This window comes from Vanacampus margaritifer, chromosome 7, assembly GCF_051991255.1.
Source record: "Vanacampus margaritifer isolate UIUO_Vmar chromosome 7, RoL_Vmar_1.0, whole genome shotgun sequence".
Taxonomy (NCBI): Eukaryota; Metazoa; Chordata; class Actinopteri; order Syngnathiformes; family Syngnathidae; genus Vanacampus; species Vanacampus margaritifer.
This window is the reverse complement of record NC_135438.1, coordinates 23,128,280-23,239,974: the sequence shown is the minus strand read 5'-3', so window position 1 is coordinate 23,239,974 and position 111,695 is coordinate 23,128,280. Positions and strand designations below refer to the sequence as shown.

The 111,695-nt window shown below is 39.9% G+C and overlaps 1 protein-coding gene and 1 long non-coding RNA gene across 33 annotated transcripts; both read right to left on the bottom strand.

Annotated features, from left to right (window-relative positions):
* Nucleotides 1-718: 718 nt before the first annotated feature.
* rims1b (regulating synaptic membrane exocytosis 1b) lies at nt 719-90,349 on the bottom strand. Of its 32 annotated transcripts, none has more exons than XM_077571562.1 (35): nt 89,394-90,312; nt 68,662-68,875; nt 58,395-58,415; nt 44,561-44,865; nt 42,101-42,924; nt 38,805-38,845; nt 38,006-38,116; nt 36,209-36,308; nt 33,283-33,406; nt 33,134-33,190; nt 32,536-32,582; nt 32,235-32,347; nt 32,007-32,137; nt 29,172-29,343; nt 28,936-29,089; nt 28,686-28,742; nt 26,960-27,010; nt 26,252-26,405; nt 23,966-24,082; nt 23,551-23,613; nt 23,082-23,159; nt 20,425-20,544; nt 19,622-19,711; nt 16,799-16,864; nt 16,354-16,467; nt 15,745-15,851; nt 14,403-14,506; nt 13,961-14,121; nt 13,539-13,691; nt 8,619-8,836; nt 7,322-7,466; nt 4,831-4,940; nt 4,511-4,612; nt 3,304-3,443; nt 719-3,190 (listed from the first exon to the last, which is right to left on the bottom strand). In XM_077571562.1, exons 1-35 carry the CDS (start codon nt 89,558-89,560, stop codon nt 2,972-2,974), a joined length of 4,950 nt encoding a protein of 1,649 aa, XP_077427688.1. In that variant the 5' UTR covers nt 89,561-90,312; the 3' UTR covers nt 719-2,971. The 32 variants fall into 32 exon arrangements, with proteins under 32 accessions (XP_077427688.1, XP_077427687.1, XP_077427699.1 ...); XM_077571561.1 differs by having other exon boundaries at nt 32,235-32,350; nt 89,394-90,311; XM_077571573.1 differs by lacking the exon at nt 13,539-13,691 and having other exon boundaries at nt 32,235-32,350.
* Nucleotides 90,350-98,300: 7,951 nt separating this feature from the next.
* LOC144055475 (uncharacterized) lies at nt 98,301-109,260 on the bottom strand. Its single transcript, XR_013294889.1, has 2 exons — nt 104,308-109,260; nt 98,301-104,260 (listed from the first exon to the last, which is right to left on the bottom strand). It is a non-coding gene; the product is annotated as an uncharacterized LOC144055475 (long non-coding RNA).
* Nucleotides 109,261-111,695: the final 2,435 nt, after the last annotated feature.

Genomic DNA, 111,695 nt, shown 5'->3' with positions numbered 1-111,695 from the left:
TCTTTTCTAACCCTCTTATTAAAGCACTTTGTGACAGCTGTGGTTGTTTGAAAGCGCTATATAAATAAAGATGACTTGACTTGACCTAGAGATTTTCTTGGTGTTCTTGGAGACCCCTGAGACTCCCTTTAAAAGAGGTACATCTGCGCTGCTGTGGGCATTAACACAGCCAATTTCAATTATGTCCATGGAGATATCTCGATGCAGAAGAGGACAATGTGTAATCGCAGTGATCCGTGCTGGTATAATAAGGTACCCTTATTAAATAGTGAGCTGGTGATAACTGCTGTGGTGACTTAAATATGTCCACAGACCTCATGTACAGTATCTACCCAACCCCCATTGTTTGAATGAAACTTCTCGCTTACAGGCACATCACAATACAATATGTCCCCTCTAAAGATATTAAGTGGGAGGGTACTGGGAAACTGGTAATGCAGGGAAACAATATATTATTAGCATTTCAGAGCAGCTAAATTCTCAATTGACTGCTTGCTATTTATTGCACACGTTTTAAAATGTAAACATGAATAAAAGTTAATGTTGCAATAGCCCATAACAATCATGGGTATTGTGGTGTGTAAGGAACATATTGAATGCGTATTTCACTCCACGCATTGCTAGCTTACATCATCTGTCACAAAATTGCCCAGTCGACTTTATCCTAGTCACACGAGTGCAGAAAAGAATGCATTAAAATAGAAATGAAAATATGACATTTTCTTCCACACATTCTTTTTATTTGTAAATAATAAAAATTAACTTTTTGAAATATAAAACATACACATCATTTGAGCCACGTCTGTTATACAAACAAGAAATGTTGCAATCAATGCCTGACTTTTTTTCCCAAATTTCCTTTCAGTGGAATATATACGTTGTAAACAATTGATGTTTTCCTCGTAATACTGTTGACGAGAAAGAAAGAAAAACTTTTTAAAATGAGACAGGACTTGAGGGGGATTCATACATTGGGTTTAAACTTCAAATGATCATTGAGACATCTTTTACAGACTTGTTCGTTTCCATGGCTAACCACTTTGCGAACCCAAGTCTATTACCTTGAGTTGTCCCACTGTATGGTCCCCAACATTGGATTGATAAATCCTCATTAATTGACTTGGCCTCAGGGTGAATGGCTGTTGAATATTTACAGTGTATCACTGGCTCTGCATTTGCTTTTATACTTCATAATATCCTATATGACAACATCATGTTATATTTCCATATAAGTGGATCTGATTTTCATTTGCACTGTACATGTTTATTGATACACCAGCTCCTTGGAGGTATACAATGATGTGGAGCAACAGCAAGAGTTGTGAGGTCTGCTCAGGACTACAGTACATCCGTTAGAAGTTATGAGGAACAACGTCAAAGTAATCTTCCGATTCGGTTTGAGAGACGTTCAGCACCTGACCGAGGGACATGGCATAGACTGCACTTTGATTCCAATGCATTGGTGTGATGGCAATGGCTTCCGTTTCTTGGTTTGACCGCTTTAATATTCAATTACGAGCAAATTGTACAACTGCATGCAACATACAAGTGGCCCTACAGTAAGTGGAAAAAAACACACTTATCTAGTTCAGTATCTTTTTCATGTCGCTGATTCCTTTACAAAAAATAAATAAATCTGCATGCAGCTCAGGGCAGGCCATAAGGGCCTCCTCCTTACAAGGTGAGAGTGGTCCGTAGGCCAAATGGAGAATGAGCATTGATGTTGTTGTCCTGACACATCAGTCTGATTGGTTAGTTTCACATGAACAGCGTTGCACATTAAAAAAGTGTGAGCAAGTTCTCTTTTCTGTTTTCTAACAACTACACAAAAATGAACCAGTTTTTTCAAAACTACATTTTCTTTTTTAAAAAGTTAAAGTTTTAGTTATAAAAAAAATCAAGCTCTTGTGCTTGTATTTAATTTCCAAAATAACCAAATAAAAGTTCAATAACATTTAAACATGCTTGGGTGAGAATATTTTGACCGATATCTAACTCCTCCTTTGGTAAAGAAAGATTTCCTTTTTTCAGGTTTTAGAGCATTGATGTATTTCTGTGATGTTTAATGGTAACACAAATGTTTATTTGTTGGTCATCCTCCTGGAAGGCCTAATACACACCTGTACAAGGACAACTTAATTTAATGTCATCTTTAAAAATCTCGAGTCCCCCATACCTGCACAAGACTTGTGGACAATAAATAGTTTCATATCCTTTTTTTTAATCACTTGTGTTTTTTCTCTCCATGCACACACCAGACTGACAACATATCATGAGCATTTAACACACTATAAAATCATTTTGTGCAAGAGTAACAGAGGAAAAATAAGTAGACGACAAAGCAAACACACAAAGACAGTATGGCTTTGGAGGAGCCATGGTAAACATTTCGAAAAGAGGACCTTTTGACAGATAGAAGGACCGGTGATGCGGCTTCAGGATGTAGGCACCAGAAGAAGGCCCTGTGCTTCCAGACTAATTACCCAAGTGGAAGCACCCCGCTCGTGGGCAGAGGTGCTGGCAGGCTGATGGGGTTCTAGAGGAGGCCCCTGCAGTACACTCGCTACCTGCAGGTGTGGCGGGAGGTTACCTCTGTCTCCAATTCATACATTCCAACGCTTACATACAATTCATTGCTTTTCTTGAACAAGCTCAAAGCCAACCTGCTTCATTTGTCACACTTTTACTATTCATCAGCTCAACTTTGAAAGCCACTGCCTGTTGTCTGTAGACAGCCCAATCTTCGGCGTACACAAAGAAAAACTTTCTCAAAATTGTTATGGAACACTGAAAAGGTGCGCTCCCCAGAACAGACGAAATGAACCCCATTAGGAGTGATTGTCAGATCTCAACAAAGCTTTCTTGTTGTCATGTGTTTTCTGATTGTTGTTGCTCTACATTTCGGCTTCACTTTTCTATCCCCTTCTTACATACAGTGCATGTCATGAGTTAGTTACTCGCTGTTGGTCCACTAGGATCGGACCCCGGGCGGTCCAGAGGAGCTGTCGAGCGACGACTGAGAAGCTCGCCGTGTGAGGGAAGCCAGAGTCGGATCCACCAGAGAAGAAGGTGGGAACAACTTGTACCAACCAATTACTGTGCTTGATAAGTCCAGCTCCTCCAGGAGGATTTGTGCAACTCCCATGAAGCTTTTATGGTCCATGCGGCCGTAGTCCCCCCAGACAATCACCTGAAAGGAGGCCATACAATAATTTTCTAGATCTTCCAGCTAAAACATATTTTTAACATGGGAACATAGAAATAAACATGAGGATGAAATACTTTACTGTATTTTCCACCCACCTGTAAGACTTTACCCTGTGGACTTTCCTCGAACAGCAATGCTTGCTGGTACAATGGGTCAAGTGTTTTCCGTGCAATCTTGGTTTTCTTTTTGGCTACGTACGCTCCATTATTCAGCAGGTAGACCTTGACATAAGGTGCTGAAGATGAAACAAGAGAAAAGATGTAATGGAGGTAAAGTGGTTCCTTGCTACTTCATGGTTCACTTATTGCAGATTCACTTTATCGCAGATTTTTACCTGCACGATTTTCAATAGTAAGTACCCCAAAATGTCTCTATTTATGCTGCTATTTCTATCCGTTTTTTTGGTAATATTTGAGTAAATATAAATAGCTCTTTATTTCATTCAACATGTGTATCATGATAAAAAACATTTTTTAAGTTGATATTTTCCTTCTTTTAATTCTTCTTAGCAAGTCAGTGTCCCATCAGTGTTGAGCTATTTTTAGAACAGATCCTATTTACTTGTACACAAAGCATGTCTCCCTCCCGCCACTTGCCGAACTTAATTAAAGGGAATTAACTTCAACAAGGCCGTGTGTTTACGCAGCTCTAGGGGGGAAAAAAACAAACGCTACTTCGCGGAAATCAGGTGAGCGGGTGGGCGTGGAACGTAACAACTGCGAAAAGTGTGGGAGCACTGTAAACGGCTACAGAAAAACGTTGAAGGACATTGAAATGGCATTTCTGGCCTAAAATATAGAAGACAAGGGAAAATAATGAATTTACAAGGGACACAACAACTACTACATATATACTGTATCTATTGTATAAATCTATCCCAGCTGACTTTGGGTGAAGTACAACATGTGGACGGAAGCGGTCATACCCGGAGAAAACCCATGCAGGTTCTCAGGGAAAATTTTACACAAGAGGGACTGAGCTGTACTTCGAACACCAAACCTCACAACTGTCAGGCAAATGTGTTAACCACTAGGACGACGTGCAGCCAACACTAGAAATTATAAACAATGTTACCAGCAATTAAATAAATGTTTTTTATGGAGAAATGCAATAAACGACACCATTTCTCTGTGATTTGAACTTCTAACTCTCTAGTTCAAAGTGAAGACCTTCGAGCTATTGTTGCCACCAATAAAAAGCAATGTCAGACACCAGGCTTTGATTTATGTCGCCAAACTGATCTCATAATTTAAATGATAAAAATATCCAGGGAGGAAGGGAACTGCAGGGTGCAGTCTTTACCCGGCAGGGATTTCGATCCTGGCTTTTGTACAAGACCTCTTGCTCTGATAACTTCCACCTCCAGCTGGCCCTTTTTCTCCATCATACCTATCTGGATGTCACCTGCAAAACAAAGGTAGACGGTTGTACGATAATTAGATACATGCAAGTTTGCTTTACATTACAGTTAATACATGTGTAAAAACGTATTTAAAAAAATAAGTAAAACATCTTGAGGCAACCAAAATGCAAACATACTGTATATCAATGTCATTTACAGTATATGCAGTCAAAACTGGCCTCAATTGAACTAAAAGATGTGACCATGTCCATATTCTCACCTATCGCGGGTGTAGCAAGTGTTTGCCTGCCCACTAACTGGGCTGGACCGAGGCCATCTAGAAAGTCGCTGAACTGGCTGCTTGCTCCCAGATTGACCCCAGAGAAGATACTGAGAGAAGCAAAAAAACAAAAAAAAAAACCCACAGAAAACTCACATTCATTTGGTCAAGTTCGGACAGGTAGTTGCATTTCTCTAACCGCATTTCTTGAAAAGTCAGCCCTATTAAAGCTCATTTTGCTGCCTTCAACAGAATCATTTTGATGTTAGTCATTGATTACAGTTAAAGAAATACTTAAAAAAACATCACAGCTGCAATAATGTGTAAATCAAACCCTCAAATCTTAATTAAATTAGTCTGTGCATTGCCCAACTTACTATGAATGCTTTTCGCTCCCTCATATTACATGTCCAATGACGAAAAGGTTAGTGTTTCTATACTAATTACTGATATTTAAACTCTTTGCAAATCATTCATGAGCAATTGCAACACACTATTCAGTACGTTTACAGTCACATATTACAAACCCAATTCACAAAAAGTTGGGACACTATACAAATTGTGAATAAAAACTGAATACAATTAACGTAGAAGTGCCAAATTTTTATATTTTATTTAGAATAGAACATAAAGAACAGGTCAAAAGTTTCAAGTGAGAAAATGTATCATTTTAAGGGAAAACTATGTTGATTTTAAATTCCATGGTGTCAACAAATCTGAAGAAAGTTGGGACACTATACAAATTGTGAATAAAAACTGAATACAATTAACGTAGAAGTGCCAATTTTTTATATTTTATTTAGAATAGAACATAAAGAACAGGTCAAAAGTTTCAAGTGAGAAAATGTATCATTTTAAGGGAAAACTATGTTGATTTTAAATTCCATGGTGTCAACAAATCTGAAGAAAGTTGGGACAAGGCCATTTTCACCACTGAGAGGCATCCCCTCTTCTTCTTACAACAGACTGCAAACGTCTGGGGATCGAAGAGACAAGTTTCTCAAGTTTAGAAATAGGAACGTTGTCGACACCATTCTTGTCTAACACGCGTCTCTCCAACAGTTCAACTGTCTTGGGCTTTCTTTGTTGCACCTTCCCCTTTATAATGCGCCAAATGTGCTCTAAAAGTGAAAGAAGTGGACTGCAGGCTGACCATTTCAATACCCGGATCCTTTTCCCACGCAGCCATGATGTTGTAATTGGTGCTGAATGTGGTCTGGCATTATCTTGTTGAGAAATGCAAGATCTTCTCTGAATGTGATGATGCCTGGATGGGAGCATATGTTGTTCTCCAATCTGAATATACCTTTCTGCATTGACAATGCCTTTCCAGATGTGGAAGCTGCCCATGCCACACGCACTCATGCAACCCTATACCATCACAGATGCAGGCTTATAAACTGAGTGCTGATAACAACTCGGGTTGTCCTTGTCCTCTTTAGTCAGTATGATATAGCGCCCCAGTTTTACACAAAGAACTTCGAATTGTGATTCGTCTGACCAGAAAACAGGTTTCCACTTTGCCACACTCCATTTTAAATAACCCCTGGCCCAGAGAAACACCTACGCTTCTGGATCTGCTTTAGAAATGCTTCTTCCTTGTACTGTAGAGTTTCACCTGGCAACGGTGGCTGGCACGGTGAATTGTGTTCACCCACAATGTTTTTTGGAAGTATTGCTGAGCCCTTTCTGTGATTTCCCTTACAGTAAGCATTCCTGTTTGCGGTGCAGTGCCGTTTAAGGGACCGAAGATCATGTATAATTTTTCGGCCTTGACCCTTACACACAGTGATTGTTCCAGATTCTCTGAATCTTTGGATGATGTTATGCAGTGTATATGATGACTACTTCAACCTTTTTGCAATTTTTCGCTGGTAAACACCTTTCTGATATTTCTCCACTATCTTTCTGCGCAATATTGGAGGAATTGGTGATTCTCTACCTATCTTCGCTTCTGAGAGACACTGCCACTCTGAGAAGCTCTTTTATCTCCAATGGACCTCATTAGTGGTAACTGGTCTTCCAGCTGTTTTTTTTTTATAAGTGCAATTGACTTTTCCAGCCTCTTATTGCTACCTGTCCCAACTTTTTGGGCACCATGAAATTTTCAATCAACATATTTTTCCCTTAAAATGATACATTTCCTCAGTTTAAACTGACCTGACATCTATTTTCTATTCTGAACAAAATATTGAAATTTGGCACTTCCACATAATTGCATTTGTATAGTGTCCCAACTTTTTTGGAATTGGGTTTGTAGTTACTGTGCCTGTTTTGCTATACAGTTAGATGTAACAAAGGGACAAAGTATAGTGGGCTAACTGTTGAGCAAGCTGCATACGATTTTGCTGATTTGTTTGTGACTGTTTATTAAGTCTGAATGCCGTTTTAACAATGCAAAAAAACCCTATAATGCCTTAATAAAGGTCCCCTTATTGTAACGTGATGTGTTGATACGCCGGAGTGATGAAGAGACAAAACTTTTACTGACTTCCCCTCCGAGTTGTAGCTGTTCATGCTGCCATTGTTGGACTCTCTGCTGGGTTGCCGGCTCATGTTCCTGGTCAGCTCCACTGCCATGCCCGTCTCAGTGCTCCTCTGGATGGGTGCTCCTTTCTCCTTTTTAGCCTTTGCCTCTGAAAAAAAAAATAATATTGTCATTTAGACCATTATTTTCAAACATGAAGATTCCACTTAACATGTAATAATGCACTAGCCCCCCATCTTGTAGTTGCAAAAAACAGACCAGTCACCATCCCCCAATGTAAACTTGTGGAAACGTACCATTACAGCAGACTAAAAAATCAGTTCAGTTATTGGTCATGTGTCCATATGAGTTTTACGCTCTCCCTCCAGTAGTCAGTAGTAAACAGGAAATTGTTTGCATGCAGCATCTCTCCTGACTCATTATGTTGGCACAAGTGGTACAAAGAGAAAATATGTAAAAACAAAACAAAACAAAACAAAAAAATCTAAACTGAAATATATAATTGGAGAAATTCCTTACCTACCTTTGCACTCATCCAGCACATACAGAAATGATTTTTTCCCCCCTGCATTGAGCTACATGTCCTAATATCTCTGCTTCCTATCTCTCCCTTGTGCTTCAGTGACAAGCTAGGGCTAGATACACCCTTCCAGGCCTGTGCTCAAATAGCTTTTAATGTCTGATCCAAAGAAAGGGAATGTGGTGCTTGCTTTCCTGATGAGTCTGTGAATGGGAGTTGCATTCAGAACGGCAAGTCTCATGTGTGACTGGGAGCTTAGCTTTGGGGGGCTCTTAGCTGTCTACAATGTTCCCTTATGTTCCTAAAACACATCATTCTTGTTTTTTGTTTTGTGTGTGGATAATATGCACTGGGACAGCGGGGATGAACCTTTTCCAAAATAAAAGGACATTTGCAATTAGTGGTGCCCCAGTACAGTATACACCTCAGGACAAAGCATTTTTGTTGTGCAACATTGTTTTGATGTGTACCTCATAAAACATGCACTGAGCACAGATGTTGGTGTCTGACTGTGGAGTCCACTCAATAAAATAGTCTGTGATTAAAAAATGGTGGACGAAAAGAACAAAACTGATTTGTTTGGACAGCTGAAACACAAAACCCTAAAAACTAACATGTCAATTCTATTTTTCGTTTTTATCCCACCACAAAGAATTGCATAGGATTTTTTTTGGGTGTCACGTTATCCTCAGCATACATTAGATATCATTTGACAGTCATGAAAGACTTCACAGAAGAATGTAATTTTTTGATGTTGTGAACGTTTGCTTGGAAACTCACCAGGGCCGCTTATCTGGGAAGTGCTCCGGCTGCGGCGGTTTCCGACGATGGCCACCACCCGGGCACTGAGGCTTGAGCGTCTCTTCTTGCTGCCTCCACCCACTGTACCTAGCGCTGTGTCAGATTGGCTGCCGTCTGTGCGCTCCTGGGTGTAGATCTCGCCACTAACACTGGAGCTCTTGAGCATGCTGCGTCCCGTCGACGCTCTCATCTGCCGACTGAAGAAAGAAGACTCTGAGTGAACCATGTCATGCGATTCTTCAATGGTTGGATATCTGTATTTTACTGTACCTTCACTGCACAACTTACTTGACTGACATTCCGTGATGACATTAACATTTTAAATTGACAGGCGTGATGTAATAGAAGTCAGTTGGCATAGGCTTTAGCTCCCTTTTTTACCCTTAACTCAAGTAAGTACAATTGCCAATAACCTAATCATTGAGATATGTTACATAAGCTTTAGACCAGGGGTGGCAAACTCGGTCCTCGAGGGCCGGAATCCTACAGGTTGTAGATGTCTTGTTATCAGGCTTCGCCAAAGCTAGCTGATGAGCAGATCACATGAATCAGCTGTGTTGGAGAGGGGAAACATCCAAAACCTGCAGGACTACGGCCCTTGAAGATGGAGTTTTCCCATCCCTGCTTTAGACGTTCAGCATTTTGGAGTCAGCGAGTTAAAAAACAAAACAACACAAAAAAAACAATAACCAATCACCGATCCAATTAGAAGATTATATCAATTTAAAATATATCTATCTAAAGTATGTTTATTTCCTGTACAGTCAGGGGACCGGCCCAGCCCTCAAAAAGCCCAAAATTATGTAAAACTGACACGCACTGAAATAAATAGGAGAAGAAAAAAAGAAAAGAAAAACTAAACTTTAAAAATTCTTCAAAAAATACTGACAAACATTTAATGCACGGAAAATGGAGTAAAAAAAAAAAATATATAAATTCTGAAATTATTCAAAAAATATTGGAAAACAATTGGGAAAAAATCTAACTGTATATGCTGTGAAACATTGGATTATTAACGACAGCACAGAACCTCCCTGGAGTGAATGATATTTTGTTTGCTGTTTTATTTTGTGGATCTGATCAAGGACATCTTGGATAACAGCCGATCACAGAATTTAGTATTAAAATACAAAATATATTTCATCCAATCCGGGTGATCAGATCCGTGTTAAGTCTAATGCTACTGCACATGACAAATAAAATGTGTCACTTTTTTTTGTGCACTGCAACAGTAATGGAACTGTCAGTTTAGCTATGCAAATAAAACAAAGTAAAAAAAAAAAAAAAAAGTTAAAATAAATTGAGATATTCATACAGAATATTCTAATTCTGCACTTAATTCCCCTTAAAATGATATATAATACATGGACATACCTCAAAAATGAAATGAAATTTTAATGTTGGCAGGTTGAAATCCCTAGTTTTGAGAAAAATGGGTTTAAAGTTTTGGTTTTTGCATCTTTCAAATGATCATAGCAACCAGTACCTATCAGTAAAAAGTCAATTCCAATCGTAGGTAAGGCCATCGTCCGAGATCTGAACCCTTTATAAAAAATTTGGAAAATTGACCTCCCAACAGATGTAATCAGCCTCAACTTTAAAGATTACATTCAGCTTACAATTCAGCTTCTGAGGCATCAGCCAAAGTTCTTGGTCCTTGTGGTATTATCTTGTTTAAATAAGGTCATATTATAACAGTGGGAAATTTGATTTAATAATTTTGTGTGAATTAAAAGATTATTTGCCATTTGGTATGGCCTGTGACAAGTAAGTTTATCGATAGCTTAGCATGGATGTTTTTATCTCAAATACTTTTGATCACATAAAGAAAATGAAAATGTTATGATGGTTCAACATTTGAGACGAGGAAATCATGGTTGTTTTTAATAAATAGGTGCCCAAGACGTGGCGCTAGCTAGAAGCTAGGCTAAAAACACTCCTTAATGAATGCATACTGTCTAATAATTGCTTGTTTTCATACAATTCTACTACAATTTTAACTTTTGTGCTGCTGGGAAATGAAACTAGAGACCTCAAGGAGGCTATTTGTGGAGAAATCTCAAAATAGACATTTATGTCTAAAAGATCTATACAATAATTGTCAGTCCCTCAAAATTAATCCTTCCAACATGCGGACCCTTTTGACGGAGTGGGTCACATATTTATTGTGTGTTTAAGTTCATTTTCAAACAAGCATCTACACATGGGCAGAAGCAACTAAATGCTTGATGCTGCCTCCGACGTGTTTGGATTAGCCACTGCAGGTCAACGCCCTCAGATGGACTCAGTGTGCTAGAGGAGAGCCTGGACATGCTGCACCCATCACCATCAGCATCTACGCTGTGTGAACCTCTGACTGATGTAATAAAATAAGTTACAGGAAGAACTGGAATACTGGCTTGAGGTCTTTCTACTATACTATGCATGGGGGTTAAGGGAAGCTGTGCAGCAGAGGGGGCAGATGGAAGGGGATGATCCTGCTGTGGGGGATGGATGGGGTCCCGGTTGTCACAGCACAGGATGCATGCAAAGAGGGATCTGAGATGTGCACTGAACAAACACACAGATACAAAAACAAGATACGGTAACACAAAACATAAACTGCACTGAACAAAATGCTGATCATGTGGTTGTGTCCAATGAAAAGTGACAGATGCCAAACTGTGGCCATAGAAGGTAAAAAACCTGATGATCGTGTCCAGTTGATTTTAGAAACAAAACTCACATCATACAAATTTCGTGAATTAATTGAAAATAGCGGAAAAATACACAGAAATTATGAAAATGGTATCTAAATGCAAAGATTTGAGAGAGCTTGTCTTTTCTATTTCTGGTCCTCATGGTAATTAGAAGGAACCATGCTGCTGACTATTATTAGTTGTCGATTAATTGTTGTCATTATTTGTAAAATATACAGTGGTATAATGGATTTGGATCCTATAAATGCAGTTATATTTTATTTTCTTGTATTACTACAGTATAGTAAGTCAGCACCACATAAATAAGTTTTATTTCTATTAAAGAAATCAATACACTGAAGTGACATTCTACAATATATTATAATATTATAATATAATGTAACTGTAGCTCTGTCCAAAACTCTAATTGCCATTACTTGAAATATGATTACATGACAATCTCTTATGCCTGATTTGGCAATACTTGTATGAGAGAATAAAATCTGATAATGATCAGATACTGTGAACAAACATACTAGCCAGACATTAATTCCCCTCTTACAAGCCGAGAAAAAGAATGGCAAAGATTTTCCTGTGTTTACAGAAGTGAATTGTAAAATATGCTCAATCATCATAAAATTAAAAAAACTAAGCCTTTTCTGTCCTCCTTTTCTGACCTCAGTGCATTAGCTATCTAATAGTTGCACTATATCACTAGCTGCTAAGGACCGTTATGCCTGTCAAACATACAGCAGATGTTCAGCCAAGGGGAGGGATGGGAGTGGTGTGTGTGTGTGTGGGGGGGGGGGATTAGATAGATAGATAGAGAGAGAGAGAGAGAGAGAGAGAGAGAGAGAGAGAGAGAGAGAGAGAGAGAGAGAGAGAGAGAGACAGACAGAGAGAGAGAGAGAGAGAGAGAGAGAGAGAGACAGACAGAGAGTATGAATGTTTTCTTTATTGCTTCTTTTGTTTTAAAAGTATTGATTTTATTCTCACTCAATTCCAAAGTTGGGACATTGCGTTAAATAAAAACAGAATACAGTTTTGCAAATCAGGTTCAACCTATATTTAATTGAATACACTACAAGCACAAGATATTTAATGTTCAAACTGATTAACTTTATAAGAAAACAGTGAAAGATGAGGACTGCTCATCAAACACCTCCTTGGAACATCCCATAGGTGAACAGGCTACTGTTAATTGGGAACAGGAGGGTGCCATGAGTGGGTATAAAAGGTGCATCCATTCACAAGCATAGATGGGGCGAGAATCACCTCTTTGTGAACAAGTACGTGGGAAAATAGTCGAACAGAGGGGACCTGTCAGCCATTGAAAATGTGTGATGCATTATGAAGCGTAAAATAGAACATCGGAGAACCCTGGACTGAAACAGAGTTCCACCTACAAAGCTTCACCAATTAGTGCCCTCATTTCCCACACATTTAATGAATGTTGTTAAAAGAAAAGGTGATGTAACACAGTGGTAAACATGAACCTGTCCCAGTTTTTTTGGAACGTAGGGCAACAATAAAATTCTAATTCTAATTCTATGCTAAAAACAACAAAGTACATCATTTTGAACATTACATATCTTGTCTTTGCAGTGCATTCAATTAAATATAGGTTGAGGATGATTTGAAAATTATTTTATTCTGTTATTTATGTTTAACACATCCCAATTTCATTTGAATTGGGTTTTCAGAGCAATGCCTAAATATTTCTAAATATTTTTTATGTTGGGCATCTAAATTACTACCTTAAGATCAATTAATTAATCAATTGAAGTTAGTTTAAATATTAATTAATTAATTAATTTTTAGACTAACTTCAAATAATTTAAATCAATTAAATACGTTCCAACAATGCACAATATAATATATACGGGGCATTTAACCAAAACCGTCTTCATGTCAGAAGGGGGCAAATACTTTATTACAGCACTATATATAGACAGACAGACAGATGGATGGATAGGAAAGGATGGATGGCTAGATAGTAAGGGATTGATGGATGGGCAGATAGATAGATAGATAGATAGATAGATAGATAGATAGATAGATAGATAGATGATATATAGATAGATAGATAGATAGATAGATAGATAGATAGATAGATAGATAGATAGATAGATAGATAGATAGATAGATAGATAGATAGATAGATAGATAGATAGATAGATAGATAGGGAACTCTCTTCATTTGAAATGTATTTATTTTTACCTGGACTCTTCGGTTTCACCAGCTACCGTGTGTCTCCTGCGCTTCAACTCCTCTGAGAAACGTCTCTTTCCTGCCGCCCTCTTCCTCTCCTCTTCCCTAGTCACTCCCCATGAGATCCTCCTGTCTTTTTTTTCCTCCTCTAATGACTTAGATCTGAGTCAAGTTTGTTTTCACCCCCCCATTCATTGTGTTTGTATGTGATAGAGAGAAGTGCACACAGTTGGACAAAAACATGCAGCAATTGCCATGCAAAAGAGAAAACATACACAGCCATTAGCATGCATATTACAAACAATATATCCAAACACATAATACTTCAAAAACTATTGTTACTACTACCTTCCAAACATGATAATGTAGTTGAACATAACCAAATGGAATTTTAAAATGTAATCATAGTATGATCAAACAAAGGGACTGACCTAAGACGTCCCCCTGGGCGTTCTGACTGGATAGACATGTAGCTGGTGCTACTGAGGCGAGAGGCACTGCTGGCACGAGAGAGAGCTGACATATCGCTCATATCACTGTCTGACGATCTTGCAGACATGTTGTCGCTGCTACGTCGCTGTTCTGCAAACATCTAAGAACAGGAAGCAGAGATTTATCATTTAAAGGGGAATCTCTTGAGTCAAACACAGGTTGGGTTGACCTCTGGCCCATCATAAAATAGCATTTTCTTAACTGTCATATTTAAAAGTTAATACTTGTTAATGATAAAAAATAAACAATAAGATGCATATTGAGAGGAGTCTCACATGCTGAGGTGAATTACGTCTGAATATGTAGATAAATAAATCATCTGCTTTAGAGATTCAACTTTATTTGGATTTTCTAATGAAGATGAGCAAAAAGCAAGCTTACCTCCCGTTTATTCTTGAGGTCCGACTCGGGGTCGTGGGAAGATGAAGGCCGGTAGGAATGTACTTTCACATGCAGCTGTCGGGCTCGCTCTTCAACTGCTAGGGCTAAGGTAAAACAAATAATCATAATTTTATTCAGCCATGTAAAATAGCAAGGGCTGCTTACGGACTAAGTGATGATAAATACAGTAGTCCATGAAATACTTTGAATGAGAATGAAATGTGAATGAGAATGAAAAACGATGGATAGTATTGTGCTCACACCCACACAATATGCCATAGCTTTGTCCTATACAAATTTTGACACAAACTCTCTGGCTTGTTTCAATGCTTGATTAAATTTCCACTGTGTAAGATGGTTTAATTCCACTGCATAGGTTAATTCAATTTCCATTGCGCTAGCATCTGGAGGAGATAAAAAATATATATATATCACAAGTGGTTCATGAAGCTTCATTTTCCCAGCACTAGTCACAGGCAAGCTGGAGGCTATCCCAGCCGACGCTGGCCAAAAGATGGTGTTTCCAGACAATACATTTTCCTAGAAACGATCATGATAAACGATAGCATTGTTGTTGTTGTTTTTTTAAATGCCACTGCTATAGTGATAATGATAGAGCAAATAATTAAAGTACCTTTTTAAGTGCAATTACCTTTTAGGTGGGCATTCCATCAGTAATGACAGACTGCCTGTCACTCCGTCATTGATGGACGCCCGTTTTTCTGACAAATAAGGAATGACAGACTGGCAACATTTTGTAAATTGCCCACCTCTGTTGACAGATCTACTTATCTTTCTATGACTAGACCGTGAAATGAAGTCCCTGCTCTTTGTACGTATGCCGAATTTGGATATGCAGACAAGACACAGGAATCAAACATACGAGGGGAGTGGAGACGTAGGTGGGCCCAAGCCTCTCCACCCAGAAACATCCCTAACAGGCCAAAAATAAATAAAAGGACAACAAACAGGCTGGGGGGAGTGGAGGTCGAGGACAAAATTACCACCACACGTTAACAGAAGGCTAGAGGCATTGATTGAGTGGAATTTCTTTTGTATACATCTAGCATTTATTTTTGAGGGAAATCCGTTGGACAGTACTTTAACAAGTTTTAAAAGTAATTTAATGCATTTTATGAAAGCTAAGGCCTTAAATGGCATTGAAAAGCACACAAAGTGGCAAAATGGCATTGAAAAGCACACAAAGTCAGCTCACAATGTCCTAGGCAAAAAAAAAAAAAATCCACCTGGAAGGCAGATGGCACCACATCGCCCATTATCATTACCATTAAACTTTGACTCGACTGGCAAACAGAGTAGTGTACTTGCATCCACACGATACCTTGTTCTATGCTGCTGCTCTTTGCCGGGAGCTGTGGAAGCTGCCGGCCCCTGCGACCTGATGAGGGGGTCTCCACTGGGGAAGAAGGGCTACCGTGAGGGTGTGTTCTGGCAGACAGAGACATAAAGACAGAAAGTGATTAAGGAATGGGGAAAAGCATATACGGTAAATGTTTATTTTTTCAGGGGAAGAAACAAGATCAGACAGGCAAAATAAAAAGTGATAATCCAGTAAAATTGGGACAGAGCAGGACATAAATCAGCAAAGAGGCAGGGGAAAGGTTTGAGAGAGACAATGAGAGTGTGCAACTGTGCATGTACAGTATACACAATATGCCCACATTGCTACACACCACTATAAAGAATTTACATTAAGAGGAATTACATGGACAGTTTATACATTATGCAAGAAATATTTATGAAGGTTTTCAAAAGCTGTGGGACATTCTGGAAGGGTCTGAAAACATTGCACCCACCCAGCTCTCTCAAAGGTTTGACGGAATGCTAAAAATTCAGAGGTGTGGCGATTTCATGTGGTTCTTGTACATACAAAGTGAGCAACAATAGGACCACATAGTAGGAGAGGCCTGCTGCTGACAATAGCATGCACCTGTCTGTCTGCGCAGGGTTTGGAGAGGACTCAGCCAAAGCTGTCTGGCCAAAGGGTCTCAGTGGCCACCCTTTGCCCCTACTGCCCCTGAGGATAGAGGTGGGCTGGATGCGACTGCCGTTTGCAAAATAATGAAAATTAGAAAGAGAAATTTGGAAAAACACATCTGAAATAAATGTTGCTGATGTTGTACTTTTAGGTGTAAAGTATGCCAATTTGACTCAAACTACAGTATGTAGGCTACTGTATGTATTCATAACCACGAGATATTGATGGTGGTTTGTTGGAAGCTAGAAGAGCTTTTAGCCTATGCCTTTTGACAAGAGTCAAATGCTACAAATATCACAACAATATAGATTATTGATAAATGAATCAAGTGAATCAAAATAAACGATGAGGCAAGACAAATATGGAAAATGCCGTGAGGGTGAATGAATGCTCTCACCTGTCACCCTCCAGGGTTTTTTTGCTGCCTTTTAGACAATCTGCACTTGATGTATTGCTACCCTCCCTGTTTTGGCAAACAGTAACAACCCAGAAAGAGAAGAGGAGAAACAAACATGATATGGCAATGACAATGATAAAACTAAATAATGAATACTTGCTTGTATGGATATGTCAGACTGAGGATTTTGTTCAGTCGCAAAGAAATATGGGCAATCATTGCAAATTCCACACACATTATATAAGAAGATACTTTAAAGTCAATAGATTCAGATCGAGTACACAGTAGTAAGCATGGGTGAAAAACGAATAGAAGATTACAACAGCCTCAGCCCACAAAGGTTTACAAGAAAGGTTAAAAAAGTGCAGGTCACTATAACAGTGATATCTTATAAAGAAATAACTATAGTCTGCAGGACTAGTGTCAGCAGGTTGGGTCAGAAAGATATAAGCAGGCAAGCAGAGCAGCAGCATATGTTGGGACGGGGACAGCAGGAAGGTCAGGCCTGATACCTGTCTTCTTCAGGGGCCACGTGTTCTACTAAGATCCGGGGATTTGGGGGGATCTTGCGGGGCAATGAATTGGAGCACCTGGAGATATGTGGAGTAGCGGGAGGTGAAGAAAGCAGATGCAATGGAATGGGAAACCGCTTAGCCTGAGGGAACAGTCAAGACTTAGAACCTATTGCATGACACGGGGACAGCTAATGTAGCTCAGTCTAAAGGCAACAAACCTACATAGGTTCATTAAAATGACAATACTGACCCGTAGTTATCTGACCAATAAAGCAAAATTTAAACAATTTGTGACTCAAATGGAAACTCACTCAGAAGGTTATTATCTGGTTTGTATGTTTTGTACATGCCAGAGATTTCCAAAGTGTTGTACATGGGCTCCCTCTAGTGAATAGATGTCAAACTCCGGTCCTCAAGGGCCTGCATATTTTACAGGTTTCTTTTCTCAAATACACCTGATTCATCAGCAAGCTCTGCAGAAAACGGGTTATGGTCCTTATTATTTATTTATTTATACTTATTCGATCATGTTATTGATGTAAAAATGATTTTTTTTTAAAAATCCAATCCAATAAATGTGTTATGTACTGATCAGTTGTCTTTAACTTTCAAGTATAATACATTTCCTTTTCTTTTTAAATGTCTGGGCACAATTTGTCTTTAACTTAATGAGCTTTATTGTCGTACCAGCACAAGTCAAACTACAGTATGCACATTAGTGAAGTTTTTTTTTGTCTGTTGGTATTTTACTATCTTTGCCCAGGTAGAATTGGGTGTAAGGGGGCTGGTGTGTACCGTCTTGGGATGGAATGCTGCCGACTCCCGGCCTATTGAAGCAGCTTCCCTCATTCGCTAAGAAAGACTACAGCTGTGGTTCTCAACCCCGGTCCTTGAGTACCCCTATCCAGCCTGTTTTCCATGTCCCCCTCAGCCAACACAGCTGAGGATCGTTCTCAGGCTTCATGCAGAGCTTGCTGATTATCTGATCGTTTGAAACACCTATGTTGGCTTAGGGAGACATGGAAAACAGTCTGGATAGGGGTACTACAGTATAAAAATGAAGTTGTGAATGTTTAGTTTTTTTCTCTGAGTGCATGGGCACCTGTCTAGGAAAATAGGGCCCAATGCCTTCATTAATCAATATTTAAGTGCATTTACCCTCTATATTTTAGCACAGTGGCAATGTTCAAATGCTGCATACGCTACACTACTGTGTTTTAATGGTGGTCCCTATGATGAGAGCATATTTTTTTAGGTGGTACAGTACTTGTGGTGGTCTAAAACATTTGTGACTGGACTATATACAATAATGCTATGGGCAAATGCAGAGAATATAGGTGAGCGTCCACAATAGAAAGAATTTAAAAATCTAAATGATTTGCATTGTTAAGGTTGGTGGAACTGCAAATCACTTGAGCCCCCCTGTGGTAATTTGTACAGAGGGTAAAGTCAAAACAGAAGCAGTTAATTATATATATAAAAAAAAATTAAGAACAGTACTTTAACTAATTCAGACCCAAAAACGTATAAATACGTGATTTAATCATTTGTCCTTCACTCCCAAAAACGTTTTTTTTTTAATGCTAGAGCAAACAGATGGCTTTGATGCAGCTTCTGACATGAAGAGGTTGCTTAAAGCAATAGTAGTTATTACAAAAAACGGTCAGCAGGTGGCAGCAGAGTATAAGCGATCAGCCAGGGCCATGTTGCATCAAGCTCTTTTCCCTGAGTGTTTTTAACAGATTTGTGAATAATGATGAAACTTAGCTATAGTCTAATGCAAATTGCTGCAAAACGGAAACATATACAAATATACTTTTTTTTTCCTGATGAAAGAAGAGACTCTAATCTTTCTTTTGGGAGGTTCCATGTTTTTATAGCAGTAAAACACAATATTCTGTGGACCTTGCAAAATCAGTCAAAATCCAGTAAAACAGCCGGGAGCAAAGGAGGTTGCTTCAGTGAAAATGGCTGGGAGTGAATGAGTTATTTTATTATATTTTTTATTTAATGGGAAGTGGAGATTTATGACTGTATTTCCTGTACTCCTCTTTTGATACCAGTTCTTCTTCCTGGGGGAGTTTGCTGTAATGGAGGTCTGCGTGGATGTCATTTGACTTCTCTTCACACTAGTTGCTACTGATTCAACAGCTGCATTGTATCTTTGAAATTAAAAAATATTTTACAGATTCCATATTGAAGGGTAACTTATTCTGATTCCAACGACAAATAAACTATGTATGGATTTTGGAATGTGCAAATGATGTTAGGTTGGCGTGAGCACATGAAAACTATTTATTCTTAATACCTGTCTCTGTCAGAAGAGTAAAAGTTGGTGTCTGGTCTCAAACACGTGGTGCTGGCACTCCTCACTCTATCCAACGATGGCTGCAGGTCACTGCACCACCACGGCATGGCGGCAGAGAGAAGTCAGGTAGAAATCAATATGGAGACATGAAGGAGGAAAGGAGACAGGGTGGAAGTGATTGCAAATAACGATGGAAAATCAGAGGGGAAAAATAGAAAATAAATCACACAGAATGGAATAATCAAATCATACAGAAGCAGAGAAACAAGCAGGAGACAAAGACAGAATACAAAAGGCCATCAGACAGTGCAGTAACATGTCATGATTCAAAGGCTGTATCTCAATTTATCATAGCCATTCATTCGTCCATACACTGTGAGACCACTCAGATGAAAGGTTGGTGAACTGCCATGGAAACCAGGTCTAAGTGGAAAAGTGTCTGCTGGTGTGCATGTGAGAGAGGGAAGAGGAGAGAAGCCAGCTTTCATCTTACTATCTGATGCATACAGTCTGCCTGCTGCTGCTTTTTGTTGTCGTGTCACGCTACACTAGGACAACAGTTATTTTCAACAGATGGTTGGCTCAGTACCATCGCATGACTTGAACATAATGGGTTCAGGCCAAGGGCCTCCTCACATGGAGGATGACAAGGGCTTAAGATTTTAGTGCTCGTTTAATGCTTTTCATTTGCAATTTTGAGTACAAGCTTAAGCCTCTGTGTGTTGTCACCCGCAAAAGGAAGGAAGGAAGCACACGTTAGGGGGAGTCAGGAGAGGAACCGTCAAGAAGGGGCATTTTCTTACCTAACTGTGACCTCATCAGTGAACCTGAGCACACGGTGTGCAAAGATACTACGATGCACGTTGTTGCCCCCCTCTTGCCTTTGGGGCAGCTTGCTTTTTAGGCATGCAGGGAGAGTGGAGCTGAACACCATCCACGCCCATGAAAGGCAAGAAAAGGTGCAAAGAAAGGCAAGAAAAAACTAAATGATGTGAACAGAAACAAAATGTGTGAAGGGAACACTAGTGTGGAGCGACAAAGCTTTGAACACTACTCGCATTGAAATGGTCACACCAAAACGTGATTTCCTATTTGCTTTTCTGTTCATTGTTACAGGTCAGTAAAGCAAGAATGATTCCAAAATGAATGGATGGCAAACATAAGCGTGAGAAAATCATGATGTAAGATTAGCCCAGACATTCTCTTTCCTGACTGACTACACGCATATCTCTGGCATTGGGTCGACACTCCTACAGCGCCTTGCAATATTCATACCCCTTGAGACTTTCAACATTTTGGCACGGTATGACCACAAACATAAATATATGTCATTGACATTTTATATGAAAGTTCAACATAAAGTGAAACAAAATATATGGATATCTTATTCTAAACTTGTTTTACAACTAAAAAAAATTAAAAGTATGGTGTACAAAATCTCCCCATCCCATGAATTAATACTTTATCAAACCCCCTTTTGCTGCATTTACAGCTTCAAGTCTTTTATGGTATGTTTTGCACATCGGAAGAATGAAATGTTTGCCCATTCCTCCTTGTAAAACAGCTCCAGCTCAGCCAAGTTAGATGGAGAGCATTTGTGAACCACAATCTTAATCTTTAGTCAGCATTATAAAGACTAAAGAACACACCAGGCTGATCGGGGACAAAGTTGTGGACAGATTTAAAACAGGAGAAGGATACAAAAATATTTCAAAAGCTTTGAACATCTCACAGAGTACCTTTCAATTCAAGCATAAATTAGTAGATGGAGTACCAAACAACCACAAATCTACAAGACAAGGTTATCCCTCCAAACTTTCTGACCGATGAAGGAGGGCACTCATCAGAGAAGTAACCAAGAGGCCTTTGATCACTCTAAATGAATTGCAAAGATCCACAGCCGAGGTAGGGGAATCTGTCCATGGAACAACCATCAGCCGAGTACTGCACAAATCTAGCCAGAAGGGTGGCAAGAAGAAAGCCATTAGTAAAAGTGAGCCACAAGAAGTCACTTCTGCAGTTTGCCAGGAGTCATGTAGGAGACACTGCTGATGAGTGGAAGAAGGTGCTCTGATCAGATGAGACCAAATTGGAACTTTCCGGCCTACATGACAAACGCTATGTTTGGTATAAGAACAACACTGCTCATCAGTCTCAACACATCACTGTCAAACATGGTGGTTGGAGCATCATGCTCTGGGGGTGCTTTTCTTCTGCAGGGACAGGGAAGATAGTGCGAGTAGAAGGGAGGATGGATGGCGCCAAACACAGGTCAATTCTGGAAGGGAACCCGTTTTCACAAATGCTCTCCATCTAATCTAGCTCAGCTGGAGCTGTTTTGTAAGGAGGAATGGGCAAACATTTCAGCCCCTAGAAGTTTTCTTTTTTAGCATTCCTCAAATTTCCCAGTCTTTAGTTGCCCCTGTCCCAGCTCTATTCGAACATCTTGCAGGCATCAAATTAAAAATGAAAGAATATTTTCATAAAAACAATAATGTTCATCAGTTTGAACTTTCAACATTTTCATCATGCACTAAATTCAATTGAATATAATTATTGTATTCTGTTTGTATTTATATTTTACAGATAGTTCCCACTGGAATTGGGGTTTGCATACAAACGTCCTATAGGACGTAATAGTTCCTCATGAAAGCAGACTAATTATCTTTTGTGATCAACCCAAATAAGACTTTTAAAAACATCTTTTACTTAGAAAAGGTTACAAAAAGGTTGGCGAGTACATCAATCCCTCTCGTTGCTTAATTGTTGTTTACACTTTGATTTTTAATAACTAAACAATACCAAATAAACAACAATAATTGGTGAATAAACAGTCATCGGAGAAAAAATAGGGTTTTGTAATAGACTTTAATGCTTAATAAGTTTTATCCGATTAATTGATGGAATAATCAATAGAATAACTGATTCTAAAATTATTTGATAGTCACAGTGCTAGTGTGAATAAGATTGCACATTCCGTAACATATCTACTCTTAAACTGACCTAATATCTACTTGCTAAAATTGTGAACTTTAGCAGGATACTCCGGAAATAAAAATGAAAATTGACTCATGCTGGCTCTTAAGTGAGTTTGAACATGATCCTTAGTTCATAACAGCACCACCTAACACCAATACTTCAGGATCATGGAAATCCTTCACCTGACCTACAAGTCGTCTTTCACACATGGCTAACTAACATGAAATCTACATCTATATTCATTGCTTAACAACACTGGGTCAAATGTTGAACAGATACATATGGAACGTTCACATTACCATTCTTGTCGGCAAAAGCAACAAGATGGCACCAACACAATCTGACAGAGAGACATATGGGCATTTCATGTGTTGAGAAACAAAGCTGCAGCAACAAAATGGCTCACCAACTGCACAAATGAGTGTGAAAAAAACTGTACAAGGAAGAAAAAGGGGGAAAAACAACTAGCCTTCTTGCTTACCTGTACATGTCTTTATGGATACCATTTACTAACAGGGGCATTTTGGGAGGGAGTGTGTTGCTATGTCTACATGCACCCCTGGTTGTATGAGCGGAGGCCATGCACATAAAGACAAAAAAGTTGAACAAGCATATAACTGCTGTCAGTGACAACATCAAATACAAAAATGAATCCAAAATAAATGTGCCTTCTTTGAGGACAACTTGTGCAGCAATCTTTTCACAGAGTGATTTTGTGTTGTGTTTACTTGTTAGCTGTAATAGTTGCGCGTGGATACATGTGTGCATTTAAGCAATATTAGGATTTTGTGTTAATTCACCTGTAGACACAACACTTTTGAGGTAATACACACATACAGTACAGTGGTAGTTGTTAGGATATATTGAGGATGACAATGTTGATTGTTCAGAGAATAGCATATGCTTTAAATAAAACCGGATGATTGTTAGCTCTCTTTTTCTTTTTTTACCTGTTAGTGTGTAGGCACTCTGCACTCCCGCCTCGGATTGACCTGTGCATCTCCAGGGCCTCACTGTCATTGCCATGACGATGGGTGAACAAATGAAAAATCACCCGAAAAAAACACAACAGAAGAGGATGGCCACTCAGACAGGCATGTGATTTTATGAATGAGAAAAACCATGAAATAAATCATTTTCAACTATCAGTGAAATTTCATTAAACAATATACAGTAGACTGCTGCAGCATGTGGCAATCACTATAGTTTCACACCAACAATAATTCATATCTATATTAAGACCTGTTCTTTTTATCTAATAATATCAAACCATGTGCAGCTTTGTCATTTTTTATTTGATCAATATCTTATTAAATAAATGACTAGCACAGTGTCATCCCCAAAATTTGAACCCCTAAAGGTTACCTGTCTTCAGAGTACTCGTAGTCTGAGTCACCGGAGCGTTGGTGCTCTAAATGGGAGTCGTGGTAATGGGAAGGGGACTGGGAATGGTTACGATTCTGGTGGATCTCATCCAGGCTCCTAGTATCAAAAATAATGAATTACTAATACAAAACACAAGCACAAAAGGTTAGAGTAAAATGGAAGTTCATTTATTCATGTGGTCTATCTGTGGTAAATTAAGATGTTTTTTTTTCATTCAAATGTTCAAATTAGGTCTGTATGGAATGTTCCATAAAAGCAATGGAGATATCATGATGTCATGATGAAACATATTAAATAATCCAACAGGAGGCCTGTCTGTCCAGTAATTGAAATGTCCAAATAACATCAGTCACAAATAATTAGTGGTTGTCAGACAATTCAATGGTGTGGTCAATAAAGTGACACAGTTTCAAATTTGACAATAAACTGATTAAAATTCTACCACTGCTTGAGAAATGGTGTACATTATGCTGAGATCAAAATATAAATATAATTTATCTTTGTTACAATATAAGAGTGTCAAGTTCAATAGCTCAGCGGGTCAAAACTCAAAAGCACACGTTTTTTTTTAGGTCACGGGCTGATAAACAGACGAAAACTAAATATTTATTTATACTGTAAATGTGAATTGAACCAGGCAGGATACAATATTATTCCAAATTAAATCCACTTACAGTAAAGTTAAAATAACTTAATATATGTTGATTTGCATAACAAAATACATTCAAATGTTCAAACAAAAAAATATGAGCATGCTACAAAACAAGTCAATCCAAAAATGTTCTTTACAATAATATGTTCAATGCACCCCCACCAACGTTTCCGTTGTATTAATTCAGCAGCGGCGTGCCACCACTCCTAAATCCGACCCGCCACTACTTTGAGCCAGCAAAAAAAAAAGTGTGCCTTTTGGGTGTGCCGAGTTCCGGAGCTGTTATTCTTCCAGCCAAGCATCAGGGCAAATTTTGCTGTGCCAACGCACGTTTCTGATTGGTGGGCGGGTTTCACGCTCGTTCCTGGTTGGCTGCTTCCTCGAGCCACTGTGAATGGCTGCCTATGATGTGTGAATTCGGAGCGCGCATTCATGGAGGAAGAAGGCGGAAGAGAGTTGAGGCTGTATGCAGTCGAATGTGGAGATTAAACGAAAAAGTGAATACAAAGAGAGATACAATAAAACACCAGACTGCAGTGTGATCTCCTGTCTCCTGCAATCTAGTTTGTCTCGTTTGGACCCCACCTTTTTGGCATGTGCGGCGGGCGCTATACGCGGAGACGACCCGTACTTGGCCGAGAGACCGAGCAGGAACAGATAACATAATACTGTCGGTATTTGCACTGTGTAAAACAACATTGGTTTGGCCAAGGAATCCGGAAAATGGCATCAGCAATGACACATGCTTACGAGGCACAATTTAAACTGCAAACTATCAGTTACACGGTTGTACATGGAGGCGCGAGAGAATTCCACATTGGTGGAGGACACAAGAAAACGAACTCGGAGTTTGTCATTCCGGGAGGATTAACGAAGGAACTCCAAGTCTCCAACCGCTGGACATTGGGGTAAACTGGGCGTTTAAATTGAAGTTCCGAGCAGCGTTTGTGCGCTGGATGAAAGACGGCGAACACACTTTCACCAAACTGGGACTGTGAGGCAGCGTCGTGCGTGTACGCCACCGTATGTGAATGGATTGTGGACGCCTGGGCGAACGTGTCTGCTGGCACTGTTGTTTGAGCTTTCGCGAAAGCCGGCATCATTGCTAAACAGCCGCGCGGCAACGAGACTGGCTACGATAATGACGAGGGGGAACCTGGCATGTTTGATGGAGAAATTGCTCAGCTGTTCAATTCAAATACAAAATATGAGGACTTTGATGGATTTGTGGATGAAGACTGATCTAAAAATAACCTGAGTACATTGGTTGAGTAAAGTACAACCGAACTCACTGTTGTGTTGCTCCTGCAACCCGCTTGTTTAGCAAGCATGTGCCCAATAATGCGGTGTGCTTTAAGTATGGGTTACATTAAATAGCCCTCCCGCTTGTCGACCGGTGGTTAAGTGTTTGGTTAAGTGTTCGTCGGTATTCCGGGCTACGTGAACCAACTACTTCATTATTATTCTTTGTTGGCTGTTATTTGTGACTTTCTGACCTTCTCGGGTCTAGTATTAACGTCTGCTGATCTACAAGACATAAAACAATGCTCATATATTGTCAACACAGACAGTGAATGTGACTTGACCGATTTGCAGTGGCAGGTTATACTGACCTTTGCATGGGCACGTGTGCAGGCCGTGACCTCGCCCTGCACGAATCCTCTCGGTGAGGAGATACAGAGCGAGAACGATGCTGAAGGGCACGCTGCTGTTCAGGCACAGTCAACGTACTGCCTCGCTCTCTTTCCCTTGAACTACGCTCTCCTCCTACAAAACACACACACCAATAGCTCAGATGTGTGACCTTCATTATGGACACATTAGTTCTGAGAATTGCACTGCTAACTACCTTAAGGAATGATATGCTTTTGCAGAAGATCAAGATGTTTCACAGGCAAATGACCAATTTATTAGCAAGGCTGAATAGCTCAGTCTGCGATTTTCATTCACACAAGAGGTAAGCTACTTAGCATTTCCTTAAACTTTAAAGTTACAAGTTACATGGAGCAGGGTTTGTCAAAGTGTAGCTATCTTGAGCCCCTCCTAAGAGAACAAAAATGGTTCAAGCTTGCCCTACTTGACCATCACTGCTTTTCCTGCATGATATTTTCTATCCATCCCTCCATTTTGTAGAGGTTTATGTACATCACAGAGACAGACAATCAGATACGGTCTCCTCTATAATTTAAGGACTAAATATTGAACGATTCTTCCTTTCATATAACTGAAATTAGCTGAGCAGATGAAATGTTGTATTATTACTTTTCCCAAGCTGCCGTGCCACCACAAAATGAAGTGCACTTACATTTTGCTTTACTCACCCATAACACACCAATGGGTGGCTGCTGCCATGCAAGGCGCTGCCAGGCCCACTAGGAGTAAATAATGGTTCAGTCTCTTGCTTGTTTGCTTTATTCTCAATACTATTTACAGTGTAGATTCTCACTGAAGGCATCAAAACGTAGAACGAAAACGTGGAGTTATGTACTTAATCAAAAAAAGGGAAATATCTGAAAACATGTTTTAAGATTCTAGTTTCTTCAAAATAGCCACAATTTGCTCTGATTACTGCTGTGCACATTCTTGGCATTCTCACCTCTGGGAAATCCTTCAATACTGTTAGAAAACCATTTCAGGTGACTACTTGTGAAGCTCATCGAGGGAATGCCAAGACTGTGCAAAAAAATCAACAGAGCAAAGAGTGACTATTTTGAAGGAACTAGAATATAAAACATGTGTTCAATTATTGCACCTTTTTTTAAGTACATAAATTCACATGTGTTCATTCATAGTTTTGATGCCTTCAGTGTGAATATACAATGTGAAGAGTCATGGAAATAAAGAAAATGCATTGCATGAAAAGGTGTGTCCAAACTTTTGGCTTTGGTACTTTTATATAAAGTACTTTTGGTACTGCATACACTACTCACAAAAACTTAGGGATATTTGGCTTTCAGGTGAAATTTATGGAAATATAAAAAAAATCACGCTACAGTGATATATCATGAAAGTAGGACATTTATGTAGAAGGATGCACTAGTGATTTCCTCATCTCAAACAATTCATTGAAAAAAAAGTTAACAAAAATGGAGGGTACACGACAACAAAAAATTTCAACGTCTCAATAACTGGTCATGTGCCTTTGAGCAGCTTGACAATGACGTCTGTGTTCACAAGTCAACTGATTGTCTGCTGAGGCATGGCATCCCACTCTTCTTGAAGGGCAGCCCTCAGGTCATTGAGGTTCTGGGGTTGCAGAGTTTTCAGCCTCTACGCGGCGACTCAGCTGATCTCACAGCTTTTCAATAGGATTCAGGTCTGGAGAAAGTGCAGGTCATTCCATTTGAGGTACACACTCCTCCAACAGCCGTTCCTTGATGATGCCACCTCCACGAGCTGGAGCATTGTCGTTTGTGAATTTTGCCGTCCTCGTTAGAGAACTGCAACTTGTGCAAAAAGTACTGAAACATTTAACAGTTGGACATATGCATTCAAAAGCTTAGAGAAGGTCACATGTAAAGGTTTCAATGCATTTTAGGCTTGTCCTAAAATTTCACCTGAAAGCCAAATATCACAAGCCTTTTGTGAATAGTATAAATAATAAATATGTATATATACTGTATATACATAGATATATACATATGTATGAGTGTGTATACTGTAAAACCATATGTAAATATAAGTGTTTTAACTATTCAACTATTTTTGTCAGATATTTGAGGCATGCGGATCAATGAAAGTAGAGTCAGTGGAATGGCAGTGAACTAAAGCTACAGTTCCACATGCACTTAATGTGACAAGTGATTCTACAGTCAGCAGAGGAGGAGAACTTTTTACTGTAGCCCCTGAGATGTAGTACAGTGCAGACCTAAAATACAGCCAAAATAATATACACTACCAGTCCAATAGAAATACATGTAATTGAAGATTTGGGTGCAAGTTGTTAGATTTCAGAGTTTTAGGCGGCAATAATCTGTTCTCTCACCCAGTGCTGGGTGCCCATAGGCTGCTACAAGGCAACATGTAGTAACCGTGCCCCCTACCCACCTTTAGTCATTATCAATAAACCATCATCAAACTCTGTATCAATGATGCGATGAGACCCTGCACTCACGCACACACATACAAAAGACGATCAGATTGTGAGGGTCTGCATCTTGTGCATCAAGGGACAAATCATCAATGTCATAAGAAAAGCTAAGACCCCCCCCCCCACACACACACACACACACACACACACACACATGAAAGCATACTTTCGGTTCTCAAGCTGACAGAATGCTGTTAAAACACATACTTTGTAGTTTCTTGCTAGGGCTGTCTCCATGGACATGTCTGCGTGGAAGGTATGGGGACGGCTGAGGCAAAGGTATCGAGGACACGTCATGTGTCTGCAGTTTATACCAGTGAGGAATGTCGTCTAACAGGGCAGTCTCCAACTCTATTAGGATCTGAGGTGAAGATGGATACAGAGGCTAGTTGTGAGCATGAACCAGTTCAAGGACTTGGATGGTTTGTGGGCCTCAAACCTACCTCGCCCATGAATTCACTTTCCTCTTCCTGGACCCTGGGTTGGTCCCAGACGGTGATCTCCAGCATGCGTTCGCGAAAGTCTCGCCGGTGAACATGGGAATATATGAAGGTCTGATTCCACTTGGGCTCTGCACTCTTTTTCACCGTTTTAGTCCGTCGTTTACTCTTGTCACTGGAACAGAAACATTAATATTATTACCATGGGGCATAAACAGTATAGTGTACACTAGAAGGTTTTGATGCACAGTGGTGTTTTTTGTCAACTTGGTTGTAAAGGATTTTGCTGAAAAATACAGCAGAAAAAAACGTCAAGAATACAGTCAGAAAGTCAGGCAGACAAATGCATCCCATCCATCCATCCATCCTCAATACTTCTCATTATGGTCACCGGTCAGCTAGACACAGCTGTCACTAGGCAAGAGACGTGCATTTAAACCCTGGACTGATTGCAGGGCACACAAACATTCACTAATCAGTCACCATGAGCAATTTAGAGTCTGACTCTTCAGTTAACTAAGCATGAATGTTTCTGGAATGTGAATGGTAAGCAGAGTGCTCTGAAAAAGCCCAGGGAGAACATGCAGACTCCACACATGAGTGCCTGAGCCGAGGGTGAGACAGAAGCTCTCGCCGGTAATGAAGGTTTGTTAATCACTAGCTAATTCAGGCACACACACATATTAAGGAAATTATTTCCATGACATGGTTCAGGATTATGACAAAAGGCTATTTGTAGCCTGTTTATCTTAGGATCCTTTCATAAATAATTCACTTTCTCTGGTCTGTTCATGCCTACTGTTATTTGTTTAGTGTTCCAATAGTAAAAATTCAAACCCTACAAAAATATTTCACTAAAAAGCATGTGATGTTAGTTTTTTTTCTCAAATTGATCACAAGAATGTAGACAAGACAAAGGTTTTCCGCATGAAAAAGTAAGGGATAAGTGATAAAGCAGCAGGAATAAATACAAAAAATAAATAAAATAAATTCATTCATTCATTCAAAAAGTGCATCAAAAGTGGCATTTGTTGATAACTTTAGTCATTATCTGGATCATTTGGCAGGCCATTACACACTAGCAAGAAACCAAATGTAAGTTAAAAGCACACATATTTTTTCTCATTCAATGGAGTGTAAAGAAGATGTTCAAGGCAGCAAATGTTGAATATGTATTATCCACACATGCAACGACAAGTTCATTAAGTCAATGGTCTGTTCCGTTTACAGGCCACCTGTAGTTATTTCACCATAATGATATACAAGCGCATGCTATACCTCAGAATGGAAAGAAGACCCAGCAACACTGCCATTTACATAAAAAAATATATATTTGCTGGCTAGGGCTGGACAAAATTCAAAATTTCAGAATTCAATTCAATGGATGAATTTGAATTTGAATTGACTTCACTCCCCAGGATGTTGAATTGAATTTCAATGACAGGAGGTGCAACTGAATACAACACAAATTGGAGAAATTCATTCTCAACACATATCAGTTGTAATGAGACTTTTAACATACATTTTCCTTCCAATTTGAAGTACTGTACACAGAATAAAAATAAGTACTGTCGAAATTTCCTTAAAGTAGGAACACTTAGTAATATATTTTTATTTCAAACTAATGAAATGAAACAATGTTTAGGGGCAGGATCAGGAAGTTTGGCCATTTTCAGGCTGGTCTCGGATGATTTGTTTTTCAATGTCAGTTTTTCAATGTCAGTTTTTCAATGCGCGGCACGGTGAATGACTGGTTAGCACGTCCGCCTCCCAGTCCAGAGGACGTGAGATCGAGTCCGGGCTTCGGCCTTCCTCGGTGGAGTTTGCATGTTCTCCCCGTGCTTGCGTGGGTTTTGTCCGGGTGCTCCGGTTTCCTCCCACATTCCAAAGACATGCATGGCAGGTTGATTGGACACTCCAAATTTTTCATAGGTGTGATTGTGAGTATGGTTGTTTGTCTCTGTGTGCCATGCGATTGGCTGGCAACCAGTTCAGTGTGTACCCCGCCTACTGCCTGAAGCCAGCTGGGATAGGCTCCAGCAACCCCTGCGACCCTTGTGAGTACAACCGTTTAAGTGGATGGATGGATGGAAGTTTTTCAATTTCAGTGATCTGTCTTATTTGAGTAGACTTTTAATGTTAATGAAAAATAGTTACTATAATTAAGTGTTGTGTTAGTGTACATAAAGTCCTTAAAATAATGTTTGTATGAAAATCATGTTGTAAATAAGCTTATACTGTAAAGCTTCATTGATAAATACGCTTTAATTTTGCATCATGAATTTTTCTGAATGTCATGGAATTCAAATTCTACTTCCTTCAGTTCAAATTTTAATTGCAATGCTGCTTCCTGTTTGCCACCTCAATTCAAATTCAAATGTAAGAATTGAACTGGAATTTTTAAATTGAAGAATTCACTACTGAATTTCATACAGCCCTGACGCTGACCATATTGGTGGAGGTTGGTTGGCTTTGAGCTCTCACGTGAACAGCACTAGCATGCATTTAGACGAGATTAGTTGGTGTGCATCAGAGTTTGCTTGTTGTGTTCATAGTAGACCAACTGAACCACACCAAGCAGGAAACAAACTAGAGTTCGATTAAGACAAAGTGCACCCTCACAATTCCCATTTGGGCAGTTCACATTTTTTTCTGAAAGCCATTCGACCAACGTCCTGTATAGTCAGCATTCATTTTAAAATTAAATGGCTCTATAGGCATCTCATTTTTTGTATTCATGAAAGAACTACATAAGGCATCCAGAGTATAATTCTGTTTGGTCAGCTGGCCAATGCCCCACTTGTCCCTTATATGCAATTGCATCTGAGCAGTCTGTACCTTCTGTCAGGCAGGAAGTACATCTTGACATATGGGTTGCGAGGTCGTCCATCCGGTCGGGATGGCAGGTCTATGGCTTGAAGGACGTTGACGATGAGCTGATGCCCTACTTTGTCATACCACAGTTTCACCTGTAATGTTATTTGGAGGCATTTAACCCCTGTCTGTATCCATACAACTATTTAGATGAAGTATCAATTGGTTCATGTCCCTGATGTATGTACTTACCGACAGTTGTCCAGGCAGCACCAGAGGAAGGTCTCTGAGTGTTCCTGGGCTTGTTGGGGACATCACTGATATAGATGGACGGTCCATTTTCTGTGACTCAAAGGAACTAGAACCTGCTAAAGGACGGTGAGTACAATACCCAATGATGTAAAACAAAAATGGAAACAACAGGCACTCCAAGAAAAGACAGTTGACACAAAAAAAAAGGCTAAATTTTGTTAAGAATCTCCTCAAATCAGACAAATGCGCCACCATTTTATTTCACTATTTAAAAAAAGAATTACCATTATTGGATACTTACTGGATTCAAGAGGAGGATGTGATGACTCTGGGATTCTAGGAATGTCCCTGTGAAAAGACAAAATTCCCCAACATTTGTCATCTTTCAAAGAACAAGTATCAATTTAATATCAAGCAACAGTAACACAAGAAAAAAAAGGTAATATTCAAATAATGTACAATATATAGTGTATGTATGTATGTATGTCAGTGTTTCCCACAGATTTGAAATCTACTTGGGTGGGTGGTCACCTCTAGCCTCACAATCCACAAGTGAGTGACGGCGAACTAACGTTACATGCGGTATATCCAGTCTCGACACGTTTTTTCTTCTTATTTTTAAATACATTTTTAATAGATTTCCTCAAAAACGTCTTGGGTGGTGGCCAGTTCACTTGGGTGGCTCACCCAAGTATCAATATGGTGTGGGAAACACTGTATGTATGTATGTATGTATGTATGTATGTATGTATGTATGTATGTATGTAGGCCTATGTATGTCTATGTTAAACATGATGGGGAAAAAGCAGGATAACAATGACAAGGGAAAATCTATCATTTAAAGGATTTGAGGTGAGTTGTGGGGACAGGGTCTACCAATTAAATTTGACACTACTTACTGATATGCTTTATATACTTTTCTCAAGAGGTTTTTGGACATAATTCGGTGAATAGAACTTTTAGATAAAAGGAGAAATTAAAAATATCTGTCAGAATTTTTTTTCCAGCTAGAATAATGATTTTTCCGCACTAATGAAGCCAATCTTACCCTATGGGTCTTGAAACAACTAGTTCCACTTGAGGCTCAGCTTTTGATTCAAGAATTATGTTGTACACCTCTTTCTTCGTTGCTCCTGGCAAAGACTTCCCATTCCACTGCAACACCTCATCACCTGGAACAAAGATTGCAGGACCAGGAATGTGAATATATTGATTTTGCCTTTACAGCTGCTAGAAGTGTTAATTTCAGGAATGTTGACGAACACTCAATAACAGTACACTACAGCGATACAAAGAATCAAATCCATCCATCCATCCATTTTCTTAACCGCTTTTCCTCACAAGGGTCACGGGGGGCGCTGGAGCCTATCCCAGCTGGACAAGATTCTTCCAATATTATGATATAATAAAAAGTACTTGGACCCTCTGTTTTTTTTTCAATCCTTGCTATAGAACATCAAGAAAGACTCAATGTATTTGGTGTGCCAATAACTGAGAATTCTCATACAACAAATAATGTGTAGCTGGTAAACTGTATGATTGTTGACTACTAGATTCTCTGCACAGTGTTGCCCCATTAATTATTTGACTACTCAATTACTAGTCTTGAATGTTGCCCAGGAAATGGGTGGGAGAGCCTGGATGTGCACATGGCAACAAAAGCAGGGTAAATGTGCCGGTCTGGATGGCTAGCTCAGCTAAAAGCTAGCAAGCTCACTGGACAATAAAATGGACTTACTTTGCCTGTGTTTGGGGGGGCTTCAGAGCAGATTGTTTTCAGTGCACAAACTGGTAAATGAACAGGGAAGAAACTCCTTAGGAAGTTGACCTAGAGGAATATACTTTATCTATCTATCTATCTATCTATCTATCTATCTATCTATCTATCTATCTATCTATCTATCTATCTATCTATCTATCTATCTATCTATCTATCTATCTATCTATCTACATACCTGTCAACCTCTGCCGATAACTGCCCTTATAAATGATTATGATTCCCCTTACAACCCCCAAAAAAACCTTACAAACACCGTACGACGCATGTTTACTCGCGGTAACCAGACAGTGTAATAGAAATAACAAAGGTAATTTGCATACAAAGTCTTTTATTCAATTTAAAAAGTTTACAATGCAATAAACTGTGCCTTCAGTGCTTCCTATTGTAAGCCAATGTGCATGATTTAGCAGACTTTATCTGCTCTAATGAGGGTCTCACGACCTCTGCCGATAACTGCCCTTATAAATGATTATGATTCCCCTTACAACCCCCAAAAAAACCTTACAAACACCGTACGACGCATGTTTACTCGCGGTAACCAGACAGTGTAATAGAAATAACAAAGGTAATTTGCATACAAAGTCTTTTATTCAATTTAAAAAGTTTACAATGCAATAAACTGTGCCTTCAGTGCTTCCTATTGTAAGCCAATGTGCATGATTTAGCAGACTTTATCTGCTCTAATGAGGGTCTCACTTGTGAGCAACAGTTGTCACAGTTCAATTTCATCTGTAATAAAGAAGTAAGAGTGTCTGTTCCCATTGTCTTTCTGTACTCTGTATGAATTTTCCTCACATGGCTGAAAACCCGCTCGCTATCAGTATTACTGTGAGGAAGGCTGAGTAAAATTAGATACATCTTTCTCATCAGTGGAAAGCGATCCAGCCCCAAACCAGTTTTCATTTTGAACACATGAGGCCAAAATGTCTCTGGACGAATTGGTTGTCCATCCTGACTTTTCTGAGGGAGAAGATAATCAGGTATTAGTTGATAGTCTTCCCATTCATCTTTTAATTGTTCCTGATCAAAGTCTGGTGTAAACCTGTTTGCAAGCTTAACAATACTTGTGTAATCCAACATCTCTCTCTTTCTTGGGTCCAACACCACCAAGTCACTCAGTATTGTTAATGGGACATGTGAATTGTTTTTTTTCACATTCTCCACGTGTCCGGCAGTTTTAAAGTGGCTCTTCAGATCGTAAAATCCACTCGCAGCAACTTTCACGTCTTTATTGCAAGGGACAAAGAATGAGAATTGAGTGCCTCTTAACGATGCTTTAATCCAGCCAGCATATTCACCTTGAAGTAACTCCCATTCTTTCTGGTGTCGACCCGATCCTTGAGTTCTTCGTTTCTTACTAGGTGGCTCCTCCATGCTTGCTTCCACGATATTTACTCTATGTATATCTACGCATGCGCATGTCAGCGCATTTTTTTTCCCCCGTACAGAAGTCGGTGTACGGCGTACATGATTTGAAATGGTAAAAAAACGTATAAAATACGTATAAAACGTACAAGTTGACAGGTATGTATCTATCTATCTATCTATCTATCTATCTATCTATCTATCTATCTATCTATCTATAGCGTCAGGTAGAATGCATCTCCAAAACCCTCACTTCATCAGCCATAAACATTGCATTGTCAAAAAGACACTTTAAACACTTTAGATTGGTCAACACTTTGTTAAAATAACACACCCAACATACGGTGTGACCAATAGTATCGAGAGAGAGAAAAACAAGCAAACATTAAATTGACCAAATTTGGACATGGGTAGATCCAGCACATCATTTGGGTAGCATCTTCCAGAGTTAAAGAAAAGCACACTACTGCACATAGTGAAGCACTGTCACATTTTAACCAAGAAAAACACATAATTAAAGTATTACAATATCGTATTGTACTGTATATTGATATTTTTCTGTAATTACATTCATATTAATGGAGAATTAGTAAAACATATAATAAAAGTTTTTTTACACTGTTAAAAAAAATAAATAAATATATATATATATATATATATATATATATATATATATATATATATATATATATATATATATATATATATATATATATATATACATATATATGTGTGTGTGTATATGTGTGTGTGTTTTTTATTTTTACTATTTTTGCACGCAATGAGGTAAATTTATTAATAGGTGGAGAATTAGAGAAAACCTGCTCACCTGCTCTTAGATGTCCCACGACATCTGCCAGGCTTCCTTTTTTTACTTTGGTGATAAAGGCCCCAAGTCTTCCAGTCTCTGTCATCTTCCCACCTACAACCTACACAAAAAAGAGGACTGAGACTAAAGGCATATATACTAATAGAAATACTCCCTCTTAGGCGAGATGTACTGTTTTAATAACTGTACATAACATATTCTCACATTCATACATTTTTTAACCAAAATGGGTAAAAATGCACAGAGATAAATTTCATTTTTTGTTTTTCTTTTTTAAATGAAAACGTTAAGGCTTAACATTTTTTTTTATCAATCACAAAGAACCCACTGACATCCTTACAGATGGGAAAAAACAATGTAGTTATAGGAATTTGTTTCACATGCCCTACATTCAATAAAGGCATGCCCTCCATGCCCACTTAAGTAATTTCTCGAGAATCGCAAAAAAACAAAAACAAATTCGATACTAGGTATTATGCATAGGTCTCGGAGGGAGGAAAACTACATTTTGTCACATTGTATAGACGATTACTGGTACCAAGGGGTTGTGAAAAAGGTGTACTTTCTTTTCAATATGATATTTAATGTCAAATGTTATAAGAATCGATTAGTACATTCCACTTCTTTGCTTATGTCCTTGGAGCTTTGCATAGTTTTGATAAGAATCGGTAAAAACAAATTTTGCTACTCACCACGAATCACCGAGCATCGTAATCCCGCCATTTGATAGCTGTCATCATATCTGTTTTGACCCCATCCTTTTGACGTAATGTGGCACCAGATTTAGCGTCTTCAATTACTAGCATCTTCGATTACGAAATGCTCATCCGTGAATTTGTAACATATCTTGCACATGCATATAATTATAATAGTTATAATTACATGCATTATAATATAACTCCTAAGAATAATTAAGTTATTCTGTCTACGCAAGTATCAGCACATGCACAGCAGAGTTAAGTAGGCGTTTACAATTTCCCGTACTTCAGAGAACTTTAAAATGTCTTTGAAAAAACTAAAAAAATACCAATTTACTATGCGAACAGTATTTAAATTTTGCCTTGTACTGTAACTTGCAATGGTCGTTAAACTAACCTTAAGGCTGAGCCGCAGCTTACAAGCGGGTCGCTGGGCAAGACACTGCGAATTCACAGTCCCTAAAGCTTGACTGCAGCAGTAGAGGGTGCCAATGACTCTGAAACATTCATTGAGTGTTTGAATACAGTTCACAGTTGGATGTAGACTGTAAATATCTGTGTGGAACGTGGCCAAGAATATGGCGGCCGCATTATTTTCATGGCAGCGATTCTGTGTTGACTTGTTTATGTAGCCCTACATAGTATAAAACCAGCAAATTGGGGAGCGTATTATTCATGAGTACAAAGAAATATCAGAGGCTTTTTGAGAGGCTATTTTAGGATGCGCAAGATATTCGAGATATTGCATGTTATTCTCTAAAAATTATACATACTGTATGACTTTACTTATTTTTCAACAAGAGTTAACTGTTAGCTGAGGAGAGATCCCTATATTTGCACGAGTTCACAATAAAGAACGTTCATTGCCTTGTACTGATTCAGAAACAACCGCTAACCACAAGAGGTCGTGAAAACAAAGACAGTGTTCAACAAATAAGGTATATGTTTTGTTAACATTCAACCATGGCATACTGTAGGTCGATTATTATTATTATTGTTGTATAATCACTCAACCAATCAATTAATCAATCAACCAACCAACCAACCAATCAATCAATCAATCATTTGCCACAGTGTTATTTCATGTTACGCTGCTTACTTTTAGGCCCAGGAGTGACCCAGCTTCTCGTGGCATGGCCGTTCTCTTGCTCAGAGTGATGCGTCCAATCATATGATCGCCCTCTTTCGATGGTTGCCAAGTTACTGGATGCTAAAGGGATCAGACACAGTGATACAAGCAAAAAGAGAAATAAAAGTTATTTTCTATTCACCGTAATTTTTCGAGAACTAAACACTGTACAAACCCCCAAATCAACCGTCTAAAGCAGATGTTTCCAATGTATCAATTTCTTCTGTTCAAACATGTTGTGCATGTTTTTAATGCTCGAACACAGTCTCAATATACACAATAGGACATGTTGGCTGAGAGTCAGCCTCTTTTTCACTGCTTTGGGCAATCTCCTCCCGCCACTCAATATTTGGGAGATGTGCTCTTTGAAGTGTACATTGAGTATGACGAACTATATACAGTGGACCCCTGCATACTCGCGTTACAGCACCCGCAGATTCACCTATTCGCGGGTAGATGTGGAACGTATCACCTGCAAAAAGTGAGGGAACACTGTAGTATCATTTGTCTATAAAATTGTTGTTAGTACACCTCTGTTAATATTCCTTGCGCACTCTCTGGCAATAAGAGTGCCACTACCATATACTGTAGTCTATAAGCAATTATATTGTATTTTCTTTTGCAAAAAAAAGTGTGCTATTCTTAAGAAATTTCGGTCATTTGTTTTTCTCCAGACATTATTTTAATTAGTTAATTTGATCGACAAATTAGTAACTTACAAACTATCATGCACAAATTAACCTATAATAAATATTCTACTAAAACTTACATGCCACACTGTAGGATCAAGTGGATGACAGTCCCAGTCACCTGCACAAAGTAAAAAGATAAATAGTTTTACTGATTCTGCCATATCAAGAATAAAAAGCAAAATAAACCACTCGTGTTTAAGAGCTACAGTTTGCAAATGTAGTGGTGCACAGATACCTAAGTAAAACATTGCAACTAACATAATTTTAATGGTACAAATGTTTCCCAATGGGCCATTTCACAAATCTTCTAACCTTTTTATCATTTTTAGGGAAAGTGTCACCATGTCAAGGAGAGACAAAAAGAACAGCGCTGTTTAAAATAAATTCAACTCCAAAACGTCATTCGTGAAGGTAAATGTTGATGACTTAAGGCTTTAGCATGAATTATTTTCTCCTTTTTCTCTCTCAATCAGTATAGTTCCTGACACAGCTATTTATATCTTGTGATTTTTTTTGTATTTATAACTATTTTTTGTCCGTATGGAAAGTAAAATTACTCATACATTTGGGTATATCTCCTATTCTTTTGTAAAGGTTGCTCAGGAGTAAAAAAGAAAAAGAAAAAGAAAAATTGTTGCATTAGTTTTCCTAGGCACGGTAAGGTTTTATTTCTATGGCACATTTCATGCACAATGTGCTGTACATAAGGAAAGACACAACACCTACAGTACATGCATCAACAAACACAACAAATAACGACATTCAGAAGCAAAGCAGAGAAAATAAAAAATGCTTACAAGAATTACTTAAAAGTACATGCATCCTAGAGATTTTGAAAATTCAAACAACCAAGTAGAGTACTCCCGGTCATTTTACTTGGAATGCAAAGGGAAGTTCCTCAGCAAAAATCACATGCCTATTTACTAAAAAGTAAAGTATTTACTTAAGAGTTTGACAAGCACAGTAGCTCCTCTTCATCGAAACAGCTACATTCTAGCACCACGAGTTAGACGACTTGTCACCCAGCAACGGCTCCATGATGGGAGGGTTGTTGTATGTAAACAGCTCTTGATTGACAAACTGAACTTCGGTAGTGAAAACGATTAGAATAGAATAGAGGACATATAAAGTGATTCAGTTTGGTCACTTAAAACAACACCTTTGAGGGGGCCACATACCAGCAAATTAGCAGAACCTTGACGTGAAAGAGACATACAGAGCAATCCATAAATAGAGGAGAGTGAGATGAAATAAGACCCTAAGTTCTTCGGAGGCTAATCTTTATTATGTTTAACTGGGTGAGAACGAGAGCTGCATGTCCAATCTTTTCTGTTACTATTTCCTATTTTTAAGGGTACACCATTTGCAGGCATGAGAGCGGAAAACAGTAGGCGTGAGAAGCTGCGCCAGCAGCATTAAACATACAGGTCTGTTGTACTGGACCACTTTACAATGACAAAGGTAGAAAGTCTTATATAATAAATACGACAGTGTGCAAGCAACTCATGTTGTGTACTCTATAGCATAGTAACGGCAATGTCAGCTCATCTGTGGAGACTTTTAACCCCCACAGTTTATAAGAGCCTTACAGTGATGAGTCAAACAGGGAATATTCAATACAGGCTTCCATGACTGTTCATTATATGACCTCAAGATGAAATGCTCAGTGTTACATTTGGTACCCTCAACTGAAGCTCTGTCATCAAACGTTTGAAATTTGGTATTTTGGAAGCAGACCAGGTGAGCCTCAGATGGCCGCAGTTTCCAGGAGGTAGCATATATGGATAGAGGAGGCTGGTTATGTACTCGTAGGTAAGGTATGGTGGGGTCAAGGCATGCTGAGATTTGAACATACTGCATGTTTCACGACTGTATAGAAACAGATAAGAAAAGATGAAAAAACTAATACATACTGTAGTTACCATATTTAAAAAAAATACATTTTGAAATATCGTTCATCATTGACCATTTAGGGGAAAATTTAACTGGGCTCACATTATATACTTCATATGCAGTATAAAGAGGGATATAGGTATAATGTATGCTCAATCTATCACCACTATTGGCTGTGTGTTGCAAAATTTAAAAGCCGTATTTGTTGCAAAAACAATGTACATCTGTTTTAAAGGGTATGCATATTTTAGGCCAAATAGTAAATAGACAAAAGTTTTACCTTTTGCAACATTTTACAAAATGGTTTGGTGTGTTTTGATTAGATACAGCACATCACAATATACAGTATTCAAAGCAGGAGTAATCATATGTTTTGTTAGCACAATACATTTTACCTCATTTGTGTCAAGTCACAGGAAGAGCTACATACGAGGGTAAATGTTTGAGACACGAGAGTAACTCACAAACTACCCATTACCAGTCTCTGAGTTATAATAATCTGGATTAAAACATCTGGAACCTAACCCTACCGTCATCAGTGAGAGAAGTAAGCATTTCTTTCTCTCTACTGCCTCCATTAAACGGATGCCCTATATATGCCGGTACTTTCTAGCACAGTCAAACATCACTTGCACAGGTGTGAGTTCGAGAATACGATAAAAAGGTAGCCAAAAATTTTACAACATGCGACCGTGCATTGACTTTAGCTTCTGCATCTGGCAGTTCGTCAAGCATTACATAGCAATAGAAACACTGACCTAATTCCATAAATCTGATGGCCTAAATCACAGGGTCTGTCCAAATAAAGGAGCGCTGTCCTTAAAGCAGCAATAGCCACGCCACAGAGGTGTAAATGACACCATACCGCAACGTGCTATGTGCAGGATCTATCCCGTGAGGATGTGGTTATTGTCTTCCATAATGTAATATCCAGTTCTACTTTATAAACTATATGTATACAAACCATGAGAAGATGCGGGATTTGTCATTGTAATTCTACTGCACAAAGTTTTCATAACACTTTTTCTATACCACCCAAAATGGGTATGTTGCATCAGGAAGGACCTCAAGCATAAAATTTGGGCCAAACATGAGTGAAAATCGCAGTAACAACTTTACTGTGTTTAAATAAGTTTAATGACCCTCCAAATTCCTTGTCATGCCATTGGCACACACAATGGGATACAGGCATAACCTCAATGTGCTTATGGAGATTATGAGAATTCAACAAATAAGACTTTTTTTCCTATTTTCTTAGGAGAGATTGCAAGATTATGGATAAGCGTGTGAGCTTGGTAAAAGCTGCTTCAACAAAACAGAGTTTTGGTGACTATAAAATGAGGGTAGAAATTGAGTGTTATTATTATATTGTGAATAACAACATAAGTCTGTAGGGACATGGTTGAAAGCAAATGTGAAAAGAATTCCGATAATATTTGATAAAACTAGCAGAGAGAGAGAGCACATCTGTGTGACTGACCTTTCTCGCTGACACTTTCCATGTCCACGTCCTCACAGCTGGTGTACTCAGGCGTGGAGCCGCCCTCCTCCTCTGAGCTGCTGATGGACATCTGCCGCTTGTTTACGCCGCGCTTGCTCTTGAACGATCGTGAAAGGGGCGGCCGCAAAGACTCAGACTGTTCCGAACTTTGGGAGTCCTTCCTCAACAAGTTGTCCCCACCTTTGTCTCTTGCCGTGTGCGTTAAACCAGGCTCATAGCAGCCCTTCTTATCTGGAGGCACTGGTCCCCCTGGTTCGCCCACGGTCCTTTCAACAGAGTACGCTCGATAGTTTTCTGACTGGGCTTTGCGGGTTCCTCTCCTGGTCATACGGTTTTCAGACATCTGCACTTCACACCCTCCCCCTTCACTAGGCCCTAGTCCGACCTCGTTGATTGCGAGATCACTGTGTCTACGTTCATGGCGGACCTTGGACACCTTGGCGTGCATGCGCATCTCCTGTTCCTCCTTTTGTGGCTTCACAGGGTATCGAGCAAGGTTGGGGTCACTGCGGTAACGGTTCTGGAACTCCTCCTCACGTCGCTGCCGCTCCCTCTGTTCATCATCGTCTGGTCGTCTCCGATTTCTTTCTAGGTGTCCCAAGTTGTCCTCCCCATCATTATAGTCCTGAGAATGGATTTTTTCCAGCCTGTGACCGTCTCTTGGCTGTCTCTCTCGTCTGTCCTCAAGGCCAACCCTCTCATCCAAGGATGACTGAGATGGCAACTTTCCAGCAGACCTCCGGCCACTACCACGTCCCAGGCCTCCCTTACCATTTTGTTCATGGTAGGAAACTGGCCTTTTTCTAGATGAAAAATAAATAATTAGATAATGTCTGTCTAGACATACAAACATCAACACATACAACTTCTGAGAAACACATGAGTTCGTTCAATGTTTCTCAATGTAGCACTACTAAGCAAATTTCCATTTAGCTTGCTATCTTGAGTTGCTAGGCATATACTGTATAAAGAAAGCATTGAAAAATAATGGTGAAGCATCATTAGTGGAGTAGAGTTAATGTTGATGAATTCCTATAAATTATACAGGTATTTCCAGAGGTGGGCACGTCAATGAATTTTGACTGTCCGTCATTCGCCAATTGTCAACAGTCCGTCAATATTTCAAGCCAAACCGCATTGTAATCATCAATCCGTCATTTGACAATTGATCAACAAAATGATTGTAAGTCAATGCTCTCATCATTCGAAGTGGCATCAGTCAACATTGACGGACAAAAACTCCCTTACGGTAATGCTTAGTTTGTCAGTTTTTTTAAGTTTCCCATTAATCAACACAAAATGGGCCTACATCATTGATGGCTTGACGGACCTTCCGTCAATATTGACAAAATGCCCACATCTGATGATGTCCACGTTAAATATTTTAACACTGAAACCTGTAATGTTATCCCGAAATAAATCCACCCATCCATCCATTCTCTGAACTGCTTATCCTCAATAGGGTTGCAGACATGGTGGAGCCTGTCCCACCAGTCTTTGGGCAAGAAACGGGACACATCCTGAACTGTTTGTCAACCAACCGCAGCAAATAAATACCTTCTAAATCAATTATTTCTATACAAAAAAAAAAAAGGTTAGTGAATATGAATCATTGAATCATTGTTCATGAGTCCCCACTATTGTAGATTTGTAGTCGACCATTTTTTCGAAAAACGGGTTTTTACAGTACATTTGTAGAGGGCAGTATGAATTCAGAGTTGAGCTCTCAGCATAGTACCTCGTTGTGCCACAAACATGCCAAGCAGCGTTGAACTTGATGCCTAAAGATACAATACAACAGCAAGAAGAATTGGGATGGAGATTGCGCCTATCAATCTCCATCTTTATTCTTCTCAATTGTGCAGCGTCTGCAGTGATGTGCACTCTGCATCGGTGTGTCGTGGTGAAGGAGCTGAGCCAATAGAGGAAGCTCTTGATTAATTGGTCGATCTAGCTTCCCACCCTCACCTCTGGTCACGAGCTGTGGGTCGTGACTGAAAGAACATGAATACAAGAGGCCGTGTTCACTCAATCAACAGTGCAAAGGCTCCTTTCTACTTGCGTCCGTCCGTCTATGAAGATTCCAAAACAAAGAAAACTTTTCACACAACAGTGCAAACGCCCCTTTCAATTTGTGCCTGTCTAGTCTAGTCCCGTCTAGTTCTAAAATAAGGAAAACTCCATCCAAGTTAGACCGCACTCTGTGCTCGATTTGTGCTAGGCACGAAAATACAGCCCTATGTCTCATGGCTGGCCTGTGAATGCCTTAGAATCCGCCTGGAAAAGATGGACGAAGCACCTAAGCAGAAGGAAATTTGGGCTTACCTGCTGAAGGTGCCACCCCTAAAACTCAACCCCGGATAAGTGGTAGACAATGGATGTATGGATAGGCATATGTAGATGTGCTGCATATATAAAACACATATTATTGCGTCTTACTTTTCTCGAGGTGGTACGCTTTGGGAGCGAGTACCAGGCATGGTGTCTGGAGCTTTTGAGGAAGTACCACCAGCAGGTCCTTGTGTTCTGTGTGGCAGCTCGGTAGTATTGCTGTTAGTTGTCGAGGACGGGACTTGAGACTTGGAGCGGAGTAGCTTCCTATCCCGTTGGGCCTCACCCACCCTGGCTGGGTCATTCAAGGTGCAGCCCAGGCTCCCAGGCCGCACACCTGACTCTGAAAACCATTCTCCTGATTTGGTGAGAATCTCTTGCTGCTTACGGCACAGATTGCATACCCACATTACCTGTAGGGGTTAAAAAGAAAAATGTGTTTGACAGGCTTGTTCTATAAATAACAATAAACATAATTATTTTCAAAAAATGTTCAGTTATAATATGTTTTTTTCTAAAACACTGCAATTTAAGGTTATTGAATGAGGAGGTGAGGACAAGCACGGGAAAGAAGACCTTTGTTTATCTGAGGACATTGAAATAAAGCAATGTCTTTGATGCATGGAATGTAACTAACACACACAAACATTTAATTATGATAATGTCAATATAAGTGATGCACAAATCTGTTGGTTTCATCTCAATGGACAGATAATTAAAATTGTATTATATATGCATTTTTACTGTGATTCAGCCCTGTTGCTGCACCACATACAACAGTGAAAATGATTAAATTTAGTTCCTCATCCTCTAAATCAGACCAAGAGACGACATCAAATACTCACATGGAAGCATTGTTACAGGATATCGCCTCATATCGACAGCACAAAAGCAGGATTTATCTCCCTCCGTATTTATAATCCAAACATTTATTCCTCAGAAAACAAATCCAGAGCACCAGAAAAACAGGGCGATAACGTGTAGTTCAAAACAGAGCACTGCTGTTAACTATAGCTGCAACCCCTTTGATGATGTTTCTCAATGGACAGGAGGTTGGACTTGTAGCAGTCATCTTAGTAGTTAGCATCAAGCTTGCCAGAGCACATTCATCCCAAATCCTAGGTGGCGCAAGTCCAGACTAATCTAAAATAAATCATCTGACAACAAGGCCCACGGTGAACATGCAGCCGCCCAGCCACACACCACAATCCCTCTCATGTCTTTCTCCACCTCTTTACGTCAGAAGAGAGGCTGCAGATTATCAGTGGCCAGTAATCCTTTCAGATCCTCACTATTTTCTAACTCATCATCTGATGACAATAAAAGCTTCCAGTTCTCACTTTCATGTACAGCCCCCATTTTCCCCATGATTCCTTTATGCACAATGACAAAGAATGGGAATTAAACTGATGGATGCCACAATATGTGTATAAGGTAAATATATTTTACTGTAAAGTAAAACAAGAAACATTATAATCTGAAAAAAGCAACAACTAATCTGTCACAAAAGATGTGTTAATTTGAGAGTTTACAGGAAATACCAGGTGGCATGTGTGATCCAGTATCAAAAATGTATTTTCCAGAGGAAACCAGAGGAGACTTTATATTTCTTGAAACTGTAGAATAGTGCTGGTAAAATGATGTCCAAGACTGATTAAAAAAAACTGACATTGCAAAAACAGTTATGCTCATTTTTAATATACAATGTGAATTAATATGATTGATCAACTATATTCAGTCAAGGCAAGTATATTCAATGCATCTTTGACAGTGACAGTCAGACCTGAGCAGTTTTACAACCCAATAACGGTATTTGTTTCCATGTTTGTTTTTAAGTGTGTGAATGAGAACCCTGAGAGAGACACATTAACATGGGGAGAGATTTGTCTCAAAATTATTCATACAAATATATTTGTGATTTTCATGTTGTTGTTTTTTTTACATCCACAAATATATGCACAAATTCCACGTTTTTCAGATGCTCAAACATATTGGCGATTTTCATGTGTTTTTCAGAAACACAAATAAAACGCGTAACAGAAAATAATAGAGAAGAACTGCGCGACTTAATGTGACTAGTACTATACAGTATATGTTGGTTGGGTCACATAAGCATGTACAAAAACAGAACAATACCAGTAGACTAGTCACTTATATTGTTACAATTGACACACCATGATGAGTATTTTGAGTTTCAGAGGTTTGACTCTCTTTGCTATTTCTTTTGTCTATTAATGAATAGAATACCATGCATACCTGAAGTAGTGAGGAAAGACGGAAAGCCCTGATGTGGATGTTATTAATATTTAGGATTTGTATATTAAAAACAAAAATAACAACATTAATCAAAGCCCACCCTGCTGAGTTTCATCAATAATATTAGACTAATATTAAGGTTTAGATGAGCACCCACTTCCCTGACAGCGTCTTCTTGCGGTGCTTTAACTTATTAAATGGACTTTCGCACCATTCTAGTTGAGATTGTTTAGCACACATACTGTGTAAATTGTTGCCCACTCGGCATCCATTGTAGGCTGGTAATCCTGGAAGGGGGATTTCCAAATTTGGAGCCCCTTCTCAAGGTTTCTTATTATTCCCCTGATGTGTTTATTTTTTTAGTTTTTCCCCCACTTGCTCTCTTGTGGTTAGGTCAGGGAATGTCGCTAATATTTGTCAACTGTGGGCGAGTGAAGCCCTTTGAGATTATATTATGAATAAGGGCTATATAAGTGATTTTGACCTGACTACCGGTAATTGGTAATGAATAACCAGTGAGGGCGTTCATCACAAAAGGACACAACAAATCCGTTTTGGTGGTGATTTGAGTGAGCACATTAAAATGTGTTATGGCAGGTTGACTTTGAAATGAAAATACATTTACCTTTTCCCTTGGACTCCCACAAGACGAGCATGCCCGGACTGGGACAACAAAATTGGCCCTGGTATTTTTGGCTTACAAGCGGTAGCGGTCGCAACGTGCACGCTGTCTCGTCACGAGCACTTAGCTTAGCGGCCAATTAGCATCACAAAGTCACGTCAACTAGAAGGCGAGTTCCCAGTCATGGCAAAATAACCACCACAGATTAATTATCTTGCTCAAACAACAGGCGCTTGCTCATCAATACATTTATTTATCATTATGCCACATGAATGCCCATGTACAGTAGTCATCTGGCAAAGATGTGTGTGGCACACATTTAGAACCATTCAGGATGTGATATCAGACCTGAAGGCAAATTGGCCAATCTGATGACTGGGTCCAGAGGCCGCCTATTCTAGTGTCACCTTCATTTCATCTTGCGGCCTGACTGCATGTTGTGAAGCCTGATGTGCTGTGAGAATACACAAATATTTGTACGCTACATTCACGTGTGCCTAAGTGGAACATATCTGAAATTTTGCCTGGAGAAGTGTGGCGTGGGCAACTGTGACGAGCTTAACCTGAGATGTGTGTGCGTGTGTGGGTAATGTCAAACTGTTGCTTAAAAGCTTGTATCTCACTGGATGGAGACAAACAGAGACAAAGCAGTGTGCATCTACGTTTTTGTGACTATTGTGAATGTCTATTCAAGTGACTAATGTTAAAGTGTCAATGGCTAAAAATAATTGCATAACGAGTCACAATTTGACTATTTTGCTGCTGCAGGTAACGACATGCTTTTGACAACATATGTTCAAACTGCTGGATATTTCCCTTTCTGTTACTCTGCTTTAACATTTCATTATTGCTATTCTACCTTCTCTTTTCTTTTCAGACCTTTTTGTTTTTATTCTGAACATTACAGTAATGTTCATATGTACTGTACTTCCGAGATTAGAAAATAAACCCATCATTCACTTTGATATGGTCTCCTCTCTCCATTGTATCTTCCATTGGTTTCGTATTGTTTCATCTCAGCTAGAACCCTGACGTATTTGAAAAATCAAGTCACAACAACACACTTGCCACTCATATTTTTTTTTCATTGCCAGCCCCCAATTCCTGCTCCATCAATCAGTTACAAAATACTCAAGACATGTTGTTGGTAAGCTTCGAAAAACTAATATATTTAGGGCTTATTTCTGTAAACATCAGCTTTTCCTTAAACGGGGAGAATTGATGGTAAATCTCACAGTTTGAAAGGGCCATGGGAAAGAGACTGGTTCATGTTCTTTCTATGAATATATACCTTGAACTTGTAGACAGCCACAGCTCTAGATGCAAAGTAATTCAAGGTAGGCTAAATTCAGAGAGGTGGGAAGAAGCAATAAGCCTCCACTTTATCTGTGATGAACTCTACTAGCATCTCGGATACACTGAGATGAAAATCTGAAACGCAAAACTCGAGTTGTGGCTGTAAGAATCAATTCACAAACCCGTTAGTAATTATGTGAGGTAAACAGTCAAAGCAATGCTCAAAGCCTTACCATGTGTTAATAAATGAAATGAGAGATACTAGTTTTCAGTCCTATCTCATAATTTATAAATATTCAAAAAAACAAACATTGGAAGTCATTGTTGACGGGAATCAGTGATCTGCTGTACTGAACTTTACCGTACTGTGTTCTTCAAGAGTAGCAGTAATGAGTTGAATGAAGGTGCATGCATGAAACAGAGGAAGAAAGGTACTGCAAAGAATATGGCATTGAAAGGTACATGGAGAAGAATGATGACAAAGTACTAGGTCATCCATTTGGATAGGGAAGGGCAAGGTACCGATACCATGTATCCTTATTTGAAGGTATTACTAGTCGCAACAGAGATATCACAATATCATATTACTAACACGCAGTTTACTAATCGAACTGTGCGCGATTACAAGGTGGTCATGTGATGTGCATGCCGGGAGTAGAGCATCTGGTGCCATCAACTTCTCACGCTACAACATTATGAGCTTGAACATGAGAGCAAGGGAGAGAGAGATTGAGAGAGAGAAAGAGAATTGCCAGCATTCGATTTTAAGCCCCTAGTGGAAATAGAAACTTATTTCACTGCTCAGTAAAAATCACATTGTGGAGTAGTCAGGCTAGTAAACAAATACAGTAACTCAACCGAGCATTCCTGAAGCACGCCCTCATTTCACTCCATAACAGACGAAAAGCAAACAGTAAATAACTGCTGTAGTTAGATATTGCAGCAGGTAATTTTTAGATAATAGTGCACTGTGCACAATTTCATAAATGTTTCTAGTGCATTTTACTTCAGTCATGACACAGATGAATGTAATGTTTAAGTGACATGAAAGTGTTTCATCTTAAAATGCGTCCAGAATAGTGTCTGTCTTTGTTCCCCGCCGGTGGATTTATTACAAACACATAGTTAGGAACCTATAACAAGCATTAGTTTCTTTCTGTAGTGTCCGAATGGTAGGGACGTTACAGCCGTTTCCGTACCGGGAAGTACAATTGGCGAGCTTCCTCAAACATAAGACGGCTATTTGGATGAGCCGTACGATTAAAGGTAAATTATGCAAAATTTAAAAAAAAAAATGCTCCGTTTTATTGGGTGATTGTATCGACAGTATCACTAACACGAGGAGGGCATATTCTATGAAAAGTATTTTTTGAAGATATTTGCCGATTTTGAAGTGGTGGCAGTGGATTACGTAACCCCTCCCACCCCTCACAAATACATTGTTGTATCATGACGCTTTTCGAGACTAAAACACTTTTTATTTTGAAAGTGCCACTTCAGTTACCATCTGTAGACATTACAAAAGTACTGTGTTGTCTTACAAATGTAATTTCTGTTGATTATTTGTCTTTTGAATATGAAATGAATAGCATTCGTTTTGTATGCCAAATAGTTGTCAAACAATTAATTTTTTAAAATCAGATTTATTACATCTTAGAATTTTTGATTAATCGCAATTAATCACTTAATTATAAAGGTTTTATATCACTATTTTTTGCTTGCCATATTTGAAGAGCACCTGTTATATGTTATTATTTTGACATTGAATGTTGTGAGGACGTCTTCAGCATGTTTTGACCCACTGCGCACTCTCATCTTCTTTTCTTTCTAATCAATTAATTACTTGCATAATTTAAAATGGGGGAAAAAAAGACCCCCATATTTTGAATAGAACAAATATTCTGAATGTCATCCGAACATTTCAAACATGTAAAACATTTAATAAATGCTTTACTTTAATTGATGCAGTTATGTATATTGCTCAAACACAAACAGTGCTACCTTTAACGTAGCCCTCACCTGTCAGGCTAAAGGATAATCTGCGGTTAAAATTAATAGTGCGATTAATCTGCGTTAATACATGATTCATGCGATCATTTTTTGTGATTAATCAATGAGTTAACGCTTTAACTTTGACCGAACTAATGCAAAGTGAACATGTGTATATCGATATTTGATGGCTCTCAACACACATTTTACTTGGAAATTATAACCGTAATTTCTGTTCCTTTTTGTCCTGAACAAAAAATTAATCTAGCGGCCTTCTATGCTAAGCGAGTAGGACAACCTCAGACAAGGTGGAAAAGCTCCAAACTGTACGGGCCAGACTGTTGCAAAATATACCAAATGCAATGCACATCTGTGCCTTAACAAACACAATTGCTTTTCTGAATTTCACGTGATGAGAAAGTTGTTATTCATGAAAAAGCTTTGTTTTACCAATTAAAGAAGGGTCAGACCTGAAATGGGAAGAGGTGCCTTTTTTGCCATTGTTTCAGATGAGATACTAGTTGGAGCTTATTTGCATCAAACATAAATTTATAATTATTTTATGTGCTAAACAGAAAATAACACTCTCAGCTTAATTTACCATCTACCGGTATTTGAAGTACCCTCCCCCCCCATTTTTATTTTTATTTAGATTTTTGATTTTTGAAATAAATTCTGTCATTGAAATTTTTAAATAACTTACATTTTAGCTACTATAATTTCCCTTTTTTTTTATTTGTTAATGTTTTCTGAAAAAACTGACTTAGAAAAATACATATGTTAATTATGGCATTACTAATATAATTATTTTTGCTCAGTACAGTGTGTACAGATCTAGGATGTTTTATATTTATGTCATGCACCCACTCGCTGGAATTGCTACAAATTAATAGAAAGTGGCATGACGTCTGTATGTACTATAATGAAATAAGGTTTCTTTGACTTGAGAAATAGGTAGGTGTCTGTTGTGGTAGAAAATAGAATGTTTGATTTTGATCAAATATAGGGTACCAGGTAATAGAGCTATTTGTTATGAAATGTGTTGCTGATGCTTCCAAAAATGTTTGAGTGCATGCGTGGGTTTACAGTATATGTGTTCACAGCGTGTGTGTTTTAGGAACCAGCGTCTGACGGCTCTCCACTGGGAGGCAGTGCTTCTCTAAAAAGAAGACAGGCTGTCAGCATTTTTTCATTTTCTGGAAGCCATCTGGAGCTACCATACACATGAATTAACACTCACCATTAACAAGCTACAGTATAGCACCAGTAACAGCAGACCAGCTTGGCAGAGAAATATGTCAATCACACGTTCGCTTCAATGTTCAGATATTAATTTAACATGGAAAAAAATCAACATACCACTTATGAAATAACTTTGTAGAATTGTTTAAACGAACGTTCCATACCACCTTTTTTCAGACCGATACTAGTACGAGTACGCAACTCCTGAGTACTCACCGATACCATACCGATAACCACTAGTTCTTATGGTACATACAATTTAAATTAAATTAATGATTGTTATTTAAAGAAATATTTTTTAGTAAATAAAGAGCAGTCCAGTCACTCTACAATAAAGAATTAGTCTGCAATAAAACACAGAAAAAATCTCTCTGCTTTTAGGATTCATTTGTAATAATTTAACAAAAGTGCAAAATAAAACTAACAACTCCCTGAGATTTAGGGTTTGTTCAAATAAGCTGTGGTGGAAAATAATACACATTCAACTGTTAAGCATGACACAATGAAGTTGGAAAATAAGACCGGCTATTTGGCTGAAAAATGTATTGCGTTACAAGTAATTATACAAGTAATTTATATGAGCCAATATTGATAAATGGTTTTTTTATTAATTGAATAGAATAGAATAGAACTTTTGTACACAATAAAAAATATTTCAGTATTTCAGTATTTTGCATCATAACACACATAAATTATCAACAATAACATATACACAACAAAAAATAAAATAAATCCATTTAAAAGTGGTCATGTGTAAGTGCATTTAAGGAGGTTTTATGCATTTAACTGCTTGTGGATAGAAACTATGCAGTAGTCTATTGGTACATGCACCCAGTGTCCTGTATCTCCTTCCAGAAGGGAGGGAGGGAAACAGTTTGTGGCCAGTACTGTGTATGGGGTCTTGAGATGGAGCTGGCTTTACTGTGTAGCCTGCCAGCATAGATCTCAACCAGCGGGTGCAATGTAATCCCTATCACCTTTTCTGCCGTTCTCACCACCCTCTGGTGAGTCTTCCTGTCCGCTGCTGTGCAGCTCACATACCTCACCGTGCAGCAAAATGACAGAAGACTCTCCACAGTGGCCTTATAGAACCTGACCAGCAGGTTTTCAGGGAGCTGGGAATGCCTCAGTTTCCTGAGGAAGTAGAGCCTTTGATAGGCTTTTCCCACCTGATGGCTGATATGCACTGACCAGGTGAGATCAGCTGTTATATGTACTCCCAGGTATCTGAAACAGTCCACCCTTTCCATTTTCTTTCCATTGAAGTCATGATTAGAGTGCTCAGTCCGTTTTGATTTCCGAAAGTCTGTTATAATTTCTTTAGTTTTTGAAATGTTCAAGTCCAAATTATTGTTGTAACACCATTGTGTCAAGTGGTGGATCTCTTCTCTGTAGGCTGTCTCGTTGCTGTTGTGGATCAGTTCTACCACAGCTGTGTCGTCAGCAAATTTAACGAGTCAGTCATAGGTGAAGAGGGAATAGAGGAAAGGGCTGAGAACACACCCCTGTGGTGTTCCGGTGCTGAGAGTCAGGGTAGATGAGGTGTATATTCCCATCCTGACCCTTTGTGGCCTTTCCTTTAAAAAGTCCAGTACCCATGTGTACAGAGAGCTGCCGAGCTGCCTGCTGAATAAAAATACCTTCATATTGTAAAATATAGGTAAATACAAGTTGGGCTGTCATTATTGAATCATTTTAGAATCGATTACCCAAACGACTCTTACATACATACATATACAAAAAAGTAGGCAGTAGGTGAGGATAACAATCTGTATACTATACACAAGTAAGAAAAAAACATTATGTTGCCTGTATTTCATTCAACATGAAAAACAGACCTTATTAAAGTCTATGTTTCTCAGTCGAAAGCAGGTCAATGTGTAAAGTAAGTATAGGCATTAGTGTTGTTCCGATACCGGTACTGCTATCAGGAGAGGCCCCGATACTGCATTAAAAGAGTGGTATTGGCATCGGCAAGTACTGACAAGTAACATGCCAATACTATTATTTCTGACACTAATATAGGACTTTGGATGCAGCATCTTGTGCTTTGCTCGTGTACGACATTCACTGATGCGTGACGCGTTCACTGCATGCCGAGCCAAAATATCGTATTGGCCCTTAAAAGCACTGAACCAATGGCAGGACAGCTTTTTCATGTTGAGAAAAAACTACAACTAGGTATTGGTACGGTGTCGGTATCGGTCGATACTGCAAAATTGGAATTGCTATTGGGGGCCAAAAAACAGTATCGGAACCACACTAATAGGAATGAGATAATATTAATTTGAAAATCGGCATGCCACCCAAATTGAGTTAGCAATTGACGAGGTCGTTTACCTGCTGTTTGAGTAGACGCATCTGTGACTAAAGCCAAACTGTGGCAGGCTTTTTTATTTTCTGGACCTAGATTTCCCATCTCTGCTTACAGTATATGTCATATAGCAATCGGTCAGGGTGGCAACACGTCTCACAATCACCAATTACTATGGTGTCCCACAGGTCAAAACCCTTTTGATTCCAGGTTCTGGCTTTCCTGGGTGGAGTTTGCATATTCTTCCCGTGCCTGAGTGGGTTTTCGCTGGGTACTCCTTTCCTTCCACATTCCAAAAAAAACATGCATGTTATTTGCAGAAACTAAATTATCTCCAGATGTGAGTGTGTCTATGTGTGCCCTGCGATTGGCTGGCAACCAATTCAGGGTGTACCCTGCCTACTGCCCGAAGACAGCTGGTATGGGCTCCAGCACCCCAGCGACTGTTGTGAGGAATAAGTGGTTCTGAAAATGGATGGAATGTGTTTTGCACAAAAAATAATACTGCATATATTGCTACCAACAGTAAATATGTGCTTGCCATTTGAAACAACCTTTCAGTTATACAGATGGTGCAAAAGTGCCTCATTTGGGCTGCAGCTATCGAAGATCTTTACAATCGATTACTCCATTGATTATCCCATTGATTAAATGAGTAACTGAATAAAAAATAATGTTGCATTAATAGCAAAATGTATTTGTGTGGTGCAGGTATTAGTGTTGTCCCCTTGGGGTTACTCTCCTCATGTATCTGTGACTTTTAAGTGTGTGTGGCTTTAAAACAAGGGTGTCAAAAATATGGCCAGCGGGCCATAACTGGCCAGTCAGGGTGTCCAAGCTGGCCCGTGAGAAAAGAACACAAACTGCAATTTTTCTTAAAAAAAAAAAAAAAAACATTGTTGCTAATTTTGTCAACTGGAGAGCACACTGACATGAAATGCTTAGTACCTGGCGATTCGATTCATATCACAATTCTTAGGTCACGCTTCAATACCGATTAATCCAGATACACATTTATAAGTTGATTATTGTGATTTTTTTTTACAAAAATTTAGAAAATACTAATCAGTAAATTTGTACATGTACACTGTAAAATTTGTATGAAAATGTATTTATTTATCGTAAACTTCAGCCTTATAACTGTGATTCACTGTATTTAGCAAACAGGTTGCAATCTGTTTCATGTCTGAACAGCATAGAAATAAAATATTAAGGCTTATTGTTCCATTAATATAACATTTTGCTGAATATGTCCATCCAAAATTGATGTTTAAACATCGATTCAGCCGCATATCATATGTATCGATATGAGACTTATCTAATTATCTATTTATAGAATTATTTATAAAGTATATTTATAATTTATAATAATATTTTCAATATTCAGAAATTTGGCTGTTACTCAGAATTTGATTCAAAAATAGTCCGCTCATTAATGTTACAAAATTTTATACTAATCTGCACTACGGTAATAATAAACGGGAAGAGTTTCAGACTCTAATTGTAATTATTTGCACAACACCCCCCCCCCCCCTTTCCCCAAAAAACAAAACAACAACAACCCAAAAAAAAGGAAATATTTTGGTCTCAACAATAGCATATTACTGGCCCCTGAATTAAAATGAGTTTGACACCCCTGCTTTAAAAGGTGCGGCCTAACCCAGTGACATGGGAGTCAGCAAATGAGAGTTTAGAGTTGGCTGTCGTAAGGTCAGGTTAGCGGTTGGCCGTTATTAGGCTAATAGCCAGTCTGTGTTAGGTGAGTGATTGCCTATGTGTCTATTTTGTTATATTTTATTCAATAATGTGTTTGAAAGAACTATGTCTATCCTTGACCACCTGTGGAGGTATTACAACACATTCTAACTAGTGATAGGTTATAACAAAATAGCTAACCACACAAAATAGGTTGTGTTGGTGAGATGTGATGTTGTGGTACATGAGTTAGTTCCGTTTTGCACTTTATCTTACATTTTAAGAGTGAAACAATTTCAGACTTTGGACATTTTCTCTCTTTTACTGACTTTTTCCTTCTAGCTCCCCACCGTAGCATCAACTTATTTTTCCAGAGTGATGCCGGTAACATGTTACTAGGTCACACATTACTCAGATATGGCCACTTGTTATGGTACATAGTAATTAATCTAACATGCTACTATTTCCAAACTAGTGATAGTAATCAAAGTATTAATCAGATTTCAATTACAAAAAGGACCATGTGTTACTATTTGAGATATAGATGACGAGGAGGCAAAAGTTTAATTGAAGAGTGCCATCCTTCAGACAAGGCAATTGAACAGAGTCACCTCCAGGTTCAAAAGGTTGTAAGATGAGGCACCACATATTATTCAGTCACAATTTGCAAGCACATGCAACAAAACTAATAGTCACCGGCTAATTAAAAATAAAGGGGGTAAAACACACCCTATTTTTAGCTGAAAGGCATATAACAAACAACTGCACTTAATGGAACATTACTATTACATTGCTAAATATTTACAGCCTGAACTGTGTGCCATTGAGGGACGCTGTCAACTTTGCCATCCCATCTAGGGACGTGACGTCAGTCATGTTTCGGCCCATAAACACGAGTACTCATACTAACAACGAAGGAAGGAGAGAGATTCACGTTTTCAAGGTATAAATATAGGCACTCTTATGAGTTTGTGTCAGCTAAAGATGAAAATAATAAGGCTGGCTGTACACTTTTTAGTGTTGACAAAGTGGTATTTAGCTTCAAAAACACTATGTCAAATGTGAAGAAATATTTGGGCCCTTTTTTTCTGTCCAACACAAGTCTAGCGCAAATCGTATTCTAACTGTGCACATGGGTGGAGTTTTTTCTCGTTTGGTATTTTTGTAGATGCGCCTTTGGGAGGGAATGCATAACATTGCCATCCAAAGGAAGCGGCTCCCTTATTCCCTTTAAATTTAGTGCAGAGAGAGGTGCACGGTCTACATGGCAGAAGGACTCGATAGAGTCCATCTGGGAGATCGGCGCAAAGTACAATTATATGGTACTATGTACCATAACAAATTATAAGATAAAATTCTAAAATATATATAAAATTATAAGGAACTGCAATAAGGTCTCCACTTGAAGATAATACAAAGTTGGCTACTGTGGAGTGAGCACTTGAAGACTGTCTTCTATCTCCAATCGAACGTGTGTGTTTGCTAATCAAAATTAATTCTAATGCTAGTTAAAAAATTGTACAAATACTCGGAATTTCATTGTCACAACAGGAAATATTCTCTGATTTTTTCTATAGTCCTCCCTGAAAGCAGACTGACTTATAATAAACATTTTTGCCAATTGTATGATATTTTATGAACCAAACCAGTAACTGAGTGATACCCTAATTAATTTATATTTGTGCATTTTCTGCTCTGTGAATGTAAAATAATGTTCTCTTTTGGAATAAAGGGAAATTAAACTTTTAAATTAAATTTAACTTTGTTAAATTTTTCAATGCGATTTATTGATTAAATGACAGGATAATCAACCGATTAAGTGATTTTTAAAATAATCACTCATTGCAGGCCTAAGATTTTATAAAACAAAAAATATATTTATGTCAGTTGAAGTCTGGAAAGACTAGGATGGAATTACTCAACCATTACAAAAAGTTTACTTGCAGCAAGCAGTGGCTGACAAGTGGAGAAAAAAAAGGCTTTGCTAATGTGAACAGTATGCTCTTATAGTATGGGGAGAGATTTGTCTCAAACCAACACATATTCTCAAGGGTGATTTGTTCTAAAACAGCAACGTGCAGTATCTGGGTTATAATATAAACGGTCCAGTTCAAATCAGAACTAGTTTCAAAAACAAGCAGGGAAAACATGCACAGGCATGAGTGTACATAATGCTTTTATATCAAAGTTTAGTTTTACATGCCAGCTAAATGCCCAACTGAGTATTTTAAAAGATGTATACATATATTTAATCAAAATTCCCCCAAAACCCCCACACTGGCACCGTCATGCCTGTGGCCATTGGAAGGGTCAGGATTTGTCACAAGGGTCATTAGCCCTGTAGATATCCTGTCATTACTCATGCTCACTTTGCCAGTTGACTTTGAGGGTCTGCATTCATTCTCAGAATGATCTATCAGACAATTGGACTGGATTCTTATCCTCACATCTGCGAATGAATACAGAGCCAAATGTGGAGGGGGAAGGGGAGAACTCATGCAGCAAATCCATCACCCAGGAAGCCTTACCCTGTCCTTTACTATGATACACTTTGCAGGAGGAAGAGACAGACAATAAACGTAGTATTAGTCATGGGTTAAACTTTCGGATCGTGAGTGCAAGAGACTTCACTCCTGACAATTCCACAGTGACAAAACTATATGCAGTGACATTATAGAGTAAAGCAACTGTACACATAGCCCCCCCCCCCCCCCCCACACACACACACACAAACACTCCTCTTGGCTTTGCTACTGTTTTTCAATAAGGATCCACCTTTGAAGAGTAAAAATCAAAATTGTATCCAGTGCTCTTGGTCTAGATTTAATGCGGCCAGTGGTTTCACTTTGGAGTGGCAAAAACATCACAGTCACATCACACAGAGAACACAAAAAAAGATGCTAACCACTTTGTCCTCCTTTGTGGCATGCAGTCCGGGTTGCAGTGAGAATTGGGAGAAGTGAGTAGGGAAGTGGAGCAAGAGAAAAAGGGTGGAATCCAATAAACATGAAAAGAAAGGAAATAATTTGTGATGATGTAGTGGACAGAAATGGGGAGAAAAAGAAAAAGGGAGAGAGAAAAGGTGTTGCAAACATTTGTTAATTACATTCTGCAGAATACAGATGCCTTGACATTTAGTGAAAGAAAGATGCAAGTGGATGTTATGTATGCATATGAACATTGACAGGAATGGCTGCAGTTACGTATGCTTGTCATGACCTTGGGCTGGGCAAATAATCAATCAAATCAATAGATCTGAGTTTATTTGTCATGATAAATTGTTTTTACCTATTTTATTTGATGTCTTCCGTAGTTCTAACAACTTCTACAAAAAACATGGCTGCGAACTGAGTGGCGCTAGTTCACAAAAGCATTGCAAATCTTGTTAATTGCCAACTCTAGCAACACTTTTTCAATAAAACGATTGCCAAAGACAAGGTTTGCGTTCATGTCGCCAAAGCTGGTATGATTATGATGCTTCCCCAAACTTTTGACCCGAGGTATAAGCTTCCAACCTACTACTATTTCAATATAAATTGGTCTGCACCAAAAGAAATACCGACTTCGGTACCCATCTATATGTAGGCAGCCTACCAGGAATTAAACAGTGAGGCTTTTTCTGTTGGTTTAGAAGAGAAGTATACAAGGCAGTCTGCAGTTGTGCTTAAAGGGGAAGTCAACCTACAATTTTTGTTGTTATTGCCAATAATACGTTCTATGCAGCCCCGCTAGTCTAAATATGGTATTTTGGTCAATATTGCGGTAGTGGAGTGCGGTATCAATATCAGAAGGCGGCCATTTTGCCACTTGCTGTCGAGTAAAAATGACATCACAGTTGTTGAGCAACTGTGATGTCATCTTCAGTTGACAACAAGTGGCAAAATGGCCGCCCCCCTAAGATGGATAAAAACAAGATAAATTTTGCTCCATAAATCACATTACACAAATGCAATATTAATCAGAATGTCATATTTAGACTAATTTAGACTAAGGTCTCTTGAAGATTTGATAGATGACTGAGGGGGGCTGACCCTTCGTCAGCAACATTGCCTTCTAGGGGACCACGCCACATATAGGATTTTTGCATACACAAACAGAAGGTGGGATGAATTGATCATTAGGCCAGTTCAACAGGGGAAGATATACATTTTTGTCAAAAGCTCAAGTTTAGTTGAGTGACCTTTAAGAACATTCAAACAGGGGGATTGTTAGATTAGGTCTCTTGATGTTTACTGTAGATGTTTAGGTGACTTGAGCTAGGCCGTTGTGTCGCTGTGACCTGCAGTCCTAGCTTGGGGTCTTCCTATCTATAAACACTCTGCCGCACTTATCCAGTTGAAACTATTTCAGACCATCAGGTCATACATTTGCACATGGGCTAGGCTGAACCGTCCCCCGTGTGGGTGGGCGGCCAAGACAGTATAAGAGTAGAGACAATTTTGAATAGATCAGACCTTCTTCCGCATTCAGCAGAAAAGGTTCCACAGCTGTGTACTCGATCTTTCTGGCATCCAGTAAATAGCTCAACTGAGAATATGCAGTCTCCTGGCTGTTATTATTAGTATAGCAAGCATTCAAGATAAAAGAACCAGTGAAAGTTCCCATCTGAACTTTACAGAGGTCACATAAAACATTTTTGTCAAGAAATGTTTAAGGTTGACTTCCCCTTTAAATGTTTACATAACGTAGGGCAGGGATCACCAACTCCGGTCCACAAGAGCCCTTATCCTGCATGTTTTAGATGATTCCCTCCTCAGACTCAACTGGTTCAAATGACCAGTTCATAATCAGCAGGCTCTGCAGAAGCCTGAATTCATTTGAATCAGATGTGTGATGAGGAACTTTTGGAAACAACTGTGTATCTATCATTGAGGGGCAGCGTGACTCAGCGGTAGAGTGCTCATCTTGCAACCCTGACGTTGTGGGTTTGATCCTACGCCATTGTGTTGAAGTATCCTTGAGCAAGAAACTGAACCTCCATTTGCTCCTGATGCTGCGTCATCAGTAGGTGAATGAGTAGACAAAATGTCATTATGCAAGAAGTGTACTGTATTTCTGTGGGCCACCACCCTTGCCTTTGTCAAAGGGCAGTCAGAAAATCTCTGGCAGAATTAAACTTTATATGTTCTAAATCAGAGGTCCCTAACCCTGATCCTCAGGGACCGGTATCCAGCCTGTTTTCCATGCCTCCCACAGCCAACACAGGTGATTCATATCATCAGCTAATCAGCAATCTCTGGAGAAGGCTGATAACGATCTCCACCTGTGTGATCCACCTGAGGATCAGGGTTGAGGACCACTGTTCTAAATGATGGGTGTTTATGGCAGCCGTGGCTCAGGGTATAGAGACGGTTGTTCAAGTAACCGGAATGTTGGCTATTCGATCCCCGCTCTCCCCAAATCATGTGTCGTTGTGCAAGGCACTTCACACACATTGCTTCCAGTGCTACTCACACTGGTGTATGAATGGTGCAAATGTTTGGTGGTGGTCGGAGTACACTGGCAGCCACGCTTTCGTCTTCCCACGGCAGCTGTGGCTACTAAAGTAGTTTACCACCACCAGAGTGTGAATGTGTGAGTGCATGATTAATGTATCCATTCCATTGTAAAGCGTCTTTGAGTGTCGAGAAAAGCGCTATATAAATCCAATGCATTATTATTATTATTGTTTATTAATCAAAATGTATGTGTATTTTGTATAGCTACATTACACAATTGCAGTACTTGTGTCAGTTGCTCCAAGTACCCACTGAAGGCTCATGTACCAAATGCACAGCCCGCAACTAGTAAAGACAATGGGCCTTGATTTACTACGTAAGATCTGCTAAATTACGTGTACACTCAACAAATTGTACGTTTGGTCATCTTGGTGCACGTGTTCTGCCAAGGTTGCACTAAGACTACAGAGTTCTATGAACTGCGGCCATTTCTTACAGCAACCATTTTAGTCTCATTTTATTATCCTTTTGTGTTTGTTAGACAAGGTATTTCATTTTCGTAAACAGGTTTCATTGCTTCCTTGCTTGCCAGGTAAATCCCTTAAAGATGGATCCAATAAGAGGACGTCACACCACATGCGTTCTTTGCTGTGACATTATCGTCTGAGACATGCAACTGTATATTGTTGTATGTGCCTCCACCAGCAAACTATTACAACTATCTGTTGCTTTCTTCTTTGTCGAGCTGGGCTGTCACGACGATTGTTCACCTGTACATAGCGGTGGAGCACTTGTGGTGCGTGGCCAACCTGAAAATAAAAGCCTAACCATTTTATTTTGAAGTTGGCCCTCGGCGTGATGTAGTGGTGGGTGTTGTGAACAATTATTGTGGCGGCCGGCTTGACCTTGACTTTTGTCTTTTGTGCTTGAAAACACGCAATTTTGAACAGCATCTTCCTCATCCGAAGGAGAATATTTCACTTGAGACCTATTTGACCGTGTTGCTGCCCAAAAAATGTGGCATAATCTGTTCAGGATCAAAGCAAGAAGCATTTGCTAGGCATTACACCGGGAATTATTATTTTTTTTTTAAGCTGATTAAAACTAAAATTGGCATGCTGGTTCCAAAACTGCAGTCCGTTTTTTTCTAGCACGTCAAGTTTTTTTTCCCCTCCACAGCTAACCCTACAGATAACAAAAATTCCACTGATTAGCTGTAGTAAGACTGTAGTAAAAAGAGCCGATTACGATTGGACTCTTCTACAGCTACGTGGCAACTTGTTTATGCAGTCACAAAAGAGACGTGTGAGAGGCATGTGCGGCTCCCAATACGTCAGTACTATCAATATCTGCAAATAGAAAGCCATCAGAGGAGGAATTAAGAGGATTAGTGCTGGCTTTTCTCTTAACCTTGTAACCATGGGCATACCGTTCAAGTTCTATTTCGTTTTATGCTGTTGTTGTTGTTGTTAAAGCTTGTAATTATTCCGTCGTATGTTTTACGATATTTACATACATACATATTTATTTCATATTTTTAAAGAAAACTACAGCTCAAAAATACCTGACGTGATAGAGAGAAACTGAGATCAGTTTTGGATTTTGCACTCAAAAATGAGTTAAAAACAGTTGTTGGACCTAAATCAACAAAAATTGTGTTCCCCAGTGTTACTAATAGCCTACTAATTGTACCCTACCCAGGTTATCCAGCCACGTGTTCGGTAAGTATGGCAGCACATAGTACATAAAAAAAACAACTCTTTTTCAAATCAGTCGTATGAAAACTAAACATATACAAATTCATTACAACAGAAAAAGTAACTTTCAATGCTGTAAAGATAAAGAAAAAAAATCACTATTAAAAAAGCGCAGTATTCCTAAAAGCTTTTTTGCAAGGAAATGCAGAGTTGAAAGGAGTTTTGTCATAGGCAATATAGCATGACTCATTCTTGTGTGTGACTGGTTTTAATTTAGTCCTTGATTATTTAGAGCAGGGATCACCAACTCCGGTCCTCGAGGGCCCCTATCCTGCACGTTTTAGATGTTTCCCTCCTCCAATACACCGAATTCAAATAATCTCAGTTCTGGATTGTTATCAGGCTTCTGCAGACCTTGATCAGCTGATCATTTCAGTCAGGTGTGTTGGAGGAGGGAAACATCCAAAGCATGCAGGATAGTGGCCCTCGAGGAGTGGAATTGGTACCCTTGTTTTAGAAGCTCTAAAACTGTACTTTCCCCCGACATTTCAAATATCAGTTCTTCTCTTCCACTGCCTTATTTTTCCTGCATCTCCTCATCAGCACAATAGCCGCAGTCATCTTTACGCACAGCAGTGCCCATTTGCACCTGCCGTTCAGACGTGGGTTTTCAAGACGTAAAAGCAGCCATGCAATTCATACCAGGTTTGATCAATCATGTTGCATGTGCTAATTTATTGTACTATATACTTTATTGTACCCAGAATGTGCAAAATAAACTATGCATCAATTTTACTCATTGGGCAGTTGCAATCCTGGATTGAATCTCAGGATTCCACATTTCTTTGTGTGAGCAATCAAGTTGCACTTTCAAACCTTTAGTATATTAGGAATCATACAAATTAGCCATTCAAATTCATTGTTAAAACTGTTTTCTTGTTTTATTCATTGGCTGCATTTCAAACATTCTTGTCTCATCAATTCACTGGTATGTAATAGAATGCCTGTTATTAAAGCACTATCAAAAACTTCACTAACAAAGACTACTATATTTATCTCCTAATCTGACCACTCAGTGTGAGTCAAGGCTAGCTGGGTTCGTTGGATCCTGAGCAGATTGGGCACCAGCAGGCATAGGGTAACAGTCTCATGGCCAACTACACCCAGGAGGAGCCCTCTCTCTTGGTTTGAAGGAAAGCCCAGAGATTGAATGGAAGAAGTGGGTCTTAAAATAGCACATGTATGATGGAAGGATTGATGCACCGCTGATTCATCAGAACGGTAAAAATGTTATCTTGAATCTTGAATGTTGTGTTTTAATGCATACATGACGAACATTATAAAAGGCTATGGAAACAATAATAAAAGTGTTGTTTATTTCTTCTGAGCCATTTCATGAGCCCGTTTTGATCATAAAAAAACTATAAGAATACTGAAGTTCAGACCACTGTAATTATTTTCCCTCCTAGATGTGTGGAAGAGAAACAAATTGAGTGTGATGAGGTGTGGTTGAATTTGTTCTGTCAATAGTTATATATTCAGGACGCTGTTCATCTCTCCAATAGAAGATGATTTGATATGTATCTCAATACATGGAGCAAGATATGATCCAAGAATGGTACATTTTCAACTGGAACAAACTGATTTTGTTCGATTCAGCTGGATTATCATTTAATTTGATATGGTACGGCAGTAGCTGTTATCATGTTTATTAATATGTAACAACATATAAAAACACTTCAAAGTCCAAACTATTGACATTAGTTAAATTAAAAGAAACAACAAATCATCAGCAACATCAAACCAATGTATTCCAATTTATACCTGATTTGCATCTCTCACAAAAGACAATTTGACATATATCAATAAATGGGGTGCGGTAAGATTCAGGGACGGTGTCATGTTTAGTTTCTGTTTTCCTTGTGTGTCTTCCTTGTTTTGTTAATTGTAATCCTGTAGTCTCTGTCTGTGTGGGTTCTTTTTTTTTTCCCCCCACGTCATGCTGCTTGTTTTTCCTTGTCATTGTCCCAGGTCATGCTGCTCGTTTTTTCCTTGTTGTTCCCTCCCATGTTTTGTTTTATGTTTTGTTTTATGATTTGTTTTATCTTGTAATTTGGAAGATCGCTTTTTTTTCATAGAAATTAAATTCCTTTTTTTTGATTGAACCTCTGCCTCCTCGCCTTGTCTTCCCGCATTTGGGTCCCCAAGCTTCCCCTCCGTGAAGACGGTAGATTTTAAAAAATTTGATTTGGTTAAAGCAAAACAATTTTCTAATTCAAATCGGCTGTCGTTACACAACTAATTAGGGCTGAGCGATATGGCCAAAAAATAAAATCTAAATTTTTTTCAGCCATTCAGGACGATTACGATTGTAAAACGATTTTAATCTAACCCTACAAACACTTATTTCAAAGATTAATTTATTCAAAAATAATTACTCTGCAAAATGTTCAGACAACAATAATGTATGCTGAATCAGTTTTAACATAAACTTAACATTCATAGTTTGTGCTTAAATGCCACAATTAAAGTAGCAATTGTAAACATGTATTGTAAACCACCCATCCAGCATTCAGCCACTTGTGCAAAAATTACAACTCACAAAAACATTTGGGTGTAACAGAACATAAGAGCAACAGCTTTTAATAATCCAGAAGACACAACTCGATTTAACGATTTTGCAAATTTTCAACGATTCAATTTTTAAAATGACGATGTATCGAATTCATTTGATTTATTGCCCAGCCCTATGTCATGTTTGGGTTCTGTTTTTCCTTGTGTGTCTCCCTTAGTCTTGTTAAGTGTAATCCTGCCCTTCCTCGTGTCAACCAATCAGTGCCCTCAGCCACTTGTGTCTTGTGTCATTAGCGTGTGTGTTTTTAGTCTCCTGTCTCCCCTCTGTCTGTGTCGGTTCATTGTCATTTCCTTCCTGTCATGTTACCAGTTTTTGCATTGTTGTCCTCACCACGTTTTGTTTTCTCTTGCCATTTGGAGTTCGCTTTTGTTTTGTAGTAATTAAAGTCCTTTTTTGTACATCACCTTCGCCTCCTTGCCCTGCTTCCCTGCGACTGGGTCCTCCACCCAACTTTGCCTTCTTGACAGAATGAACCGACCTCAGAAGGACCCAGCAGGAGCTATGTCATGCCAGGAACAAATACTTGCCTCCGGAGCCCTATTAATAGCCTTGTTGGACGAAGCCCTGCGGCTCCTGGCTTCGGCTGGTGGCGCTCTGGGTAGCAAGCCTCAAGTCCCCGAACCATGTCTGCCGCATCCTCAAGTCCCCGAACCACGTCTGCCGCAGCCTCAAGTCCCCGTCCCGGCTCAACGTCTGCCGCAGCCTCAAGTCCCCATCCCGGCTCCACGGCTGCCGCAGCCTCAAGTCCCCGTCCCGGCTCCACGGCAGCCGCAAGTCCCCGGCAGCCGCAAGTCCCCGTCCCGGCTCCACGGCAGCCACAAGTCCCCGTCCCGGCTCCACGGCAGCCTCCTTGTCTCGGCCGCTCTCGTGCAAAGTCTCTTCGCCTCTTCCATGGCGGCTTCAAGCCCATGAGTGTGGACAGGAGGCACATGTCCCACTGCCGTCCTCGTCTGGTGGCGCACGTCCTGCGGTCGCCTTCTGCTCCAGTGCGGCGTCCGGGACGCCCTCCGGACCAGCGCCGCTGGGCTCCCCTCAACTGGCGTCCGGGACGCCCTCCGGACTGGCCTTGATGGGTGAGCCAGGTTCCTGCCTCCGTGCCCCCCTCCATCCACCCTGTTTTTGGACTTCTTTGTTTTAGGGACGTCTGGGAGCCGTCCCTTGAGGGAGAGGTACTGTCATGTTTGGGTTCTGTTTTTCCTTGTGTGTCTCCCTTGGTCTTAAGTGTAATCCTGCCCTTCCTCGTGTCAACCAATCAGTGCCCTCAGCCACTTGTGTCTTGCCCCAGGTGTGTCTTGTTGTGTCATTAGCGTGTGTGTTTTTAGTCTCCCCTCTGTCTGTCGGTTCATTGTCATTTCCCTCCCGTCATGCTACCAGTTTTTGCCTTGTTGTCCTCCCCACGTTTTGTTTTCTCTTGCCATTTGGAGTTCGCTTTTGTTTTGTAGTAATTAAAGTCCTTATTTGTACATCACCTTACCCTGCTTCCCTGCGACTGGGTCCTCCACCCAACTTTGCCTTGTTGAAACCCTACAACTAATATTCACGTATTTCTAGTTATAAAGTCAGATCCAATGAAACTGTTAACTGTCATTTTAATTACACAGAATATATTCAAAAAAGCAACATCAAATCTAATCCAAACTGGATTGATATCCAAAAATTTGAACGTCCGTCCAAATAAGACTTAAAACAACTGTGAATCTGGCACATTATATCCTACCAGTTTCATCAAGGTTAAATGAACATCGACAGCCCTCTTTTGAATATTATATAAATATCTATGTCTGTATTTTTTCTGTTTTTATAAAAATGTGCAGCCATCACTCTCATATCACTGTTTTTGTTTGCGTGTGGGATTATCCACTGCCTTACATGCTTGCATGATGGGAAAATGTAAGACACAGAAAAACGCTGATGTGATACACTAAAGCAGAGGTGAGCAATTTCGGTCCTTGAGGGCCGGTGTGCAGGTTTTGGAGGTTTCTCACTTCCAACGCAAGCTGATTGCAATCAACAGGACCATTATCAGACTTCATACAGAGCTTGCTGATGAGCTGATCATATATCAGCTGTATTAGAGAAGGGTTACATGCAAAACCTACAGGACTCCGGCCCTCGATCCCCACCTCTGCACTAAAGCCTCGTTTCCACCGCCGGTATCTACTCTTCTCTACTCTACTCTACTCTACTCTGCAAAAGCCCCATTTCCACCAACAAATCTACCCGGCTCTACTCTACTCTACTTGCTTTTCTGGTACCTGCTTCTTTGCAGATCTAAAAAAAAAAGTAGCCCAGTTCCAAAACGTGACGTAATTTTGAAGGCCAATGATTGGTTCGAGACATGTTGTCATCAATGTGCAGCTGCGCAAACCACCACCCCGGGAAAACAGCTGCCATTCACAATGACGAGAGGACGACAATGGCTTCCAAACAGATTTATGCTTGGACTTTTGAGGAGGTGCAAACCTTTTTAACATTATTGAATGCAGTCTTCTCATTGCTGCAATATTCATTCAATGTCCTCAGGCTGAAATAAACAGGCACAGGCCAACCACCGGGTACAAAAAAAATATCGGAGCTCTCCATTGTTTTTGCCTGTGTGTGCAGTTCACGCTAGCTGCGGTCGCTTTAGCATGACATCACTGGCGAAGTGAGGAGGGGCTCCCGGGTGGTGGCCGTGGCAGTGGAGACGCACTGCTTTTTGGCGTAGAGCCAAGTAGACTAGAGTAGGGTAGATACCGTCGGTGGAAACGAGGCTTAAGAGGTGAGATTTTGCATTCAAGTGAGGTTGTGTTTTTTTTTTTTAATCACTCCACATTATACACCCTTCCAAAAAACGAATGAGTCTAAGGGCCAACAGTTGTAGTGATCCCAAGACATTCTTCCAACACCCTTTGGTCTCCCAAAGTGTGACCAGGAAACAAAGAAGCAGATGATAAACTCATGGCTGTATAGCAGCAAAAGCAGAAATTATGAGTATGTGAGTGGGAGTATGAAAGTGGGGAAAAAAGATATTTGGTATTCTCACATTGTTGGAGCGCAGGGAGACTCGGCCCCCACAACGGGCACAGAATTTGGTTTGGCAGTAGGAGCACAAGTGACCACAGCCATCTGCAAACTTGGTCTTCCGGCAGATGCCACAGGTGGGTGCGTCATCCTTCTGCTGTGTCTGCTGACGTCGTGTCTCCGCCCCGATGCGACGCACCTCCTGTTTATAGCTCTCAAACTGCTGGTGCAGTGTTCTGTGAGAAAAGGAAAGGAACTTTTTGTAATTTTGGCAAGCTTTACAGGGAACCTGTCCAAACATTCTCATGGATAAAAGTGAGAAAGATTTCAGGAAAAGCTGAAAGATTTACACAAAAACCGACACAAAATGCAGTACATAGCATATTTATGGTCTGCAGAGGTGGGCATTCCGTCATCACTGATGGCCGCCCGTTTTGCTGACGAACGACAAGAAACGTGAAAAAAAAAAAAAAGCACTGACAGACGAAAACACTTCGTCAATGCTTAGTCCGTCTTTTTTTTGTTTTTGTTTCTCGTCGTTCGTCAGCAACACGGACGTCTGTCAGTGATGACGGAATGCCCACCTCTGCAGACTATAGATATGCTATGTACTCACTTCATTTTGTGTCGGTTTTTGTGACGGACGTGCGTTTTCATCCGTCAGTGTAATCGCCACTAACTGGGTCAAGTACTAACGGACTCTGTTAGAAAGCCCACTTTGTTGAACTATTAGTAGTTGTTGGCGTTTGATTCATTAATTGAGTTTTCTGTCTTTTTTGCGCCTTCTTAGTTCCTACACACTGTGAGCGGTCAATAAATGCACCTCGAGTCTCTTGCCGAATGCAAGTGAAGTACCGTATTTTCTGGACTATAAGTCACACTTTTTTTCATACGTTGACCCGGGGGTATGTAATTTCACAGACAGCCACAAGAGGACATGCTAGACTTACGCACCAATATCTCCTACTCCTTGACAATTAAATACCGTCATATAAACAGTAAACGTTAGCTTACAAAGGCAACTGAGAACGACTGAGCACAAATGCCCCCCAAAAGAAAATCATATTCTTCAGACTATATGCTGCAAGTAGTAAAATGTCATTGTGTTAGCAGCTAACACAATGTAAGTTCACTACTAACTAACTAAGATGTGCTAACAGTTAGCATACCTTACACCAATTCAGCCTGTTCTTGCCTTCCAAGATGACGTAATGTCTGTTTTTGGTCAAGTAGTTTTTTAAATAAATTACCCGCAAAAAATGTGACTTATACTCCAGTGTGACTTATGCAGTGTTTCCCACACTATGTTAATACTACCACCCAAGAAGTTTTCAAGAAAATTTATTAAAAATGTATTTAAAAAGAAAAACCACGTGTCACGACCGGATATACCGCATGTAACGTTAGTTCGCCGTCACTTACTTGTGGATCGTGAGGCTAGAGGAGACGTAGTAACAGGACTGAGACACATCAGTTCATACTAGTTACTAGTTTCGGCTAGTATGCAACTATTTTAATGATGTGTTTCATGTGAAAGTGTATTGTTTATATTGTGTTTAGTTATTCAACTACTGAATAGAGTGACAGTATAAAGATGTATTTGCTTATTTGATTACTGAATAGCAGAGGTGGACACTCCGACGGGAGTGTCCGTCAGTCCGTTTCTGATGGAACACACGTTTTATTGATGAATGACGACTGACGGAATGCCCACCTCTGTCTGTCGGTACTAAAATAGTGGTGACAAAAGCGATAATGCTTATGTTTATATTGTGTTTAGTTATTCAACTACTGAATAGAGTGACAGTATAAAGATGTATTTGCTTATTTGATTACTGAATAGCAGAGGTGGACACTCCGACGGGAGTGTCCGTCAGTCCGTTTCTGATGGAACACACGTTTTATTGATGAATGACGACTGACGGAATGCCCACCTCTGTCTGTCGGTACTAAAATAGTGGTGACAAAAGCGATAATGCATGGAAGCTGGTTAAAATAGCATGGCGGACTGACAATTACCAAACAAAAATGAAAAAAAAATGACCGACCGACGATGACGGTTATAAATGACGGACAAGCAAATTTTTGTAAAATGGCCACCTATGATGGTCTGATTTGCTAAGATCCCATTCAGCAGACACTAAATTGAATGTTCACGCTAACAGACTTGTATGTGCTATTGTTGTTGTTGTACTGTGATGTTTTACTACAATCCCTTTTTGTTTTTTCGATTTCAAGTATAGTGTACATAGTGCAAAGGTGTGCTGATAATAATGTAATAGACTTATATTATTTATAGTCACAGCAATAAATTGGGGTATGGGGGGTTTTCGCAAAATGTTTTCTTTTTCTTGGGGAGCACAAAAAAATCATTGACAAGCACTGCGTTAGAAACTTAGGGCCATACCTAAGTGGTCCATTACAAAACAACATTCTGTTTAGATTAAAATAATAATTATTGAACATTAGAATTTGGACAAACTTCATAAAAATGTATCCATACGTAATTCTAATGGAAAAACAACATGGTAGCTACGTCATTAACATGACCTTTGACCACACACAGCTTTCTATCCTACCAATGGGAACCGGGGGCTCAGCCAAGTCCAAGCACCATAGGAACAGCTGTCAGAAACAGAGGGTTCACAGTCGGTTGTCATGGTAACACTGTGGCGTCAACTGCTCGGTGTCAGCGGGTGTCAGTGCACCAGCTGTTCCTGTTCTTAGAGCCACATTTTTCTCATTATTTTATACTGCTTATAGCAGATGAGGCTACACTAAGCAAATCTTTTAGTTAAAAAAACAAACAAACATGTGTGTAAACAGGCACCATCACAAGTTCCATGGCAATTCTCTAAAAATACTTGGATTAATTCATATTCTAATGTTAGAACTCATCGACAGGACTTGATACATTGAAAAATGTCTCTCAAAACTCAGAGTGTGACTTCCATTCAATGCTACATAAAACATGTACACTATATGACAAAATAACACAGGTTTCGTAAAACTGTGGATGATTTAGATTACCGATTCCCCACGCAAAGCCAAATTGATGCAATTTACGAAACACAGGGAAAACTGCACCTAGCAGGAGAACTGAACTGTTCCTGAGAGTTGGGACAAAACATAATAAAAATAATATTGGTTAGGGTTATGGATACATTATTCATGCACTCACACATTCACACTCTGATAGCGGTAAACTACGTATGTAGTCACAACTGCCCTGGGGCAGACTGATGGAAGCATGGCTGCCAATGTGCACCTAACATTCACATCATCCATACTGTATAGTGTGAGTGGCACTGGAGGAAATTTGTGTGAAGTGTCTTGCCAAAAGACGCGACACATGACTTGGAGAAAGCGAGATTTGAACAGCGGACCCTCCGGTTACTGAACAACTGTCTAAATCTTCTGAGCCACAGCTGGCCAAACCATGTCTTACATAAGTCTAATTTATATTAAAAATCAATAGATTCAACTAAATTAGCATGCTTAAAAAGTTCAAGTTGAAAGGATTGTGTATGTAAATGTAATTTTCATTATCCATTTTAAACCTTTTTGTTTTGATGTGAATTTGCTGACTGTCTGGTCTGCAGTCAACAGTTAATGGTATTTAACATGTCCTCACTCAGCAAGCGCAAAAAAAGTCACAATATTGAAACACACAAAACACTTTAGACACACACTTTGGTAGGCCTACTATATATTTTAAATGAAAAAGAACAGTTATGAATACTAAACAAGCCACAAAGTGAACTTCAAACAATATGTTCCCTAAATATATACAGTACCTATCAAAGATTTGTCTTCAGTTTTTGTCAGCTGTCAGATTTATTTACAATCCTCACAATAGCATGGTCAGCTGTATCCCATAACCCCCTTTGCTCTTCCTGACTGTGGTGAATGCAGCATTGTCAGTGATGCTCTGGCAAGTTTGACATGTTTTTATATTTTAGATAAACAATACTGATATTACTACAGTCTCAGCGGAAGCATGTCAACTCAATGGTCAATCACACCCTGAAGTGGACACGGATTGGCTGTCATTGTATTTGGCATAACCTGATAGGCTCCAAAAAACATGAAAATGGAGGAGCATGTGAGAGTTGTCGGTCCAATGAATGGTACATTTCAATTAAAAAACAAAAACGCCCAAACGGCCCCTTTAATAAAGGTAGAGTGATATACCTTCTTTGTAGGGAGTTTGCTTAGCCCAGAAGCAGCTCAAGTTTAGCCTTCTTCATAAATGTAAAGCATCCAGTTGTGACTGCAGCCACAGCTAACGAGAGCAACGACTACGCTAATGTAGAGAACCATAGCAGAGTTTTTCACCCAACTAAAATCTAGAACACCCCACATATGAGCAAGTCTGCGACAGATTGGCTGACAAATATTCTTGCCAAGTGGATAACGATGATCTGCGAGCTGATAAACATAGTTTAAGACGACGGATTTATTGAGGTCCTGCAAACAAGTGTCCAATGACCCATCGTACAAACCATTGATCAAAACCAGTGAAGATTAAAATCAGCAAGATGCATGACGATGAAAAGAAAAACTAATTTTTCATGGAGGAATTGCTCAACTATGTTGTTATATATAATCTAAGAAGACTGGATGTCAGCTGGCAACAGTTAGCTATTTGGGGTTGACCGGTCACTTTATTGCTGATGAGTGGAACCTCAACTCATTTTCCACTGACCATTGTAAAAACAGCAACCAGGCACTTTTCCGATAAATGCGGCAAATATTTCCTCTAGGTGGCAAATGGCATACAGACACACACATACAGTACATACAGTATATACAGAGGAGCCATAAACTTACAATAACAATGTACTGTATTTAATTAAAATTAATTGTGGTTGATGGCTTTTCTCAGCAATTTTTAGGTAAGATTATAATAAAGATTAATTAGATCAATTGATAACAGATCATAATTAATTAATCTCTTTTGTTAATCTCCTGCCAGTATTATTGATAATATCACCTTTAACTGCTGAATGTGAAAATGCAATGTTCTGTGGACATAATAAAGGATTACATTATTATTTCAGGGCTACATTAACATACAAATGCACATAAATAGCATGAACTGCTTGCATTAAACTGCAGCCATTACAATTGAGACTTGCAGAATATGAACAGACTGTGGTGTACTTATTATTGTGTAACTTTCCCAATTTTATGTTTTAAACTATAAGTGTGTTGATTGTATTAGTAGAGCACCATGCAAAATTGAATATTACTTTCACTTGTGGCCGCCAATGTGTGTGCTGCAAAGACGGCAAGGAAGAAAGGACCTATGGTCAAGTTGATGGAGGAGATGGAAAGGGAGATGGAGATGAAAGATGTGATAGAGGGGGAGTTGACTGATGAGTTTCTGAAAGGTCCTGGCGGTATTATGAAAGTAACCACTGTTGGCAGCCTCAATAATGGAGACTGGCCAGCAGTATAGTGCATGGGCCAAACCGGAATTTGGTACCATTCAGGGTGGCAAAATCTATTCACAATTTTTCAAAAGGTACATGTTCATAGATGATTTGTTGGTATGATAACCCCTCCTAAGTAATAACTTTGTCAGTTTTCAGCACAGGAATTGAAGAAATAGGATTTTGGCACTGATGTATATTATTTTTAATGCTTATTTTTAGACTCTTGCCCATCCTTTAAGCATGCGTTTAGTTGCATTTTAAAGGGGGAATTTGTAGCTTTCATTTGAATAATTATTTTCCCACAATTTTCACCTACATTGTTGTCTGTGGTTGAAAATTGTGAGGAGTTAGAATGACATTGGCATAAATAACAAAAATCAATTTAATAAGTGATGCAAACATTTATTTATTTTTTGTCAACATCATGAGTCTTGGTCAACTCAGCTCTGTCAGCTGTATGTTTTTTTGTTTTGTTTTTTAAAATAAAGTGTATTCTTTGTACAATTTATGTAGTTAATGTAATAAAGGACTGTTTGATTTATACCCGGTTATCTGAAAGCCTTAGAACATAACCGAGCCTCCTCCACGTTTCACAAAAGGAACAGTGTTATAAAAAAGTGAGACTGGAATTTGCAAAAAATCATATTGACAAGCCACAAAGCTTTGAGGAGAAAGTCCTTTGTACAGATGAGACAAAACTGGAGCTTTTCGGAAAGGCATATCAACTCGTTGTCCATAGATGCAAAAAATAAGCATGCCAAGAAAACTACATTGAACTAACTACACTGATAAAATTTTAAAAAATCAGTCTTTGTTAGGTGTAAAATATTTTGCTCGCACACTACCTTTGCTCACATCCTGACATAGTATGACTCAATTCCAAGCTGCATCTCAGGTAAGACGAATATTCAAATGGTTGTTTATAATGAGGGGAACAAGTGGCAAATGAAGGTATGGAGAACATGGGCCAGAGACCAATGGAAGACAGAACCCAATGCATCTGGAGCCTCTATAAATAACATTTATGAGCAGGAGGAGAAGATAGAAAGAGGATAGACACAGGATGATGGAAAAAAGGAGGAGAGGAAGAAGAGATTGCATCTCTTAAGCATCTCTGTATCACGTAAAAAAGGAATGAATAGACTCAAGAAAGTAAAGTGAAAAGCAATAGATGTTTGGTTTAACAAATGCAAACATAATTTTTCTGTATTTGCTTTCTGCTTAAATGTTTTATTGACTTTCATTGCCTCTCCCTTCTGTCGAAAGATTTCAAATGTTCACTTCAGAATGCAAGCAGAATTAAAGCACCCAGATGGCCAGTCTGTGTCTGTCTGGCTGGCAAGAAAACATAATAAGCTGTTCTTAGGACTCCCAAATCATTACCAGGGCAAATTCCCCTTTCCTCCACAGTGCAAGAAATAAGAGGAGGACCACAGTTGGTATTGGTGATATTCTTTCTTTCTTTCTTTCGTTCTTTTTTTTTTTTTAAACATTTGCAAGAATGGTCAGAAAAGTCACAAAATATTGTGACAATGTCTTTGGCAACACAGAAGACAAGTTGCTGCTCTTGTTGATACACGTGCACATCAAAACAAAAGCAGTGCACACAAACATTTTAGTTTGACTTATTAAAATCTGCAGAGACTGTGGAAGGGCCAGATGTTGCCCGCGGGGCCTGCTTTGCCCAGATGTGCTTTAAGTCTATAAAGGACCTATATCACGGTATTTTAAGACCTTCCACAGTTAGGCATATACTGTATATGATTTTATCTTACTTTTGGCACAGTCGCGATGTAACTTCTTATTAAATATGAGTTATTTTGGTCGCTATTTTTCTAACCCGGAAGTAAGAAACATTCCGTTCATGACGTCGTCCTCTCTGTCTGCTACCTGCACCGCCCATGGAACGGTAAATATGGAAGAACATATTATAGCATGTAAGAAAGGATCAGGCCAAGCGGCGAGCTAGCAACACCTCTCTAATGCCTATTTGGAACAGTTACTGTCGGCCGTAACCACGCCAAAACCACAACAACATTAATAGTGCGTAGCTTACGAAAAGTCTCATGTTTACAGCCCCTCCACACCATAGGAAACCACAGAACCCGTGAACCAACCATCAAAAAGAAATATCAATTTGATAGCGATTGTTCCTTTTTTTTTCTTTTTTCTTTTTAGACCAGCCCTAGTGAGGACCCAGTCATTTTCATGGGTGAGGAGGTGCTGGTGCTGCGAGAGCAAAAATGCGCAGGAACGCTCAGATGGGTGAATGGAGGGAAACACCACTTGGTGTGTTTTTAGTGAAGAAATTCTAATATGGCCGAAAGCTCAAAAAAGTTGAGTATCTACCAAAACTCAGTAAGAGTTTGTTTCTCCCACTGGCCGTGAGGTTGGTGTCTGTGGATCTCATTTTGCTTCATCTTTCCTGCCTCTGGTCTTCTGACAACTTCACCATTTTGGCAGGACATTTATGTATCCGGTGAAGGGTCTTGGATTTATAACAGGTTTCAGGTGAATTAAAGAGCACAAACACACACATAGGCCCTTTAAATTAATCCGCGAGGTTGGTGGATGGGTAAAAACATGAGCACCAATCAACAACCTTTGATGCCTATTTGAGAACCACGCCAAAATTGTTCCGTGCAGCCATGTTTATAAAGAGCAATTTAAACAACAAGGCTAATGCAAAAAAAATGTGACATTCCCTAATGTTGGAAAGATAATTATCAAATGTAAAAATACAATTAAATGCATCAATAAACACAGACAGCAGCCCATGCCACTGCCGATGCTTCTGCTTGTAATGCTTCATCATTGCGATTTATCAATGTTAATGTTGTAAAAAGCTTTTTTGGCATGGATTCATATACCATAAGTGTGTACTTCTTGTATTTGGAGCTCTATCTGTTGCCCTCCAACCATCAATTCTTTCTTTCTTTCCTCCTCAAACTACAATATTTATCTGTCCTCTAATCTTCAACTAAATTATTTCAAACTAAGCCTAATTTTAAAATACCATTTGGTAAATAGTATATGATTAAAATGAAGTCACACAATTCCCTTACATGCAGACACACATGGGTACCTAATATGTCACACGTAAGATACAAAAGCTCTGATCTCACACACAGCTGGGGAGTGGCTGTGGAGTAATCATGAGCACTGTATAATCCTCTCACTCCATCTCAGCACCCTCAGCTCGCTCTGTTAAAAGAACACACATGCATGAGTATATGTATGCGCGCACACACACACACACACACACACACACACACACACGCATGCACACTTTCACTTGTCTCTCTCCCTCTCTTCAGTCCATAACCTGCAGCTACTACATAAATAAATTCACACATAATTAGAAAACAGTCGTGGCTTTCTAACTACTCAAAAGTGGACGTGAAATGTGACGGGCTCTGGCAAAAAGGTCCTCATGGGTCAAAAAATAAAAACGGAGGTATTCAAATATTCTTTCTACACTTAATTTCCTGATATTATACATGGGTGTACCTCAAAAAACTGACAAAGTTACAAAAATGTCAATGTTGCTAGGTTTAAATCCCTAGTTTGAGTATACACATTTAAAGTTTTGGTACATCCATTTTCAAATATCCATAGAAACCAGTACCTTAGGAAAAAGATATTGACCCCAAACTTTCAGGAACTGTTGAAAGACAAATACAATTTCATCATCTTTCATCATGTGAACCCCAAGGCCAGTGATTGGAAACATGCGGCTCGTGGTCCAAAGTTGGCTAAAGACATGCATGGCAGGTTAATTGAGCGCTCTGAATTGTCCTTAGGTTATGATTGTGAGTGTGGATGGTTGTTCGTCTCTGTGTGCCCTGTGATTGGCTGGCAACCAATTCAGGGTGTACCCCGCCTACTGCCCAATGCACTCACGAGTATGGAGCAGCTCCGGGAGTATTCCCGATCTGACTGGAAATGAGCAGTGCATCGTCTCAACTACCACGTGAGCATTCAGCACTGTTCGGCTTCGCTCGGCTTCCCTAGGCTTCACTCGGCTACCCGTTAGCTTTTTTTTTTCTTTTTCTTTTTTGAGAGAGCTCAGTATTGTTAATTCTGTAATTTTACCGATTCGACATGTCATCATCATTGCTCTCTCTCTTTTTTAATTTTTTATTTAATTTTTTTATTTTGTATGTGCATGTGCGTGTGTATGTGCGTGTGTATGTGTTTGTGAGTGCGTACTCATAGTTCACCTAAAACCTATTAAAAATCCCATACCGTTCACCTAAGCCGAATACTTCAGAATCCAGCTAGAGTCGTGAGGTTGTAAGAAGACCCGAGCAAGGATCAAAGAAAAGAAAGGAAATTGAAATCCAGCTAGAGTCGTGAGGTTGTCAGAAGACCCGAGCAAGGATCAAAGAAAAGAAAGGAAATTGAAATCCAGCACCGTCCAGACACTACCTACCGGGTTACCAACCAGAGTCTTTCACCAACCCCAGAAACATCTAAATTCCAACAAATTAGGGAGAACTCAAGAGACCAAAGGAGAGACTGAGGAAAGGAAGGAAGGATATATGAAGCAGAGTGAGATCCACAGACATCAGCTTCCACCGATTCAACGACCAGAGGAAGAAGCAGAATGTGTTTGAATTTCGATAGATGCTGGTGTGGTGGATCTGGCATGCATGAAAACCTTCACCAAAGAGGGGAGCCGTCGACCCCGGCCAGGACAGAGCAAGCACAACCCCCCAGGGCCCCCCAGGCCATGGCAGCACTAAGGGACAACCCCCGGGCCCCGCAGGGGCCACCGGCTGGAGAGCAAGGAGCGCCTCCCACCCCAACGCAGCAGGACGGGGCACGGCAGGCCCACCAGGCACCCCACCGGCCCACAGCCCCCGCTCCCCCCACGACCCCCTATCCACCCCTGCCACCCACCACAACTCAGCCCCAGCCGCTTCCAGATGTGATGTGGGCCATTTCAAAACACCATTTGCACCCACGACGTATTTAGGTTTGATCTGCAACTACAGGAAATGTTTGGTTTAGGGTATTGCTGATAAAAAGCGCTACAAGTTATTTAAATTAAAGATCCACATACCTTTTCCACCCTGCATTCATTAGAAGTTGTGTTCAATAAAAACTTGCAGACATTTTCATTTGAGTGATATTAGTTTCTGAAAAATGGCAACTGTTTATTATTGTGACTTAGATTAAGAAGTTTTAATTTCTATTTCCATTAAATTAGAGCATTCAAGTTAAATGCACAGTACATACACTGTACACTCACCAGATATAGGTCAACAGACTGATGAACCGAGTTCATAATTTTTATATTTTGTTAGTATGTCAACATTTCTACCTAAAACCTTACAACCTTAAAACCTTTCATGATCGATTTGACTGACTGTGTCAGAGTGGGACTAATCTAACAATATGGGTACTTTGTGTTTATTGGTGTTTATTATTGTGTAAACTCTCCTTAGATTTCTACACATAAAATTGGCAAATAGTAGTGTGAATTTCCCACAAAGGAGTGAAAAAAGTTGTTAAAAAGGCCAAAGAAAATCAAGCACCAAAATGTTAATGTTATACATTTTTTGTTTGTGTGTTTGAGAAATAATACTTTAAAAATAGAAAAAGCCCTGACATTTTGATAGAGATCCATTTTTAAAATTGCCTGGCAGAGAACACATGAACAAGCTGACCTTTTGTAGCAAAAGCACTGAATTGATGGTGTCTGACATACTGTAACATCACTCAGACTGTTTGTTGCACTGCACAGAACAATAATCCCAAAATATTCAAGATCATGGGTTGAAATCTGTGACTTGTTGGGAAATGAAAACGGAAACGTGCATTTGGCCAGCACACTGATTTCTGGAATCCATTTTAATAGAAGATCAGTAAAGAATTGTGACCTAAGAGGGGCTGACAAGAAAGCTCTTAACTTTAGGGCCATTACTTCTTTAGTACATATACAACTATAAGTATGAATTTAAAGTAGGTTTTATTACTCTCTGCCTGTGTCAGTCAGTGACACAAGTAATGCTATATAGTTACACAGGACCAGAACAGGCAGTACTTTTAATTAAGTTCAGGTTTACACCAATGCACCGCACACTGCACACACACATTCTATTCACAATTAGTATGAGTGATAAAAATAGCCGGATTATGATACACCAAAATTCACCAGCAATTTCCAGAAAACTTTGTGAAGGAGGGATGAATGGACAAAAAGTAACATTTTGGTGACAATCAGGAATGTATTTTCGTCATTTCACATCACTCTAGCATCAAATTGACACCACACTACATGCCTCTGTACCAGTAGGTAGCCTGCTATTGAACAGAGTTAACACTTATACCTTTTTTCACCTTTTGCTATCAGTTCAACTTTAATGGAGTTCTTCGCACTACTGAGTGACCAAGGTCAAACATTTAGCCTTTTTGAGTACGGGCCCGACAGCCGAGTTGTGCTGGCCCCATCGGAACCAATACTGGACCTGTATATTCAGTACAGTATATGATAGATATAACTTTGGAGTTTTTGTTGTTTTAAATTTTTATTTTTTTTATTTATTCAATACAATGTCTTGGCATTATATGGCTATTCTAATTTACAGTAATATAGTGACAGTTTTATTTACAGAATGATACATTAGAAGAAATGTTAGGTTTATTGATATTATAAATATGTATCTTTCTAAGTCAACAAACAAATGATGCACCAATGAAATTATGATGTGATTTCTCACATAGATTCAGCCTGGATAATTTTATTTGAAAAAGGTTGCTACTGCAGTCTCAACAGTTCCCTTCAGTTATTGATTTCAGTGGCTAAAACTGTCAATATTATGGTATGAAACAAAAATTTAGAGCTGGGCAATTAGGCCCAAAATTCACGTTAAGTGTAAAATGTTTTTTTTTTTGGTCAGAATTCACTGTCATGGGCATGATAATTAGTGATAGAGGAGCAGCTCCACACCATGTTTAGCCAGCAGAAGCTCGTCGCTAGCTAGCTGGTGTGCAAGTAGCATCGAGCTGTCCCCGAGAGTACACAAACGCAGCCAGGATGGGGTGGGTGACTGCTCAAAATGGATGCACATGTTTGTTTGTTTTTGTTTTCTTACAAGACTGTGTTGATTTCATGTTTGGATTTATTTATGAAATTCATACTGGCCTAGTTGGGTCAGCGATTGTAGCCTTGGTTGTCCGACACAGCGGTGCATTGGGCCACAGCTGTTGGACCCGTACGACATTCTACATAAATGCCACTGTAGTGGTTCACTTGCCTGACTTCCGTGTGGGCAGTGTTATCAATTGCCACTCAGTCAGTGATGAAATTAATGTAAGCCTGTGGATTTGTCTTTCTCTGTATGTGAACACTACAGTGAGGAGTCTTTCCTTTGTCAGATTTCATTTGGAATGGGCTCCACCTCCGTGTAACTGAACGAGTGCTAGAACTAGAGAAAATGGATGGATGGGCTATAGCAGCGTTAAAGTGACAATGTTTAAGGTGCTTTTTTTCACAGTACTGTCCTATAGATTGTATAGAAAATGAGGTGAAAGTAGTACTAGTTAGCATGTACTGTAGATATTGTTTGATTTAATTTTGCTGTATTCCGATTACAGGCTGCATTTATTGGCATAGGGTGCAAAAAATGAAAAAGGTTAAGAAAAAAAAGATTGAGAGCAACAACAGCATCCAGTGAACTGAATATTTAAATATTTCAGAAGACACTTTCAAGTGCGTGCTATTTTTACAAACTGATCCATAATTCAGCATTAACATTTTTTCTCCTAGAAACCTTGAAACACTGGTTTGCTTGGGAAATAGTTTTCTTTAACTTGGTTGTGACACCGAGATGAGTATAGCAAGAACAATGCTTTTCCCACTTAAAAAAATTGCCTGGTCCACTGACTTACTAGGGTTTTCAGCGTGCCTGGTAAACTACTCAGCGAACACATACAGTTGGCGTCCATATGGGCACCACTTGGGCTAGTTGGACTTTGGCTGTTCATGGGCTTAAAGTGGGCTTTGTTGTTGGGTCCCACTTGGGCAGCAGGTGGGGAGTAGATGGGCAACTAAGAATGGGCAATAAGTGGGCTCTCAAAAATATTAAAAATGTATATTTTGCACAATAACAGCATGGGTGATGGAACTTAATCCCTGGCCTATATTTCTTTACAATTAAATAAGATGTATGCAAATAAATCTGTATTTCAAATTAATATGTATTATTTGGACCATTAACGGGCCATTGCCATTTTATAAATCAAGATCAATATTCAAACCTCGAAGAAAGCGCTGCACAGCATTCCAAGAAGCTATGGGAAACGCCTCCCCCTTCTAGCCAATTAAAGGAAGTCTGCCACTCAGCATTTGCCACCTTTGCCGTTTGTTGCCCAACACACCCATATGGAGCCCATATGGGTTTGGATATGGGCTGGTGAATGGGCCCCATCTGGGTCCCAGTCAATTTTTCTGTGGGATCCATAGCGGATCGCAAATGGTCAAGCCCATTAGGGGACCAAGGTGGGCCTAATATGGGCCCTAGGTAAAATTAAATTCATTGTATTATAAATGTATTTATTAATTAGTATAAGTGATTACAACATATAATATAGTGTTTGAAAACGGAAATGTGTGTCTAGACAGGTCATTTGGCATGACCAGCTCGTTAACCTAGTGGTAGAGTGTCTACCCTAAGACTAGGAGGTTGAGATCCCTGGTCGCGTCATACCAAAGACTATAAAAATGGGGGATGTTTGCCTCCCTGCTTGACACTCAGCATTATGGATTGGAATTGGGGGGTTAGATCAACAAATCATCCCCGGCCCCTGACGCGGCTCACTGCCTCGCTCAGGGGATGGGTCAAATGGGGAGAACAAATTTCGCCCCACATAGATGGGTGTGACAATCAGTGGTACTTTTTTTCAGAATTTCTGCGGGTCACGGGATTCCCGAAAAAATGTTAGCCTCTAACACAGATTAACCAATATTTTGGTCAGAATGACCAATTTGTATTGGTTAGCCCAATCACCAATATACAATATATTGGCTGAAAACACCTTCCATTCTAGACTGGTTAGTTTAACCAAAGGATCTGTCAGACACGTAACTACCAGCTAAATTGGCCAAATGTAATTGGCCAATCTGTTTTTAGAGTGCAACATGGGCATGGAATGGGATGGTGAATGGGCCCCATCTGGGTCCCAGTTAATTTTGTTGGTTCCATGGTGGCCCCATGTGGGCAAGCCCCACAAGGGAAAAAAAACAGTGCTGAATTGACTCCAATAGAATTGATTTTAACACTTATACAGAGTTTATATAGCTCCACACTTTCGGTGCACAACTGCGCATATCGCTTGGGGAAAAAGTCACGTGACTGATGCAGCCAATGTATCGCTCATCATCACTACACCTGTCAATGAGGCGTTGGACTTTATAAGGAAGCGCATCTGCCAGTGGGTTGCGTCTCTGCTGAATGAATCGCACATCTTTTTCCCTTCAAGTCAGTATGATAGGGATCGCCAAAGAAGAAGAAAAGATTCCACTTTGTGGGACCATTTTGATCTCATATTGGCATTTTTTTTTTTTCCCATGCCTTCTACATGGTGTGCGTCGCCAATATGAAGGTGTGGGATGTTTAGCTCAAACAATAGAGCATCGCGCTGCCAAAAGATGTGCAGTTTTGATCCCCAGTTGAGGATTGTAAATAGTGCCTAAAAATGCTGAGTGTTGAATTCATGGAATTACTTCCATTAGTTTCCTTTTTGTTGTTTGCTTCTTTTTTTCTTATTCTTTTTTTAAACCTCATGAGAGAGGGCACATTCACAGCCCATTACATACCCATGGGAGGTTTAGCTAGGTAGCAATGTGATCTTCAAGTCAACTGTGACAGAGGGCTGGAAACTGTGACAGGTTAAATAAAGATTTACAGTATGTTCACATGATGTTCCCGAAGGGACTCAAAGTAATTGTTTCTGACTTTGGTACCATGCAATAAATGACCTGTTGTGGGGGACACCATCAGCCACTGTTGCAGACAGGAGCTTTGCTGCCCTCTACATGAGATTTGCAGCCAACAGCCCCAGAGAGCCAAACACTGTACTGAGCTGATTTGTAGTGTGTGAGTGTGTGTTTGCGTGTGTCATCTATCGGAAGCTCTCTCAGTTTCTGTTCAACCATTTTATTATCACCGAGGCTTTGAAAAAAAATTAGAGTGTCAATAAGGTTGCAGTTAATCAAATGGTGGAGGCGGGAGGGTTTCTGAGGTACTGAGTATAAGAATGATACAAGGGCAAAAGTAACTTGTATGCCTGAGAATTGTTAAGAAAAGTCCACATGCACACTTTTCAAGGCCTGACTACAGCAATCTACTATCTAAAAAAGAACTTGCCACATCATAAGTGTAAGTCATGACAGATAAAGTCCTGTACACACTTATCACCACCAGCTGTTCAATTCTCAGGCAATGCTGCCATTTGACTGGACTTTGCTGACTGGATGAAAGGGAGCTACAAATACTGCATAGTACAGCAGAGGATAATATGTTGAATACGTTTCACCAAAAAAGAATGATACATAAATGTTGTTTATTTTATCCACCAATTTCTTTACCCCCCCCCCCCACACACACACACACACACACACACACACACTCAATAAGGTTATGTGTTGGTGCATTACCTTACATTTCACCTTGATCATAGTTGAAGTAATTTTTGTATCAGCTAATGTGTGTGTGTGCAGCTGCAACAATCATGTTCTACGTTATCAATTTAATGTTTGTCACCATAAATCATTGATGAGCAGCTTGTTCATAAGAGAGCTTGTTTCAGAAAAACAAAAGAAAGTCCCCTCATAAGAAGCTCAAATTGCCAGTATTGCGCAAAGCATCACACGAGTCCCCAAAAACATCGGAGTCATTCAAGTCAAAGACTTGATGAAGAGCTTACAAACACCAAATCTTAAAAGTAAGATTTTGAACTAATTTCTATTGCAAGCCACACCAGAGTTATGGTTGCTCTCTGAGGGATGTTTATAACTGTGAAACCCTAAAAATCCATTTGTAACTCTGCAAAATACTTTCTTCCTCCATTGCGTAACAAAAAAAAAAAACGATTGAGAAATGCTGCCTTAAGTGATTGTATGATAGTTAAGGAATATAACTGACAGAATTTCTTTGATTAATGTACGTGGCCATGCTGAATTTGATATTGAACTTATTTATTAGGAAAATGGTCATTTAAAGGCCCTAAATAGAATACATTAAAATACAAGTTTTTTTTTTTTTTAATGGATGGACTGCATTTAAAAAAGAAAAAAAAAAGAAAACCTTTGACATAGTCCAAAATATGAACCCTTAATGTAATTTGAAAAAATATAGAACATTTTAATATAGCCTTGGTTGCCATAGTAACAGGGACTCATAGATTTTTGGCCGGCTGAACTTTGTTATGCACCTACTGTAGCTATAAAGCTACTAAGAGCAACTATTAAGTTTGATGCGACACAGTTAAAGTGGAAGTCAACCTTAAACATTTCTTGACAATAATATATAATACAAATGTGACATCACCTCACTAGTCTAAACATGACATTCTGTTTTACATTACATTTGTGGAATAAGAGTTATGAAGCAAAATCCAGCCATTTTTTGAGGGGGCGGCCATTTTGCTACTTGCTATCGACTGAAGATGACATTACAGTTGCTCAGGGCTCAGGCAATGACCAATCACAGCTCACCTGTTTTCTGAAGCTGAGCTGTGATTAGTTGTTACCTGAGACCTGAACAACATAGATGTCATCTTCAGTTGACAGCAAATGGCCGCCCCCTGAAATGGATAAAAACAGCTGGATTTTGCTGCTTAACTCATATACCACAAATGCAATATTAACCAGGATATCGTATTTAGACCAGTGGGGCTGCATAGTCCATCCATCCATCCATTTTCTTGGCTGCTTTTCCTCACAAGGGTCGCAGGGATGCTGGAGCCTATCCCAGCTGGCTTCGGGCAGTAGGCGGGGTACACCCTGAACTGGTTGCCAGCCAATCGCAGGGCACACAGAGACGAACAACCACACTCACAATCACACCTAGGGACAATTTGGAGTGTTCAATTAACCTGCCATGCATGTCTTTGGAATGTGGGAGGAAACCGGAGTACCCGGTGAAAACCCACGCAAGCACGGGAGAACATGCAAACTCCACCCATGTAGGCCAAAGCCCGGACTCGATCTCACGTCCTATGCACTGGGAGGCGGACGTGCTAACCAGTCAGCCACCGTGCTGCCGGGCTGCATAGTATTGTCCCCAAATATTTTTTTTGGTGGGGGGTGGGGGGGGGTAACTTCTCTTTAAGCCTACTTGAAGCTAGATTTACCTTTTTTTATATAACAGAGCTCTTTTTTTTCTTAATCTTGACAAAAACATATTGGGAAATAATTGGTAAAAAAAAAAAAAGATTAGCATTGAGGAAAGTATCATCAAAAGCCGTTGCCTTGAGATATCAAGTTTGTCAAAAGTTAGTTGCGAAAGCTGCCACGGATTTCCTGTTTTCATGGATTAAGCTCTACAAAAGATGATGCGGCTGTTATCCAAGCAAATCCACATCAACACTTGAGTTTAATGTGGACCGATAGTCATACGTCGCTTAGCTAATGGTTCATGCTCGTGCATTGGTCAAATCTACAAGACTACACAATTACTGACATTTTAATAACATTCCCAAGGAAAGCAAACTACATCGGAACAACATTCTTTTTTTTCTTCCTTTCGTGATGACATCAAGTAGTAAGCAGTTGGGAAGGCCACTTTAGGGGCACGGAGGACAAGGTAGACTTGGCCATGTATGTTATTTTCTGTATTTAAAAGAGGGTTTTGTGCTTTGTTAATGGACGTAGAATGTGCACATTCAATTGTACACCGGTACGGGAACGAGCTGCAAGTTGCTAGCCAATCAGGTTGCGAAATCACTCGTTTCAATGTTCAACTCTGAGCTGAGAACTCTGTGATACATGGAAATTTTTGATATAACGGTTGCAATAGGTTTCAAGGAATATACTGAAACTGAATACACTGACAGTACTGCCTGTCAACTTTGACATCATTGTACGGATGTCCAAAGCTACAATCGATCTGTTGTCTGCTATTCAGAGTATACCATCTTCAATTAAAATACAGTATAATTGATTGCATGAGGGTGGCTGGTTAGAACATCTGCCTCAATATATAGAGATTTTTTTTAAAGAACCCACTGTACACTGCCAGGTCAACTGTGTGTTAATGTGAAAAGATACCACCCAGGCACAAGCATTTTTCCCTATGCTGTGCATTTGTGACAGGACACATTGTATGTCACTTAACTTTAAAGATGCACTTCATAACAATGTGTTAAAAAATATCTTTACATTAGCCTTCTTATTTGACCATTTATGACTGAAACATTTTCTGTTAGTAGATTAACACTTAAACTGTTCATAATGGGAACTCCTGCAAGCCTCTGACCTATAGCTTTCAGACTGGACTGGTTTGAATTTCCAGCCCTCTATCTCCAGATGTGACAACTTGCGCATTGTGTACATGAAGAAAGGAAAGTGCAGTTTCTTTTTTCAGCCACAGGCAGCAATAGCGATTCAAAATTAAATTTTCTGTGTTCAGTAGCTTTAAGTTAAGACTGGTTATTGACTTTTTATTTTTTTCATTTTGTTAGAATATGTTCTTATACTGGCGATTCTTCATTAGAGGTTGCACTGTATTAGCAAGACAGCTCAGAGTAAACCTCTATAAAGTTTCTTCAATAACAAACAGGAAATATGCAGTCTTTTCACTCTTAGCTAAAACTCGACTTGAGTAGCATATAGCAACAACAGAGCAAATAGCAAATACTTATTTTGGGATAAATCATAATTCTTTTGTATGGCTGATCTAATCAATGATTTCCCAGATGACAAAGCCATTATTGACTGAACCTGATCTTTGCTTCATGGAACATTAAATACATAACTTCCTCTCAAGGGGTTTAAAGCAGCTTTCTGCCCTTAAGGCTGCAGCCAGGAAATGAAAACAGCCATTACAAATTGAAGCAACCCAGAGTGCTGGGATGCTGTACGCCTGCAATGGCATCGCTCTTGATTAGGTCCTTCATGTGTTATGCCTGTACAGACGGAGGCTAGTGTTAGCGAGTTCTAATCGAATCTAATACAAAGTAGCGGGGAAGTAAAACCACTAGCTTGATGAAAAATCTGTTTAACATCAAACACTTGAACAGATAGTCCACGTCATGGTGACTTACAGCATCTTCTGTGATCCATATAATTTCCCATCATGCTCCTTCTATGGTTTATAGTTTATAGCCCAGTATCAATCTGAACTATCGGCCACCTGACAATCCTTCTTCAGGTGACAGGTTGATGACAAATGTCCATTTCATCAATGTCGGCAGCATTTCTAAAGCTCTCACATAACACATCTCATCTCTAATCTGTGCCGCGTCCAGGCATTTTAGGCCTTCTAATATTCCCAACCACACCCCATCTCCTTCTCTGCACTGAGAGCAGCACAAATGGTCGTGCACACGGCCTCTCTGAGGTCTGGCAGGTTTGTAAAACGTTTTTATTTTGTTTTTTGTAGCCCTCACTTGCCACGAGTTACAATGGCATTGTTGTTGCCATGGTTGGCAAACCGATTACTCCAACAGTTTACACCTAAAAGTCTATGTAACGCGCACATTGACAGGAAATTATAGGAATTGTAAAGTGAAGCATGGGGTGCAGTCCCCATTGATAAAAAAAAAAAGAGTGTGTTGGATGATGCTATGATTCATCAGCAACACCACTGCTGTCACACCCTATTCTTCTATATAACTCTATAAATGGAAATGGTTTGACCCCATTTGAGGTTATCTCAAATGGACACTGAAGTGTTGTTTTAAAGTATTGATCCAGGCAGCAAAGCTATCCCACTATAGTATCTGCAAACACGTGACTGTTCGGAGCTGTTGCTACAATGGTGCCTCAACACAGATGGACTGCATATTTAGCGCATGCTGCACACATCCTACACACACACACACACACACACACATATACATATATACATATATACATATATATATATATATATATATATATATATATATATATATATATATATATATATATATATATATATATATCACAATAACACAGACTGTACACTGGAGGCTAGATTAAATTGGCAAAGGGTGGGGGACGAAGGGGCGGAGGGTGTTACTCGCAAACATGATCTTAGTAAACTCAGGCTGTGGACATCCTTTACATAGCATTAACTTGCAATGCAAGGGATGCTCTTACTTTAACATGGCTTCTTCTTTCTCCTCTTCCTCCTTTTGCCGAGCCATCACTGACATGATGATTTTCCGCTCCTCCTCCGTGAGATGGCTCAAATCCGGAAGGTCCGGCATGGATGGCGGCACGGTGGGTGGGCGAGGGCCGCTTTGTGGCCCCACCGAGGCGGACATCTTTTCCACCAGCACTCCACCACCGCCGCCGCCGCCGCCACCTCCTCTTCCTCGTCGTGTCGTTTCAGCTGACAGGATCCAACGGACGTTTTCTCAGCCACACCTCAAGAAACGCTGCGCGGATATGGCGACAGCGGCCCCGTATAGTGCAAGCCGCTCATCTTTGCAGGCACCTTCGGTTGTGCTTTTTGTTGGTGGCCCTCGAGGGTTTATTTTCTATGGTCGTCGTTGCCCCAGCCCCACCAGCAGCTCCTCCACTCCCCGGGTTCACCAAGATCCCATTTCCGCGGTTAAAGCCAATGGTAGTGTCGAGCTGAGGAGACGCTTGGTGTCGTTTGGTTTGCCTCCGCCGTCTTTTCTCATCTGGAGCCTGGGATGATTGTGGTATAGGCGGAGTCCTCTCTCTCTCTCTCTCTCTCTCTCTCTTCTTTTTTTTTTGCGGGGGCGCGCTTACTCATATGAGACTAGGGTCCCATCTCCACTATCGCCATCGGTGCAGTCTTTTGACATGCTACTTTCTACTTAACACCCACGCAGGCACCGTCGCGCCCTCACAAGCGCGTTTTCTAACCCCGTCTGACGACATTTCAGCCCTTCAGCACCAAGGACAGCATATTCTCAATGTCCACTCTTGTTGGCTTTTTTAATCAGTTGGATATCTAAGAGTTGCGACACAACTGTCAAAGTTAAGTTAGAGACCCCAACAGATTTTTTAAGTAGCCTGATTCCTGCAAGTCTTCACACAGAGTGCCAGTCGACCCAGATCGAATCGTTTTCGGGACGAGTTTAGGCTTTGCATGGAGGGCAAATAAACCGAGGAGCTTTCGTCTACTGATGTCGCTATGCCACCCAGTGAGTTGACGTCACCGAGGAGGTGACTGTGCCGCGATGACGTCAATTTCCCGTGGTGCATTATTTTGTCATCATATAGGTCGTGACAAAGGAACATGCAGTCATTCCAACGGAGCAGAATTTTGCTGCAAACCAGCAGATTGAAATTCTGAATGTAGCCTATATCTATAATCTCGTCACAAAGATAGAAATGTAGTGTTATATCTGCACTGACAATTACTGGATGATAAATCACATATATTCTTTGAGTTAAACGCTATATTTTATTTACAAAACTGCATAATTGATTTAATTATGTTCAATGCTAGTATATGGGTATTTTTTTATTTAATAGAATAATTTGATTTAGAAGCCGATGACACCAACAAGTGTTAAATTAAGATAAAAGAAAAGAATATGACTGAAATGTTCGTGCCCCACATTATTTTTCAACACAGAAGGCGGTACCTCGTAGTACAAGTTAACTTGCCACACGATGGCACTATAACATATCTATCCGTTCTCATTTCTCACAAGACTTGAGGAGACGCTGTTCTGTTGGTTTGTCCTGTGCTCTATATTTTTCGTGGCAACTTCAAAGCCAGAGGCTAAAAACTTAAAACAAAACAAAAAAATCGCTTTAAAAACATAAAACAAAACAAAAAAATCGCTTGTTTTCTAGATATCACCATGAGTTTCTTTTTTTTTTTTAAGCCAAATATGTGTTTTAACTAATTTAATGGCGGGCTGTCAGTTTTCACATTAATTTTAAAGTCATATACACAAAAATAATCAGCCAATAGGTTGAATGCATTAATAATTTACGTGCTTATATTTAATTTAGAATTTAAAGGCCAATAGCAAATTGCTTTTCTGTTTTGTTTTGTTGTTGTTTGGGGGGGGGGGGGGACAAAAACATTTAATCTCTTTACAGTATTCAACTAAAAATGAACACAGCAAACTCTGCCATCAGAGAACTACAGACTTTACTGTATGATGTTTATCCAAAGTAGTAAATCAAATGTCTCAATTTCAATTGAGTCTCAAACCTTCATTGACGATTTTTTAAATCTGTAATTACTTTTGGTTTACTTTAGAATAAAGAATACAGTAGCATCTAGTAGGAATTTGGAAACACTGCAGTTCAGTAGGAATAACAGGCAATAAATTGAACCCAAACTGTTGGATATATATTATTTAAAACCTATTAAATAAAAATGTGAATTGAGAAAATATCTTGCAATAATTCATATGATGTCCACCAACTTCTGTAAATGTCTTCTTCTCTGTTCTTTAAAATTAAACATGTTTTTTTTTCCCATATAAACTTGACCTAGAGCAGTGGTGGGCAAACTAGGTCCTCAAGGGCCAGCGTCCTGCAGGTTTTGGAGGTTTCCCTGCTGCAACGCAGCTGATTCAAATCAACAGGATCGTTACCAAGCTTGTGCAGAGCTTGCTGATGAGCTGATCATATATCAGCTGTGTTGGAGAAGGGAAACATCCAGAACCTGCAGGACTTCGGACCTCGAGGACCGAGTGTGCCCACCCCTGAACTAGAGTGTATTTCAAATGAGGGAATAAGCCAAAGCAAAAAAAGACAAGATGTTGCTTGCTTCCCGATTTCATTCAGACAAAACTTGGGGCCTTTGTCAAAATGCATTCTTATGTTGACTGAAATTAAATCAATTTGATGCAAATTCAGTCAAGTATAATTTATTAGCTAATGTGATGATAGTTTACGGAAGGCTACAGTTAGTGCCACAACTATTTGGACAAAGACAGATTGTATTACTTGATCTGCATACGTGGCCAAAATTGGAATTCAAAACAAAACATCCAAAACTTGTACATTTAACTTTAGACTTTAACATATTCTAAATGCCATAGGAGTGTATCCATTTTAATAGCTTCAAAGTATTATTGCAATTGTCCATCCATCCATCCATCCATCCATTTTCTTGGCCGCTTTTCCTCACTAGGGTCGCGGGGGTGCTGGAGCCTATCCCAGCTGGCTTCGGGCAGTAGGCGGGGTACACCCTGAACTGGTTGCCAGCCAATCGCAGGGCACACAGAGACGAACAACCACACTCACATTCACACCTAGGGACAATTTGGAGTGTTCAATTAACCTGCCATGCATGTTTTTGGAATGTGGGAGGAAACCGGAGTACCCGGTGAAAACCCACGCAAGCACGGGGAGAACATGCAAACTCCACCCAGGAAGGCCGAAGCCCGGACTCGATCTCACGTCCTCTGCACTGGGAGGCGGACGTGCTAACCAGTCAGCCACCGTGCTGCCTATTGCAATTGTCATAATTGTAAATATTATTGCATTTTTTTTAATTGAAAGTAATTTATAGTCAATGTCTGGCTGAAGTTTAGACCTCATGTACATCACCAAATTCTGCCTTTTCTCTCTGACATGATTCCTGCTATTTGTCAGCCCTTTTGCAGCTAAATCTGCCTGTATAGCCTACAGTAACAATCAGGGGCAGAGCTACGTGGTAGCATGTAATGGGGGGGGGGGGGCAGTGGAATGGGGCAGTTACCCTTCCATCCACCTGAGGGGCCAGGAGGGGGTCACCCAGCGAGACGTAAGAAAAAAGACAAGATTTAAAATTGTCACGATGAGATTTAGGACCCTATTCTCGTACCAGCACAACTATGGCGCAAAATGTAGTCACTGTGTACTGTGCATGGGAGTTTTTTTGTATTTTGCTTGACTAGTTGAGATAGAATAGGGCATTTTGCTTCGTTGTGGCATGGAATGCATCAGACTCCCGGCCAATCGAAGCAGCTCTCTTCATTCCCATTAAAATTAGGTCAGTCGAGGCACTTGACATTGCGGAAGCAGAAATTGACTTTCTTGAGTTTGGAAAAGAGCTCTTGAGTAAATGGTGAATGTCTATGCTCAGTTTCGGATTTGGGTTTTTCCTAGTCAGACCCAACAATGCAGAAGAGCGTAAGACAATGATGAGAGCAACCTGGGCTCTGAAAACGCTTGAGACGTGCCACACACTGAACGACTCCATACCACGCCGCATTGCTGCAGTAATTCAGGCAAAAGAAGCCTCAAATAAGTATTTCATGTTCATACTTTTCAGCTGTCCTACATTTCTAGAAATATGTTTTTTTATTATGGATTTTTTACAAATTTTCTGAGGTAATGAATTCGAGATTTTCATTAGTTGTCAACTTTAGTGGAATAATCATCAGAATTAAAAGAAATAAACATTTGAAAAATATCAGTCTGTTAGTAATGAATGAATATAATATACAAGTTGAATGGAATTAAAATAAATCAACTTGCTTGCACAAACAAACACAATTGAGACCATTTAGAATGTCCTTAAGGAGGAAAAAAATGTTTTAGTGCTTACAACAGAGCTGGAGGCAACTGTTAGTGATATCAGCAATAACCTCTAAAGGGCAGGAGTGAACATCAGAAACATTAACAAAAATACAGATGTTACACTGGAAGATGCAAACCACAGAAAGACCAAAGAAGACAAAGCCCAAAAAGTACAGAGAAATAAGACTTTAATTAAAAAAATAAAATAGCCAGAAATAAAGAAATGTAGGTCATGTCGAGGCTCAGGCATGCATGCCTGGCAAAATAAGCTCTGAAGACTCCAAAGACTCACACAATGTATACAGAAAGACATGTAAAGAATGTTTTTTTGATTTATTTATGCATTGGATAAGAGTATCGACACTTGTTGTTTTATGCTGTCACAGGCAGCATGTTTGTACCAGCCATGTTATTGTTGAGCGGAGAATATCGGTTGATGTTGGCTGTGAGGAGCTTTGGCCCCTAGCGTGAAGCTGAATGCATCCCGCCGAAGATGTGGAGAGGCCGATGCTAAGAAGTAAAGCGAAGTAAAGGAGACGACTAAATGGGACAGTAAAATGTAACCAATTTTTTTGTATGCGTCATACTAACTAATGGACGGACTGTCGGCTGTTAGAAAGGTACAATTGCCTTTTTACTTTCAAACTCAGTTTGTAGCAAAAGTGAGTGATGTCATGCATGCAATGATCATCACATCTATGACACCCTCATAGTAGTCAACGTAGACTTCAGCCTTGCTCCTTTTGTCTCTAATAACAGCTTCAAAGCTCTTCAAAGCAAAATATGAATGAAGTTGAAGTGAGTTCATGAAAATGAAACCACAATAATTTATGGTGCACTGTAAAGCAAACATCACTATACCGGTACTTCCTGGATCTGTACATTATTAACTTTTTGCTCTTTTCTTTTTGTACTGAGTAACAATAAGAAAATTATGCTTCATGAACCACTGCTCTTGGTTTTACAGATGGAGTGGAAATGTAATCAACTTCCATTGCACTAGTCTTTATCTTTAAACCAAGAGCACCATCTAGAGGAGTAAAAAAATTATGTATGGCAAGTGTTTTATGAAGCTTCATTTTCCCATCAGTAGTACTGAGCATATTTTTTTCTTTTTTTTGTGTATGTTAGATGTGCATCCATCCATTTGTATAATATGAACGGTATAAGGCATTTCTTAGTCTAAGAGGCATGGTACGCACTGGATTGAGAAACACCTAATCCAGTGGATCTTAACCTTGTTGGAGGTAATGAACCCCCAGCTTCATATATACATTCATCCGAACCCTTCTTTAATGAAAAAAAAATAAAATTATTTTTTAATTTTTTAATTCAAGACATTGACAAGACACATATACAAGTGACTCCGCATTGTACATGTTTGTGCAACCACGTTCTTTTGTACTTTTTTTTGGTTGACATGGTATGAAGGGATTAAAATATTAGGAGATATTTACACGACGTACCATTACGACAGTCACAACTACTACAACTACTGAGCGTTTTATCACCTGCATCCAATGATGGCCCAGCGAGGCATGTCATCACGAATCATACGAGTCAGGTGTTGTTCTTGTCGTCCTCCAATAAACCCCTGAGACTGGCTCACCGAACCCCTGTGGTTGGATCGAACCAGGGACCACTACACGTCCCTGGAAAAATGGGTATACTGTACTATGAATTTTTAGAAAAACGCTGTTTTAGAAACGGTGACATGTAAGAAAATGCTGTATTTGTAATTACACACAATAATACTATTATCTACTATAAAATGAAACTACATTATGTAAGTTAGTTAGTATTATAATACTTTAGATTACTGTAGACTATACAGTATACAAGAACTTGGCTAAAGTTATTTAGACCTAAAAGGGAAAAAGAAAAAGAAAAAAGAAAAATAAGTTTATAGACATTGACATAATCTCTGGTCTGGGCATTTATTACTGTTTCATTCATCTTAAATTAGTGTAAATAACCATAATTATATTTTCTTACCGGAACATTATTCATATTTTATTTTGGAATTTGCATTGTAGATGGTCACTTACGGTTTTGGACTAACGCTTTTATTTTGAAGAGTCATTTCCGCTTTAGTGCCTTTTGTACTTGAGGTAGCTTAAAGGTCTCATATTATTCAACTTTTCAACATACTAAAATAGTTCTCAAATCTGTAAAAGACATGTCTGTGACATGCATTCGTCAAAATTGACTTTGGATCTAATATTTTTGCTGTCCCAAATCAGCCAAAAAACGCTCTGTTCAAAACAGCCTGTTTGAGGTGTGTGTCACTTTTATGTAAATAGTTGCACCAGGCCTCGCCTAGGCCATACCCTTCTCTCTCTCTCTCTCTCTCTCTCTCTCTCTCTCTCTCTCTCTCTCTCTCTCTCTCTCGAAGAGGCAGTGATTTCGGTCATGGTAGCCACATGCTAATGTTGTGAATGGAAACGACTGGCCATGGGAGCAGAAGAAAAGAAAAATGCAGACATGTCTTTTACACATTTGAGAACTATTTTAATTAGTGGAAAAGTGGCATAACGTTTTATCATCAGAAAAAGTAGCATAACATTACTACAAAGACTATGTTGTAGCGTTAGTTTGTGATTGTTTAGGCAATGGTTATTTTGCTGTAACCGGCGAACGTTATTTGCCGTGAATGTCTCATGATTAACACAAATATGCACATTCAGGCCACTGCGCAGTCGCAACGTGCAAGCCGTCTTGTCCAGACCACTTAGCGGCCAGTTAGCATCACAAAGTCATGTCAACAAGGTGGCGAGTTGCCAGTCACGGCAAATTAACCACCGTGGATTGTATCTTGACGAAACAATATAAAACCGCTTCATATTATCCAACCCCTGTCTGCTTTATCATAGCTGACCTCTTGTAACCAAACAAACTCCATACGACAAAGGTAGCTCCTACTTTAGGCACTAAAAATACACCAGTAATATGGTAGAAGGTGCACATCTCTTATTAAAAAGGGTAGGAAGAAGGGCTAAATCCAAAATGTTAAACTTACATCTTTCCCGTTTGCAGTCGTGTCACACTGTTGGGACCGATCCATTAATTTTAAACGTGTTGCAAATCCAGCTCTGAACAGGCTTTCACTAACAAAACAGTCCTTTGAGAAATGATGTCGGTACACGTCCTTCAAAAATAAAATTAATCCACTGTCTTCTCAAAGACTTGTGACGAAGCACTTTTTCCTGATAATTGTTTCCCCTCTCCACGGAGAAAAAGAGAAAAAGAAAGGCGTAGCCAGCTTCTTGAATTTCAGTGGGCGTGACAAACCTCTACCAGAGGTGGTGCCACTAACCCGAAGGGGCTGGGTCGAGTGCATTTCCGTGTCTTTTTGACGTCACTAAGTCACGGAAGTTTAATTTGCCGTTTGAAGCACACATTTTAGAAAGGAGGAGAAAGCTAAAGAAGTCGTAGACAGACTTTTTTCATACCTGGTTGGATTGTAGACAGGCCGGGGATGCATATTGATAGAAAACCCCACTAAAGTGCATTTTCATACTATGGGACCTTTAATAGCGTACGGACGCTGGAAAAGTTTGTTGCGCAGCGTTGAGGATTTTCCTTATTTTGTATTGGTTGCTTAATAATTTGTTTATTAGTATTTATGCATTTGTACATGTACATAGATTTGATTATTGTTTGCATGGATTGTATTATTTTTCAAGTCTTACGGTGATTTGGACCGACGGTGATTTGGTGATGTACGGTGTTTCATGGTGACAAAAATAAAACAACAAATCATCAGTTAACTGGGCTTAAAGTAGAAAAAAATCCTGAGCCGGAACTTTTTCCGGGAAGCGGTGGTGCAGTGTCCAATGTGCTGATTTTTTGTTCGACCGACATCAAGCCATTAATTACTATTCGATTCGTCGCTGTGGATGGACTGGGCATTTGAGAAATTCCCGAGGGCCAGTCCTCCCCAAGTGTCAGGTCATCTCTTTCATTATCCATTTTTTGTATAGAACAGTATAGCACTGTGGGCTGCAGTCCCCTCTAGTGATGCAGCTATCGAATATATATATATATATATATATATATATATATATATATATATATATATTATTATTTTTTTTATTTTTTTTTACTTAAATTTAAATTGTGCTTAACGACACATTATTTTCCTCTCTAGAAAGTGAGGGAGATTTTAGACAAATCTCTCCCCATGGATTTTGGAATGACCTTCCATTAGATATTAGGCAACCTCCCCTTCTACCCACTGTTAAAACACATCTTTGTTCCTTGGCGTTTGACTTAGCATGTTGACTCATCATTGTTTTAATGTTTTATGGTGCCTGCTGTATTTTGTTATTAAGTTATTATTTATTGTATTTACTTATTTACTTACCTACTTGTGTTATTTTATTCATTTACCCACATAAGATAATTATTAATTGATGGGTTTAATTAATGTGTTATTTTTGTTTTACCTGTCTTTATTCCGTTACTGATTTTTGCTTGAAGGTATTATTTGATTACTATATTAAATATAATCTTTGCGTGTTCGAAATAATTGCAGATGAGATCTGATGAAGAAGCTTCTTTTGCAAAAGATTTATTTTAGGAGCTCCTAAAAGACACAAGACATGCTTACATTCAAAGGTGATGTTAAGCCTCGAGTGTGTCCATATGAAAACACACAGTCGCTTTATAGATGAAAAAAGCATACTCCTCCTCTGAGGCTGGACAAAGGGTTAGCAATTATAATAGACAGACAAGTGATTTACTGACATGTTTACTCCAGTTTCGTCCAAAACCGGAAATATATGATTAGACAGGTACTACCATGCGACCTAGACTCCCTCAGACCCACAGTGTTATCACCCTGAGAACTTGAGAACATGCCTCCCATGTGCATTCCTATCTCACCAGCTGGAAGGGAGTGAAAAGTGTTTTTCATTACAATACAGTTATATGTCCAATATATTTCACACAACCATTATCACAGTTATATGGCATCTATATACTATAAGTAGATTCATAAACAGTAAAAATATGCATAGAAAATGTTAAATGTCTTCAGTCCCTCAATGAACAAAATATATTTGTTCAAAATAAGACATTAAACCCCTTAGAAATAGTCTAGAGAAAAATTCCAGCCGGATCTTCATCTGATGTCGCCACCGCGGTCATAGCTTTAGAAGTTACAGATTCAACCATCATATAAGACGACTTGTTTTGTAAATCTTGCTTTTCAATGGCTGTGGCAATAAGCTGCGTGCACAACGATCTCAAACAAGGAATACAGCAACAACCGCAAGTTGTCAAAAAAGCTAAAACCAAATTTTTATATCTTCCAAAAACATCCATCCAGTTATCCCAAATTGACGTATCGATACCGGACTGCTCTTTCATTTTTTTTATTAAGTGTTCGGAGTCCCTCAATGGCATTGGTTAAACTTCCATCCGGTGCAGTGTTATTAGGAATAAAAGTACAACATTGTTCTCCGAACATTGAACAAACACCACCCCTTTCTGCAAGTAACATATCAAGGGCTATACGATTCTGATTTAGTCATTTTAGGTTGTTCTGTCTTACTCATAGTTTTATCAATGCAAATTAAAATTGGAAAATAGGGATCAGTTCCAGAGAACCATGCCCACAGCATTAGGCCATAACAAAAGGTGTTATTTATGGTTACATTAGGTGGCCGGATATTACCTTCAGGAAGAACAAAAGTTAATTCGAATTGATGTCCCATTCTTCTCAATGTTACTCTCTTGGCAAAATAAACTGCCTCCCCACTGGAACCTGACGGCCAGTATCGGCCACTTTGGGTGGTAATGAAGGTGCTCCAGTCCAGTCGTAAAACACTACCTGTCAAATACCACCAGTACTTGAGCCAAAGGCCCCCCTTCGTCGGCCCCCCACTACTAAATCCCTTCAAAGATTTAATGGGGAGTTTGACAGATGTGTTTGTGTTAGGAGCAACGGTCAGGACAATTGAGTTATTATACGCCCAGTTCATTATCCTTGGAATTTTTAAGAGAAACAACATTTCTTTTATCACGATGTGTTGTATTCAAACTCACATCAAGGGGTTTCATGAAAAAACAAAATGGCACAACAATTAACAAGAGAAAAATCGTCACAATGCAGCAATTAGTAGCAGAGTTCTTCATCGAAGCCATCTTGAGAAGAAGTTATTTTGTCGAAGGAGAAGGATGTTTGTCAGTCGTTGGTTGATTTTTTCTTTTTTTTTAGTGGCGTTTTCAGCCTTTTTCCGAACCCTGGCTCACTGCCAGAGATCGCAGGAAAGGTCACGGGACTTCATTCCCAGTGTGACTCTATCCTTGTGAATTGATGAAAAGGGGCATGTGACTCAAATCACCATTGAGTGATTTTCCCCCTTTCAAACAGCAGATTGACACTTGGCCAGCTTTGCCCATGGAAAAGGCACTACAATGAATCTCCTTCCAGGACCTCCCCCGCTGCAGCTTCCCTCCTTGGACAGCTTGTCAGGTAGACAATGGAAACGGCGTGTATTGGATCCGTCAGATGGCTCCAACTGGTGTGGGCGTAGATCATCAGATGGTTGCCCTTGGTGGCAGTGTTGAACCAGAATCAGCCGGCCTTGTAGATGAGAGGTGATACCAAGTATCCCCTTTTCGATACAAGCGCACCACACAGGATGTACGCTCCTTGACCTTAAATGGACCTAGCCAACGAGGACAAGACCATTTCCGTTTAGTTACTTTCAACCACACATATTCACAATCATTTATTTTTGAAGGAACTTCTGGTTGGTTATCTGTTAGCTTAGAGAATGTAGACACTGTCTCTTTAATTACCGGGGGCCTCTCAACGAGTGACTCCCCAGCGGAACATTGGGGGCGGGAAACAGCCTGTTTTTATGACCCTCAAAAGGAGTCCAGCCTTTTTATATCTTATGAAGTTTTTGTTTTTTCAAATGGGTTCGTCTAATCCAATATTCCTAAGAAGCCCTTATAATAGTAGATAATGATTAATCAAATATTTTACCATGATATTTACTATTGTAGATTTAGCATAAATGTACTTTTTATCATACATCAAATTTCTGTATTTTTTACGCTGGTTTTTATTATAGCAGTGTAAATCATTTAAAAACAACATCATCTTAACTCAGAACTATTCATGTCCGGCCGGGCCATAAACAGTCTGAGAAGAGATTTATATATATTTATACCTTTAATAAACACTGCAGTCCTGCAGTTCATTTTTACAACTTGTCTCATAAAATAATGTCCACCAGGTGTCCCAATGTTCCTTCCACAACTAAATGGCAAATTCCATGGGCTCTAGAAATTATACTTTTCAATTGTTTCTGAAATTGAATATACTTACCTTATTTTCACCATGAGTTGTCTTCGCCCGCACTTACTTTTCCTCCCATGGTCAAAATCCGAACACTTCAATTCTCCATCTGTGAATTAATTCACTCACATACTATAGAAGTATCACCTCATTCAGACTAACTTATAGTCTTATATTGATTTAATTCAACATGAACTGTTTGTGTGCATACCTTCCTTCGTGACACACACAGACAGACCAGTAACTGACTCCCTCATCTGATAAAGATCAATTTTGATCATTTCAGACCTGAATGTGAAAACTGCAGCCGCTTACAAATTGCTGCTTCAAAAAGGGAAAAAAACTGACACCTTGTGTCCTGTTGATAATAAAAACCAAATTGGGGCAATTTGGCCAACACCAAGACTACAGGAGCAGATCCTGCTTAGCTTGCAACAATTCATAAAAACAAAAAGCCCTTGGAGGCGCAAATTTGAATCCTGTCCAGGCAACACAGAGTGAGGAAAAAATAAAACAAAAAAGAAACAAACCATAAAATAAGATAAAAGATCAGAATACCTACTTCAAATAAACCAAAAGTAATCTTAAAATGCTAATTATCCTCACCTCTTTTACAGAGTAGTGGGGCTTGTACAACACAGCAGGCAACTTTGCAGATCATGACCCAATTAAAATCAGTGCTGCGACCTAAATAAAAAATTAAAATTTTAACCAGCAAATTCGCCGTAAGTGTTCCACATCTGAGTCCAATCCAGAAGCTAAAATTCAAAAGGAAAATGGGCAAAAAATTAGAAGACCAAATTCAACAAGCATCAAACAACGGAAAATATAGTATTAAAGATTAGAATAAATTTTATACTACCCTAATTCACATAAACCGTTCTCAATTTCCGAAACTGCGTTGCTATAGATCACATCTCCTTTTCCGACACAGTACAGAGTGCAAACTGTATCCAAACAGACCAAAATATGACTCAAAGGCCGATCTCAGATGACTCGAACTTTGAGTCCACACTGGAGTTCATATTCCTTCCTGTCCTTGTTGATAGCAGTTTATGCAGGGCAAAGTTCAAAGCAGGCCATAGCTGTCACTGGAGACCCCTGACAGTTTCACCAGGACGGCTGTGATGAGAGTTTGAGATGTCTGCTCAAAGAGTTGATGGACATTTTGCTCAGATAATTCATAAGAGTCATTGAACAGTCTCATGGCGAGCGGATTTGCAGTATACCGTCCTTATCGCAGTCCGTGTGATCACTTCCCCCCCCGAAAGTGACCATTGTTCAGTTCGCCGTCCACTCTGTGCCCAACAGCCAGGTTATTCCAGCACGTTGGAGACACCCAAGAACAACACCTCTCGTCAAAGATTGAACCTGCCTGAAACACTTATACACTCGGAACAGACAGAGGGAGATGAGATCACAGCAAGAGATTTATATGCTTGTTATAATTAAAAATAATAATTTTCTCAAAAAATATGTATTTTGTAGTTTTATTTAAATATGTTCACTACACTATAGCAAGTAGTATTACTATATTTACGCATATGTCTTACCATAGACTTCTTCTTTATTATATGTTACCTCAAATTTAAGAAAATGTGACAGCTGTCAGTCACCCTGGACACTTGGAGGAAAGTCCTCTCCAGACTTCTAGAATGGGACTCAGATAAGGACAAAGGTTAAATCATTTTCACACCTACGAATAAGTTATCAGAGATGCAGGGGAAATCAAAAAATCAAAAATGAAAAGTCTATTTCAATTAAAATTTGGTTTTATTACTTATTCAACTATATTAAAATTTGGTTTTATTACTCATTCAACTATAAAAAGCACAGATCTGATTTTAAAATAATATGATAGTGGCCTGTAGTTATCATCTAGACCTCTATATCTTTCTGCTTAACAGGAACAATTTGATTTTAACAGATTAGCATTAGAAGATCCCTGCTATTCACACACAACAGACTACAAGTCCCCCAAATGGAGACAATGGGAGAGAGGAATAAACTTATCACACCCCCCTCCCCACAGGAGACAAAAAGGAGAGAGAGAAGGGGGGGCGGAAGAAAAGCTTATCATACACACTCCCCTGTCCTTTTTATCTAGTTTAATTTAATTTTAACAGACAACAGTACAAATCACCACCTTCTTAAAACAGCAGCTCACGGCCCCCATCCTTTCAAAATATGCAGATTTCCTGCTACCATTCTTTTTTTCACCCTTTTTTGAGGACAGAGAAACTGGAGAGAGAGGAAATTTTTCCACCTCTTTTCCATTGAAACCTACTCTTTTCCTTTTCCTACAAAACGCCATTCATATACATCCTATCTTATCTCGCTCATTTTTGGAGACACAAAATACCTGCCTTCCAACAAACTCAGTCCTCCTTTCACTTAACTTCACTTAACACTGCCATCCGCGCAACTTTCACAGAGCTACCCAACGCTAACATTCTAGCACAAACCAACATTTGGTTCACGACCCCACACCGTCTAACTTTTCTTCCATTCGAAGAAACTATAGATGTGTTTTTCACGGAGGTAATCAGCATCTGGCGCTGTTTACACAATCAACTTCTATAGACTTCATTAATGCAATCAGACATGTCTCAGATTTTAACGGTGGGAACCAACCTTTATCACAATTAGTCCGCATCCATTCATTTAAAAGATTTTTCATCTTCCGCCGTCGCCGTGGTGGCAGCGCTTCAGCCATGACGAGCGTTGCGGCCGTGACTTGTTCGCTTAGCGACAAGCTTTGAGTATGGACCGGAAGTTTATGCAAATCAAACCACCCTGAGTCTCGGTCAAAAATGTCGTCCATTATATGTAGTAATTTAGTCGTTATAATATTTATAAAGTCAGTGACGTCTCACTTATGATACTACAATAGAACAGATCAAAACTATTCTCATTAATCCCCCCAAAAAATTATTATATATATATATATATATATATATATATATATATATATATATATATATATATATATATATATGTTTTTTTTTTTGAAAAAAAGAAAAAGAAAAAACGAAACAGAAATTAAATATCTTTTTTGCGCGACTTAATAAATACTTATCCGGATCTTCACGGGCGGCTTCTTCACAGCTCTCGCTTCCAATGTGAATGACATCACACGAGCGGCTTTTTCATAGCTCTCGCTTCCCATGTGAATTATATCACACGAGCGGCTTCTTCATAGCTCTCACTTCCAATGTGAATTATATCCCACGAGCGGCTTCTTCATACAAAAATAAAAATAAAAACAAGACAGCCTATTCCACCGCGGAACAAATCTCATATGCCGTTTCCGAACGGCGGAGCGCTCCCACTTGACGTCACTTCCGTATTCAACGGGCCAACCCATGCATGGTTCAATGTCGTAGTAATTTTCAAAATCGAGGACTTTCGCGTCCCTCCATAACAAATACGAAACCCCCCTAACTTGTTCACAGATCTCAAATACAATTTGGTACGGACGTAATGCAGCTCTGAGTAATCCCAAACAAACAGAATTTCTCTACGTGGATAATTTGTCCACTCACCTTGTTAATATTTGCGCATTTAGAAATTCAGTTGTCCAAGATCATCACAGCTGTTGCAAAAACGTCCCAATTTGTCGCCGTCGAGGGTCACCATTTGAAGGTATTATTTGATTACTATATTAAATGTAATCTTTGCGTGTTCGAAATAATTGCAGATGAGATCTGATGAAGAAGCTTCTTTTGCAAAAGATTTATTTTAGGAGCTCCTAAAAGACACAAGACATGCTTACATTCAAAGGTGATGTTAAGCCTCGAGTGTGTCCATATGAAAACACACAGTCGCTTTATAGATGAAAAAAGCATACTCCTCCTCTGAGGCTGGACAAAGGGTTAGCAATTATAATAGACAGACAAGTGATTTACTGACATGTTTACTCCAGTTTCGTCCAAAACCGGAAATATATGATTAGACAGGTACTACCATGCGACCGAGACTCCCTCAGACCCACAGTGTTATCAACCTGAGAACTTGAGAACATGCCTCCCATGTGCATTCCTATCTCACCAGCTGGAAGGGAGTGAAAAGTGTTATTCATTACAATACAGTTATATGTCCAATATATTTCACACAACCATTATCACAGTTATATGGCATCTATATACTATAAGTAGATTCATAAACAGTAAAAATATGCATAGAAAATGTTAAATGTCTTCATACTCCATGTACAGCACTTTGTATGAAATTAAATTCCGAGTTGAGTTTTTTTTGGGGGGGAGTTCCCACTCACTCACACAAACACGCACACATACAAACAGGAAGCGAACCCAAACCAACCTGCATCGAAGGCAAGTGACGGTACCACTCCGCCACCTGGAACCCAAATTCCAAGTTGAGTAGTTTTTGGTCTGTGAGACAAAGTAACCACAGTTGTGATTTTGCCGACCGCCAACTGCACAAGTGAGTGAGCTCGGTTTATTAAACTGATCTCTAGGAACGGCAACTGTGTCTCTGGCTGTCAGCATCAAAGTGTGCAAATCATCACGTCGATTAGACTGCCTTTTAAAAGTAGTCTGATGACTCCGCTGCACCGTTAGCACGCTAACACTGAAGACGCCCTAAACACTGGCAACAGGCACTGTGCAATGCAATGTCAGCGTAATTAAGTCTTCTTCTAGTGCCCTTAATTGGCGATCAAACGTGACTTCTGTACAAAGTTGTTTTGTTGACTTTGGTCGCAATTGTTTACGCTAGTGTAAGCGTTAAAAGGAAGGTCGCGGGATGATGACGTGAGAGCGGGGCGAGGGGGAAGGAGAATAGTTTTTGGAGGGAAGTGTGTAAATAAACAGGGCATTCAGCAGTCGCTCCCCAAAGACAGTACAAGTTCTTGTGTATTTTTCCTCATGGAGAGTGTTCCAAAACGCTACATGCTACATTGGTGGCAGCGGTGGGAATCGTGTGTGTTTCTTGCAATAATTTTTTTTGTGGAACCTTTTCTCTCCGGAATCTACAGAACTTTCTACTCGGCTAGCCGGTTAGCGGTACTGCTTTGGAGCGGCATGTTAGGAGGACTGAAACGCGGAAGTGTCGACGTAGACATGGAGGAAGATTTTTACGCGAGTGCTACCCCGTGGACTGGCGGCGTGACTGAGGTGAGAGTTTCGCGGGGACGGCGAGAAGCTTGAGGCTGCCGTCCGCGCGCGGGAGTTACGTCGCTACGTTAGTAAGTCGCCTCCCTACAAGGCTGGACGGCGCGGCTTTTCTGCTGTGAGACAGTTTGGCGCCAGAGGTCCAGTGTGACTATGAGCGAGTTAAGGAGAAGTTGAAAGAGGCTTTTGGACAGAAGCAGTTCCTCCTATTTTATCAATGCACGGCCCCGCCAGCCAAATGAGAGTCTGGATGTGTATGCAGCTGATGTTTCCAGACTCCTGGCCGAAGCTTTTCCGGATTATGACCGGGCTGCCAGGAATGGCGAAACTTTCAGGTGTTTTCTTGCTGGTCTTGACCCTGCCTTTCAGGCTAAGTGCCACAAGCAAGAGGCCACGGATGTGGATGAGGCCTTGATCATCGCGGGATGTTGTGAACGCGCAAGACAAGCGCTGAGAGTAGGCATAGCTCCGTCGCCCTACTCCATCCCACAACCTACAGTCATGGTGTCCCTTCATTCATCTGTTCAGAGTGTTGTGGACTGCAATGTGAATGCAACAGAAAAGCTTGTCCATGCCTTGAAGCAACTTTCTTCGAGGATGGACGACCTGCAGATGGAGGTGAGAGATTTAAGAGCCTGTTTGGTGGGTGAGTCGGAGCCTACTGCCTACATTAGGGGGACCGTCGAAAGTGTTGATGTGAATGTGTTAATAGATTCCGGTTCTAATGTTTCACTTATTTCGGAGGAGTTCAAAATGTCCATCCCAACTTTGCGTAAATGTGTTTTGAATACACAGTACATGTTTGCACGTGCAGTGAATGGACAACTGATGGACACCTTAGGTACTGTGACACTTCCTATAATGCTGAGGGCCAAATCCTATTAACAAATTGTGTATGTTGTGCGGGGGGCTACACAAGCCATTTTGCTGGGTTTTGATTTCAAGCGATAGACTAATGCCGTGTCGCATGGATGTGTCGCAAGTTACTCATTATCGGGGACGTCAACATTCCTCTCCTCCAGGAAACAGACTTTATTCCAACATGTTGTAATGTTTCCATGCATGTTGACGTTATGGTTCCTCCTTTCAGTGAAATGATTGTTCCGGTTTAGGTCGAAGAACCCCCTCCCACCCTCCGACATTGTTGGACCACCCCTTGGCACCTATCTAGGTTATGTAAAACCCGATGTACGTGAAAGTTTGGGACTAGTAGTGGCGTGCTCAGTAGCGCCTGTGAATAATGGGTGCACTGTGGCGCGGCTACTTAATCCAACAGACCAATAGCCAATTGACCAATTACACTCTGGCTCTCATCTAGGGGTCTTCCACCATGTTAACGAATGTGACATACTTACCCCTGCAGAGTGCTTCGGTTCTGAAGTAGGGAATGCCCCCTTGCTAGATGTAGCTGATGTGCTGTTGTCAGATGATCAGAGCTGCTGCAGGTCCTGCTGGGGAAGCATCGGGGCGTGTTCAGCCAGGCTCGAGGTGGGGTGACCAACCCTAATTTGATCAAACGTCACATCAACAACGGGGGCCACCCCCTATGAACCAACTGGCGTATCGTACCTCCCCAGACAATCGTAAAGAAATCAATAGACAGGTGCAGCGCTTATTGGAGGAGGGTGTAATTGAGGAGAGCTGCAACCCATGGTCATCTCCTGTAGTTCTTGTTTAAAAAAAGAACAACACATGGCGATTTTGCGTGGATTATAGGGGTCTTAATGCAGTGACTTTTAAAGACTCTCATCCATTGCCTCGGGTTGATGATTCACTGGATGCCTTGGCTGGAGCCCTCTGGAATCACCAATGCACCAGCGACATTCCAGCGGGTTATGGAGTTTGTGTTAAAGGGGCTGCCATGGCATATCTGCATGGTCTATCTTGACGATATACTAATATTCAGTAAGACGTTCGAAGAGCGCCTATCGGCGCTTGAAGAGGTTTTCTCCCCGGTGGGGGCTGCTGAATGCGAAGAAGTGCTACTTTGCCCGGGACCACGTTGTTTTCCTTGGTCATGTGTCTGCTGAGGGGCTGTATCCAGACCCCAAAAACGCAGACATGGTGAAGTCTTATGCTATTGAGGCATGTGCCTTCCTGGGTCTTTGTTCTTACTACAGGATATTTCTGAGGGGTTGTGCCCAGCGCGCTGCCCCCATCTGTCAGCTCACAGGGAAGGATGCACCATTCCTATGGACCTCCGAGTGCCAGGTGTCTTTTGACTTCCTTCAGGATACTCTTTGTTTAGAGCCTATCATGAGGCATCCAGATTTCTCCCACCATTTCATTCTTCATACCGATTCTTCACAGGTGGCGGTCGAGGCAGTGACTGGGGCAATACGCCGATGGTCGGGAGAGAGTGGTCGCGTATGGTAGCCACTCTCTCACAGCAGTCAAACACCGGTGGTCTACATATGATAGGGAGTTGTGGGCGATAGTTTGGCAGTTTGTCATTTTAGACAATACCTGGGCCTTCGCCCCGTCACCATTGTTACGGATCTCCCGCCATTGGTGGGTCTCCAACGTCTCCCCATTGACAATGACAGAACGGGGCGGGAAGTGTGGGAATAAACGGGGCAATCACCAGTCGCTCCCCAAAGAGTCTTGTGTATTTTTCCTCACGGAGAGTGTTCTGAAACGCAACACAGCGACACGCTACATCAGCAATAAGAACGGCAGACACACATTCCGCAGGACGAGTCAATTTATCCATTGCACCGCAACTGGCAAAACGCTTCCGGGAACAACTTCAAAATAAAAGCGTTCATTGCCATTGTGCTCCACATATTACGTGGTATGGGGTAGATGCTTTGAACTTCCGAATTCCGGGTTTTACACATCAGCACCATTTCCGGCCACTGCTGGCCGCGTTCCAACACTTGCCCCCCCACCCTTGCGCCCCCCAACCGCGCACACTCGCTTATAGGCGGGAGGGCGTCTTGGCTATCTGAAATGCCTCGGACACTGAGACAGACACTACACATTCGCAGCCTCGCACCCGTCAACGGTAACGAGCAACCGAAGGGCACAAAGGAGAAAGCACAAGTACTGGGACGCGGCCCACAGATCGCAAACCGGAAACAGAAACAAAGTTAATGGGTAAAAACCCGGAAGTCGGAAGTTCCGCCTCCTGCGTGGCATATAGTCCAGTGCGCATCTCGGCAGCGCGGTGCATTATGGGTAGGCCGGCTGGTAGCCTGCCAACTCATTGAAAACTAATGGAGTCTAACGTCCAATTCACACTGACTGCGGAACCGCCGTGGTGCGTTTTCCGTACGGCCGCCGCACAGACTGCAATTCACATCACAAATACAGAAGGCATGTCAAGACAAGAATTAAAGGACGAAATTGAACGTAAAGAACGTCAGTTATGTGAACTGAGCAAAATGCAGGCTACAGCCGAGTTACCCAGGCGGTCAGAGCGGCCTAGTGTGCTAACGGGAAAAAAATGGTAGCTTACCAAAGGGACGAGTTGAACCACACGCAATCTGCACAGATCTCGGGTGAAGTGTTGTGGGTGGCTCCACACAGTCACTCAATAAAACTGAAGCAAGTTTGTGTCACAAAGTTACAATAGAAGAACTGCCACATGTAACTCCCATGGATGTGATTCATGTGCTTGAGTCAGATTTCAAGGACACTAAAGCAAGTGACAAAAAAGTCTCACAAGAGGATCTCATCTTCCTGAACAGGCTCAAGGAAGGAATAAGGAAAAATAAACAAGGACACTGTGGGATGCCTCTACCATTCACAAAGGCGACACTTACCTGACAACAAAAAGCTTGCAGAAATCAGACTTGAACACTTAAAGCGAAAGTTCAACAAAGATGAGAAATACAAAAACGGCAACACAGATAACAAGCCACATGTATATAGAATGAAGGTACATCTTTTCGGCGCCAGGGTGTGCACATTACGGACTAAAGTACTTGGCCAAAGAACATTGTCACTTACACCCAGTTGGATCGGAATTTATGGAAAGAGACTTTTATGTGGATGACGGAGTCACAAGCACAAACACTGCTGAAAAGGCAATTCAACTTGCACAAGAGTAAATATGCAACCAAGGAGGGCTTTGTCTCCATAAGTTCATCTCAAACAGTGATGCTGTTCTACAAAGTATACCGCCTTCCGAGTGTGCTGTGGACACAACAACAAAGGACCTGACATTCAAAACCTTGCCACAATAAAGAACCTACTTCTATGGAGTGTAGAAAATGATTGCTTCAGATTTGACAATGCTTTAAAAGAACAACCAGCAACACGGCGAGGCATTTTATCTACTGTTGCATCCATTTATGACCCCCTTGGCTTCTTGGCACCATACGTACTGAATGGGAAAAAGATCTTGCAGGAAATGTGTCACCAAGGTATCAGCTGGGATGACGTCCTGCCAGAAGCACTCAGACCAGAGCTGGCAATGTAACCTTGCCAACCTTGACAAGGGTGTGCAAGGACAAACAAATGGAAAGGAGATCAAATTGTTGAACAACGGCAGCCAGCTCCCACGACATAACAAACATATCAAAGACTCATTCAAACACCCTTTTGTAACTCCAAAGGAACATCATGTATCCAAACTCATTATATATCACTGTCACGATGAAGTAAAATGCCAAGGAAAATGATTCATAATCAATCAAATCCAATCCAGTGGGTACTGGATCCCTGGAATGAGCAGAACTGTTGCTTCTTTCATCCGCCGATGTGTGATGTGTCGTAGACTTCGCAGAGCTCCAGAGGGCCAGAGAATGAGCAACTTACCTGCTGAACGGTTGGAGCCGTCTATGCTCTTCACATACTGTGATATGGAAGGTTTTGGTCTGTTTGTCACTACAGAGGGAAGGAAACAACGAAAATGCACTTTCCCAAAGGAGGACCTCTACGGAGCAAAGAGATGGCGTTGTGCGCAATTTTTGGCTGGACAGTTCTGGTGCAGTTGGAGACGCAAGTATCTGCACAACATTATTGCCGGGCACTCACCGAAAGAAAACCTCAAAGTAGGCGATGTTGTGTTGGATGTTGATGAACAGTTACCACGAAGTGAGTGGAGACTTGCCAGAGTCTTGGAAACTGTCAGCGGCAAGGACGGACTTGTAAGAAGAGTGAAAATATCCTTTGGAGATAAAAGACAACAAAGGTCAACGCACTAGTAGCCTTCTGTTGCAGAACGTCCAGTCCAATGCAAAAGCTCATCCCGATATTAGAATGTTCACAAAATAACGTCCAAAAATAGTTATTTGTTGTAAAAAATAAAAAATAAAATGTTTGCATGCAATGAACACTCATAATTTTGGCAGGAGTGTAAATAACCATAATTATATGTTCTTACCAGAACATTACATTTATTTTATTTTGAAATTTGCATTGTAAACGGTCACTTTCGGTTTTGGGCTCTCGCTTTTATTTTGAAGAGTCACTTCCGTATTAGTGCCTTTTGTACTTGAGGTAGCTTAATAGTGTACGGACGCCGGAAAAGTTTGCTGCACAGCGTCGAGGATT

What these genes read in the sequence shown, in the direction of transcription:
- rims1b (XM_077571561.1), bottom strand. Translation starts at nt 89,560, where the DNA reads ATGTCCGCCTCGGTGGGGCCACAAAGCGGCCCTCGCCCACCCACCGTG. An exon ending in GGAAAGTGTCAGCGAGAAAG is followed by an intron (nt 38,846 to 42,100) that starts GTCAGTCACACA and finishes TACTTTGTGCAG; the next exon opens with GTGACTGGGACTGTCATCCA. An exon ending in GCACACGTGCCCATGCAAAG is followed by an intron (nt 24,083 to 26,251) that starts GTCAGTATAACC and finishes TTTTGATACTAG; the next exon opens with GAGCCTGGATGAGATCCACC.